The sequence below is a fragment of the Macrotis lagotis genome, chromosome X (assembly GCF_037893015.1).
Source record: "Macrotis lagotis isolate mMagLag1 chromosome X, bilby.v1.9.chrom.fasta, whole genome shotgun sequence".
NCBI lineage: Eukaryota > Metazoa > Chordata > Mammalia > Peramelemorphia > Peramelidae > Macrotis > Macrotis lagotis.
In genome coordinates this window covers 210,246,208-210,390,386 of record NC_133666.1, presented here as the reverse complement: position 1 = coordinate 210,390,386, position 144,179 = coordinate 210,246,208, and the positions used below count along the sequence as shown (strand labels likewise).

At 35.2% G+C, this 144,179-nt stretch overlaps 1 protein-coding gene across 1 annotated transcript; it reads right to left on the bottom strand.

Moving 5' to 3' along the window:
* Positions 1 to 24,247: 24,247 nt before the first annotated feature.
* On the bottom strand, positions 24,248 to 133,859 carry LOC141502256 (solute carrier organic anion transporter family member 4C1-like). Its single transcript, XM_074206906.1, has 13 exons — positions 132,749 to 133,859; positions 130,540 to 130,803; positions 83,909 to 84,091; positions 82,422 to 82,518; positions 75,780 to 75,901; positions 70,094 to 70,209; positions 66,718 to 66,862; positions 66,074 to 66,269; positions 62,249 to 62,402; positions 41,085 to 41,275; positions 38,937 to 39,001; positions 37,162 to 37,299; positions 24,248 to 27,425 (listed from the first exon to the last, which is right to left on the bottom strand). The coding sequence occupies exons 1-13, from the start codon at positions 133,020 to 133,022 to the stop codon at positions 27,265 to 27,267; spliced, it is 2,106 nt and encodes a 701-aa protein (XP_074063007.1). The 5' UTR covers positions 133,023 to 133,859; the 3' UTR covers positions 24,248 to 27,264.
* Positions 133,860 to 144,179: the final 10,320 nt, after the last annotated feature.

Sequence of the window (144,179 nt, the reverse complement as noted above, 5' to 3'; positions counted from 1 at the left end):
CCCATTCTTCTCCTTACCTAAATATCCCCTCTAAAACAAAAACTAAGGAAACTTAATTCCTACCTTAGCATGTACCTGATAACAGGTGTCAGAGCCAGACACCTAACTTATCTCTGGCTATTAGATCCAATTCACCTAAAACCTTTTTAGTTTGCTTAGTAACTAACTATAAAGATCCAGGACGTTAAAGGAAAATTCCTTTACAAATATATGTATTGAATGTCAGTGTCCAGGCAGGTCACATGGGTAAGTCCAATTTCTTAGGCCAGGTTTATTCTTCCAGGTGAGATATTATCCAAATGTCATTTGGGGGAAATCAAGTCAAAGGGGTCCAACCTCAGCCATCCTGAGAAGCCACCCCTTCGGCTGCCACATCCCTGTCACCTGACATCCTTGGCCCATTGGCTTCCTTGGCTCCAAGAACATAACATTTACCCAGTAGCATTTCTTTTTGTTGACCATCCTGGTATCTGACATAAGAGAAAATCAATTAAAAGTACTGTGATCTAAAATGGTTGTTTTACCTAGTTAGAATTTCCAGTGAATACAATTCACTAAATTCCAATTATAATCTTAATGGAGTCCCAATTAATGAAACCCCTACCTAAAACTCTGAGTATCCTTCCTGGGTCTTTGCCTAAAACCAAGTATTCTAACTATGACTGGCCCTGCAGGCCTGTGTCCTACCTCTTACTAGAGACATCCCTTTGTCTGAAATCACATCTACTCTAGCTATATATAAAGATGGTATATCAGATTCCCTGTGGCTAGAGAAACCTCCTTCTAGTCTATTGTATCTTACAACAAATAAATGCCTCCTTTGTCCAGGAGATTGCATGGAGAAATATCAAATTCTCTTGTGTTTATCTTTCCTATATTACATAGTGCTTTTACTTCAAATCAAACAACCACTGCTTTGGAATGTACATATAGATCTAAAATATTCCCAATTTATATATATATATATATATATATATATGTGGTTAGAAACTTCTATACATAAACTTGTTTACCTACTAGACATCCTCAGCATAGCAATGGTTATTTTTGTTTAGGCAAGGCAATTGGGGTTAAGTGACTTGCCCAAGGTCACACAGCTAGACAATCACTAAGTATCTGAGGCCTGACCTGAACCCAGGTCTCCTGACTCCAGGGCCAGCACTCTATCCACTGTGCCACCCAGCTCTCCCCTAACATACAAATTACTTTTCAGAATTTTTTAAAACATCTTAGGTAGCTGTAAATTTCCAACATGCGTTATTAATTTCAACAGAACAGCAATAAGAGTAACAGAGTAACATACAAATTACTAAGTTTTTTTAAAAGCAATCCTTCCATTATTACATTATTTATGAACCCACAGATCTATCCCAGAAAGGGGGTCATACTTTTTCATATTTTCCTTATTGCCCTTCAAAGCAATCACATTAATCCCAGGCTTTAACAATACAGCATTTAAATAACATATTCACAATAGATGGCTAAATATTGCAAATATAATCTCCTTGTGGTTACAAAAGAATCACATAACTGATAAAAACACCTTATTCATCAATAAGTTATCTTACAATAAGGCCCACCATTGCAATTTGTTCAGAGCCCCCATCAGCTGTCTGCAGTAAGAGAGAAGTGCACATTCTTGACTTCTTTAAAATTAAACATACATTGTTAAGATACATTAAACATTAAGATTCTTATTTAAACATCTCATTTCCCTTAGAGCAAGAGCAGAATGAATATCCCATGTTCTTTACACTTTTGTCTCTTTACCCAAATTTTCAGAATCTAATCTCATGCATGACACATTTAAAAACCCAATGTAATTACAGCTCAACTAACTTTCCAACAGTTTAGTTTGATAAAAACTTTAGACTACCTTATACAGAGAATCCAGCACTCACATTGCAAAAGCTGTATCCAAAATAAAAATACAATTGTTAGCATTATTCAACATTAAAACCAATTAGATTTTTTCCCAAAAGAAATCAGTAAACATCCTTGATAACCTAGGTATTTCTCTTCTTAGTTAACCCAGTACCACTTTTCCTTGACCCAAAGGTGTTACAATAGAGTTTTAAAATCCCAAAGTCCTTGCAAAAGTTACGATAGTGTTAAAACAATTTAATCCCAAACTAATTTAACAATCCAGGTTATTTGATTCCTCCCATTCTGTACAAATTTTGTCAGAATGTTACAACAGTATCCCTTTTAAAAAAAAACCCTCAGAGTGCTTTCCAAAATTCTAGTTCAGAAACTTTAGAAACAATGAGAATCATCACTCAGACCACATGGCCAGCAGATATTCATTAAACATGATTCCCTTTCAATAAAGGAGTCTCTTAACCCCTGGATCTTAGATATTTTTTTGCAATCACATATCCCACCAGTGGAGGGATCTCTTTCCCTTTAAGGTTTCTCTCCTGTCTATCCCCTCTCCCTCCAAGGGCAGGTGGGCTCTCAGGTGGACTAGGGATAGGGTTCAAGTCTTAACAAGATGGTGGATGGGATTGAGACCACCACGTGTCCAACCCACCACCCCTTCCCCCAACCCAGGGAGAAAGCATGAAAACTTTCCCAGACACTCATAAGGATAAAAAATCTTTCCTCCTAAAGCTTCTCAATCTTCTCCTTAAAAGTTCTTTCTTCCCTTAAACTCTTCTAAACTTTCCCCAAACCACAGCTTTTCTCTTTAAGAAACCCCCTCGCTTCCCTTAACTCTGTACAGTACCACCAGCTCAGTGAGGGAGGGGCTGATTTCTACATGGGGAGGCACTGTACAACCACTTTCTTCTCCTCTTACAATGATTTGTAAGCCACTTTATAAAGTTCCCAAAATCCACTTTTGGAATACAAAGTCAAACCTGCTCAAACCTTCTGTCTACATGCTTCAACCCATTTCCATTCTTAATTCCTTTTCATTAGCTCTTCTTGACTTTAATTCATATTATTCCGAACTAGAGCCACATAGCTTATCCAGCTATATAAACCACAGATAGGATTCCATCCCCAGCTTTTAATAGTTAGCATTTCTTGATTATAACTGCTAAAACCCTGGAAAAGGCAAACAGTCATCCAAAAATCCCTTATCCTAATCAGAATATTCCCTGTCCCTCCCCCGCTTTCTGCAAATACAGTAAAGCTGAATAACTTTTATAAAGGGACAATCCTTTGGGGGGGGGGGTTGATCTTCTATTCTTAAATACTTACAAGTCCCATAATTTTCTGTAATAACCAACATTACCAGAATCTAAACTGATGAACTCCTGAAGCTTTATTACCATATCATTCTGGGAAAAGATTAACTATTTAGTTTCCCTTATACTGGCATATCTTGGTAACCACATTATATACTTTAGGATTAACCTGACTCTAACAACCTCTTTTTTTTTTCAAATTAAAATAGCATTTCTTTCTATGATAATATTCACTATTTCTTTCCTGTTTCTTTTTATTTCAAAACAAGGTCCCTTTGAACATTTATTTTACTAATTCTTCCTGAAGTAACTCTTTCTTAGTCCTTTTTCTAAAAGAGAGTAGGGGAAAAATATTCTAGCACCACAGAATCATGGAGAACTGGGAAGAGAAGGGAACATAAACAGGGAAGGGGGGAGCCCTTATCATAATGGTAGAATAGCAGTGTGAGTAATTTGGCCTCCATAATCCATTCCTTTTTTAAATTTATTTTTATTAAAGATATTATTTGAGTTTTACAATATTCCCCCAATCTTACTTCCCTCCCCCAACAGAAAGCAATCTGTCAGTCTTTACTTTGTTTCCATGTTGTACCTTGATCCAAATTGAGTGTGATGAGAGAGACATCATATCCTTAAAGAGATGAAAAGTCTAAGAGGTAACAAGATCAGACAATAAGATATGTTTTTTTTCCTAAATTAAAGGGAATCATCCCTGAACTTTATTCAAACTCCACAGCTCCTTATCTGAATACAGATGGCACTATCCCTCTGCAGACAGCCCAAAATTGTTCCCAATTGTTGCACTGATGGAATGAGCAAGTCCTTCAAGGTTGAACATCACCCCCATGTTGCTGTTAGGATGTACAGTGTTTTTCTGGTTCTGCTCATCTCACTCAGCATCAGTTCATGCAAATCCCTCCAGGCTTCCCTGAAATCCTGTCCCTACTGGTTTCTAATAGAACAATAGTATTCCATGATATATATATACCACAGTTTGCTAAGCCATTCCCCAATTAAAGTACATTTACTTGATTTCCAATTCTTTGCCACAACATATAGTGCTGCTATAAATATTTTTGTACAAGTGATGTTTTTTACCCTTTTTTCATCATCTCTTCAGGGTATAGACCCAGTAGTGGTATTGCTGGGTCAAAGGGTATGCATATTTTTGTTGCCCTTTGGGCATAGTTCCAAATAGCTCTACAGAAAGGTTGTATGAGTTCACAGCTCCACCAACAGTGTAATAGTGTCCCAGATTTCCCACATCCCTTCCAACAATGATTATTATCCTTTCTGGTCATATTGGCCAATCTGAGAGGTGTGAGGTGGTACCTCAGAGAAGCTTTAATTTGCATTTCTCTAATAATTAATGATTTAGAGCAATTTTTCATATGACTATGGATTACTTTGATCTCCTCATCTGTAAATTGCCTTTGTATATCCTTTGACCACTTGTCAATTGGGGAATAATCCATTCCTTTTTAATCAAAATAAAAATCCCTCTTTAAGTGCTCAAGAGACAACCTAGGAGTGAGGAGGGAGGGATCATATTATATATTGTAACACAGGCAGAAAGCAGGCTCAAGGGAAGAGCCAGAAAGTTAGATAAATACTGCCTAAAAATTCAAAACAAAATGAGGCTACCCAAGGAACTCTTTAGGTGAACTTGCCAACTCCTCCTTTCCCTGTTTAACAAATCACACAAGTAAATAGACATTCTAAACACATAAAGACAGACAAGGCACAAACACAGCACCCAAAACACAACAGAATTTTCCAAACTGACAATTTCAAAACACAGGCCAATGGCAAATTCCTGATGTCGCAGGAATGCAGAAAGGGTTCTCCCTCCCAAAAGCAGACCAAATTCATTACAATACTTAATCATTTTCTTCTTACTTTTCCTTTATATTTTAGTCTTATTTACCTGATTTGCCGTGGGGGAAGGCTTAGGACAGTGTCCTTTCCATTTTAAATTTTGTCAGAGACTTCTCAGGATCAAATGCCCTTAGATCCAAAGCCTCTTACGACCAAACCAGAAGGGGTCACCCCAAACACTCAGTCACCCAAATGGAGCCTCCAGGAATCTAGTGCCCTCAGATTCCAAGGTCTAAGCTTACCTCCTTTGGGGTCTCTATGCATAGGGGTTTAAAGACTGTTCTTTGTCCTCACTGAGGTCAGGTTCTTGCCGCAGATTTGCTGTTCTCTTCCTACTGAGTCTCTCCGTTTCAGGTCATTTACACAGAGGGGAAACCAAGGCTTCCCAGAAAATGAAAAACTACCAGAATTTGTGGCAGCAGTGTTGTTTTGCCAGGGACTGAGAAGCTGAGGGCCCCAATGGGCATGCTCTCCCAATCGAGCCCCCAAACTGTATGGGACAAATGCCACTTAAACAAATTTCAGAGATCTTTCAGGGTATGAAGAGAAGGCTTTATTCATTTCTCAAGAAACAGGCTACAATCAATTAGAGATTGAGGCAAAAGCAAAAGGCCCAAGAGTCACACTGACCCACCCTCCTTAATGAGGAATGTGGTCTTACAATCTAAACACCAAAACTACCCTAGGGAAAGGGGCATAGAATTCAAAGAAAGCAAACTAATCCAGGGAAAAGAGCATAAAATTCAAACCAAAACCAGATTATCTCTTTAGTCACAGGAATTGAATGATTCTCCAGACATCAACAGATAAGGTGAAGTCAGTTGACTCTTCAACAATATCTCAGAAGTTTGCTTTGTCAAGGGAGGAGGGGCACATAGTTAACCAAATACAATCTATAATATTTTACTGAAGAAATCTCAAAACTTTATCCCACACACTGCTGTTTTTATTGTTTTAAACTGTTGCTAAGTTCTTCCACAGAAAAATTAAAGTCATGGACAAGGCAATGCAAAGCCTAGAGCTTGAAGGGATAAGAGTAATTTTTAAATGGATTAAGTTCATTCTTTCATCCAAATCTATATAAAAACTATTGCCAGAAATCTAGGTAAGAATGTAAGGCCTGTTCTTCTATATTAGATGTGCCCCTACTAGAAAAGTTTGGGGACTACTTATCTGCATTGATTTTGAAATTCATACTGCCATTGAGGGAATGCTAAACTCTAATAAATACATTGATATGTTGAAAGAGTGGAATTCTTCAGTAATTACAGAATTCCCAATTGAAGATGGAATGCTGCAACACAGTTGTAAACCATGCCACATCAAAAAGTTGAGAAATTTAGCCAAGAAATACAGATATACATCCTTTTGTGCCTTGGGAACTCATATGATTTTCAACTCTATTAAAAAATTTTTATATAGCATCAAGACTAGAATGGGAAAGATAGACTGTTTTTCAAAGGTATGCTTAAAATTCAGTATGATAAACTGTGGTTTTGTGACAAAGATTTAGATAATACATATCAAAAAGTTGTGAATTCAATGATAAATCATGTCAAAAAATTGACTGAAGCAAAAGAAGACTATTTTGCATATTTAAGCTTTTAAGGATTAAAAAATAGTAAGGTTTATTAAGTATTAATAAATTGAACTATTTTATTGTATCAAATAATTTGCATACTACTATATGTAAAGACAAATTATATAAAATGAAGATGTAATTTGGGGATGGTGGGAGATATTAGCAATTGAGAGGATCCACAAAGTCTTGTAGGATATGACACTTGAGCTATATTAGTAAAAGTTTATGAAAGCTAAAAGGGTGCATTCCAGTCATGGGGACAAAGGTATAGATGGACATTGGAATCTCCTATATGAGGAACAATAAGTAAGTTAGTTTGACAAAAACAATAGGTTGTATTGAGGGAAATTTTAAATAAGAGCATTGATTGATCCATAATGGCAATGTTCATTTAAAGACATTAAAACACAGAATCCATTTGGGGAAGTGGACAGTTCAATAATTTATATTTGTTCTTAATTCATCTACAAATGAAATTTTAATCTGGAAAGCTCAGTAAAGATGGGATGCTTGCAACTTCCTAAACCATCTCTAACTGGAAAAATAAAATACCTCACACTCTAGCCTGCAAGTAACATTTTGGCTGCATTTTGGCATTCTATTTGCATTCAGACATTCTATTTAAAAATGCATTTTAGGGACCGCTAGGTGGCGCAGTTAGGGGCAGCTAGGTGGCACAGTGGATAGAGCACCAGCCCTGGAGTCAGGAGTACCTGAATTCAAATCTGCCCTCAGACAATAATTGCCTAGCTGTGTGGCCTTGGGCAGGCCACTTGACCCCATTGCCTTGCAAAAACAAAACAAAACAAAACAAAAAAAAAATGCATTTTTTAAAAAACATCAAAGCCATGAAGTTTTCAATGAAATATAGTGCCCTGTTCAAACACAATAGAGCAATCAGAGCTCCAGCTCCTCTTCAAACTACCTCCACCCCTGCCACACCATACCAGAGGTCCAAGGCAAAATGAGATATTTCCCAGACTGTCTTTTTTTTTCTTTTCTTTTTGTTTAGGTTTTTGCAAGGCAAATGGGGTTAAGTGGCTTGCCCAAGGCCATACAGTTAGGCAATTATTAAGTGTCTGAGACCCGATTTGAACTCAGGTACTCCTGACTCCAAGGCCGGTGCTCTATCCACTGAGCCACCTAGCTTTCCCTGTCTTTTTTTCCCTTAATCACTGAGAAACCTTGAAGGTATTACCCTTCCAATTTTGTCTTTTTTTTTGAAGTGGTCATATTTGGTCTCTATTTTCTTTATCTCCTTCTTAATAACTTTAATCACCAGATAAGCATGGTCTCAGTAAAACTATGACCTGGGAAAGATCTAACTGAAAAGGTCAAGGACTCCCACGACATCCAGGGCCATCTCTAGTCATCCTGATCCATATCTGGACTCAGATGGCTCTAGATTTTGCACAGCACCCTCTCATTTCATTTAAAGTCAACTCATTTGCAAGTCATGGCATAACATCCCTGATATCATGTTGTTCTTTGAGAATAAAGAACAAACATCATTGTCATCAATTAGCACATGCCCTTTGCAGAGATTTTTTGGTATTATATTCTCTTCATTTCTCTGTGCTACTGATACTTAATAGACATTTTTGCCACCCCCTTTTTTAAATATGTTCTCAAAATATCAAAAACCATGAGGAAGGCAATATTAAATAAGGGAAAAGTAGCTGCTCATCCTTTCCAAATCGGACTACAGAAGACTAACATTGCTTGTGCATAGTTCTAGAAAATGTCTTCCAGGTTGTTTATGTGATATTGATGTTGCTGTTGAATAGATCTCTTATTGGCCTTGGTTTAAAAAATGATTTTAATCTAGTATTAAAATTTTTGTGGAGAAAGTCATGTTTCTATATTTCATTTTTGGCTTGCATGAATGATACCATATTCTGCTTTGCATTGAATCAGGGAGAACCCCATGCGTACTTAAGCGCTAAAGAGGACATAGAATTATAATTAACTATTTTAGTAACTTGTTTTGAATGGATCATCATCATCAGATAACATAGCTCCTATAACAAGTTAAAACACACAATTACAAATTCTCTTAGCAATTAATCATTTATTACTTTGTAATATCTTTTTTAAGGAATAGTTATTCTATTGAGCTATTGTATTGAAGCATCTTTTAAAAATGCTATTATTTACTTAGTTTTTCAGATACTCTATTAAATCTTCATCATTTTAAGATCAGCAACCAGGTCTTATTCTTGCTAATATTCAATAAATTTTAACATGGTTGTTAATTGACCCACATAATTGACACCTTGTAATATATTTAAATATTAAGTAAAGTGAACTAAGACAGTAAATTCTTTAGTTAGGGAAAGTCATATAATAGGAAAAAGGATCATAGCATCATAAACTTAGTCATTGCCCTCACTTTATAGAAGAGGAAGTTGAAGTCCAAGAAGAATGAATCATTTGTCTATGATTAAAGCAAAAGTAAATGTTGAAGGGAGAATTTGAAATCAGTTTCTCTAACTCCACAGGGATTTTACGTTTAAAGGCATGTTAAAGACAGTTAGGTGGTATGGTAACTAGAGAGCTGGACCTCGAATCAGGAAGACCTGAATCCCAATCTGTCTTCAAATCCTTACTAGCTCCTGTAACCCTGAGCAAATAAATTACCATTCATTGACCTTACCTTCCTCAACCATAAAAGGATAATACTAGGACCTACCTTGCAGAATTGCTGTGAAGACTTTCAACAACATAGTTGAACTCCATCAAGGAGCTGGTGGTATAGTAAATAGAACACTGAACTCAGAATCAGGAAGATTCAGTTTTATGAGTTCAAATTTGGCCTCAGACATTTACTAGTTGTATAACCCTGGGCTAATCATTCAAACCTGTTTGCCTCAGTTGCTCATCTGTGAAAATGAATTAGAGAAGAAAATGGCTGATTTAGTATCTTTGAGAAGAAAATCCCACATGGGATAATGAAGAGTCAGACATGACTGAAATGACTCAACACCAAAACAAAAAATACAGGAACTGGAAAACTCTGCAAAGACTGCAGATTACTCAGAGTGGCTCCTGACTTTGAGGCTTTTCACTTTTATGTGTGAGGGAACAAATTAATCTATCAGTCAACAAATATTTGTTATTCTAGTCACTCAGTCCCTTCTCTCAAGAAGCTTACTTACATTCTTAGTCATATTGGAAGAGGAAGAAGTCCTTGAGGTCCTCAATGACCTTCTGCTGACTGAAGATCAAATTACAACATTCTGATTTTCCTGTCCTGCTTTCCCTCTACTTTAAGGAAAACAGGAGAAGCATAGTGAAATGACTAAGGTCCTATATGGCATTCTTACTTCTGCTTAGTTGATATACATATATGTATGTGTGTATATACCATCCCATGCTTCTTTGAATTTATTATCTTCATAATTTATGTTGCTTCAGTAATATTCCATTATACTCATATATCATAATTTATTTAGCAATTGTCAGTGGATATGTACTTTGTTTCTAGTATTGGTGTGTTTTTTCTTTTATTTTTGTTTCCTTACTATTAAAAATGCTTATTATGACTATTTATAGAATATGGTACCTTTCTTGAATTTCTTAGAGTATGTACCTAGCAGTGAAATCTCTAGATCAAGAATATGGATATTGTGCTCACTTTCATGGCTAATTCCAAACTTCTTTTCTGAATGGACGAACAAATTCACAACTCTAATGTTAATGTATTAATATGCTTGTCTTTCTATAACCCTTCCTGTTTTAACTATTCCCATCTTTATTCATGTTTCCCAGCCTTCTGAAGTAAAACCTTGGAGTTATATTGATTTGCATTTGTTTCATATGGTAGATTTTGCTTTTGAATTTGCTTTTGAAAACTATTTGTTCATATCCTGGTACCATTTATCCACTGAGGAATGAATATTGAAAATATGTGTGTGTGTGTGTGTATAAATTCTTCAAATATTTTGACTATCATACCCCTATCAGAGGTAACAAGACTTTTTATAGTTTCCAAAATTATACCTTTTGTTGCCATTAACATTGATTTTTGTTTAGGCAAAATCTTTTGAATTTCATGTAATCAAATCTATTTATTTTATATTTTTAAATTGCCTTTTACCCTCATTTTTAAACACTCTTCCCTGTGCCATAGCTCTAAAAGATTACTGATCTCATTTTCTTCTAAATGTTTTTAAATGATAATTTGACTTCTAGTGCTACTATTCAATTGAAATATTTTCCCCCAAAGTTAGCTATCTTTTAATTTCTAAGTCCAAAGATGTGAACTCTGTTCTCACTCTTCTAGATTTCTGCAACTTGTAACACTGTTGATCACTCCCTCCTCTTACAAAATTTCTGCTACACTAAGCTTTCATGACAATATTCTCTCATATCTCCACTTGTGTTATTTCTCAGGCTTCTTTTCAGAATAGTTCTCCAGATCCTTATTCACTAAGTATAAATGAATCATAGGGTATATCTTAGCCTCTTTCTATATAATTTTCATTATGTGTTTCTATGAGTTCTATTAAAAACTCTCTGCTTATGACTCCCAAACATACATATTTCCCTACTGAGTTGGCAGTTCCACATCAGTAGTTTGCTGGACAATTCCACCTAGCATCTCAACTTAATTTTAAAACAAAACTCATTGAACCATTTGACAAGTGCCAAGGACTTTAAAAAGGAGAACTTTCCTTTCTTCCCAAATCAGCCCCCTCCTTCTAATAGACCTGCATTTTTTGAGAACATTTCAAATTTTCAACCATTCAGTTTGACAACTTCAATGTCAACTATGTCTCTTTCCTTTCTTTAAATTCTCATAGTCAAACCACTACCAAATGTAATCCATTCTTCACATCTTTTCATCTATCCCTTTATCTTCTTTCACCAAAATTTCTTAATTAATCTCCCAGCCTCAGTTCTCTTCTCACTCAAATGCATCTTTTACACAGATGCCAAAATCCTCTTTCTAAAGCATAGGTCTGGCCATGTCATTCTCTTGTTTAAGAAACTTCATTGGCTCCCTATTGCTTCAAGGGTAAAATATAAGCTAATTTATTTAGTATTTTAAAACTCTATATGATGTGGTCCAGTTTATGTTCTTGGTTTTATTTCCTATTACTCTTCTTCATAAATGCTAATCACTAGACAAACTGGCTTAGATGCTGATTCTTGTACGAAACATTATGTTCTCCATTTCTGTGACTTACACAAGTTGCTGCTCATGTTTGTAATACTTATCACCTTATCTCCTTGGAATCCCTAGCTTTCTTCTGAGTTCTGCTCAGGTACCATCTTGCACACAAGTGTCCCCAGTTTCTTTCTGTCTCTTAATTTGTTTTATAATTACTTCATATTTACTTACCTGCATATGTTGTATTCCCTCCAGTAGATATAAGCTTTTGAAGGGAAAAATACTTTTGTTTTTGTCTTTTTACAAACCAGACAAAAAAGTAAAAGAAAAATTTATTAACTTTTCCAGATGTTTTGCTAAACACCATACCTACAAATACAAGCAAAAAGTTATGTTTCCCCATCCTCAACAGCTTACATTCTAATAGAGGAAGGCAACATATAAAAGTGACCTGAAAAGGGTAGGTAGAAGTAGGGGTACCAATGAAGTCCAGAGAGTTGGAAACAGATCCAGGACTAGAAAGGGAGGATGATTGTTCTGGGATATTTTCAAAATGAAAGTATTAGGAGCAATTCACTAATGGAAGGCGAAGAGCAGGGTCATAAAGTCAGAGAGATGTTCCAGGGGTCAAAGACAGCTGAAATATGATAATCAAACCCAGAGTCAGAAGTAGACCTGAGAAGAATGAATGCCTTCTGATAGTAGAGGATTACTAAATATAAACTGAATTGAATTTTAATAATTTTTGAAATGTGAAAAGGGTTTTGTTAAATGATAAAGGGAAAAAATATATGATCATAATAATTTCTCAAAAAGATCAGAAATATGTTTCTTACTATCTCAGGTCTGTCAGAGAGAGAGAGAGAGAGAGAGAGAGAGTATCTGGGAAAGAACACTGCAGTTATGAGTTCTAAAATTCTTGCTTTTCTAATGGAAGTAAAACAATATAACTGTTAGAAAAAACAACAGAGCCACCTGTTGGTTAGGCAAAGGAAATGATAGCTACAAAACATTCTGGAGACATTGTAATTTTGTTTTGTTTTGTTTTTTCAGTTACTAATACAGCTTATCACTATTTTCTATACAGTAACTCTCAGGATTTTTAAAAGAGGACGCTAAAATTCTAGGTAATCTGACTCTCCTCTTTCTCCCCATTATCACTAAGGAGAAATATTATTTGAGAAAGGCATGTCTCCTGCAATCTGGTCTCTTGCTTTTCCTCTTCCTCATCCTCCTCTTTTTTCCTTCCTCTCCTTTCACTTCTTACCCCTCCTTTACCTCTTACTCCTTCACATTTTTCCTCCCTCTATTCTTTCTTTTCCACCTTCTTCTCTTGTCTTCTTCCCCCCCCCTCCTCCTCTTCCTCTTCCTTCTTCACTTCCTCCATCCAGAAGGACTCTGATGAGCTTTCTTCTTTTGACTGGGGACTGGGTCCACAATGCCATTTTCCAGATATCTCTAAGCCATATAAGAACACTATGAATGCCCAAAAAAATGTTATTGGTTTAGAATGATAGTAACCCATTAAAATGGTTTAAAATAATAATAAAGGGGGGGGGCAGAGCCAAGATGGCTACAGGAGAAGAACCTCTCTTAGGTGCTCATTGTGGTCACAGCAGCCCAGATCCAGGAAACAGAAGTAGGCCCGTGGAGTCACCCAGCAGGAGCTTCCAGGCAACTGCGCCCTGAGTGCTCAGCCCATGGAAGTTAAGGGAGTGAAGGGAGACTGCTCAGGTCTATCCACTGTCACTGGAATAGAACTCTGGTACTCTGACCACATTCAGATGCATTCAGCGTGCATTCAGGGTGCGCTTTGTGATCATTCACAGACCAGGAGAGCAGTCAGAGCCTCACACACTGAGGTCCTTGTGGGAGTGTCCTAATAATACTCAAAAGCTCAGGAAGCACCCTAAAACCAGGCACAGGCTGGAAAAATGAGTAAACAGGAAAAAAAAAGGAACCTGACCATAGAAAATTACTTTGGTCCCATGGAGGACCAAAATACTCAGTCTGAAGATGAGAAAGTCCAAGCTTCTGCATCTAAAGACTCCAATAAATATAGAAGCTGAGCTCAGGCAATGACAGAGCTCAAAAAAATTGAAAATCAAGTAAGGAAGATAGAAGAAAAACTGGGAAAAGAAATGAGAGAGCGAGGCTAGGTGGCACAGTGGATAGAACACCGGCCCTGCAGTCAGGAGTACCTGACTTCAAATCTTGCCTCAGATACTTAATAATTACCTAGCTATGTGGCCTTGTGCAAACCACTTAACCCCATTTGCCTTGCAAAAAAAAAACTTAAAAAAAAAAGAAAGAAAAGAAATGAGAGAGATGCAAGAAAAAAATATGAAACCAAAGTCAGCAGCTTAGTCAAGGAGAGCCAAAAAATGCTGAAGAAAATAACATGTTAAAAACCAGCTTAGGTCAAATGGATAAAACAGCTCAAACAGTTATTGAGGAGAATGCTTTGAAAAGCAGAATTTGTCAGATGTATGTGGGATAAAAATCCACTTAGAGAGACTCCTCTGAGCAAAAAAGAATGTTTATTTTGGCTTTTTTTGGAGCAAAGGGCACACTCCAAGTCTCACAAATGTAATAAAGATCAAGGAGTTGCCCAGAGGGACAGTCAAGCGAGATTATATGACCTAGCACAATTCCTCCCTCCCTAGCCCCCTCTCTTCCAACCTGATTGGTTAAGGTTTTCAGAGTTACAATCTACTCAAAAAAATCTACCTGATAACAAAGAGAAGAATAAAATGTTTTCATAGAATATTACACAAGAGAAAGCAGTCTACTGTTCTCCCAGTCTATCATCAAATAGATGGCTAAGAATGCAAGTTCTCTTCTCTCGAAGTATCCCACTATCTCCCTCCCTAACAAAAATCAGGAGGGTGTCTGACTGAAAATACAAGGCCTCTCTCCCTCTTTTCTTCTAAGAATAGTCTAAGGGTAATAGTCTGTCTTTGTTTTAATGATTTTTAACCCTGAGAGGACTTCACTAGGAATATTAACTCTTAAGAGGAAATATTCCACTCAGATGGAAAAGGAGATAAGAAAGCTCTCTGAGGAAAACAAATCTTTCAGATGCAGAATGGAGCTAAAGAAAGCTGATGACTTTGCAAGAAATCAAGATGCAATAGTTCAACACCAAAAGAAAGAAAAATTAGAAGAAAATGTAAAACATCTCATTGAAAACACAACTGATCTGGAAAACAGATTCAGGAAAGATAAATTAAAAATTATTGGGATACCTGAAAGTCATGAGCAGGAAAAGAGTCTTGACCTCATTTTTAAAGAATTCCTACAGGAAAATTGCTCTGATATTCTAGAAGCAGAGGGGAAAATAGAAATTGAGAGAATCCATCAATCTCCCCTGGAAAGAGATCCAAAAATAACAACCCCCCAGGAATATTATAGCCAAGTTCCAGAACTCTGAAGTCAAAGCGAAAATGTTACAAGCAGCCAGAAGGACACAATTCAAATATCATGGAGCTGCAGTCAGGATCACACAGGATTTAGCAGCAACTACGTTAAGTGCTCATAGGGCTTAGAATATAATATTCTGGAAGGTAAAAGAGCTTGGAATGCAACCGAGAATCAACTACCTAGCAAAACTGAAATCCTCTTCCACAGGAAAAGATGGACTTTTAATGAAACAGGGAAATTTCAGATGTCCCTGTTGAAATGACCAGAGTTGAACAAAAAGTTTGATCTTCAAGTACAGGACTCAGGTGAAGCATAGAGAATGGAGAAGGGAAAATTATGAGGGACTTGATGATGATGAACTGTGTGTATTCCTGCATGGAAAGATGATACTGATAATACTCATATGAACCTTCTCATTTAATAGAGCAGGCAGAAGGAGCTTTTATAGATGAAGCACAGGAGAAAGTTGAATTTGAAGATATATTGTAAAAATAAAGTCAATGGGTGAAAGGGAAATGTACTGGGAGTAAGAGAAAAAAAGAGGTAGAATAGGCTAGGATATTTCATATAAAAGATATTTCATGTAGCTTTTGCAATGATATGGAAGGGGGAATGCAAAGGGGAATGTGGGAACCTTCATTCTCATCAGAAATGCCTCAAAGATGAAACAGCATACACACTCATTAGAGTATAGACATCTAGAGGGAAAAGGAGAGAAAGGGAACAAGGGGAAGGGGAAAAATGTGGGTGATAGAAAAGAGGGTAGATTATAGGAGAGGGGAGTCAAATATAACACATTTTCTTTTTTACTTTGTGCATGGTGCTGGGATTGGGTGGCCTGTCTGGGACCATGGGGCCAGGTGGTTGCTGGGTCTCTGGGGTGGGATGTGGGATTGGGGCCTCCTGGCCCCAGGACTGATGCTCTGTCCACTTCGCCATTCAGCTACCCCACAGTACATTTTTGAAGAGGAACAGAGTGAAAGGAAAGAGAAAAAATAACATATGGTAGTGGGGAGGAATGGATGGAGTTACAATCAGCAACAGCAACTATGGAAAAATATGGAAATAACTTCTATGATGGACTTATTTTTTTTTAGGTTTTTGCAAAGCAAATGGGGTTAAGTGGCTTGCCCAAGGCCACACAGCTAGGTAACTATTAAGTGTATGAGACCGGATTTGAACCCAGGTACTCCTGACTCCAAGGCCAGTGCTTTATCCACTATGCCACCTAGATGCCCCTATGATGGACTTATGATAAAGAACGTGATCCACCCAAGACAGAGTTGATAGTGTCAGAACACAGACTGAAACATATCTTTTTCTCTTTCTTTTACTTTATTTCTCATGAGGTTTTATTTTTGTATGGGGGAGGGGTATTATGTTTACTCTTAAAACAAGAATATTTTAGTAATGTGTAAATAAAAAATAAAATATTTAAAAAAAAGAATAATTGCTACTATTCAAAATTAATAAAAATAATAGCAGTTTGCTTTTCAATAATATCTCATTCAATTCTCACAACCTTGTTAAATAGATGTTTTTATTACTCTCATTTTAAAGTCAAGGAAAACTGAAGCAAACAGGTTAAATGACTTGCCCAGAGTGATCAAGGTAGGAAGTATCTGAGGTCAAATTTGAACTTATTCCTGACTCCAGGCTTAATGCTTTATTTTCTCTACAACCCGAGTGGGGACTCCAGCAGACTTCCTTATGTTCATCTTCCCATTCTATCCCTTGATTATATAATTATTTCCCAGTATAAAGCTGGCTGACTTTAGTATTTGTTCTGTGCTCCAAATTTCCTTGTCATACTTCCTATGACTGCATTAAGACTCCAAGTCACTCTGCTCAATAATATTTGATAGTTTCTTATTAAATCAGATAAAATATGAAATTATCAGATCAATATTTAAAGCTCTCAACAATTTAACTTCCATCTTCCTTTCATAATTATTTCACATCAATTTCTGTTCACAACACTCTATCTTCCTGGCAGACCATCTGACTAGTTCTTCTGTAAACTTGATTTTCTATCTTCTATACATTCATAACAATATACCTCTTTGCCTGGAATTCATTTTTCTTCTGCTTTCTGCCTATTAGAATCATTATCTTCCTTCTTGTTTTCTCCATGAAATTCAGTCTGACATCTTCCCCCTCCAGCCTAGTGTTAGAGTTCTTTACTTCATCATCTTACATTCTTTTTTATCTATATGCATGCATATAGATCAGTTTGGTATAATGGAAGGAGTCAGATAGAAGTCTTACTTCTGACACATATTGAATACATAACCCTAATAAATCATCTAACCTCTCAAAAATTACCAGCTCTCTAAAGTTATGTTTTAAAGACTAACTTGCTTTGGTATAAGAGATTTCCTTATACCGGTTGAAATGTCTAGTCCCTATCCTTACCTAAACGTGTGTTATATTCCCACCTACTCATCTACCTGGACAATGAATGTTGCAGTTGTGTGTTTGTGATTCCATCACTTAACATAATGAATTGAATTGAGTTGATCAGAGAAACTACTTACCAAAGTTTTGAGAGTCTAATCAATAGAATATTGGCTAGTTTGTAATTAGTGAAGTTATAGTGAGATAAAATAGTTATACTCTGCATCAATGAAGGATGTGCATATCCTAAATAAGATCTTTTGAAATTTTAAAGCATCAAATAACATAAGGTTAAGAAAATTTCTTTTGGGGACAGCTAGGTAGTGTAGTAGATAAAGCACTGGCCTTAGAGTCAGGAGTACCTGGGTTCAAATCCGGTCTCAGACACTTAATAATTACCTAGCTGTGTAGCCTTGGGCAAGCCACTTAACCCCATTTGTCTTGCAAAAAAACCCTAAAAAGAGAAAATTTCTTTTGAAAACTCTGAACTTCCTAACATGGGAATAAATTGTTCATCTTCAAAAAAATTCACCTTTCAGGAAGTTTCCTTCCTTATCTCCTTTAAGCAGATCTGTTTTTGCTCTTTTCTCATTATTTGTCCTTGCTTTTTTTGTTCCAACTGCGTAGATTCTGCTTCATCCCCTTCTCTTTATTCTATGTATGTCTCTGAGCTTCATGTTTCTCATAAACCACCTTATAGGATTCTGATTTTTAATTCATTCTGCTGTTTCTCTTTCATGGATCAGTTCATTTCATTCATATATATATATATATATATATATATATATATATATATATATATATATATATATGTTTGATTACTATTTTTCCACATGCTTTTCTCCCTTGTTTAGCCTTCTCTTAACCTTTCACCCTGTCCCTCCTCACAAATCTTTTACTTCTTAGCAACACTTCTCCCAACCTGCCCTTCCTTATATCAGTTCTTTCCAATACTGATAGCAGCATACTACTTTTCACTTTTTGCTGTTGTTCAAGTCTTGTACAAAATGAGTAATGTGGTAATGTTTGACATGATTGCACCTGTATACCTTGTATTATTCAGGAAGGAGGGGAGGTGAAAGAGAAAGGAAAAGGAATAGAATTTGAAAACCAAACCCTTTTAAAACATAAAATTAAGCAAAAAATAAAATATTAAAAAATCATCATGGGTCTCCTTTAAATAGTGAGATGTTGATCTATACATAGTTTTTGCCATAGTGCATTCAGTTTTCCCAGCAACTTTTGTCAAATAGTAAGTTCTTGTCCCCAAATCTGGGATCTTTGCATTTATCAAACAACTAGAATACTATGGTTGCTTACTGCTGTGTACTATTTAATTAATAAATTCCACTGCTCTACCTCTCTTTTTCCTAGCCAGTACCAGGTGTTTTGGGACTACTACTTTGTAATACAATTTGAAATCTGGTACAGATAGGCCACCTTCCTTCACTTTTTCCCCCATAAATTCCCTTGATATTAGTGACCATTTGTTCTTCCACATTACACAGCTTTGGGGGGCATCCAGATAGAGGAGCAATAGATAGAACACCGGCCTGCAATCTAGTGAACCAGAGTTCAAATCCTGTCTCAGACACTTAATACTTGCTTAATATGTATGACCTTGGGTAAGTCACTTTAGCCCCATTGCCTTGCAAAAATCAAAAAAGAAAAAAAGAAAAGAAAAATCACATAGTTTTTGAAGAGAACTGGGATTAGAATCCAGACTTCTTGACTATCAACCTAGTGGGTTTTCTATAACATTTCTTTGTTGTGGCGATTTCAAAGCAATTTATTATAAATGTCCCAAATTCTTGGGCATTTAATCATCTTAAGGAGTCATATTTATAACCTATGCTTCACTAGACAATGATTCTCAAAGTATAAGTCAGAGACCTCCCTCCTGTGAGCTTCTGAGAGTTTCTGCAAGGTGTTTTCATTTACAGTATAGAAAATACTGATTGGGTATAATTTAAAACAAAACCTTTTTGATTTCCATGTTAAATTTTTAAAAATGTAAAACCATCTTGAGATCAAAAAGTTTGAGAATTACTTGATAAAAGTAGCCATTTTAAGATTATCTTTCTAATATGGGAATAATGCTGTATAATTTTTGATATGTTTACAACTAATCTTACATTGTTGGGGACATTTTTTCAAGGTCTATAAAATGCACTAAAAATTTCAACACCAATCTCATTATTTCCTAATGAAATATTGGTTCATGTTGTATATACATAATCCTTATTTTATTTTATTTTTTCAATTATATGCAAAGATAGTTTTCAACATTCATCTTTTTTGTGTGTATGATATAATGGGGGTCACAAAGCTAGTAAGTACCAAGTACCTGAGGCCAGATTTGAATTCCAGTCCTCCTGACTCCAGGTCTGGTGTTACACCTCTGTGCCACCCTAACATTCATCTTTTTGTAAGCTTTTGAGTTTCATATTTTTCTACTTATCTCCCTTCTCTCCCCTCCCCTCCCCCCATGACAGCAAGCAATCTGAAATAGTTACATATGTACAATCATGCTTAATATATTTAATTCTAAGGGGCGGCTAGGTGGCATAGTGGATAAAGCACCGGCCTTGGAGTCAGGAGTACCTGGGTTCAAATCCGGTTTCAGATGCTTAATAATTACCTAGCTGTGTGGCCCTGGGCAAGCCACTTAACCCCATTTGCCTTGCAAATATATATATATATATATATATATATATATATATATATATATATATATATATATATTTAATTCTGATATTTTTGTTGTAATCCAATAGAATACTTAAATTATTGTTGTCATTAATGAGCCTTCCAAATATAAAACAAATCATATAATATATATTTATATTAATTAATCTTCAGAGTTATTTCTATTAAAATAAATGTCACACAATTTTAGTCACAAAAGTGTTTTTAACTGGGAATGTCTTCCAACAAACGAGATAGATTTTTTTGGCTGAGAATTTTTTTTTATGTTTTTGCAAGGCAAGTGGGTTAAGTGGCTTGCCCAGGGCCACACAGCTAGGTAATTAAGTGTCTGAGGTCAGATTTGAACTCAAGAGCACTCCAGGGCTGGTACTCTATCCACTGCACCACCTAGAATATTGGTTTAATTAAACAGTAATACACAGACAGTAATAGCAGAGTAGCTAGATAATTTTTCTAAAGTTGATTGCTATGAAATACAAATTTTCATTTTTACAGTATTTTGAGATGAGTACTCAGTATTGTTTCATTTTCATGATTCAGAGAAAACAAAAGGCAGTGTAGAAAGATTAATTGTTGCAATTATGTCTTTGGACTCTTTATTGAACAAAGGACCATTTTCAGAAATACAACATTACATACATTTTTTGAACAAAAATAAAGCATTTAGAATTATATTCTCTAGTAATTTAGAAATGAAATTTTTTGAATGTACATGGAGTAGCTTGAGGAAGAAGTGTCTGTCAGATGTATAGTATAAGAATAAAAATCCAGATATACTGTACTATAAAGTATTGAACAACTTACCTACTTAACAGAGATCAGATTCCTTATGTTGTTAGAAACACCTTGTATGGTTATCCACATTTAAATAAACAATCACAGCACATTCAATTTACTACAGTTTTACATAACATAAAAGTAAACAGAGCAATCAGATATTGTGCAAGATATTGATGTGCACTTCATTCAATATTTTTCAAATGATTCCTCCCTCTCTCTATGGGTAACAAGGGACTTTTAGCCTTCACAAAAATATAAGAATTGAATGATCACAAAAATCAATAGCTAAATGCCATAGAAGGACAAACTTTTTGACTAAAAAGGTATATTTAAATTTATGTGTCCGTGTTTATAATGCATGCCCACAATGGCTGAGCAAATTATAGTACGTGAATGTAATGGAATATTACTGTCATAAGGAGTGAAAGACTCAGAATAGCACGTGATGTCATATGAAATATGTATGAAATAACCAGGATCAGGAAAACAAAATATCTACTGATGACAATGATGTAGATGTAAAGAACAAAAGAATGAATTTAACCACTATACAATTATAATGACCAAGTTTGACCTTAAAAAAGAAGAAAGCGAACCTCTTCCTTTTTTGAAGAGACATAAGACTATACTGGTCCCTAATATTGCATATGCTCTCCAACATGGTTGATGTGTTGACTTTGCCAAACTACTGTTCTATTTCCTTCTTTATAAAATTTCTCATAAAGGATAGTTTGCTCTGTTAAGCTACATTCAGAAATTATGTGATACACAAAATATATCAATAAACATAAGATTTACAAAAACAAATCCCTAATGCCGCAACCATTCCCTGCAACATGTGACTTCACTGGCTCTCCACTTTGATTATTCCTTATTCTGCTATTTTTATAGATTAATATTCTTAAATTTTCAATTATATTTCATTACTGAATAGCTTTCACTTTTTAGACTAAACATGAATGATTTAACAATCAACCTGTCTATGAATTATTCATAAAGTGCATTGTGCTAGGCTCTAGTGATTCGAAGACAAAAACAATAATCCCTGCCTTCAAGGGACTTCCTTTCTACTGAGGGATATGGAGTATAGAAAAAAATGAATTGTAAAATAATGAGAGCAGTTAATTAACAGAGATATCAAGAAAGGCTTCCAAAAGGAGGTGGCAAATACACTCTGCCTTGAAGGAATCCTTTGAAATGGAGGTAAGAAGGAAGTGAGTTCCAGCGTCTGGAAAGCTAAGCTGAATCTTTTTATTATATCAAAGTAAAGTGAATGCCCACCAATTGAGGCATTGTTCAAGCATTGTGATATATGGGAATATATGGGAATATTATTTCACCAGAAATATATAATAATTTAGAAAATCTTGGGAAGAGTCATATGAACTGATGCAGAGTAAAGTGAGCATGATCAGGAAAATAACTAACATGTTATGTAAAGAACAGTTATGTAAAGAACCCCACTTAAGGGCCTCAAAACTGATCAATGCAATAACTAATAGCAATTTCAGAGGCTTGATAGCAATCATGTCTTCTGCCTTTTAATAGAAATGTAATAAATTAGAGTAGGGAAAGGAAGCACACATTTTCAGGCATGACTAATGGGTTTATTAGTTTTCCTTAATTGAACTTACCTGTTCTTTAGAGGAGAGTAATCATTGGAAAATAATAGTGATGCCAAGGAAAAAAAAGATTATAAACAAATAGTTTCTAAAGGAAGCCCAAAAACTAATTATGGAAGATTTTACATACCAGGTGAGGAAGTTGTAATTTTATAGAGTTTAGGGAGTCAGTGAAGAACTTTGAGCAAAAGGGAGCATTGTTATATCTATGAATCTTTTTTATTTTGGAATTTTTTGGACAATTGTATGGATAATGGGTTGAGAAGGGGATTTACTGGATAAAAACTTATTGCAATAAGCCAGGTGAGAAATATTAAGAGACTGAACGAGCTAAGTGGGGGGGGTGACAAAAAGTGGGGAGAAGTGGATGAATGAGTTTAGCCTGGTGGTATATTCCTATAATTCCAATTATTAGGGAGCTTGAGGCTTGGGGATTCATCCTTGAAAGCTCTAAACTGCTCTAAACTGTGCAGATTGAGCAGTCCACTGAAATTGGTATTAATATGGTGAGATTCTGGGACCAGGGGAGGGAATTGGAGGGGGGAAGGGATATACCAAGATTACTAAGGAGGAGAGCAGGCCTAGCTCAGAACCACAGTGAGTCAAAACTCCCATGACAATTAGTTCCAGTGAAGAGCTCCTGCACTTCCAGCCTGGAAAAGATGGGGAGACTAGTAAGAAAGGAGGAAGGGAAGGAGGGAGGAGGGAGGAAGGAAACAGAGGAAGGAGCAAGGAAGGAGGAAGGAAGGAAGGAAAGGAGGGAGGATAGGAAGAAGGGGTAAGAAGGGAGGGAGGAAGAGAGGGAGGGAGGAAATGGAGGAAGAAAGAAGAAAAATATTTTAGAAGGTAGAATTGCTAAAACATGGCAATTAACTGGATACAGTGTGACAGAAAAAGAGCAAAGGGTAACTGCAAGGGTACAAAATAAAGTCAAAGGGAGAATATTGGTACATTCAATTGAAATAGGACATTCTGAGATTGAGAAAGTAATGAGTTTTGGTTTTGACATTAAGTTCATTATGTTCAATTATGAAGTCCTGACTTTCTAAAGTGGTAAATTTTTAAAGATGTTCTATTAAATTTTCATGCACTTGGTATAAATATTTCAAAGAGATTCAGGGGGCAGCTAGATGGTGCAGTGAATAGAGCACTGGCCCTGAAGTTAGGAGGACCTGAGTTCAAATGCGACCTCACACACATAAGAATTACCTAGCTGTGTAACCTTAAGCAAGTCACTTAACCCAACTGCCTTGCAAAAACCTAAAAAAAAGGAAAGGAAAAAAAAAGTTTTCTGGTTAAGAAAATTAAATGAAATATTTCATATAATATGGTGCTCATTGAAATAAAAATTATTTTCCTATAAGTGATCATTTCTTTATGGTTTCTATTGCTTGTTAAAAAAAAGATAATTTACCTTAAATCCATCTTTTTCAGTTAACTATAAGGAACTCATTTGTTCTTTTATAAATAATTATTAAGTATATTGATTCTTCCAGTGTACTCTAAATAAAATATTATTTATTAAGTTGTATACATTTGCTAACATATCAAAATGTTTCCAGAGTAAAAATATTTTCCACTTGTAAAAAAATAAATTTATATTTATATAGCAGCTTAGTTAAATTGTAACAATGTCGATTTCAAGTAGACAAAGGTAAGAAATTTAAATAATTGATTTTAAATAGCCCTATAATATAACCTTGCTGAATTAATCAATATATCAAACATTCAGCTATCTTAATCTGCAGTAAAATATAGTTTAAAACTTGACTGTTCCTAAATATTTATAATTTCAAATTCTTTTCATAGCTATCATAATTATGCATAATTTGTACACATTAATTTTACATTCATATATTATAAACATAATCTCAGCACTCAAAAATTCTAAATAATTAATCCAATACTGCACAATTATATTCAAAAATAACAAAAGAACAAATTCTATATTGAAGTTTCTTTTAAATAGTGAAAAGTATTTTCCTTTTAAAGGTAGCAAATGCAAAAACCATTCACTGAAAATAAATGAACATATTCTAATTATAATATATGGTTTACAATTTGCATTTCTAGAAGGAACTCTTGAATTAAGGAGATCAAAGATTCATCTGAGTATTAACACTGCATTCATCTAACATCAGCGAGGAATGAAGTGTTTCACATAAATGAACTTTCCAGATAACTTAAGATTTTTCTCTTAAACATGTGTATTTGTGTGTGTGTGTGTGTGTGTGTGTGTGTGTGTGTGTGTGTGTGTGTATGTGTGTGTGGTAAAGGAGCAATAAAAACATTTTGGTTTCTAAAATATACTAAATATTTCCTTACTTCATGAAACTATATACTGAATGCAATTAAATATTTCTTGTGGATTCAATGTCTTCAATATAAAGATCAATTAAAAAACTGTGATGGGGACAGTGATACCATGCCAACCTATTCAGTTATATAAAAATATTTGCCCCTACCACAAATAGACTCAGACTTCTGTACATCTATAGCTTTTATGCTTTTGTTGTTGTTGCTTTTAAGCCTTTCTTTTGTTTTCTTTCCTGGAATAATTGACAATGCTCTCAGAATTTCTGATACAATCTACCCATATCTTCTATCCACAAACTTCCTCTCAACAGGTGCAAATGTGATACACTAAGTCCTCTCCACTCCAGTAGCAACAGAATAATATCATTTTGGTATTTCCCTCAGATTCAAAATCTCCTTGGTGCTAATGCTTCATATTTGTTTTCTATCTTTTCTTGTCCTGGTACATTGGTTCCTGGAAATCTGCATCCTGCTTGGGTATCCATGGTCTTTTCTGGTCCTCAAATAGTCATTTTTTATCTAATTTTGGTTTACCTTTTCTGCCTACTGCTCTCTGGAAACTCCATAGGCCTTAATTTCTGTTTATCCTTCTGGTTTCTGACTCTTGGTTCTGGTCTCACATTTAATCTGTGCCCTCTTCTCCTGAGCTCCAGAATAATTGGTGAACTTCAAATAGCCTGGTTGCAGACTATGAACACTACTGAGTCTCACATCCTACCTTACTTCTACATTCTCTGCATGTCATTCCACAGTTCCATAGCTGATAGGTTTACCTCTAGAAGGTCTTCACACACTATTAGAATACTGTACATCAAAGGTATCAAGCTCATAGTTTATGGGCTTCTTGAGTCTGATTGCCAGCAGATTAAAATGTATTTGGGAAATATTTAACAAAATAATTTAAAATTCAATACAGATGTTAATTCTTGGTTTTCTAAATTAAGACATGATCACCGATCTAATTCTGTTTAAGTTTCATCACCATTGTTGTACATTATAATTTATTAAAATGTAAAAGGCAAATAAGAACTGTTAGATAATTAAAGTTATTGATCAATAATGGTACATGCAATTCTTAGTCAATGAGCTCCATAAAAGGTACTGAGGTCAGCTCTAGACCTCAACTATGGTGTTGAACATGGGTTTTGTGCTATTTTCTCTGATACTGAAAAAAAGTCATAATCTTTTATTATAAATGACTAAGGCTTCTGAAAGCCTGAGATAGATAAGACCTCACATAAGGCATTACTGTATGATTTATCTTGTCAGTGAAAAATTTTACTTTTAATCACATTTTTCAAAATATGTTAAAGTTGAATTTTAATTTTTCATCCATAAGCATTTTCATCCATAAGCTCAAAACCGACCTCAGACACTTGATTCTGACTAGCTGTGTGATCTTGGGCAAGTCACTCAATTCCATTGCCCTACCAAAGAAAAGTTATAGAACTATGTTGAGAAATTGGGGGATGAGGGTTAATTGGGAAAAATATTTGAAATGATATTCTAATATCATTAAACATATCAGTAGGTATTTTTTCAGGAATACTTTTTAAATGAAGATGAACATATATATAAAAGCACAATTTTTAAATGATATAATCCAGAGATTTCTCTGATAAAGGAGCCTCTAGGATAAAAGAAGGAAAATTTGAAATAAAATATGGCCATCTAGTCTTGTCTCCTATATAACTAATGCAGTCTTTGGCCTATTTAAAATTAATGCTATAACTACCAGAAAACTGTGAATGTAGATTTAAGTTATCTAAGTTTTGACACCCTGGAATCAAGGTAGTTAATAAATAATAATAATAAGTTTTGACTTTTCTTAAGCTATCAGAGAAATTGAAATGTCCATAACTCTTATAAAATGGATTAATATTTTACTAGTCCTGTGCTAACAGTGTCAATTTGTTTACAATGCTTGGTTTGGAATTTAGTTTAGATAAATTGTCTTTGTTTTTATATTTAGTTTGTAATTTCAGACACCTGAAAATGAAAAACAAATATGTAGCTTTCATACTCCAGTTCTAAAGCTTCTCAGTGAAATTTAAACAGGATTTGTTTTCTTACTTTTGAAGTTGCAAAAGTAAATATTCATTAACACCTGAATTTCACTGTTAAATCTCTTGACCACACCAAAAGTGTGATTTTTTTTCCATTTGGTATATATAATGCTGCAATGGCATTTTACAGTTCCTAAAAAAACTTGTCATTCTGCTGTTGAATAGTCTCCTCTTTTCTCTTTTATCCATCATGTCTTGTTTTGCTGTGATCGGGTTCTACTGGAACAGAAGCCACAATTACATTCTCACTCTGGAATGTGACATTCGTATCAGAAGGAGGAGGCTTGTACAAGAAGATTGCAAGAGCATTGAAGAGAATAGTTAGTATTTTACAACCAAAACCTGAAAAGAAAAACAAAAGTAAAACCACAGGTTTTAGTAACCTAGAACAAAAATGTATTCACTGTAAGTAATCAGGGAACTTAGTATTTGAAAAGTTATTTTTCTCCTTTATGAATCTTTTAAGTGAAATGGAATAGATTTTATGTATCAAAAGTAAGAGTAATACAAATAAATGCAAATTCTAATAAAAAAGGAATAGAAATGGAAAATACATTTATTGAGTATCTACTATGCATTAGATACTCTAAATATTATCATATTTGGCCTGATTTTCAAATTTTTCCCAACACAAGTAAATGAAGTTGACCTCCAATGCCTTCTAAATAAGTGAAAGAATGGGTTATCCAATTATTTCCTGTTATATCAGTATATATATATATATATATATATATATATATATTCTGTTTTCATAGGAAAAAAGTAAATATCCTTTGGGTTAATGTTTAGAATATTTACTAGCTAGCTACATGTGCAAATATTAAAAAAGTCATACTTAACATAAAATAGAAATTCTGGCACCCCACTTGATATCAAATATAAGATTTCTTTTCAAGATTTGTGATTTTCTATAAAAAAAATCTTATTTGGATTTGGTCAGGGAAAGTTCCTATATAATATATCAAATAAATTCAGCATCTAAGATTCCACTTGTGGAATGTGAGAAATTAAGGCATATTTAAGACAATTCAAAGAATCATGAATTTTCATAGGTAGTATGGTCCTTAGAGGATACTTAATCTAAAATGTACCCAAACAAAATATCCAACTCCCAGCTGAAGACCAGCAAGAGGAAATGCACCTCAACTCCCAAAGAAGACTACTGAACTTTTAAAAACTGCTCTAAGTCCTTGGAAGCTTCTCCTCATTTTACTCTATGCAAATTTTACCCCATCCTTTTCTGACCTCTGGAGTCAAGCAAAGAAAATCAAATCCCTCTTCTACAAGAAAACTCTTCATATCCTCTTCAGCTATTCTTTCCTCACTAAATCTTTTCTTACTTAAATCAAATATTCCCAGTTTCCTGAACTTATGTTCTAGCATGGATGCAAGAGACCACGACAACTTTTGGTTGCCCTCTTCTGGATTGTCTGAACTATTCAATGTCCTTTCTAAAATAATGACAACAAGTTTCTGAGCAAAAAAAAAAGCATAATGAATAAATATTATCCTAGTTCTGAACAATATGCCTTTGCTAATGAATCCTAAGAATGTATTATTCATCATGGCTTCCCTATCATGAACAATTTTGAATTTGTAGATCAGGAAAACTTTCAGATTTTTTCTCAAACTATACTCCAGCCCTCCTCTTCTGCTTTATACTTTCAAGATTTATTTTTCAAGCTCAAAGGATTTATTATTAATTCTAGTAAATTTCATCTTCTTAAATTCAATCCAACATTTGCCAGCTGATGCCTTTTTTGGATATGAATTCTGTTAGCCATTGTGTTAATAAAACTTTCTTAAACTTTGATTTAAAAAAATAAAGTTTGGGTTTTTATATACAACTTATACATATCTAATAAATAACCAAATCTGGTTTATCCTATTCCCATAGCATCTCTTGTAATTATCGCTTTCTTAAAAATTGTAAAGCTACTACCTAATTTCAGGTCAACAATTAACCTAAATTATTGAAAACAATCAATAAACATTTTTAAGCACCTGTGCTAAGTGCCTCCTAATTGATTTCTCTGTTCCAGTTCATTATCCTCCTTGAGCTATGGTCCATAGAAGGGTTAAAATGAAATTTCTAAAATCAGATCTCATCATGTAACCTCCAAATCAAAAACATTGACAGCTCCTTATTTGTCTGAGATGAAATACAAAATACCCAGTCTGGTACTTAAAGCATTCCAGGTTTTATTTCTCTTTATTCTCTATTCTAGTCAAATTCTCAGGCTGGTTCTTGATACATGAAACTTCCTGGTTATCAAATGTACCTTTGTACAAACAATTCCCCATACTATGAATATCCTCCTTTCTCCCCGAGGTTCATAAATTCTTTGGTTTCTTTCAAAACGCAGTACAAGTTAAATCTCTTACATGAGGTCTCTTCTGATCCCCTATTCTTTTCCTCTTGAGATTACTTCATATAACTTCATATTTTAAAAGAAGAGGGGGAAGGAAGTAATATTCCTTTTAATCTGACAACAACAATTTTACTTAATTTAGCATTAATCTAATAACCAAACTATCTCTGACTGAGAGAGCCAGAGCCAGAGAAACAGTCAGAGAGAGTAAAGTATAAAATGGTACAGTTCTCTATCCCCCTGCCCAAGATACCTCTTTCCACCCCAAGATAATCTGAAATAAAATTTTTAGGACTCTTAAACAAGAAAAATCACAGCATGTAAAGAAAATAACTTTTCAAAATGATTTTTACCACAGTTTTACATAACTGATAATTTCTTCCACTGTTCTCCAAGAATAAACAGATTCCCTCCCTGTGATTAATACCTCAATATGTTCTCAAAGGAGGAATGATTCTTGTCCCAATCAGAAGATTTGGAAGAGGAGAAATAATGTTTGCCCTTCATTTTTGAAGACCACATCAGGGAGGTGATGTCATGACAAGCATATGAATTGAATTTGACTGGGGGGGAAGGGGCTATACTAAATCACAGTTTCACTTTCTCTTCCAGATCTATCTGGATCAGGTGGACAGATATGAATCATATGGATATGGTCCTGGATGTGAGACAGTCAGGGTTAAGTGACTTGCCAGGGTCACAAGTGATTGATACAGGATTTGAAGTCTTATTCTCCTGACTCCAAGGTCAGTGCTTTGTCCACTGCACCACCTAGCTGCCCAGAAAAGGAGACAATCTTTAGATGAATCTATTACCTAGTCATTCCAGGTAGGGAATGTTCTTCACAAGATAAGATTTCTAAGTCTTGGTTATTATACTTAATGCATTTTTCTAAGAAAAGTTTTTTATTCTCACCTAACTCATCTTCAAGTAGAAGTCTGGAAAGAGTTATTTTTTTAGAAAAAATATTATAACCTAATATTTCTAAAGAAACTAAAAAGGAGGCTTTTAACATGCTTCCATAAAATATACTTTGTAGTTAACTTTTAGTTAATGTTATTCCTCTTCCCCTTAAGAATATAAATTCTTGGGTGGGGGTGAATTACTTAGTTTTTGCTCATGTTTTACATCCCCAACAAAGCAGTTACTTGCACATAGTAGACCCTTTATAAATATTCATTGAATTGAAATCAAAAACATAAAAAATCCTCACACTCAGGTTTCCTAGAAATCATTCGCTTTTTAATCATAAAAAGTATCTTTAAATTTATAAGCTTCTTCCATCTTATGTTACAAAGTAATCCTATTATCTAATATGGCAGAAGTATGATGTGTATAAAAAATTAAAAGAAATATCTAAGAGAAAAGAATTAGGGAAGCATTAAACCAAGGTACTATATTTTCATTTTCTAAGAGTATAATATAATTAAAATCTTAATGTTTTGGGACAAAACTAACAACTATCTCTACCCCACTCCCCTCTTCACCCTTCCATTCCTCTAGCACTTCTTCAGTATGTTAGCTATCTTTTTTAAAAATTTTTTTTTTAAATTTAAGACAATGGGGTTAAGTGACTTGCCCAGGTCACACAGCTAGGCAATTATTAAATGACCAAGGTCACATCTGAACTCAGGTCTTCCTGACTCCAGAGCCAGTGCTCTATCCACTGTGCCACCTAGCTGCCCCAGTATGATAGCTATCTTATAGAAAGTATAAATAATATGCAATATTTGGTTTTGGAGACACAATTTGACCTCTAATATAATCAAATATGAGTAATTACATACAATGATTTCATATTGTATCATTCTATTAAATTTTTTTTGGTGGGGATTTTTTGGTAAGGTAATGGGGTTAAATGACCTGACCAACATCATACAATTAATACGTATCAAGCATGTAATTCCACATTTGAATTCATGTCCTCCTGATTCTAGGACCTGATTCCAGATTATTTGATCACCAGTCAAGTGAATTTCCTGGTCCACAGAAATGCTTTATCCATTCTGCCACCTAACTTCTCCCCATTCTATTAAATTTGAAAAAATATTTATTATTTAAAATTCTTCAATAGCAAATAAAATCACAGAGTTTCCATATTTATCTGGATAATTTTTTAAAACTTTCAACTACACTACTATTTTCAGGAAACATAGCTTCTCTCAATGATTATAAACCAGGAGGTAAAAGTAAAGCATCATCCATAAACTTTTCTGTCAGTGACAGAAAAAAGAAAAACATTTTGAATTCCCAATTAAAATCTCTGCTTAAAAAAATCCTTATAAGAAGATGTATGCTCCTCAATCTATTCAAACACTGATCCATTGCTTTTGTGACTCTATTACTAGATTATAAATTCAGTCACAAAGAGTAACAAAGGTTTCACCCAATAGGAACGTATTGGCAAAAACACCAATTCATTGCCCCATTTACAGGTCTTGTGATGTTGTATAAATAGCATGGGCATCAAGAAACCTGAGCTTTATTCTCAGTTCTGCTACTACCTGTAAAGTCACCTAACTCATCACTGAATCTGTAAAATGAAGATACCTGACAACATCCATCTAGTTTGTCACACTGCTCTGACCATAGAATACTTGGGGGGTTTGAAATGTGTAGGAGTATGAGCTGTGTATTTTAGGGATGCATCTTCTCAAATAAAGTCACCAAAGTCCAAAGAAACAGAGCTATGAGATCTGTATTCTACTACCCTTCTTCTAACAGATTGAACAAGAATGTTTCCATTTTTTCTACTATCTTGGGGATTTTCTACCAAAACAGAGAATTTTGATTACACCAACCACCAAAAAAATAAATTTCCATGGAAGCAAACTCAACATTTAGTAACTCCTATGACCCCAAGGCTAGCATACTTCACTATCTCTTTTCTGTAGCAGAATGTCTATCTACTCTAAGTAATCCCTAAAAAGCTCCAAACCCAGAGTGTATCCTAAGAAGCTAAAGGTTATCACCAGCCAGCAATCTTCCTTACTGTACTCATAATTTCCATTTTCTTTTAATTTGACTGCTCACTTTATTTGATCTCCAGTTAAATGAACTTGTTAGTCCACAGAGAAATATATAGGATGGCATAGGAATACCCTTAATGTAGAGTACCAGATATGTGATGTACTAAATAGAGAATGAGCACCTAAGTGAAAGAATGGATAAAGAGTTGGATCTGGAATCAGGAAGACCTGAGTTCAAATCTGTCTCAGACATTAGCCATATTCCTTGTGTTAACCTTGCTTGCCTCAATTCCTCATATGTAAAATGAGCTAGAGAAGGAAATGCCAAACCATTCCAGTATTTTTGCCAAGAAAATCTCAAATGGGGTCACAAAGAGGTGAACACAGCTGAAAAGGACTCAACACAACAAACACAGAACAATTAGAGAAAATGATTGCCCATTTCCTTCTTCTGCTCTCCTTCCTGCTTCATTTTAAATTTCCATTAGTGGATTGGGGAAGAGTTGCTACCTGTGGAGTCCATATCTTGCCAAGGCTAGGAATTAGCCTCTTTTTTATTTGGTTCCCGCCCCCTCTCCCAGTCAGTGAATTCTTTATTCCAACTGTCCAGTTTCTATTCTAATTCTGGTTGGCAAGAATCTGAAATTCCTTAAGAAGAAATGTTTTATTGTCTCCTTTAACTGTAGTAGGCAGATTTGAGTTTCTCTGTTTCTCTAAGAAATTCTCTAAGAGTTTCTGGCTTTGTGGTGTAGGTAGCCATTTAGTCATCTCCTTATCTATCTTTTCTCGGCTGAACCTTCTTGCTTACAAAGAGGCTGAATACCCCATTCCCCTAAAAATGTACCCCTACACCCCTTTATTTGTCTTTTTAGCATATGTTTAATTAAGTTCCAATCAAGGAAATCCAGTAATTAAAGTAATCTCTATTGAGATTTAAATGGATATGATTATACACACTTAAGAAAAAAGCAGAGATAGATTGAAATCTTAATTTGTTTTAGCAGAATGCTTGTGTGTGAAACCATGAAAATGTTTCTTTTGTTTTCTTCGAGTATATGTGAGTGGATGAAGTTGAAAAAGTATTTGTTGCATTTTTATCTGTGACTATTAATATATGATGAATTGAAAGGGAAGCCTTATCTGCCTCAGCAACCTAGAAAACTGCCCATTTCCTTAAAAAAATATTTCTGCTATCCATGTCCCTTTATACATACATTTTTATAACCATTAATAAAATTAGTAATCAATTTTAGGTGTGAAAGCTTTTCCAGGCAGAAGGTATTTCTCAAATCTATATTTTAAAGTTTATTCTTCTAAACTGGGACACTTAAGGGGAAGAGTAGAAAATAGAAAAATTGGAGAAGATCTCCTCCCTATCTCTTCTGAGATATTGTTGCCTTAAAAAATAAACAAAAAGGTTTTCAGAATCATAACTGATTGGGGTGGCTAGGTGGCACAGTGATTAGAGCACCGGCCTTGGAGTCAGGAGTACCTGGGTTCAAATCCGACCTCAGACACTTGATAATTACCTAGCCGTGTGGCCTTGGGCAAGCCACTTAACCCCACTGCCTTGAAAAATCTAAAAAAAAAAAAAGAATTATACCTGAACCATGAGAAAATAGCCTTGAGTAAATTAAAGTCCTTGGGACTTTATAAAGTATATAAAGGTATTAAATATCTTCATGATGATTTTCAGATGGAACATTATATTGGATGAAAGAGAAAATTTAAAAATTTTTGCAATTATACTCAATATACAGACTTTTTTCTCCCAAAACTTTAAGAGGTGGAAATAATAGAATACACGGCTAGGTAATTATTAAGTGTCTGAGACTGGATTTGAACCCACTACTCCTGCCTCCAGGGCCGTGCTTTATCCACTGCACCACCTAGCTGCCCTTAAAGAAATTATTTTTAATTCATTCTTTTACTGCTTTGTTATCCTTAAGTGATTAGAAGCAATTAGTTCTTTTGATCATACTCATTTTTGAAACAATTTATATTTTTCTATAAGTTAAGTTTTTCCTAATGTTATTAAATTATGTTTGTTAAATGTAGAAAAATATCATTTTTTTTTGTTTTCTAGAGATTCTGGGCCTGTATACCATATGATATTTTAAAAGCATTTGAATAAGATTTTTCTTATAAGAATGTATAATTGTGAGTTTGAGTGCAATGCACAAAAGAAGTTCATTAGTTCAATGATGATCACATGACAGGACAGCAGATTTTTTTTCTCTGATCTCCCATCTCCTCACAACTCTCCTCAAACAGAAATTATGGACCAAATATAAAGCAACTTCCAGAAATAAATAATAAAAAAAATATTGACACCTGCCCTGAGCTCACTCAGCCTCCCTATTCCCCATGACTTGCATAGAGCCTGCAGTAGCTAGCCCAAAGACTAATCACAAGAACCAGCAACAAGACTCAGCCCCAATTTAGGCAGCACATCCTCCTCTTTCCAAGAAGATTCTAACTCCATGCTACAGAAATTTTCCACCAGTTAATGCCTCCTTAAATGGAACTTTTATAGTTCATGGCTTCACCCATGACAAGGGTTCAAAAGACTGATGGAATCCTGCAGGAGGTTGAGGTTTTCCCAATAATAAGTTTCCTGGGCGCTGATGGAAAAATCAAAGGAGTCCTAAAATGTTTTAGCTGGGTGCTACAAGAAATTTCTGGAGAAGAGGATAGAGGGAAAGAAATAGGACATGTGTTGGGGCTTGAAATGAATTGAACACTATCTCCTCAACACCCTCCTCTACTAGAGCCTCAGACACTCAGAACTGCATAGATCAACTGGTAGCACAGAAGAGCAACTCTCTGACCTGAGCAGAGAACTGAGGAACAGTGAGACAGGACCCTAAAACATGTCACTGTGTAGTCATCTTCTGAAGATGTAGAGAAGTGAGAAAACTGAGGACAGGGTCAGGGAAAGACTTTTAGAGTGATGTGTGAATTGGGAATTGAGAGGGTGGGGAGGATTCTTGGAGTGAGTGAAGAAAAGGAATTACACACATGATAAAAAGTCATGGATTATAACCAAAACCATGGATTATAAAGTATAAATTAAATAATTGGATTTAATTCACTAATTATTAGTCATTGACTATTAAACATGGTATACTAATTATGGATTACTGATTAAAATTTAATTATTTGACATTATTTTGGCTTCTATTATTAGTTATGAATAACTGACTGTAAGTAGTTATTTATACATATGGATTTTCAGTTCTGGATACTGTTTTTATTATAATACCCACTGATTTGGACTAAATTTCAAATAATCCCTTGAAACATTTTTTCCTTGAAGAAAATTATTTCTCCTTGCTATGAGCACAAGCTCCTTGAGGTAAGGGAGATCTGACTGGTATAATCTAAAGTCTTTTACTTAAACCATTTTCTAGTTATATAATATTGGGAATAGGTCAAAAGAAATGAAATGGTTAAACAACTTTATACATTTAGATATGAAGAGTTTTGAAATGACTGTTAACAATTAATTGATGCTGTGATGGAAACAATGTAAAGACTAACAGACTGCCTTCTGTGGGGGGGGAAGCAAGAATAGGGGGAAAAGTGTGAAATTGAAAATAAATAAAATCTTTCAAAAAAAATTGATGTAGGAAAGATTTTCATTCCCAGAAACTAGAGATTTTCAACTTAAGAGGCACAGATCCTCCTTTTAAGATTATATAGGTTAAGAATGAAATAGGAGAACAGAATAAATGTGCTAGCCCACAAGGTTCACTTTGGCTTGTTGGAGGTCAGTTTCCAAATTTCAGACCCATTCCAACAGAAATAGATCCTCTCTCAGCAATATTCCAGTAAATACATTTCATTAATGCATGTCTTAGAACATATATAGTTTCACCATTTATACTTAAACCCACAATAATGGAAAATGGAGATAAATAATTTCCTTGTAAAATCAACCATTTGGTAATTGTATTCTAATTGTATCCTTGACTTGTATAATAAATTATAATAATAGTCTGAATTTTCTAACTTTAGCAGCAAGGCAAAGAGAGAGAGGGAGATAGTAGATTAAGGAAACTATGAACTAAAAGAGGCAATAATTCTGATTTTCAAACTGAAAGATTGATGAATGTAAGTAATTTTACATTAAACTGAAATAATTTTATTAATTTTAATTTTCCCACTCACAGAACTCATATTCATAGCATAAGAAAAGTCAAACTTCCATGAAACAAAACCATCAGGCAAGATCTCTAAAGTTCCTTGATGCTCTAACATTCTTTGGATTCATGACATTTATTCTAATCTATTTTCAATCAAACTTGCAAGCTCATAATTAATGGTTGAGGCTTGAATTCTTTATGACCTTTTAAGGTTATGAATTTCTGATTTTAACTAGCAAAGTTATCTTCTTAGGTTAGGGTATATTGACAGCTCTATAAAACAATCACATCTTCATGCTTTTCTGATATTTTAATCAGGGTCTTACAGTTGATCAAAGAAAATACTCCTTATTTTTATACTTCTCTATACATTAAAGTAATTTTCAAATTTCCACAGGCACACAAATCTTTAATAGTATCTCAGGTAGCAACAGTTAACAAAAACTGATGAACAAGTCTATATATTCTGGTCTTTGTTTTATATTAAATATTATCGATTCACTATTCCAGTACCATATTAGAAATTGATCATTCATAATTGTCACAAACAAAACAATTTTATCTTATATTCAAAGATACCATTACTTACTGATTCCTACAAGCATGAAGGCCATTTTGGTGTTGTTATATAACCAGCAAGCTCCTCTTATTCCACATTGGTTAATGTCCCAAAGAGTACAAGAACTGTCTATTGCAAAGCCAAATACTATTGGTCCAGGAATTGTACCTACATGTATTATAATTGTATATGAAGAATAAAGATAGACTATAATTAATAATAACATTAATTACAAACATTTTACACAGTATACCAAATAACTAGTGCCTTCACACAAAGGTTTCCTTCACATGACCTCTAATCTCTATATTTTGAAATATTCCATTCCTCAAAGTCCAGTTCAAATGATATTTTCTTTGATTCCCCTGGTGAAAATTATCTCTTTTTTTTTTGGTTCTACCCTCATAAGAACATTTTATCTGCCTTACACCCTTATTTCAGTCTTTTCTGCATATAGAAATCACATATTCATTTCCATCTCACACAGTAGATTATAAACTCCAGAAAGGCAGCAATTATTTATCTTCTTTGTAACTGTCTCAGTTCCACAACGATTCACATATAGTCATAACTTAATAAACTTCTGCTGAATTAATTGATCTTCATTTAGAACAGACCAAGCAAATTAACAACAGTTAATTTAAAAAAATCTAATTGAATAAAAATAATTAACAAAAAAATTTACTTCTTTGGGTTAAGTTCATAAAACCACACAAACTGAAAACAATTTTGTCAGTAAGACTGTTGTTTAAATCATTTTTAAATTAATTTTCTAATTAAACAAAATAAAATTTTAAATGAACTTTACTGTCTTTAATTCCTAAATAAAGATGTTATTGACACGTGTGGGTCTCATATGCCAATATAGCATAAAACATAAATATCCTTTGAGCAACCTCCAGGAGGCACTAACATCTCAACAGATGTTAAGTATTTATAACCTGGAACTGGATTAGAGTTTACCTAAACAGTTTCATATAGCTAGATCTCTCTTTTAATCCTTCTGTCAAACTATTATTTTTCTCATATTTTTCTTGTGTCAGTCATACATGTAGGTCTTTCTCTATTTCAACTGCATTAATTTCAAATAGGTTGTGCTTCATTAATATAAAAAAGTCTCATGTGAGAAAAAGTCCCTCTAGTAGCGAAATTCAGTACTTGCTACAGCTTACGAGTTCTAGAGAGCTGTCTAGAACTATGAGAAGATAAGTGGCTTGCTCAGGATCACATAGCCAATTAGTGTCAGAGTTAGGATTTGAACCCAGTTCTTCTGGACTTCCAGGCCAGCTCTCTCTCAACAACAATACCTGTTATTCTGTGAAGAAGTATTAAAAATCAGCTACCTTTTCCATAATCACAACTAACACTCCCTTTTGTTCAGATTTAGCTACCATTGTTCAAAGAAAAGAATTATCAGAAAGTGAATTAAAATAATCCATTTAATGATCTTAAAATTGCATGTAAATAGCTCTAAAATGTTATTCCAGATGAAGTTTTTCATATTTACTTAACTCATTGACAGTTTTCATATTTTCCTTTACCTGAATCACATAAAAGAATATTTATCCAATTTATTTTAGAATAATTTTAAATTCATCAGTTAGTAGTAAAATTATTCTGATATTTTTATATTTTTCTGTCCTAAAAGATTTTTTATTCTTGACTTTTGGTACAAAGCCAACATCAAAAATTATCTATTTTTTAACTCTAGCTTCTTTGGCTTATTTGTTACTTAGTGTTTTAAATAGTTATAAACTAATATAACTAACATGTTAATGATATTCCAAAGAATTAATATTACATACCCAATAATCGTACCAAAACAAACTGTACACCAAGGGATAGAGAGCGTTGATGGCTATTTACACACCTAAAAATAATAGTCAGTGGTAAGTAGTTATAACAACATTTGTAAATAGCAATTATAGATTGTAAAAAGTCATTCTCTAAATTCAACATCACTTTTACTCATATAAATTATTTTTTTTCTTTTTCCTTGGTTTTTGCAAAGCAATGGGGTTAAGTGGCTTGCCCAAGATCACACTGCCAGATAATTATTAAGTGTCTGAGGTCAAATTTGAACTCAGGTCCCCCTGATGCCAGGGTTGGTGCTCTATTCATTGCACCACTTAACTACCCCCATATGAATTATTTTCATGTCAAATTGAAATTTTGAAAAAAGTAATTATCAAAATAATTATGAATTGATTTCCATTTTGACACATATGAACTAAAATAGGAGAAATTAGTGCTTCCTCTTATTTTTAATCATTTACATTTACAAAATCGGTTTTTAGAAGAGCCACCAATATTTCTGTAGAAATATTGCCGGATTTTATTTTTGTGACTATTATTTACACAAAACAGCATTGTTGGTTTCTTAAAAGCTACTGAGATAATTAATAAAAGAAAAATTGCAAACATATTAACCATATTATTTGTTTAGCTCTACCTAAGACAATGCTGAATGTTTGAGTATTTTGCCCTCAAAATTTTCTCCACTCTATAAACCTCTTCAAATTTCATAGAGCTATCTGAAATCTAAAAATTATTCAAAAAGTCTAAGTCAAATATTAAAAAAAATAAGCTAAGTATGTTTACTACCTTCTGACAGGATAGAATGAACTTAAAAATTGAGAAATGGACACTGTGTGGTGATGGCAAAAGGAGCAGCTGAAACAGAAATGGGGCCAAATTGCTCTGTGTGTCAAAGGATATGAGAAATAAATATCCTTGGATAAATTGTCAAGAAATGTATTTAGAAGAAAGATGAATTTCAGAGATCACCAGAACATAAACGAGATCTTTAGATACAGAAAGTAAAAGGACCCTAAAGTTCATCTACTCCACATCCTTTTACCCTCTTCAATTCCTCTTTTGAGAGATGAGAAAAATAAGACCAAGAATGTTAATGACTTTTCCAAGAATGTACACAAGTACTAAGTGGAAGAGCCAAGATTGAAACCCTGGAGTTCTGACTCAAAATCCAGTCATCTTTCCAATGAATCACAACAGAGGAACGTCTCTTCATTAAGAGTATCCTACACTGGAAAGAATGTCAAGATTCAGAAATAGAGGGACTGTTTTTTTTTAATAGATCTGCCTTTCACATCTATGTCTCCTGGACTAATCATTTCATTTTATCTGGCTGTGTCCCTCAGTTTCTCCTTTGGTCAAGTGGGAGAATAGGACTAGGTAACCTTCAAAAATCTCTTCTATTTTAGGATAAATGATTCTCTGTGTTTCTTGAGGGGAGAAATTGTGTTCTTGTCTTATTCTAAGTGACTCAGATTGTTGATGATGGGTTAGCTTGTCATAGATGGGGCAGGAGACAGTACTATAAAGGTGGCGGTGGTAGCCATTACCAATTCAGCAGCTTTTTCCTTCACTGCTATTATAAATCCCCTAAAAGCATCATGCTGACCCTCTCTCACCCCAGTACTGACCCAGTACTGATCCTACATGCTAAATGACACATTGAAAAAGGCTTGCAGAGGGGTGGCTAGGTGGCGCAGTGGATAGAGCACCGGCTCTGGAGTCAGGAATACCTAAATTCAAATCCGGCCTCAGATGCTTAATAATTACCCAGCTGTGTGGCTTTGAACAAGTCACTTAACCCCATTGCCTTGCAAAAAACTAAAAAAAAGAAAAAAAAGAAAAAAAAGAAAAAGTCTTGGCAGGTAAGCTAGCCAAGGAGGGTAACAGTAACAGGAGCCAAGGGTGCTGACTGGTGGGAGGGGAGATGTGTGTGGCACAGCCCTTAGCCATCCCTTGCTTTTTCTGGATCTGGGTTGTGGGAGCAGAGATGCAATGGGGGCAATTTTTTTCCTTCCTTTTGATTTTAACCAACACAAATTCACTTATTTCCTCATGTAAACATTTAACATTAAGATGGTTTTAGCTTTTAGAAAAAACTTTATATAAAGCAGCATAGCTGAAGAAAAAATACATACCGAAGAATAGCTACAGTAATTGGTGTACCAGCCATAAAAGTAAAAATAACGGTAATAAAGAAAAAGCCAAGAAAGAGAGGCAAATTTGTACAGCGAGTTTCACACTTCCCAGCTTTGGCTTCAAAGCTCAGACTTTCTGCAGAAGACATTATTTGTTTTGTCCTTTCAATACAGGAACAATTGTAGTACACCTGTGAATATTGTAAACAAAAACAGCTTTACAAAACTTGAAAAGATGATTGAAAATGTATTTTTAAAAACTATTTGCAACATTAAAAAAATTACAGACCAGGTAACTTATAAACATACAAGACCATTTTCATACCAAATAAATCATTCAAGATTTAGAAAAGTGATAGGATATTAAGATTTCATGACAAAGAAAAATATATAAATTTTCAGAAAAAGAAAATAATAAAGTCTTCAATTGCTCTAGGCCAGTGAACTTGATTTTTATTAACTGAAAATACTAGAATATATCATTAAACTTGTAATAAAGAGGATAGTTAACAAAACAAAAAGACTTTACAATGAAGCATTATGACTTTTTCAACAATAGGTCTTTTTTTTTTGACTAAGTCAAGTAGGAGGTCAGGAAAATGATGTAGATATAATTTAGTAGCAGTGGTAGTTGTAGCTGTTGTTGTTGCAGTTGTTTTTGTAGTAGCAAATAATTAAGATTTTAGTAGCTAACACTTTATAACACTTATTATATACCAGACATTGTGCTGAATGTTTTACAATTACTGTCATTTGATCTGTACAGTCACACTAGGAGTTAGGTGCTGTTATTATTCCTATTTTACAAATGAGGAAACTAAGGCTAATGGGTGTTAAGTGACTTGTCCAGAATCACACAGTTCGTAAGGCCTCATTTGAAATCAAGTCTTCTTGACTCCAGATTTGTTCTCTATCTACTTTGCCAACTAGATGACTAAACTAAAATTCAATTTACCTAAATTTTAGCAAAGTAGTTGATAAATGATCTCCTATTAATCTCATGAAAAATATGGGAGATGTGAATTATAAGAAAATTCAAGATGGATTTGGAAATAACTGAATGGATAGATTCAAAGAAGAGTGGAGCACCCCAAGGAATGCTGCTTGATCCTATAATTTTTAACATTTTTCTTGATATAAATACATCAATGGCATGCTTAGTAGATTTGTAGGCAAAATAAAACTAAAAGGATAGCTAATATGCTAGAAAAGAGAGGCAGGGCCCCAACTATTTTGATATGCTACAAAATTGAGCTTAATCTAAGAAGAAATTAAGTAAGGAGAAATTTAATATTTTCTAATCTTCTATCTCCCTATAAGTACACCCATCCTTTTAAAAAAACTAACTTGATCATATACCATCCCCCTCTAGATCTTATACTATAGCTCTCTTTTTCAGCTAAACTTGAGAAAGTCATAAGTAGCTCCGCTTCTCTCATCCTCTTTAAAATTCTCTGAAATTTGGATTAATTGCATTCTCCAAAATTACCAGTGATTTCTTAATTGACAAAACTAAAAGTCTTTACTCAATTCTTATCATTCTCAACATTTCTACAAAATTTGTTATTATTTAACACTTTCCCCACTTGGTAGGTTTTCCACCACATTATTCTTTCCTAGTTATCCTCCTATAAATCTGCCACTTCTTAAACTCCTTTGTTAGTAACTTACCCCTGTCATGTTCAGTAACCATAGATGTCTTCCCAAGCTCAATCCTGGTCTCTCTTTTCCTTCTATGCTATTTCTATCTTGCTGACCTCAATATCAATACTCTTGCAATCAATGATTTCTATGCAGAAGATTACTAGATCTGTATATTTAGCCCTATTCTCTTTCCTGAGCCAGTCACAAACTGACTTTAAGATATCTCAAGTCAGATCTTGCAAGCATCTAAAACTCAATATGATTAAACAAAACCTCATTATCTTGACTCCCTAAAACTCCCCACTTTCCAGTTCCCAAATTATTAGCAAGAAAACTATTATTCTCCCATTGGCCCAGGCTTGCTATTTCAAAAATTTTCTTAAAATTTGAGTTTGAAATTTTTCTCCCTCCCTTTCTCTTCTCCACTCTCCTTAAAATGATATGATATATATTTATATATATATATATATTTATGTATGTATAAGTATGCAATCATGTTAAACATTTCTATCTGTAGTCATGCTGTGAAAAAAGAAACAGATCAAAGGAAAAAAACATGAAAAAAATAAGAAAGTAAAAATAGTAAGCTTTGTTCTGCATTCAGACTCCATCAGTTTTTCTCTGGATGTGGATAGCATTTTCCATCACTAGTCCTTTGAAACTACCTTGGATCAAATTATTGCTGGGAAAGTTGATCACTGTACAATGTTGCTGTTACTATGTACAATGTTCTTTTGGTTTTGCTCACTTCACTTTACATCCATTCATATAAGTTCTATCCACTGTTCCCCCTCAGAATTCTTTTAATTTGCATTTCTCTAATCAATAGTGCTAGATTGTTTTTTCATATGACTATAGAATGCTGAGATTTCTTTATCAGAAAATGGCCTACTCATATCTTTGCCAAATCTTCTTTCTAATTTCAAAATAGCCCGGTATACTTTACCTCTCCATTCACAGAGTGACAGACCTAGTTCAGCCTCTTATTCTCTGTCCACTCTAATTCTTCCTCTACTTAGATTCCAAATTTATTTTCCTGAAGTGTAGGTCTTACCAAGTCACCCCACCTCACCCCCAAATCCCCATGATTCCCTATACTCCAGGAACAAATATAAAGAAATTTGTCCTCTTCCTTCCTTTCCAGTCTTCTTATACATTACTCTCCATAGACTCTGTGATTTAGTTATATTAATTTAGTTTATTTATTTTATTTAGTATATTTATTTAGTTTAGTCATATTAATTTAGTTATATTAATCTACTTAGTTTTTCTTTCATAAGACACTTCATCTCATGTCTCTATATCTTTATAAAAGATGTCCTCTCTTCCACTTCTTATAGCTTCCCTGGCATTCTTAAAGAAACAATTGAAATATTCCCTCCTGTGGGAGACCTTTTTTCAGATCACCCAGCTACCAGTATCTTCCCCTCTGAAATTATTTTCCACATTTGTACATATCAAACATATACCTATTTTTGCTGTCCCTCATTATGTAAACTCAGTACAAATTGTCTTTGCTTCCCTTCTCCTCCACCTCATTTATCTAGCATAGCAGTGTCTTGCATAGAATAATTTTTTTTAAATGCTTGGTAACTAACAGACAGAAAAATCACTGAAACAGAGAAAAATCACTGAAAAAAGGTGGAGACAAGATTGGAAGGTCATATGTGAGAAACACCAAGAAGACCAGAATGACTGGATTATAGCAGCATGAATATTATTGAAAACTAAAAGTGAGAAATGCTGAAAGTCTATATGACGATAGCTATAAGAGAAGATTTAAGAAGGTATTGTATAGGTTAGAGTAAATGTGAGTCAAGAGATTAGAATGGAAATAAGGGTGTAAAACAAGGTAACTAGAAAAATTGTTACAGTAACAGAAAAGTTGGGAAAAGGGCAAGATTCCTGGGTACAGACACTGGGTCCTATTTAAATATTTCATAATAAAAATGAAAAAATGCAATAAATTTGACCAATAATTTACTTAACTTCACCACAGTCCCAATTCCTTTCAAACTACAAAGATATCATTAAAGTAAGAAAACAGGGGCGGCTAGGTGCCACAGTGGATAGAGCACTGGCCTTGGAGTCAAGAGTACCTGAGTTCAAATCCAGCCTCAGACACTTAATAATTACCTAGCTATGTGGTCTTGGGCAAGCCACTTAACCCCATTGCCTTGTAAAAAAAAAAAAAAAAAAACTAAAGTAAGAAAACATTTCAAGAAACCCTAAAGAAGTGTTGATTTTGTGACTTCAAAGAAGAGGGATTTTTATGTTTGTTCTTTAGGGTTCTTGTTACTACTGAGCTATTTGCTTAATCACTCATTCAAGCTGACTAATGTGATAAGATCTAGTCACATGTCTAAGTGATTATAATCAGGCTCAAGACTATTGGGAAATATTGTGTAATATGTAAAATAACACTAAGAAAATTTTTTTTACAGTATAAATGGAAAAATTGAGAAATGCCAAATTCTTCTTTATAGTTCTTCTAAAACAGGAGACAGTGATTGCCCTTCGGTTCACTACAACTCAGTTCACTATATACCAGCAGCATCTAGCTTGCTGAGACTGATTCTATGGTAAAAATACTAGAATGAAAAATTAAATGATTCAACCTCTCTTTATTAGACTAGCTGGATTTTCCAAAAGGAAAAAAATGAAAATTTAATATTTCATTAAAAAATTATCCACTGATGAAAATAGGAAACAGCACATTTTCACTAAGTTAGGCACAATAAAATAAAAAAATTATTATTTCAAGTGTCATGAATTATTCAAGGTAGAGGTGCATTTCTCTATTTAAATTAATAAATTAGTAAAGCAAAATGCAGTTTGGTGCCATTTTGGTCTTTTCTTTTTCCTATTTTATATAATCCTAAACTTGTTTTCCCATGCAGAGAAGAAGCCTGGTGCAGCAATTAGAGAACTGTCTCAAAGCCAGAAGGACCTGGTTTCTGACATATTGACTGTGGCATCCTGTGCAAGTTAAGTCAAGGTTCAGTACTCTGAGCAATCCCTTAACCTGAAGAGATGGTTGAACATAAATATACAATATTTCTCAGTAGGCTTGAGCCTATAATCACATAGCAACTTGGCTAGATCTCATCACTTTGGTGCCAGAGGTTGTTAGAGGGAATTTTCTCACCTTTCTCTATTCCTGTAAACTCACAGGTCCATTCCCAAGCTCTATCTCTATATGAAACCTATAATGTAATCCTATCAAAACAGTCCCTCCATGAACAATTCTTTTAATGAGTTGCCTGGGTCCCTGAGAAGCTTGGAACATGTAAGTCCCATCAGAGGCAAAACTAGAACCCTCATCTCCTGACTCCAACATTATACTTATTCATTAGTAATGGATTGAACCCTTACTTTCCTCTTTTTTGAAGTCCAGTATTTTTAGCATAATGCCTGAGACAAAGTAGTCGCTTATTGATTGATTGAGTTGGGATGGGAAGTGGAGGAAATAGCCACAAAAAGATTTTTTTTATCAACATAAAACCCAAAAATACTGGCACGGTTTTGAGGGTGAACTGATAAAACCCTGGATATCATCTAGGTCTAACTTGCAAAGGTTCAGTGGTGTCAAATCTAGAGGACACTTTGTTATTCCTTGTACTCTTGGTTTTGGAGGGATTTAAAAAATAAGGATGCATAGTTGAGAGATGATACATGTCAAGGATCTGCATTTGGTTGACTAACCAGATCATGTTGGCCAAAACCCCTTAAGGCTGTCTTGTTCTCACCAGGTGACCATTCCTTACAGCATTGAGTGGATTAAACAAATCAGGATCAATGACACTTTGACCTATGGACAGCAAAGTACCCACAATAGCCTCATTTCTTTTTTTTTTTCCTTTTTTTTTTTGAGTTTTCACAAGGCAAATGGGGTTAAGTGGCTTGCCCAAGGCCATACAGCTAGGTAATTATTAAGTGTCTGAGACCGGATTGGAACCCAGGTCCTCCTGACTCCAGGGCCGGTGCTCTATCCACTGCATTACCTAGCAGCCCCATAGCCTCATTTCTGATTGAGAAAGCCACAGAGAGAGAGAAAAAAAAGTACAGAGAGAGACCCATCATAGCCCATTGTTTCCTGCACTGTACTGCAAAATTGATAAAAATTCCACTTTACTATTACTTGTCAGCACAGTACTCAAAGATAAATAGATAATTTTCCTGGAAGTACCTAGGTGATCAAGGGGTGGAACTGCTGATAGATATTTGATTTCTAACATTAGGGGAAAAGTGATTTTTTTTCCAGAAAATGTCACCTCATGAAAAGAAGAAAACAGTCCTTCAGCAGAGGCCTTTAAAGTGATAAAAGATTTAGTTTACCCTCGACCAGATTTGGTATAAATGCCCTGGGCTCCTAGGGAGGGGAAATTACTGGATGGTGGGAAGGGGAACACTTCCTTGAATGGTACTGAGTGAATTTCTATATTAATTCAGACTTCAAGATAGGCTGCATGACCTCTTACCTACCTATTTTAAAAAAGATAACACAAGGGGACAGCTAGGTGGTGCAGTGGAAAGAGCACTGGCTCTGGAGTCAGGAGGACCTGAGTTCAAATGTGACCTCAGACACTTAATAATTACATAGTTGTGTGACCTTCAGCAAGTCACTTAACCCTATTGCCTTAACAACAACAAAAAAAAAACCAGAAAGAAAAAAAGATAACAGATCTATAATGAGGGTCAGAGATTATACCAGAAGAGTCATTATTATTTCTGTAGGTGTGATGCTCAATATTTGTGAACAGATATAACAAGGAGCAGTATATTAAGATCCAGATCTTCAGTCTTTCAAAAGGGTGAGGTGAAGTCTGGTTTCTGGTCTTCATTTTTCTCCATATTTAAGTACCTTTCACTAGATCCCTTGAGGGACCATTATAGTATTTCTTATCTTTATGTTTTTGTTTTTGTTTTTGTTTTTGTTTTTGTTTTTGTTTTTGTTTTTGTTTTTGTTTTATCTGCACTAAATTCCTTCTCCCAGACTGACCTCTTACAAGCCTTAGGTCAGATGTATCCAGTAATGGTCCTAAGGTCATTTATGTGATTGAAAAATCTTTTAGAATAACTTTAAGACCTTGTTACCAATGGGTGGAATGTGGAAGCAGTAAAATCTGCCAAGTTCTCTACTGTGTAAGTTAAGCTAGTATTTTTTTTTTGGTTCCACCCATAAAAGGAAATGAAACTGCCAAGGAATTAATTGGTCCAAGGAAGTAAAACTAAATAACTTATAATGCCATTACTCATGGTCTCCTAAGGACAAAAAGTCTAGCTCTTCACCTGTGGCGGGGGGAGGAGGCACATTATGATTTTCAAAAGAATAATTTCTTTAATTTGTCAGATACTGTTGATAGACTGGTTGATTTTTGACTGATTTTTTGCTGTTGGGGTATATGTTGCACATTAGGATACTGAAAATGTGAAATGAAAATGTGAAAACATACTGAATGATACTGATATTGATACTGAGTGAAGTGAGCAGAACCAGAACATTGTACACACTAACAGTAACGTTGGATGATGATCAGCTATTAATGGATTTGTTCATTTCAGCAGTACAAAAATGAAAGACACTTCTAAAAAACTTGTGATGGAAAATACTATCCATATCCAGAGAAGGAAGGATGGAGTTTAAATGCAAACCAGGGGCGGCTAGGTGGCGTAGTGGATAAAGCACTGGTCCTGGAGTCAGGAGTACCTGGGTTCAAATCCGGTCTCAGACACTTAATAATTACCTAGCCATGTGGCCTTGGGCAAGCCACTTAACTCCATTGCCTAGCAAAAACCAAAAAAAAAAAAAAAAAAAAATGCAAACCAAATCTTACGATCTTCAATTTTTAAACGTTGAATTATGTATTTTTTAATTTCAATTTGATTTTTCTTTCACAATATGACTAATATAGATATGTTTAACATAGTTATATATGTATAACCTATATTAGATTGCTTTCTTTCAGGGAGAAGAGGAAGAGAATGGAGGAAGGAAGAAAAAAATGTGAAACTCAAAACCATGCCAAAAAATGATTGCTGAAAATTATCTTTGCATGTAGTTGGAAAATAAATAAGTAAAATATTTAAAATATAAAAAAGAAAACAATCTCTGCCCACAAATAAATGTTTTCTCCATAAAGTTAGAAGCAATTTGTTGGGTTTGTTTTCTTTCAGTTATCAAAATAGGCTGATCTTTCTTTGGGATTTATCCTCCATTTTCTTTTTTGCTTTGTTTTTATTTTAAAATTTCTAGATAATCCAAGAGGATAACCTACACTTCACTAGGTGAAACACCTTGACAAAAACAGAGACAAGGAATCTGTATCAAATGAACCCATGCTATATCTTTGCTGAATATCCTTTCTACACTGTTTTTCAGTTATTTCTTTTTATCAAATGGATGATCTACAAGTATATCATTTTATTCCAGTTTGAAAATTAAATCAACTAATGGGTTTGAGTCAGGCAACACCAAGAACACATGCCAATTATGACATTATAATGATATTCAGAGCAAAACCTCTCCTGCTAACATTTTAAAGAATATTATATATTCCTTTAGCTCTTTCTCAGGTTTCTGAAGTCTCAGGGCAGAGCCACAATGGCAGAAAAAAGGCAAGGACACACCAGAGCTATCCCAAAATCCATTCCAAACAACTTTAAAATAACTCCTCAAATTGAATTCTGGAGTGGTAGAATCCACAAAAGGACAGGGTAAAAACAATTTTCTCATCTAAGACAACTAAAAAAGTTGATAGGAAAGCAGTAAGACTGGAGAAAAATTCAGTACAGGCAACAACCCAGCAAGACAGAACGGGTACCCTTGGAGCACCTCTGGAAAAATCAGACAATTCAAGTAAAGAAGATTAAAGGGTACTGTTTGCTAGCACAAGATTGCCCATATGCAGATCTGGGTCATAGTCCTGGGTTGCAGTCTCAGGGCAAAGAGGAGCACTAGCAGAACAGAGCTTGTGGTTATAGGGGAGTAGGGACCCTAAATCATGAAAAAAGAGTCAATACTTTGGTTGCACAAAGGGGCACCAAAAAAATATTGAATAAAATAAACCTCAAATAACAGAATAGGCCAAATGGTAAAAGAGATACAAAAAAAAAAAATCCACTGAAGAGAAGAACCTAAAAAGCAATTAAGAAAAAAACACCTTAAAAGCAGAATTAGACAAATGGAGATACCAAAGGTCACTCATTGAAGAAAATAATTCCTTAAAAATTAGAATTGGACAAGAGGAGGGTAATGTCTTCCTGAGACATCAATAAACAACAAACCAAAATAAAAAGAATGAAAATATAGAAGAAAATGTGACATATTTTATTGGGAAAACAACTAACCTGATAAATAGAACCAGAAGAGATAATTTAAGAATTTTCCACTACCTGAAATCCATGATCAAAAAAAGAATCTAGACATCATCTTTTAAGAAATTATCAAGGTGCCGAGTGAGATGAGCAGAACCAGAAAAACATTGCACACCCTAACAGCAATATGGGGGTGATGATCAACCTTGATGGACTTGTTCATTCCATCAGTGCAACAATCAGGGACAATTTTGGGCTATCTGTGATGGAGAATACCATCTGTATCCAGAGAAAGAATTGGGGAGTTTGAACAAAGACCAAAGACCTTCAATTTAGGGAAAAAATCTAACATTATCTTATGTAATTTTGCTCTCTCTCATACTTAATTTTTCTTCCTTAAGGATATGATTTCTCTCTCATCACATTCAACAGAGATCAATGTATACCATGGAAACAATGTAAAGACTAAAAGAATGCCTTTTGTGAGGAGGTAGGGGAGGGAAGCAAGAATGGGGGAAAAATTATAAAATTCAAAATAAATAAAAATCTTTCTAAAAAAAAAAAGAACTTATCAAAGAAAACTGCCTTGATATCCTAGAATCAGAGGTTAAAATAGACATTGAAAGAATCTACTTATCACCTCCAGCAAGAGATCCCTAAATGAAAACTCTCGGAAATACTCTAGCCAATAACAAATGAAGCAAGGCAATGTCAACTGCTTATGTCTTGGGGGGGGGGGGGTTAACTTTTGCTCAGGGTCTTAATTCAAGGCCATAGTTTAACTGGTGACCAGTTGTCCTAAAGAGTTCATAATTATTTAACATCCCTTCCTGATTGGGGTGGCTAGGTGGCACAGTGGATAGAACACCAGCCCTGGAGTCAGGAGTACCAGAGTTCAAATCCAGCCTCAGACATTTAATAATTACCTAGCTGTGTGGCCTTGGACAAGCCACTCAGCCCATTTGCCTTGCAAAAACCTAAAAAAAAAAAACCAAAACAAAACCATCCCTTCCTGATGAGATAATGTGAAGACACCAGAGACAACAATCCAGGTGGCTTCTTGCTAGATAAAAATATACATGGGCAAGTAGCCAACATGAGATGGAGGAGTTCATACCAGAGGGTGCCTTTGTTAGCAAGATACAGATGACTGGGGTGCTTTGTAAACACAAGACCACAACAGAAAATTAACTGGTTTAAAGATAAACTGTTTTGAGTTAGAGCTGTTAGAACAGGGTTTGCTAAATGGAGTACCATGCATATACAAAGACCAATACAGAAGGGAAAGAATTATAACAATACAAAATATAAAAAGATTATCACATTTTTCTGGGTTATGATATTGTCTCTTTTGCAGAAAGGGTAAACAGTAAGAATATTTCTCTCTATCCAGTTCTCCTGCTTCAAGTAGAGACCTAGATTTGAAGTCAAGGATAGTCACTTCTCTGACCTTCAGGAAAGTATCTAAGGTTCTAGATTATAGATGGATTAAGATGTGGCCTGGTGGGCAAAATCATAGATACTTGACATTTCTGTAAAGAAAACCTGATGAATTTGTTGAATTGCAATTAGGTAAATAACAATAAATAGTATTTTTAAAAAGATTTTTAAAAAAAGAAAAAGAAATACTCTATTCAAATTTCAGTGCTGCCAGTCAAGTGCTAGAAAGAAACAATCTGAATATGATGAAGCCACAATCAAGATTACATAATATTTGGCAGTTTATAATACATAAAAGAGCAGAGAACTTGAATATGATATTCCAGGGGAAGAGTAGCTAAGATTACAACCAGGAATCACCTACACAGTAAAACTAAGTATAATCCTTAATGAGGGAAAAAACAGATATTTAATGAAATAGAGCACTTTCAATTATTTCAAGTATTCCTGTTGAAAAGATCGGAGCTGAATAGAAAATCTGACTTTCAAGACTCAAGAGAAACATAAAAAGGCAAACGAGAAAGAGAAATCATAAGGGATTTAATAAGGTTAAACTATTTATATTCCTACATGGGGAAAATGATACTTACAACTCCTAACAACTTTATCATAAATAGGGCAATTGGAAAATGTATACACAGAGTGGACATGGATATGAATTGAGTATCATTGGATGATTAAGTATGATTAAAGGGTGAAAAAGAGGAATGTACTGGGGGAAGGGAGATGGAAAAAGTAGAATGGGGTAAATTATCTCACATAAAAAAAGGTAAAAAAGTGCTTTTACAATAAAGAGAAAAATGGATAAAGTGGGACATGAATAAAGTTCCTTAACTTTACTTTCATCAGAATTGGCCCCAAGAGTGAATAACTAACATTCTCACTTGGGCTTACAAATCTATCTTACTGGGGCGGCTAGGTAGCGCAGTGGATAAAGCACCGGCCTTGGAGTACCTGGGTTCAAATCTGGTCTCAGACACTTAATAATTACCTAGTTGTGGCCTTGGGCAAGCCACTTAACCCCATTTGCCTTACAAAAACCTAAAAAAAAATAAATCCATCTTATCCTTCAGGAAAGTCGGAGGGAAAGGAAAAGAAGAGAGAAAGAGGAAGAAAAAGAGAAAAGAAGGGAAGTGGCTGAGGGGAAGAAGGCTGCCTGGGGGGAGGTAATAGTCAGAAACAAAACATCTTTGGGGATGGACTGAGTAAAAGGAGAGAGAGAGAGAGAGAGATAAATGAGGGGAGGAGAATAAGATGGAGGGAAATGGAAAGTAATAATAACTGTAAAAAAATTTATCAAAAGTTTCTCTAAGGCCTCATTTATCAACTATATTGAGAACGGAGTCAAATTTATAAGAATGCAAGTCATTCCCCAAATGATAAATGGTCAAAGAATATGAATAGGCACTTTTCAGATGAAGTAATTAAAGCTATCTACAGTCATATGAAAAAAATTCTCTAAATCACTATTGATTAGAGAAATATAAATTAAAACAAAGTTGAGCAACCATGCTTATCAGATTGGCTAATATGGAAGAATATTGGATGGGACATGGGAAAATTTCAGAAATCATTGTACTGCTGCATTGTTATGAACTGATCCAACCATTCTGGAAAGAAATATGGAACTATACCCATAAGGTTATAAAATTATTTATGCACATTGGCCCAGAAATAATGCTACTAGGTCTGTATCCCAAATAGATTTTTTAGAAGTTTTCACAAAGAACCTATATGTACAAAAATATTTATAGCAGCTCTTTTTGTAGTGGGAAAGAATTGGAAATTAAAGGGATGCCATCCATCAGGGAATGGCTGAACAAGTTATTATATGTGATTGGGATAGAATATTATTACAACATTAGAAATGACAAGCAAGATGCTCTCATAAAAAGCTGGAAAAAACTTTCATAAACTGATACAAAGTGAAGTGAGTAGAACCAGGAGAAGACTGAAAACAATAGTGATTATTACATGATGATCTAGTGTGAGTGGCAACTATTATCAGCAATACAATGATCCAAGACAATTCTGAAGGATTTATGATGAAAACTACCACCCCTCTACAGAGAAAGAAGTGATAGAATCTGGATGCTGATCAAAGGACACATTTTAAAATTTTTTTCTTGTTTGTGGGTTTTTTGCTTTGTGTTTTCTTTTATGACATGAATAATATGATTTCCGGCCAAGATGGCAGAGAGAAGACAGGCACAGTTAATCATCTTCTCATCAGACTTGGCTTAAAGTCAACTTACACACACATACTCAGTTAACTTAAAAAACATCTAACCTTTCAAATATTAAAAGGTGAAAAGGGGAGGGGGAGGGGGGAAAGGGGGGAACTAACAAAAGGAAGGGAAGGGAAAAGGGGAAAAGGGAAAGGGGAAAGAAAGGGGAGGGATGATATAGAAGGGCAAACAACATGAATAATATGGAAATGTTTTGCATGACCACACATGTATATTAAATTTTTTACCATCTCAATGAGGTAGGAGGGGAGGGAGGGAGGGAGAGAATTTGGAACTCAAAATTTTAAAGAAGAAATGTTAAAAATTGTTTTCACGTGCAATTGGGGAAAAGAATAAAACATTAAATATAGATCTAGGCTATTAAAAAGGATAGTGAAGTCTCCAAGGAATCATTTACCTTGTCTCTAAATAAAATGGTATCTTTGGAGAGAGACAGACAGATACACACAAAGGGCTTATATTTATCATTTTGTGGAAGCAGAAATTCTATTCCATTAATGCCTACCTCAAATGTAAAAAGATTTCATTATTATTTATGAGTCTCTCAGGCTTTGGCTATATGCTCTAGTACTATAATCCACATTTTATTCAATTTTTCTCCAGATTTATATGTTATTCCATACTAAGGTTTGGAACTATGATAATCTCTCTTCCTAGGATTCTATAATTAAACATAATGGACCATTAACCATCCTCCTATTCATGATTTCAAATAATGACAACTCTGTGGTACATGTGAAAAGCAGGTAAGATAATTCATCATTCCAAACACCTGGATAGTAACCAGCATAAGTCTTGAATATTTTTTGTAGGGTAATATTAAATCTTTTGTATTAGGATAAATAAGCTATGATCATGATACCCTCAACCATTTTAATAGCTAATAGGTACTCTATCACCTCTCAAGGGAAGATAAAACCCAAAAAGTATCACTAGCTAAATGGAAAAAAAAAATTATATATGCACATGTGCACTAGCATGCAAAAGTCCTTAATTATTCCCTGGACATTAACAAAGGTCATCAGGGGCTAATGATCCAGAGGACCCTGTAGAAAAGGAAACTTCAGGGAGATTACATGAATTTTCCTTGCCACTAGTTTTAAGAGAAGATTAAATTTATTTAAAGATACATATCACCACTTTACAAAAACCTTTCCCAATAAGAGGTTGAGGTAGCAAGGCTCAAGTTTAGTAACCTCTCTTTGCCACTCTGTCACATATCTTTTTTTTTTAGGATTTTTTGCAAGGCAAATGGGGTTAAGTGGCTTGCCCAAGGCCACACAGCTAGGTAATTATTAAATGTCTGAGCCCGGATTTGAACCCAGGTAGTCCTGACTCCAGGGCCAGTGCTTTATCCACCGTGTCACCTAGCTGCCCCTGTCACATATCTTCAAAAAAATTTTTTAAATTGTCCTTTGCCACATCATTTCCAATTAGCAAAAGTATAGTAATGACTGTCATGTGATGTTAACCCTGAAATAACCTACTCAAGATAAATCACTAATTCTATACGAACTACAGTATGGTTTTTAAAAGAATAGTTTCTTTCAATTGTTAGATATAATAGATTGGTTGATTTTTGGCTCTTGGGGCATGTTGCACTTTAGGATACTGAAGCTTGAAAACATGAAAATTATCTCTATCCACAATTGTTTTCTCCATAAAATGAGGAACTTAAGTATCTTTCAGGTTTTTTTCCCTGTCAAAATAGGCTGTTCTTTGAGATATATACTCCTTTTCCTTTTTTTCCTTTTTTATCTAACAAATTTTCCACTGATAACCTAAAGAGATTTAAGAACAAAATCCTCTCTGTGTTGTAAAAGAATATAATTGGGGAATAGCAGTACATGCCTAGACTGAAGCTGATGGATCACTAAAGCTGGAGCTGTTCTGACCTGGAGGAAGTAGGGCTAAAGCTAAAAGGATGTTCATGCTAAGCCTAGCAAGGCTATGCTAAGACTGTAGGAGCAAGGTGTTACCCTAAAGAGGAGCAAACTGTCCCAGGTCAGAAACAGAACTATTCAATGCCCATTGCCAATGAGCAATGGACTCAGCCTGTGAGTTATCACTGCCCTTCCAGCTTGGGCAAGATAAGGAAATCCAGGATCAAAATTAGAATAAATTATCAGGAATTTCAATTGCTTCATCTTTTGCCTACATTTCTCTCCTAACTCCTAAAATTCTCTTCAAAATTCATTTTAAGTACCACATCCTCAATAAATGAAATACAAAAATTTTAAGAGCTATCTTATGAGCTAAGCCCTAGGAAAACAAATACAATATCAAGACAATTCCTACTGTCAAGGAACTTCCTTCCTAGTAAGATACTACAAATGATAGTGTTGCCTACTGAAAGAATAGTTTGGTCTAGGAAGATAATGAGTGGAGTCATAGGACATTTGATTAAGATGTCTTTTCTAAGAAAATTCATGTTCATTTTAATTAGTATTCCTAGAAGTGGAGAATGGAAGGGTGGTAGGAAGACAACATATGCACAGAGGTCTAGCATGAGGAAAACCAGAAAGTGCTGTAATGTATCTGAGTCAGGACATGAAAAACTCAACCGGAACCAAGAGCCACGAATACCAGACAACAGGTGGACTAAATTGAGGAGGATTGTCTTAAAGGTGGCCAGAGAGTCACAAAACCTTCCCTACTTGAGCTGTATTTTGCTGAAAATTTTGCTAAAATTATTCTCTTCCTTCAAAAGTGTTTTCTTCCTCCTCAAATTTTCCTACAACACTAAAATGATCTCTCTTTTGTCCTAATCAAATTACCTGACTATACTTATCTGTGCACATACTGTATCTCTCACTCCCAAAACCTGAATTTAAGCACTTTGAAGGAAGTGACTATCATCATAAGAAAGTGAAGCATCATATTAGATTTAGTAAGACCAGGGTTCAAATTCTGATTTTCCGAAACTAGCTTTATAAACGAGAGGCGTGTCATCTTGATATCCTTGATCATCCTTGATTATCATTCAGTTCTAACATCTATAAACTACATAATAATCTCTCTAAGTGCCTATTACACATGAATAATATGTGCAACACATAGTCTAAAATCTAGTCTCCCCATTCCCACTCAAACTGGCAGACTGACAAAGCTATAATATCTCCTCTCAAGGTTATATTGCGTAGACTAGATGGGTTTGGAGTATCTTAATAATGTTAAAACTTCAACAAGAGAGCTTCCCCTCATAAGTGATTGATATCATTAGTTAGCTAAATGTGCGTATTTACCACAGTGCTATACTAAGTACCCAAAGAGTCTGTGATAATACTCCTTCACAAGTACATATAAAACACCAGAAAATTGGACTCAATGTAAGGAACAATTCAGGGACATGCTGTCAGGGGGAGGCAGGTGAGGCAGAGATGAGTTTCACCTCTGAATGCAAAGTCCTTACACCTGGTGAATACCTAAGAAGAACCAGGTAAATATTAAATTTAATTGCATTTTTTACATTTCTTACATTTTATCTTAGCCTGATTAGGCTAAAGAAAGGGAAAGAGAGTGAGGGGATGACAGCTATGATTAAGTATTTGAAGAGTTGCCATATGGAAGAATTAGACTTCCACTTCCCCAATCCTCCACTAGACTGAAACTGGGCTTAAATGGATAGAATTTTCAGAGAGGTAGATTTGGGTACTATGTGAAGAAAAAAATTCTAATGATGAGAGCTATTTAAAAGTAGAATGAGCTTCCCTGTGGGTGCAATTGATTTTCCCTCAATAAAGATTTTCAAGAAAAGGCTGGATGGATAATAACTTGTGGGATATTATTTAAGGAGGAAATACTCCTAGTTGGGAATAGGCTGGACTATATAACCTCTCCAGTCCCTTTCATCTCAAATATTTTACAATTCTATATATTCAATGCCTAACCAAAATAACTTGACATATATTCAACAATTAATATAAAATTGAGTGATTTAGTAGTTGCTTTTGTAAACTCATCCCATAATTTTTGAATTGTCGACTTCAGGAACATGAGGTGAGGGAGCAGCAATGAAGACAGGTCTTAGCCTCATCTCTTAGCAATCACGTGAGACTCAGCTCTGCCCCACCATCTGTCTACTACTTTTTTTAAGTAGTCTCTTTAAGAAACATCAGCCCTATCTGGATTATTTCTATCTACCTAGGGAGAGTTTGTCCTTAATCAAATTGGTGATTATATAATTTTATTCTATAGTATCTCAGGTCTGAAAATCTTTTGTTCAAATGTGTACAGAAAGAATTAAGTCAGCTTATACAATGAATTTCTTTTACTGTGCCCTTAGGGTGACTTCAGCTATTATTGAAAGTGCATTATCTTCTTCTCATGTCTAGTTTTAACATGTGATACTAATTAATCTCTCTCTATAATTTGCAACCTTTGATCCACTTTCTGTCATTGAAGTTGTCAATTCTTGAAGATGTTTTTGTTTCTTTTCAATTTCATCCTAGAGTTCAAATCTTATTCCTCTTGTTACAGGTTAATTTCTGCTTAAAATATTACCAGGTCTTTTTTATGAAAATGAGTTTAAAATCTACATATTGTTGCAGTAATTTAGTTTTTAATTGTTCAACTCTTCAAGTGAGAGGTTAGAACTCTTATTTTTTTCATTCAAGATTTCTTTATTCTTTGTAATTTTTCCAAATACAACCTTTCTTATAAAGAGCATCAGCATACCTTTTCAAAATAAAATGATAGTTTTATATGTATAAAACTATCATTTTATTTTGTATATATAAATGTATAACATACATATGTGTGTATATATATATATACCATTTATGGTAAAACCTGTAGTTTTTATCTCATTCATCTTCTAGAATATGTGAATTACCTACATAATGATTTTCACCCTCTCACTGTTCTTTGTACTGCATGTAACTGATTCACCATCTTTAGTTCATAAAATATATTATGGGCACTCTCTCCTTGGGCGCAGATTGTAAACCAGACAGTCCTGCCCATCCTGTGCAAATCTTTTCTGTCTTCCTGCAAATATTATATAAGGGATTCCATCAAAGGTATTGGGATCCATCTTCTAGATCATGGATAATAGTGAAATATGAAGATTGTATTTCCTTTATTCTCACTGAGACTTTTCCCCCTAAATTCTACTGATATTTCTCTGAACATGGCCTTTACACTTCTCCTGGGAAACCCCTCATTTGTAATGTGTGAAGTTACTCTACTAAAACCCCTCAACTGTTCTTTGGGTGATCTTCAACTGTAAATTAAATTTAGAGAGTTGTTTTATGGATTGTGCTTTGTAAAATGTAAAGATTTTGTATAAATATGCTTCTATGTTTCTTCAACACTTTAGTGGACCTATGATCTAATCAGTGGTGGAATTTCTTCTCACATTGGTGTGTATCACAACATATCTAGGTCACTTTGTCCTGTTTTACTCAGGAACATTTCCTCCCATAAATTCTCTCATCTTCTTGTTATTTTTAATAAGTATTATTGATTTACAATTATCATTTAATATTGATAGGATTTGGTGCAATCCTCCTGAAGGGGATTAGGGGAAGGGGAGGTTGCCACTGAACCAGGAAATATTGAAATGGATAGTGGTATGGAAAATATATCATGGTTCCAATTTTGACCCTGGAACATAATGTGAGAAAGAGATCTAAATCCTGTTGGCTGTCCTTGTAAAAATGATTCCAACTTCTGACTGGTGATAACATTAAAAATATTATCATTAGGGGAAAAGATATTGTTACTGATTTAGTGAACATGATATTCCTGGTGCTGATGCTGGTTATTATGATAGCTTTTACTTCAAAGTATTGCTTCTGGTTTTATATCCCTATTATTTAAGAAATACATTTGTATTCTTTTCAGTTCTTTATTTTTATATTAACTTTTTCTCTACTTACTTTAATTGTCTTAGTGATAGAAGACCCTCTAGAAAAATTGTGGATCCTTGCCACTCAAGGGATGTATATGGAGAAATTCTCTTTGTGTCACTGCTTCCACAGACAGCCCTGTGTTGCTTTCAATGGCTCAGTCAACTCTACCACACTGTAAGAGAGTCATGGCTGGGGCTGGGGCTAGAGTCTCCAGCTTTGTTTCCACAGCCTCAACTTACTTTTCCTGACAGACCCACTCATTGGTTCACAAGCTGTATTGTAGAATGGAAAGCTGGCACCGTTAGTGGTTGGTGCTAGGCTGCTTCTTCGAAGAAGGGAAATTGACAGTATAAAAAGAATCAGCTAAGTGGGAAATCTGAGGAAACCCTTCCAAATTTTGTTGAATAATAGTTTTGCATCTTGTGACTTTGAAGGATGGGTATAGAACTTTATTTTGACTTACTATACTTTTAAATTGATTCCTTTGTCTTTCATCATAAATTTTTATTAATTAGATTTTATGAACCCTGAATGCCTTATTGAATTTTAATCCTGAGGATGAATTATTAGACAAAAATAAGATTAAGAGTAATATTTTAGCACACTTCCAAAAGAATATATCTTAGAACTAATAATCACTCCATGAATACACTTTTTAAAATTCCAATCTACTTTACACAAAGTTTATAATTGTAGGCAAACCTACTGTTATGATAGTCTAAGCCCATTATTCCTTTTTTTAGGTTTTCCAAGAGAAGAAACTGCAAGAAACTGAAGAAAATGTAAATTTTTATGAAACAACATAGTGGGAAGAGAATTGTACTAAAACATGGGAGATATACATTTTATTTCTGGTGCTACAATTAACAAGCTATGTGATCTTAGGCAAATTAATTAGCTTTTTTAAAATATATTTTTCTTTATTTAAATGAGAAAGTTAGCCTAGATGATCTCAAAAGCCTTTTTTAGGTTTAAAAATGAAAGATTTTAATTAAAGTGATCAAAAATAACCCATATTTACATACTTCCATGTGATTAGATCTATGAGCTTATTCATGTATGAAATTCTCCCAATAGCGCAAAGTTAATTCAGTTTTATTCAATGAATAGCTGTTAAACAGTATGATTCTAGGCATCATGAAAGATCAGCTCTTTTTTATGTTTTCTTAACCAGTGCAAAATGATAATATATCTTTCTATAAATTGTCTATGGAGGAACTATTGAATGTTTTGGAGATCTTCTTTCAGAACATTTAACATTTCTAACGTGCCAGGACAGCACTCAAACCTCAAACCTTCCTTCTAGTAAATCACTCTTTCCAATCATAGCTCTAACCTTATTCCCTGTACACAAGTCATCATTGGGGGTATGTGCCATAGGCCTAATAACATCTATTAAACATCTCTTTAAAACAACATACAAAATTTATATTATGTATTTCAAAGTGTACTATTTTGACAAGACTATATTGTGCATATAAATAGAATTTATTCCACTATTATCTCTAGTTATTTTTCTGCTTCTGAAAGAACTTAACCACTACCTATCTGTATTCCTGTAGGCTACATTTTTTTTTCCTTCAGGGATACACAGATCCAATGAATGAATCCCAAAATTTTATTCAGAATTAACATTATTTCATTTCTCTAAATTCTCTGTGGAAATGAGACTTTAAATATGAAAATATGAATTTTTTCACAAAAAATCTCATTTAAACTTTTCACTCCAGGAGTTACTGAGTTGCTTTTTTTATACATTCAAGAGTCTTACAAAATAGTCCAAGTTCCAAATTTCTAAAAATTAAAAATTACTTAAATTTTTATTCTAAATTTATTGATTAATAATTTTTTTGCAAGGCAAATGGGGCTAAGTGGCTTGCCCAAGGCCACACAGCTAGGTAATTATTAAGTGTCTGAGACTAGATTTGAACCCAGGTACTCCTGACTCCAGGGCCGGTGCTTTATCCACTACGCCACCTAGCCGCCGCCCCTCTGATTAGTAATGTCAAGAAATGATGAAACTAAAAATAAAAGGTAAAGTCAGATGTAAATCCTCAAATCAATTATTTTAATCCTTTAAAAATATAGCATAACAGAATGAAACTGAAAAAATTTTACATTTAACATTGTAGGGGATTAAAAGATGATTAGAATGCAAGTAACATTGCCTATTCCCCAGAAGAGGAAAATCAAGTTTGGGACAAACAGCAAGAGCAACTGAAAAATTCTATATCAGTAAGATGTTTTAGAATCAGTTTGAAATAAAATAAAAGATTAGCTAGTAAAATACAATAAGCAAATGTCTAGTTAGAGAATAGTTATTTTAGAAGCTTAGATTTTTGTTCTTTTTGTATCTTTTGTATATTTATTATCATACCCATAATAAAATGAATATATTTCTTCCAGAAGGTTCTAAAATAGTGGAGGACTTGATGAAATAAGCACAGTATCATCTTCACTTTGGGTTGATATGCTCAGGGAAAGCTTTACAGAAAAAAGCAAAATATGAGATGGGCCAAGATGAATAAAATGTGAATAGAAATGGGGAAGGCATTCATAGATTTCTGAATGCTTTTACTTAAAAAATTAACTTGGCTGAAATATTATATACTTTACCTAAATATTCCTTACTGTAGATAAAGTCATAAAAATAAGTTACCTTTGGTTGGCTTTTTGGAACTGAATTTTTGCAGCCAGCAATGCAGGGAGAAAAATACTGGACACCATCTCTTCCACAAACAGGATAGTAAAATGATCCCAAACAGTTGCAATTAGCATTGCAAGGGGCTGTCAAATTTCCCAGCTCTCCTGTTCTGTAATAAACAGAAGTATATAAACAAGAGTCTACTTCTAACAACTTATGAACAGCCAAAAACTAATCTTTCCTTCAAGCAATGCGTTCATTACTTAACAATTGGGCCTACAGGACTTTAGACTAAATAATGGAATGGACTGGCATGAATCTTATTCAAGGGAGCTGACTGTTTTTGTTTCCACTCAATTAATGATATTTAGTACATATAATATGAAGCCTTATATCATATAGCTAGTCTATATCTAGGTATTAAATATGTCTATTAATAAAACAACAGCACACATTGATCAAGCACCTTCTGTGTGTTATGCATTGTTAGGCACTGGAGATATAAAGATAAATCATTCTGGGGAAGTAGACAAAGAGCTATTAATGTTTAACTTGATTTTAGCACACCTGCTCAAAGTGTTTTCTTTTTTTATAGGCTAATCCATTCTTGAAATCAATCAGAAAGCTGGTAATTGTCTTACATAATTCATTATGTATGCAGAATTAGAATGATCTTTAATAAGAAGAATGGTGAGGAAGCAAAGTGGGAATAGGAAAGAATTAGAAAACTAAAACTACAATACAATTATATTTGATTAATAATTTACTATCCCAGCTTTAGAAATACTAGAGGCCTTGAAGGCAAAGATCTAAATTCAAGGGTCAATTTTATCCCATGGGTAAGTCACTTAACTTCTACAGAGATACTGGTTGCAACAATTACTTTAAAGGATTGTTTTAAGAATGAGATCATTTAGGGGCGGCTAGGTTGCACAGTGGATAGAGTACTAGCCCTGGAGTCAGGAGTACCCAAGTTCAAATCTGGCCTCAGACACTTAATAATTACCTAGCTGTTTGGCCTTGGGCCAAGCTATTTAACCCCATTGCCTTTCAAAAAAGAAAAATGAGCTAATTTTCATAAAGTGTTTGGTAATGGTAAAACTAATTAACACAGAGATTATTTTTTAGAAATTGTGGATAACCATCCACATAAGCTTTAGAAAGAAAAATGAAACATTTCCACAAAATTCATTAGCCAGGTTCCCTAACCCATGGGAGATAGTCATAGTATGATGAGAAGCAAAGCAATGAAATCAGAAGATATCCACCAATCAATATTTATTAAGTGCCTACTACATGTTAGGCCAATGGCGGAGACAGAAAGATGTTGCAGTGGATAGAGCAGCACTCCTGGAGTCAAGAGAATCTGAGTTCAAATTTGCCCTCAGACACTTAACACTTTCTAGCTGTGTGACCTTGGGCAAATCATTTAACCCTTACTGTCTCACTGATATCCAGGGTCACCTCCAGTTGTCCTGATCCTTATCTGGCCATGGGACCCAGATGGTTCTGGAGGAGAAATTGAGACTGGTGACTTAACACAGCCCCCCCCCCCCAATTCAATTCACTTGCATGTCATGATCTTCCTTGAGAACAAAAGACAAACATCAGTCTTCAAACAAAAAAAGAGGCAACAGAAAGTTCCCTCAAGGGAGGAAATTAGATTTAGAGCCCAAGGGGACCTGAATTCATCAACACATAAGCCAGCAAATAGTCCAATTCTATCTATCTATGAACCATTATAAGTACTAATACACTTACACAAAAAGAGATCACACTAGAAAGTGAATGTATATTTGTAGTTAGAATTCTCTGAAATTAATTAACAAATAGTTTTATTTAGCAAGTGCCTGCAATATACCTAGCATAAGATATCACCTCAAATGAATGTTTAATTAAAATAAGAAATGGTCCCAACCTTCAAGGAATTTACAATCTAACTTACTAGTGAATCATAATTTATCATACATGATAAAAATAAAACTTATGATTTTTTTGTTACTCTCATGGATCTGAGGAAGGTCTCTAGAATATAGAATAAATCATCTTTAATGAACTAATCAGAAATCATGGAAAAGAAATGTACATGATGATCAGTCATCGATAGGATGAGATCTGCTTTGTTGGAAGAGCTCACCCAAATTTAGGAGATCATGGAGCTTTTGTAATTAAGAAACTTATGTCACTGGTCTAAGCCTTTGTCTACTAACCCAATTAGATCTTAGGGATAATTTCAATACCCCTTTAGTAAAAATTAGCCTATATGTCAGTTATGACTCCAACCACAAAATGCATTTGAAAATACAAAAGGAATAATCTAATTTACTGGGAAAGATCCTTTCTTTGACAAAAATGTAGAGATATCAGAAAGGAGTTTGGCAAAAAGTTACGTTAAGACCAAATCTTAGAACACATAGCAAATAAGCTAAAAAATGGATAAGAATGGAATATGAATATAAAAGCTCACATCTTTTTTAAAAAATAGTAAAGGATGGGGAAGTACCTATCACAGCTACATAGCTTTTAAAGGAAAGACAATTTCACTGCAATTCTAGGAGATGGAAGAAAGTAAGGAATACATTCTAAGCATGGAGTTAGAAGATGCAATGTTATATACAGTATCCATAAAGTGGTATAATTTGGCTGGAATAAGGAATGCAGGATGACTAATGGACAATAAACTTGTAATGACAGGCTAGAATCAAGTTGTGACTTTGAAAGCCAAACATAAGTTCATATTTTATCACAGAAGCAATTGATAGTCACTCTGGATGACTGAGTAGGAAATGACATAGTCAGACCTATACTTAAAAGAATATCAGTTTGGAAGCTTTACTATTAGGGAAACCAATTAGGAAGTTATTGAAATAACGTAAGGTAAGGGCACTGTACTAGTGTGATGGACAAATGAGTGGTGAGAAGTAAAAGATATTAGATAGGTAAAAATAACAAGGTTAGGCAATTGTTAAATATGGAGGAAGGGAGTGGTCAAAGAAAAAGATTAGAAAACGATTTCTTGACTTATTCTGCCACAAAATTTATAAAAGGGGAGAGAACTGGGATAAAGCTACTTTAAAAACCTAGAGGCCCAATGGCTTCTTCTCATAGAGTATCCAACTCCCCCTATTAAAAAATCAATTGTTAGAGGAGGGAATTAGGGGTCAATATATCATGGGACTTGCTTCTTCTTAATTTCTCTCCACAATTTTTTTGCCATGACAATTTGTCTAATCTCCTCCAGTTGGAGATCTGGAGAAATCCATATTCCAGTGGTTATGAATCTCAAGGAAGAGGCCCTAGACTCTTGGCCAGGGTTCTCAAAAGCTATGCAGATTGGTCATGATCTTGTCCATATCTGACTAAGACGCAAAGATGTATCTGCATGGTGGAAGTTCCAACTTGACTAAGATAGAGCAGACTTCAGTTAGCCATTAGGTTACAAAATTTTGTAATTTTAAAAGACCTTATACTTAAAAGGGAATGTGATTTCCTTTGGCAGAGGGTCCACCATGTAGAAATTAGAGATTCTTGAAGTGCCAAATAAAAAAAACACTCCATCCTTCTAAATGACACAAAGGGAGAAATACAATTTTGTATAGAACAGGTTGAATTTAGACAAAACTTTCTCTAGGAATAATCTTTTGTAAAATGGAGAATATCTATATAAAAGTGTTTATATATACAAATCTTTGGGAGAAGAATATATTTCATTGAGTTAAAAATTGTGAATTCCTAACCATTTTGCTTTGTTACTTAATATCTAAATTATATATTTATACAAATATATGTAATTTTGGATTTGGGCAATAAACAACAAAAAATGAATTAAAAGATAGTTACCCATTATATGCTTCAGAGACACCAGCAAATGGCTCATTTCCACATTTAGCAAAAATAAATATGAAACTCAATACAAGGGATAGTATTGCCATCAGCAGTGAAAACTTCATAATATTTTTGCAAGCCATTTTGAATTTGGACACAATGACACCACCCAAAACTTGCCCCAGTGCTGCTCCTGGAATTAAAACAACTCCTGCAGAGGAATATTATATCAACAGTTAGAAAAGAAAACATTAATATGCCAAACAATTCATGCTAATAAAAGAGAAACATCAAAACAATTATTGGAAATTGTCCTCAAGCAAAAGCCTTCAAAAAATAGGAATTCACTTGTACATAGGTTATGCAATAGTTTATATTGTTACTGTTGCTGATTATGCTGAGAAAGGTTAGCTAAAATAAAGATAAATCTTTTTTTAAAATGATGTATGTGGTCTTTAGTAATTTAGTTTTTAATTATAAGATATTTTTATTTATGGTATGACTCTTCTTATCCTAGAAAAGATAAGTCTCCATGACTTCAATGTGCATAACTTGTAAGTTATCAAGACTAATGTATCTAATCACATACAACTAGTAAAAGAAAAATCAGTTAATGATGCTATTTGGAAAAGTAGATAAAAAAAGAAAGAAGAAAATACCTCCAAGTGTAGCTGCAAAGCTGGATGACAATCCAAATTGATTTTCTATAAATTTAGGCAAAAAAGTAGCAAAACCAGTAGTAATTAAAGCTTCTGTAGTAGTAGACAAAGCTAAACACAGAAATACAGGATTTCTTAGCAAATCCTTAAAAAAAAAAGGTAAAAATTAGAACATAATAAAAGAATGTGTTACAAAGAACAGAAAAAAAAATTTTTAAGAGCTTTGTGAAATGGGAGCTCTAAATAAGTATATTCTAACAAATTTATAAAAGTTAGGATAACCCCCTTGTTTTAAACATATAGCATAGTCAAATATCAATTTTTCTGCATATAGGAATGATCTAGACTGTCTTTCTTGAAAAGTCTCATCTTCACTACAGTAGTAAGACAGTATAGAGGAATAAGAGAGGGCCAAGGACAGCTACTTGTGGGACCTCAGTAATTAATGAATTTGATTTGGAAGAACATCCAGCAAATGATAGAAGTAGGGACTAAGAATTTATATAATTCAGGTACTGGACTAAGCACTTTTTGCAAATATTATTTCATTTAATCCCCACATTTATCCCATGAGGTAGCAAATATTACTATTTCCAGTTTACAGTTGAGGAAACTGAGACAAACAAATTGAATGACTTAGTCAGAGTTACAAAGCTATTAAGTGTTTAAGACCAGTTTGAACTCAAGTCTTCCTGACTCTAGGCTTAATGTTTTATCCACTGCATCACTTAGAGTGGTCAGACAGATAGAAGGAGAACCAGAAAAGCAGGATCATAAAAACCTGGAGATAAGGGACTGTATTCAGGAGGAAAAGGTGACCAGCAATGTCAAATGTTGCAGGGAGATCAAGAAGGATGAGGAATGAGAAACAGAGATTTGGCAAATATAAAAGATCATTGGTAGCTTTGGAAAGAGTAGTTTTAGATGAATGTTGAAGCTGTAAATCAGATTGTAGAGTAGAAGAAAGTGAGAGGAGAGGAACTGGAGGTGTCGATTTTGTATGACTTCCTCAGGGAATTTAGCCACAAAATGGAGGAGAAATAATGGGAAGGTAGTTTGTGGGGAAAAGAGTTAAGTGAGTATTTTTTTTATTATTATTTTAGGATAGGAGTGACATGGGTGTGCTTATAGACAAAAGGGAAGCAGCCCATATATAGGGAGACAAGGGAAGAAAAGAGATCTGGGATTGAGAGGGGAAACCCGCTCAGTCGATAGGATGTAATGGCATCAAGAGTTCCATGTAGAGAGAGAGAGAGAGATTTACTTCAGTAAAAACACGTGTTGCCTCTTCATATGAGACCGTGGAGAAAGAGGTATCTATGTGGGAAGACATCTTAAGGGAGATGAGAAAGAAAGAGGAAGTTCTTGGGAAAAGGCCTTATTGTTTTGGGAGTGGGGATGAAGTTTGAGGAAAAGACCTCACCTAATTCTACCATCCCACTATTTATTTTTTGCAAGGCATTGGGGTTAAGTGACTTGCCCAAGGTCATATGGCTGGGTAATTCTTAAGTGTCTGAGGCTGTATTTGAACTTGGGACCTCCTGACTCCACCAGGGTCAATGCTCCATCCACTGTGCCATTTAGCTGCTTTAAAATCTCAAGATTATATATCATGCAATAGTTTTGTAGAAACTTCAGTACAAACTAGAAAGGAAATTCTGGAGTAGTAGAAAGAACACTGGGCATTTAGGAAGACTTAAGTTCAAATCCAGTCTGGGTAAGTCACTTAACTTTTACCTGCATCATTTTCCTCAACTGTTAAATGGATTATAATAGGAACCTTGCAAGGTTGTTGTGAAGATAAAATGAGATACTATTTGTAAAGTGTCTGGCATATATTGAAATGCTTAAGACATACTTGTTCTTTTTTCCTTCCTTTCTTCCTTGCTTTTGGGGAGTCTTCTAATTTCCCTTTATATTACTCTCATTCAATATATTGGGGCTACAGTCACTGTAGTGAAGATGAGACTTTTCAAGAAAGACAGTCTAGATCATTCCTATATTATAATATAATAATATAATTAATATAATATTATAATATAACATAAATAATATATATAATTATAAAAAATCATTTAACTTTTAAATCCTTTCACAATCTTGTCCCTTCCTAACTTTCCAGTTTTCTTAAGAGTTCACTCCACCCCTAAACTCTATGATGCAACAACATTGGAGTTTGTACCATTCTTCTCATTTCATCTTGTTAGTATATTTAAACCAACTATCAATCATGATTAAAATAGTCTTGCTCCTCACCTCTGTCTCTTGACTTCCTTTAATAATAAAATCAAATTTCACCTTATGAAAAAGCTAAAGCACCTTATCTGTTGACTGACTCTCTTCTCCAATTTTTCAAGAATTTGCAAAAATAATCTAAGACACAAGTGTGACCATGTTATTACTATATTCCAGACCTACATTGTCTTCCTATATTTCCACATCATGATGGATCTCACTGATAATAGCTTCCTATCCATGTTCTTACATAAATTTTCCATTACAAATCCATTATATAATTATATATATATATATTATTTATGCTATATTATATTATATTAATTATATTATTATATTACATTATATATATCACATTATATTACATGTATATTTAATATAATATATGATATAATATATTATATGTTATATTATATATAATTATATAATAATCCATTAATAATTCATGAATTCCAATGCGATATTCTGGATGTCCACTTGTCATCCCCTAGCTCATTCTACTAACCATTTTTTTTCCTAATCATGCCATCACTGGTAAAATGCTGCAGTCAATTTAAAATTAGATATATTTTCATTTCCTTTTGTCTCATTTGTAATTCTGATTCATCAAAAATCATGATGAAATAGGGAAATAATAACTCCTTTCTATATAATTTAGAAAGCAGCTATTATTTGGGGAGGGGGTTGGTTGATTTTTGCTATAGAGTAGTAGATATGGGGAACTTCCAGTACTGAAACTCTTAAGGATGCACATTGGTAATGATGTACATGTCTAACAATATATCTATATCTGTTTACAGACCCATATCAGTAATATACTCATTCACATAAGTACATAAAATCTGTGTATATGAAATTTTTCTTTGTATGAGTATGTACACATATGTGTGTATGTACATAAAAATCTATGTATATATCATTTTTCTTTGTATGAGTATGTGCATGCATGTGCATGTGTGTATATACACACACAGAATATATATATATGCTGTGTGTATATGTGCATATGTGTGTTTGTGTGATAGCCACTGCAAATTGACACTGACTTGAGCCAAAACTGAACATGAGAAGAAACTGGGTTGGCCTTCAGTATTTGCAAAGTTCTTTTAATGAAGATAAATTACATAAAATTTCAATTTACCTGAAGAGCAGCTGGAAAATCTTTAATGCTTTTCCCAAAATTCTTGTCTGACATCTGTGAGCCACTTTCCTTCTGATGGGCCTGAGAAATTTTTCCAGCCTGTGTTTCTGCTGTGCCTGCATAATCAGAAGTGTGTTTCATACCATAGGCAAGTTGTGCAACTTTACTCTTTATGCATATCATTTACTTTAAAATAACATACCCTACAACATAAGTTTAATTTCTATGAAGCAATTAGGTACTTTGGAATAATCTACAACCATCTAAGTTCCTTTTCCATTGATCTTATGGTAATCAATAGTAAATAAACATTGATTAAGCACCTACTATGTATTGGCTACTCAGCTAAGTGAGGGAAGACAATACACAAAAAAAAAGTGAAAAAGGAGAGGTGCAATTAAAAGGAAATGAAATTAGTTGGAAGACTAAACTTATACTATAAAGAACAGTTTTAGAGTTTATTGCTCCAAACCTCCAGTCAGAGAAAGGGTGCTAAGGAAGTGCCTCCATGAGGATGAGATTTCAGGTGATGAGTTTATACTTATTATATGAGATATGTCTAGCAACATAAACATTTTTTATTACTACCCAGATATCACATTTGATTGGCTAAGAAATTACACCTAACCACATATGTGAAAAACATCTCATCAAGTTCTTTTATAATTATTTATGGTATAACCTTTACTATTCAGATCACATACCTGTTTCGAGTTTATTGCGGGAAGTGGTGTAAGATTTGGTTTTATCTGCCAAGCTACTTTCTGATTATTCATCAATTCTTACCAAATATATAATCTTATGCAAGCTAATTTGTGTTTTTATGATTTTCTTAACACTGACTTATTGTGTTCAATTGTTTCTGACTCTTCTTTATCTAGTTTGCTCCACTGCTCTACCTTTGTATTTTTTTCACAAGTACCAAATAATTTTGAAGATTATAATTTATATTATAATTTGAAATTTGGAAGTTGTATTCTGCCTTCATTCTTACTTCTCTGCCCTCCACTATTCCTTTTGCTCATCTACCTATTTTGTTCCACCCAATGGATTATATTATTATCCTATCTAACCCTGTAAAGTATCTCTTCAGCAGTTAAACTGGAATAACACTAAATTGCTAATTTAATTCTGGTACCATTTTTATCTTTATTATATTGACATAGCTCAGTCATGGGCACTGAATAAACCTCCAGGTAAGTTATCCTATGCTTTTTAAAAAGAGCATTTTTTTTTATTTTTCCCATAAGTGTTCTGAATATGCCTTGGTAGATTGAGTCCCAAATATTTTATGCTCTATGTAGTTGTTTAAAATTAAACTTACCTTCCTATTATTTCCTCCTGGGAGTTTTTATTGCTATATAGATACGCTACTGATTTTGTGGACTTATTTTCTATATTGAAATACTTAATCATTCCAAATCATTCTTCTGTTTCTTTGCTAAAATTTCCTAATAACCATGTAGTTAGCAGATAGGACTAGTTTTGTGTTCTCTGCCTTTTTTGTATGCCTTTTATTTGTTTTTCTTATATTATTACTATTGGAAGCATTTCAAGAATGATAACAAGTTGACAGTGAGAAGAATGACAGAATCAGGAGAATTTTACCAAAGGGAAGAATCCTTTAACTTACACCAGAGGATGCTGAGGTGAAAAAGAGGGAAGGGAAATTTTCTTCTCCCTTTTTTCCCTACTCCTATCAGTCAAGTCTTCAAGAGACTGGACCAATAGGAAACAATGCATCCAAGCTGAAGTAAAAAGAGACGTAGATATGGAAGAATCACCTAAGGATAGAAAAAGTTTCAAGATCAAGCTCCAGGAGCAGTTAGGTGGCTCAGTGAACAGAACATCAGCCCAGGAGTCAAGTTCAAATCCAATTTCAGACACGTAATAATTACCTTGCTGTGTGACCTTGGCAAATCACTTAACCCTATTGCCTTGCAAAAATAAAAAAATTAATTTACCGAAAGAAAATTATGAAAACATTAATAGTGTCCTAGTTGGATTCAGAGGTAGCTACATGAGGATTCTATGAAGAAAAGACTTTCAGACTGAAATACTAGGAATTGTTATCCTGCTCCAAATACATATCATTAATATATTTCTCACCATCATTGGACATAAAGTTTGAGCCCATTCTTTCCTTGGATGCTGTATGCAGTTTTGAAAATAAAGTTTAGTATAGCAATGATGATCCTTGTTATAACATTGAAATAAATGCTTTTGGTAAGAGTTAATTATTGTTAATAAGAAGCACAATGGCAGGGGCTTGTTAGCTACAGTAGTAGGAATAGCTACCCAAAGGTTTATCTTTAGAGTTCAAATATAACATTATATTTACATATTTTTCCAGTTTTATAGGGTACATGGAATTTCAATTAAGTTTTGCTTTTGGAATACACTATCCTGATTTCTCTTGAGATTTCCCATAGCTACAAGATAGTTTTATCATTCCAATGACCTTTTCTTTATATTTGAGAATCTTACTCCTGGTATCTGCAAAATGTTCTGCTGTTCACTGGAATGATTAAATTTAATCAGAATGTGCCTTAGAATTTGAAGAGGGGGGAATTTTCATTTCCAGGAAATGATTTATGAATTCTGGATACTGATGCTTTGTTATCCTCATTGAAAAGTTCTTAGATGATTTCTGACATTTTTTAATTGACATGTTCTATGGTCCTTAAGTTGTAACTGTCCATAATGTCTTCCAGGTTTTTCATTTATAGAATTCACATTCCCCTACAATTTTGTTACTTTTTATTTCTACTATCAGTTGTTCTGTATTTTAGTATTTTTGTGTCCCATATCAATTGATCTCACTTCTTAGATTGATTCTCCACTGTACATGTAATTTTTTTATAATTCATTAAATTAATTTTTTCCAAAAAAAATATCCATTGGGGCGGCTAGGTGGCACAGTGGATAGAGCACCAGCCCTGGAGTCAGGAGTACCTGGGTTCAAATCTAGTCTCAGACACTTAATAATTACCTAGCTATGTGGCCTTGGGCAAGCCACTTAACCCCATTTGCCTTGCAAAAACCTAAAAAAAAAAATTATCCATTAAAAGATGGAAATTCTACTAATTTGTTTCTGATTCCTTCTCTTATGGAATTCATTTCACAATTGAGTCACTTGTTTCCTTTTCTTATTCCAAGTTCTCTGTGGAGTTCAGAGTAAACTATACGTTATCAGGCTATGGTTTACTTTCTTCTTCTTATTATAATAAAAATTACTATCGTCTTCAAGGAAGTACATATTTTTTCTGGTTTTCATATCCTCTACATTTATCTGCTTATATTCTGGGGGGAGCGTTGTTGAAGATTTTTCTCTTAAATTTTTTAGAATCTTGGCCTTTTAAAAATTTCTCTCTTGCTTTCTATTCCCAACTTTTTTACAGCTGCAGAGTTACGTTTTAAGGCTGTCTCAGATTTCTTATATTGGAGAATATCCAGTTCACAAGTCTAGGTACCTGCCTTGATGATCCCCTGCAGTGACAACTCTGACTTCAACTGGATTCCAATCTACCTTTCTTTAGCCCTGGTACAGCTGTCTCTGTTGTTACTCAACCCCAATTTCTCGTTCTTTGCTCCCCGAGGATTTAGGGAAGAGTATCTGAAGTCTTAGGAGTCTCTAACCTATGACTGGGCTTTATTCAAAAAGGAGCACGTTTTAATCCTCTTCTGCATCACTTGAGCTTCATGTGAATAGGAAAAGTCAGTGTGGAAGCAGGGTTGAGAGATAGGGGCAAGGTATATTCTGACACAATCTCTACAGTGTGCTGCAAGTTATCTGGTTCCTCTGCCTCTGGCAAATGGAGACTGGTAGATAAGGGTGCTGAGTGAGCACTTCAAAAGACAGAGTTCTTAGGAGGATGAAGATGGCAGCAGCAACCTCAAATCAAATTTAGGAATGAGTGAACAAGTTGTGGTATATTAGTGTTATGAGTATTATTGTGCTAAGAAATGATGGGGTTGAGAGGGAGAGTTAAAAAAAAAAGGCAAGTCCTCTAAGAATGGATGCAAGTGAAGCAAGAGACCATTTTACACAGTAACAGCAGTGCTGTAAATGATGATCAATTTTGAAAAAATTGTCTATTCTGATCAATACAATGATCCAAGACAATTCCAAAGGATTCATAATAAAAAAAAATACCACCCACTCCCAGAGAGAAAATTGATGAACTCCACCTTCAATTTGAAGTATAACTTTCTCACTATATTTCTCTTGTCATTGTTTTTGGTGATACAGCTAATATGAAAATGTTTTGCACAATTTATATGATTTTGCTTGCCTTCTCAGTAGGTGGGGGAAGGGTGAGAAAGTGGAAATTTGGAACTAAAATTTAATAAGATAAGGCTAAAAATTTTAAAAAGATTAGTTGTTCAGTGCCAATTCATAAAGGCTTTTACTATGTCACAAGTCTGTCTTCTTCCTTCTATTGATTTAACTATTCAACATTTAGTGCATAATTTTTCTTTTTTTTTTCTTTTTTGGTGGGAAGAGATGGATCAACATGGCATTCATATTCACTTCAACTTGTTAAACAGGCTTAGGAAATCCTAGTGCACAAATGGAAAAAATGAATTTCAAGAAGTTGGTTGAAAGAGAGATTTTCAAATACTTGAAATATGCCCTTGGATTCATAGATATATATATGAGTTGACCACATCATGTTCCTTGAACTCCAGGGGCACATCTCTGCAGAGTACTAAGAGAAGATAGCTCCTGGATGAAATTATTTTCTCTTTCCTGACTTGAACTGAAATCATATCTCACTTTGAGCTCAAAAAATCATTTAAAATTATGTACGTTTATTATATTCAAGTTGTCTCTGATTTGTCTTTGTCTTTTTGCACAGAAGAGTTTGCTCACCTTTTGATTTGTGTTAAGTGGGAAAAGGATAAACTGGCAGGTATCAGATAAAAGTGACAAACCCCCATTTATCAGAGAAGTTGCTTTTGTTCTAAAGCCTAAACTTCACATTACTAGAGATTTTACATAGGTAATAAATAGATCTGATATTCTGGAGATAGGAGAAATCTCCACTGAAGTCACCCCTGATCCTATCTTCCCCTTTCCCCCAACTATGGGAGGTACAGACACAACCCTCTTCTGGCTTCTCATGGGATCAGGTCTCAGATTATGTCTTCATACCACCCACCTGTAGCAAATCTTATTACCTTACCAACAACTCATCCACCCACACTACACACACAAAATTCAAGGGGTAAATGAAGAGAAATAAATTCACTAATGGAAGATTGATAAACAAACGGTCATGTTGCTTTACCTTAGGAAGGAGACCAAATTTTACAAATAATAAATGTTTCTCAAAACAATGCCTATAATATTCATACCATGATCTTTGTACTAATAGGAAGTTTCAGCTTGGAAGGAAGAATGAATTTTCTTATGTGGTATAGCAATTAGAGAGCCAGTCTCAAAGCCAGGAAGAGCAGGGTCCATGTTCTACCTGTGACACATATTTTATTAGTCTCACCAAGATACTAGCAACTTTCTAAGTCTAGAAGTTATGAATAAAGCAAGTTTTTTTCATCCAGGAATTTATTGTACCAATGAAATTGCGAATCTGCTTTTTATTCTTATATTTAAATAAATATGCCTGTTATACCAATCAGGAAAAACTTCTTTCAGTTTAAAGAACTACCTTTGAGCACTTACCTGGCAAATGTTTTGGAAAGCAAGAAAAAGGTACAATCAAAGACCATGCCAGGAACCAGGACAAAATAAACCCAATCCACCAAGCACCTAGCCAGCGGGGATCATCTTCATTGATAAAAGTTCTTTAATGGGAAAAAAGAAATTATTACTTCTAGTTTTTTACTAGAAATATACTTAGTAGAATTATAGTTTTGCAATATTTTACAGTATAAATGATCATAGAAAAATTATTTATAAGGAGAAAAGGTTAAAATTATTGTATTTTTAAAAAATTATTGTATTTTTAAATGAGTCATTTATATGTTATTCTAAAAATATTTAAATATAAGCTCTTTAAATATCGACTCTAAATGGCAGAATTATATTAAAGTAAAATACCACAAGACAGCTATCATATTGACCTGAAAGTAGGCTGAAGTTTCCCTCAATATGGCTTACAAAAAACCTATGTCTTATTAAAAGTTCATCAGAATCAGAGTCAATTTGTTGGAATGGATGCAAACAGCTATGTAATACAACCCATAAGTGAAGTTTGGAATCATCAATACATTATATCAATAAGTGGGGGCAGCTAAATGGTGCAGTGGATAGAGCACCAGCCCTGGAGTCAGGAGGACCTGAGTTCAACTCCAGTCTCAGACACTTAATTACCTGTGTGACCTTGGGCAAGTCACTTAACCCCATTGCCTTGCAAAAAAACCCAAAAAACAAAACCAAAAAACAAAAATCTATCAACAAGTGGTCTTTCAATCTCTGCTTAAATACCTCCACAAAAGGGGAACCTACTACCTCTAATAGTAGTCCATTCCATTTGTGAACATTTCTAATTGTCAGCAAATTTGTTCAGACATCTGATGTAAATTTTGCTCTTTGCAAATTCTATTCATTGTTCCTGATTGTTCCCTTTGATGTCAAACAGAATAAATCTAGTCCCTCCTGCACATAAAAATCTTCAGATAGAACATAACTATCATGTCCCAATTGTCTCTTCTCCTGACTACACTCTCTGGCTTTCCCTCCTCTGAATATTCACCAATTTATCAAAGTACTTCTTAAATGATGGCATCTAGAACCAAATACATATGACAGATGAGGGCAGAGTAAAATAGGACTATCACCTCCCTCCCTGTCCCTGGAAACTGCCTTCCTTAGTATGGCCCAAAATCACATTTGCTTTTTATGGTAGCCACATAAAACTACTGAGTCTTATTGAGCTTATACTTCTTTTTAACAATGACTGCTATCTCCTCCTCATCCTGCTATCACCTCCTGTCATCATCATGAAGCTGATTTTTCCAAATGCAAGATTTTACATTTATCCCTAATGAATTTCATTTTATTAGATTCAGTCTAATTTGGCCTGATCAGTTTTGTTTTGTTTTTGGTTCCCTAAATCTATCATCCAGTATGTTAGCTATCCTTCCCAGTCTTAGGTCAGATACAAATTGTATAAACATATCTTCTAAGTCTTTTTCCAATTCTTTCAGAAAAAAAAAAATAAACACATGTGTATGTAAAATGAATTCATCATTCATAGTATCCTAATGAAAGAAAAAATTACAAAATGGTCTTGACAGTGTTATGAAGGTTCCTTTGACTTTTTTGCAGTTTGCAGTTTTGATTAAATGGTGAAAAAGGAATAGGAAAAATAAGAATGATATAGTTTTTAAATTGAATCTCTTATTAATTTATTCTTAGGTACTCCAAATGTGAGATCACTGTCTAATGACCAAATTAGATGTGTTAGAAGAGGAACTGTATTAATATTGGTATTTTTGCTAAGAAAATATATAAAGCAAAATGCAGTTAAAGGAGTTCGTTTTCTCATACTCCTAAGGAAACAAGTATCATCATTTCAAGAGATATAACTCCTTCATCTTATGATAAACATAAATATGACTTATTAAGGGGAAGGAAAGTCTAGCATGATTAAAAAAGGGAATCAGAAAAAGAAAATGAAAGGAAGATTTCTGATTAAAAATTTATTAGTCAGAGAGCCATTTCACCACTTTACTCCAATGATGTGATAAATCTGTGAACTAATCTATGTATGTATTCCTTCTGTTGGTCCAAATCACAATTTGACAATGCCTTCTTCATTTTGTGTGACATTTCCATGGGTTCCTATAAATGCTTCATTCATAAAAGGAATATATAAGCTATCCATCACATATTTCTAACTCTTGCTAAATCACCTGAACTCTTCTTTTCTTAAAAAACATCTCTCAGATGATAGCCTTTTCATAGATTGTCCTATAACCTCATTGATAGTAAGTTTGAACTTGCTAACCTCAGTAATTGCTTGTTGGATAATCAGCATCTTTTGTCCTTTGGTGATTGTATTCCATGACTCACAACTATAGCACAACAAAAAAGACTGATTTAAAATATGGGCTTTACTTTCAGAAAAAAAAAAACTATACAACTTCACATCAATCCAACCTTTCTCTTCATTCTTAATTCTGGACCAACCTGATTGACCATCTATTATGTCTGTCTAAGCTTAGATTTATAGATACGTAGGTAGGTAGGTAGATAGGTGGGTGGGTAGATGGATGGATGGATGGATGGATGGATGGATGGATGGATGGATGGACGGATGGGTGAATGGAAGAGTGAATGCATGTTTGGATAGATAGGTGGATGAAAGGATGACTGAAACAGTAAACAATTCAAATTCATCTAATGAAGTTCAGTTCAAAATTATAGAGATTTATTAACCTACTAGCAAAGCACAGTGCTATGAACTGGGGATAAAAAATACAAACAAAATTGTCCCTGCCCCAAAGAAGTTTTATTTATTATAGAAATAAAACATATAGATAGATAAAGAAATAAAAAATAAACATAGTAAAAGAAATCTCAAAAGGGATATCAAAAGGTAGTATTAAAAGGATAAAAACTAGAAGGAAAAGTTCTAAGATAAGAGATGGCACCTGAGCTATGCTTTTAAAGATATTAGTAGAAGTGAGAAGTTTCATTTCAGACACAGGGAAATATACCTATACAAAAGCACTGTAGAACTCAAAAGTTTACAAAAAAATAAATATTGAAAACTATCTTTGCATGTAATTGAGAAAATAAAATAAAATTAAAAGAAAAGAAAATTCATTTACAATTAATAGCTAACAAACCAGTTTGACTCGAACAGTAAGTGTAAGAAAGAATATAAAATAAACCTGAAAAAATGAATGAGAACCAAATTGCAATGAGCTTTGATTCTAGACTGAGAATGTGATATTTTATCTTAGAAGCAAAAGGAAGATAGCTTAAAAGAGGAAAAAAATGGAAGATGCTAAGGAGGGATTTTGAGGATCTCACAAAAAGTAAAGGGACAGTTGAAATCTCAAATTAATAAGGTAATATATCAAGAAAAAAATTTGGAATAACTACTTCAAGAATATAATATAAAGTCAATCAGGAAATAATAAAATAATTAGTATAAAGCAATGATGGTCAAATTAAGATTAGATGACATAAATTTACACTGAGAATAGAACAGTTATGTGACTTTCTCCAGGAGCATTCAATAGGAATGAATATGAAGATGAAGCTAGGGGAAATTAAAATAAATGGAAGGAGTAACCCAGGCCTAGAATTTGAGAAGGTGGCATGATTTTTAACTCAAAAGAGTCAAAGAAAGTTGATAGTGTATGAAATTACTGGTCAACCAGAGAGTTAAGATTATTAAGGTGATAAACTGAGAGAACAGGGAAACATGGAAGAACATGAAAATCATGGTGAGGCTAAAGAATAAATTTTGAAGAAGTGAAGTCAGAGAAGAGAAGAGAAGAGAATAAAAGAAATAAACTTAAGTTTGGAGAAAAGGAAATTCAGAATTCTTTGGTATAGAATTGTAGGTGATATTTAGATCTCTATAAGTAGCTAAAGGCAGAATGAAGATAAAGATCATAGTAGCTGAAATGAGGGTGTTTGAGGTAACATTGGAGTGTATATTAAGTCACAATGTTTAAGAACAGATAAAATTGAATAGGAAGACTGAGTCTACCTTTATAGAGAACAGAAAGTGAATTCACTTCATTTTATAATCTCCTATCCTGACTCCTTTCAAATCCAAGGAAAAAGATGTGTCCCAGGATGTCCTTCATCACTTCTAAAATCACCACAAAGTTGATAATTCAATTCTTAATTGACTCGACTTCCTCCATTTCTTCTCCCTTGTCTGGAGGGCAGAGTACCAAACTCCTCCTAATGCCTTTCTTAAAAGAAGGTAGAAACTACACTGAGATCATTCCATTTTTCATGTACCTCCCTAAGTGTTTTCAATTTCATTGCTTCCTAATATCCCATTCTCCTTTCCCCTTTCCTGCCTCCTTTTGCTGCCTCATTAAGGACAGAGACTAGCTTTACTTTCTCTTAACTTTATCCCCGGACCTTAGTACAGTACCATCCATAGTATTGGGTTAGATTGCCTTGGAGTGGGATAATTAGAAATGAAAGAAGTAGTATTCTAGGAGATCTAGCTTTCTATTAGTGTAAGAAATAGAAAAGTTGTAAACTAAAGAAGAATTTTGTCTTTTTTGACTCATATAAAAGAAAACTTCGTTTTGGTCTGCTGATTCTAATGCTTTTTAATAGTGAATAAACAATAGACATAATGAAATCTCCTATTTTCTAAACCTTTCAGTCAATCGTGTGACTAGAATAACATGGTTTATCATAGAACATTGTTTAGAAGATCTGAAAGAGGATGGTAGAAGACCACAATTTTTTAACTCATGAAAAAAAATAGCAAGAAGCAAAAAGGGAATAGAAGTTTAAAGAAAGCTGGGCACAAGAGCCAATTAAGTCAGATCATCTCAAGAGCAGTCAAGGATAAAGATGAAAGCAGAGCAAACACAGCGGAGGGAAAAAAAGACTGATTTAGGTTTCCATAACAACATTTTTTCTACTTGATAGCATGGGAGTCAACATCTTTAGATTCTAAGATTAGTTTCCAGTGTACTGCATAAGGAAATAAAAATGGTCCCAATGAAAACAAGGATGTATAACAGAGCCAGGCTAGAATCAATATATATACAGATAGTCTATTATTATTGCTGACACAAGTTTGAAGCCACAAGAAAACATCAAATTTGATTGATCACATTTAAAAGAGGGCAATATGCCAAATTGCAGATAGACAGATAGCTGGATAGATAGATAGATAGATAGATAGATAGATAGATAGATATAGATAGATGATAGATAGATAGATAGATAGATAGATAGATAGATAGATAGATAGATAGATAGATGATAGATAGATAGATAGATAGATAGATAGATAGATAGATAGATATAGATAGATGATAGATAGATAGATAGATAAGATAGAATTTTTCCTGAGAAAATTTCATCAAGAAAGACTACTTTCTAATCTCTCCAAATCAGATTGATCTGCACATGCACAGAGAGAATCAATGGTGAAAATGAGAAAGAAATAGGTAAGGTTTTGTAGACTATATTCTATAGCAAGTCACACCTTCCTAGTTCTATAACTGACTATGGTACAGAATAGATGTCCAGTCACGTTCCTCTCTTGCCCAAGAACCTGCTCTGGTTCAATATTACCTCTAAAATAAATTATAAAATACATAAAGATTTTAACTAAAGACCTTCTCAATATGGTTCCAGCCTAAATTTCTATTTAATTTTCCATGACTCCTCTTCATGAATTCTCCCTTCCAATCTAACTGCCCAAGTTGATATTCCCTGACTCAATCTATATTCTCTCTCTATCTACTACATCTTTGCATAGGCTGTCCCAAATGCCCAAAATGTACTATGTATCCTCACTTCTACCTTCCTTTCAGGCTCAATTCAAAGCATCATCTCCTATAGGAAGTCTTTCCTAATGCTCCTGTTGGTTAATTTGCCCTCTCAAAATATATTATAGTTGCTTATGTTTGAATATTGTATTCTTGCATTCCCTAGCAAGATTTTAGCCCTTCAAAGGCAAATATGGGGGAAGAGTTATTTTCTCTTCTTATCCCCATAATATCCTGAACCCAAAATTTACTAGATGAAACATGAACTGGATTGCATTTAAAAACCTAGGTAGATGGGCGGCTAGGTGGCGTAGTAGATAAAGCACCGGCCCTGGAGTTAGGAGTAACTGGGTTCAAAACAAAAAACAAAAAAAACCTAGGCAGTTTTCAACAAGTGCAAACTTCTGCTTGAAACCAAAACTCATCATTTTAAAACCAATATTCTTTTTGATAATGTTATGTAACATCAAATCATGGACTATCACAAGCTCTGAAGGACACATAAAAGGATATGGAGAGGAACTTGGTAAATGTAAATATGCTTCCAGATATTATCAATGACAAATTATGTGCAAAAATGTCATCAAAGAGCTGCATTATAGGAAAAGTGGGTGGTCATACAATTGAGAACAAAGTTTAACAGGCATGCTGAACTAGAACCTACCTAATGATAAGTGACCCAGACAAAAACCCTTAGCATCCAGGGAGGATACTTTGTGGAAGGAACACTAATGACATGGATTAAAAATTCCAAAACAAAAGAATTCATGCATTGGTCACAAACAGTCATACTGAGAAAATACATTTTATGATATCAAAACTTAGGAAGAAGGAAAACATTAAAAACAAGTTTTAAAATGCATTGGCTTGCCTTTTCCCCATATCAGCATCTATATAAATTTTTAGCAACTGTCCTCCCAACACATATCCAATAGCAGGGCCTAGGACTGACATAGAAAATCCAATTCCTAAAAGAAAAGAAAAAGTAGAACATGAAAATATGGCTAATTTTTCTTTCAAAATGTGAAGAATACTTTATGGTATATAGCAAGTTTGAAATTGCATGGAGATTACATTCACAACAAAAATAGATTTATTTTTACTTTATGTTCATATACATCACTTTTAAAATCACCCCATGGGTTTTGACAAATGGCATTTATTATACCCAATGGGTTTTAATAAATTTCATTTATTAAAACATATTTATTTGTCCAATAAGCAAGCTTTTAAGCTGTAGAAATAAAACAAAGTAGCTAGAGACATAAATGATTTCAGATACTCATGATTTCAAAGATTTAGCATTACCTTCCCATCTGCCCATAAATTTAAGATATTACTATAAATAATGATTATTTTCTCAGTTATGTTTGAGGAGAATAGCATTTCAAAGACAATTCCGAAAGACTTGTGATAGAAAATGGCATCCATATCCAGAGAAAGAAATGACTACAGATCGAAGCATACTATTTCACTTTTTTAATTTTAATTTTTGTTTTTTTTCTTCCTTAGTCTTTTTCTTTTGATCTGATTCTTCTTTCACATGACTAATGTAGAAATGTTTGACATGATTGTACATGTATGACCTATATCAGACTGTGTGCTGTCTTAGGGAGGAAGGAGAAAAGTTTGAAACTCAATAACTTACAGATATATGTATTGAAAATTATTTTTGTATGTATTGGAAAAAATACAATGCTATTAACTAATTTGAAGGAAAAGAAGAAGAGCCTTCTATAGAAAAATCTTTCAGATGAAAATACTATTCTTTTTATCTGTATCAGTCTATTTAAATCTATCTTTTGTATCTATGCTGATAGAGCTATACCTATATACATGGGAAGATGTATTAGGAGATAAAGATCAATACAGAGATATCAGGCTTTTGTTTGCAGAACCTAGAGACATGATTCAGATAAAGAATCAGTAGAGTGCTTGTTTTCCCAAAGTATATTATTTTTAGAAGTTGCTGCTAACAGGAGTATTTGCTGTTTCAAAAAATAAATAAGGGTATTTGGAGAACTGGAACACATACAACAAAATACAGTATATAAAAAGATGTTGTAATAATTGAAATCTGAGATATCTTCTATCATTATCTCAGTGACATCCATCATTTAACATCACTAGAATTCAAAAGACTTTATATTAACTAAATAGATCTTAATAAATTTTTTTGTGTAATGAAAATTCATAAATTACAAATTAAATTAGAAACAATTGTGCAAATTTAGTTTAATGGGAACTATGTCTGAAACATTAATAACCTTTATTTCCTTAAAAATTAGGTTTACTTTGTTTACAATGCAAATCAAACAAAAAGTCATAATAAGTCATTATATTAGAACAAAAATTCACCTATATAGAGAGATGACTTGTGTGTAGGAACACTGTCATCAATAAAGGCTGTTCCTAGTGTGTAAAGAGGAGTTCCTCCTACTCCCAGCAACAGTTGACCCAAGATGAACACATAAAGGTAACTAGAAAGCTTGGAGGTGGAGTCCCTGCAAATGGTAATATTTCCTGCTGCTGGGCAAGTATCTGAAAAAAAAAAAAGAAAGGAAAAGAAATTATAAATCACAGAAACTTGGCACAAGGTGTTCATTTAAAACATACCCTTTTCATGAATTTTTAATGTCTTTAATTATTTCCTCTACTGAAATTGAGTTTAGCTATATTCAAAAACAATCTGAAAAGCATCATGATAGAAAGAATTCTGTCTTACTGAGTTACAGAAAACAACCAAAACCAGCCATCGATATTTACTAGATGTTTGATCACGTGAAACACAATATTGCTGAACTTCAAATTATTTATTCATAAAATAGGAAAAATGATATCTGAAGTATTTATCTTAGAGATTAGATGTAAGGATCAAATAAGACAGTTTATATGTAATATTATGCAAACTTTAAAAGACAACATACAGGGGTGGGGGAGGGAAGTAAGATTAGGGGAGAAATTGTAAAATAAATAAATAAGTAAAATAAATAAATAAAATCTTTAAGTACTGAAAAAAGATAACATACACACAAATATATATATACATATATATACACATGGAGGGAGAGAGAGAGAGAGAGAGAGAGAGAGAGAGAGAGAGAGAGAGAGACTTATTTTAAACTAAATTTAAAACTGCACTAAGACTTTTGGTACATTATAAATATCAGTTGGTATATTTAATTGAAGAATAAGGTGGCATTGATTTCCAATGCTATCTTGACCCTCCATTTATCTTGTTACCAGAAAATAGGGCTGTGTGATGCTGGGCAAGTCACTTAACCCTCCAAAATAAGTTTAAAACATTTTTAAAAGAAAATGTTTAAAAGATAGGTTCCTCCTGAATCTAAATAGTGGTGAAAATAAGGAGCAAATTTATACCAGATAATGAAATATCTAGAGATCCCATTGTTGTTGTTGTCATCATACAATGCGCAAGAAATATACTGAGTAATAAGTTATAGAGAGATTGAAATCTGCAATCTCAAAGAAATCTGCAGTCTCCTTTGGGGTTTCTGATATTCAAATTTTTCATCCAATCCAGCTCCTGGTGGCTGTTATCTATCAATCTTCTAGAGCATTCTTCTTCTTCTACCTCAATAAGATCAGTGCACAGCTTATAGTCTTTTCTCTCCCTGACACTTCTTCTTCCCTAACACTAGAGGCTTCCAATAAATACAGGATCTATTTATCTTAAGCTATTAATGTTTAAAATAGCACTAAGACTTTTGGAACAATATAAATAGTGCTATTCAATCAATTCTCCTAGCTTCAAAGTCACAGACAAGAATAATTTTGCAACTACCATGTCAACATTATTTTATGGAAAAAAGGAGGAGGAGGAAGAGGAGAAGCAAGAAGATTAGAAGGAGAAACAGTACATAATAAAGATTCATGGATTAACAAAAAAATTTTCTATTCTTTCTTGCATAAAGGTCATTTATTTATTTTTATTATTATAAGCTTGAATAATGCAAGTTTTAAAAAAAAAGGAAAAATGAAGGAGATCTAAAAAATGGTAAGGAACCAGAGGAAAAAGGAGATGGGAGGACACTGAAGATAATCTCCATCTTTGCAACTCCCCATCACCACCAGTCCACCTGCAGGTAACCAGGCAGCAGTCTGAAGGGCAAAGTAAATATATTTAGAATCAAAGGACCTGAGTTAAAACTCTAACCTCTGATATTTTATACTTTGGGATTTAAATGAGGAAGTAATTATCATTTACTTCTTATACTCCAGATCCTATACTTGATGCTCGTAATTCAAAAACAAAAATGAGACAATTCCTGGCCTTATGGAATTTATATTCTAAAGACAAGTAGTATAGAGGAAAGAGCAATGGACCTGAAGTCAGCAGAACTGAGAAATCTTCTTATTCTACTTTATCTCACTTGTAAAACAAAGGCCAGATCATCTCTAATGTCCTTTCCATCTTCAAATCTATGATGATGTTTGTCCTTCTTTCATGTGAATTGAATTTGAGTGAGGGGAAGCTGTGCTAAGTCACCAGTCTTACTTTCCCCTCCAGAGCATTTGGAGGCAGTGGTCAGATATGGATCAGCCAACTGGAGATGATCCTGATTAGAGGCAATCAAGATTAAGTGATTTACCCAAGGTCACACAGCTAGCAAGTGTCAAGTGTATGACTTCAAATTCAAACTCCTGACCTTCTGACTTCAAAACCAGTGCTTTATCCACTGTGCCACCAAGCTGCCCTCTGTGAAAATAAGGAGAGAAAGTACCTATAGGGGAGTGGTAGGCCTGAAAGTGTTTCTGCCTAAAGTATTGCAAGGATGATATGTAGTCAATTTTCATGCTTCTTCCAGAAGCAGAGAATTGATTTCTATTCCATTAGCAAGAAAATGAAAATGAGAGGTTGAGACAGTGCAAATGTATAAGATTGTCCTGAGATATACTAGAGGTTGATGGAGCTATTAGATACATTCAGTTAAGTGAGATATAAGGAATGGGAATATTCATACTAATGCTGACAAATTAAATAGGTTGACCCACTGCTTTACCTTTAGGTGGTCATTCACCATAGTTAAGTCCCAGATGATCCTCTATGGCATGGAAGAATACCACTGGATAAATAATTCTGATAGAAGTCTATTTCTAGTTACAAGTAGTTTTAGGGAAGTAGTTTTAGGTTGTTTTTGTTTTGGATTTTGGCTTGAGTTTTTGGGGGGAGGGGGTGGGGAGAGGTTCTCTATATTCCCTGACCCAGGTACCTGATAGCCACACTGGTCCCTTCCTACAAAGGATCACTGTTTGGGTAAAGGATGTGTAGGGGTGGCTAGGTGGCATAGTGTATAAAGCACCGGCCCTGGAGTCAGGAGTACCTGGGCTCAAATCCAGTCTCAGACGCTTAATAATTACCTAGCTGTGTGGCCTTGGGCAAGCCACTTAACCTCATTTGCCTTGCAAAAACCTTAAAAAAAAAAAAAAGGATGACTAAAGAGAAGGCCTTTCCCAAGCAGCTTTTGTTTCAATTTCTAGTGTGTTTTGTTCAGATACCTGCAATGTTACTCTAAGGCTTAGAGGTAAAGGCAATAAGTATTCATCAAGTGTTTACTGCATGCTGCTAAAAAGAAAGGCGTAAGACAGTCTTTGTTCTCAAGAAGTTTACAATATAATAAAAGAAGACAACACTCATAATCATATTTACTAAAACCATAAAAGGACGAATAATGTTTATCATCAAATTGGTGTTACATAAGAGGAAATATGGACAAAAGGCTTGCTTGATCTCCCATGCAAATATGTTAACATGAGAGCTTTTGAACTCACAAAGTCTCCACAGTGATTCTCATTCCATTTCCTTATATAAACAGAAAGAACAATACAAAACTCTTCATTGTTGAAACCCAGTTTGTCTCTACATGGATTAAACTAAGTGCTCTTAGTTAAGTTACTGGCTGCTGGCTGCTATGTAAAACTGCATCAATTCACTATAGTACTCCCAACTGCAAATGTTATGACACTTTGTAAAACATACCACACTTAAAAACTAAAGTAGTTCCTAAAAAGGTCCAAATGAAATTTGCCCTTTAAATAAAATAAATATTTTCCTGAAAAGCTACTTATTAATAATTGCTTTTCCTAAATAGAAACTTTTTTTTAGTTTTTTTTGGCAAGACAATGGGGTTAAGTGGCTTGCCCAAGGCCACACAGCTAGGTAATTATTAAGCGTCTGAGGGGGATTTGAACCCAGGTACTCCTGACTCCAGGGCCCGTGCTCCATCCACTGCACCACCTAGCCACCCAGAATCATTTATTTTTAAAGCAGAAAACTACAGTAAGAATAATTTTAAATACTTCCTTTTACAGATGAATCAACAGGTTTAGATAAGTTGTGATGCACCCATGTCACCCAGTTTTGTTTTGCTTTTTATCAGAACCAGGTCTCCTTATTCAGTCTAATTGCCTTTCTACTTCACTAAATTCACTACACTTCTTAAAGTATAACTAATTTTTAAAAATAATTTTATGATGAATTTACTTCATAAATATGGATTTTTAAAATTCAAGTTCCTTGAAAGTCATGCATTCCTATACTATATATGTATATACATTTATATACAAATATACAACTATATCAATTACTATATATTTACTAATACTATTCACACACACCCCTATCAAGATATTACATCTGTTCTAGAAGATTTCTTCAGATTTTTCTTAACATCTGCTTTTTACTACATTTTCATAAATGTCCCCAAAAATATCAACATACCAAAACAACTAATATAGTATTCTTATACTTAAATGGAATTTAAAGACTTGAGAGTTTTTAGGATAAATTTAATGAGTTTTTTTAACTTATCTGAGTATTGAAAAAGTATTTAATGATTGATTCACAAGTTATAATTTTTCTAAATCTCAAAAGCATGAATCTAGAATTGTGAATATGCACTCACATATGCCTCCATATGCAAATACAAAGATTTAAACTGGCAATACAACTAATCTTAAAAGATATAACCAGTGATACTTTTAATAGTTATACTATTCTCCTTGATCAACCTCGAGAAACTATTTCCTTCCAATAATAATCCATATATATGCAAAAAATGTTCACACACATAAGGATATAAACATATGTATTCAATTTCTCATTCACTGAAATATGAAACAATGACCACAAGAGGGAGCGCTCACTTTCTTTATAATAGCAGGCTTAAATCCAAGATTTGGTATGGTGAACTATCTTAAGGTAGGTTTGTGTGCCCATGTAAATATTATCAATAAGGAAGACCTGCCAAAAATAATATTGAGTATTTATACATCAGGTATGTTTACAACTCCAACTTCATTTAAAATGTGAATTTATTTTTCTCTTAAGTTATTCAGTTCAATTCTTCTAGTTGCTATACTGTTAATTGCTCCAATGAAGAAAGATAGTTTAAACAAAATGTTCCCCAAAGAAACCAGTTACAAATGTTTTTAATAGACAGCTTGAGAAGATTTTTGCTATTGAAATTGAAATAAGGATAACTTACTGAAATTAAAATTGAAATAAGGATAACTTATTTTTTCCAATACCCCTCAAAAAAAAGGGAAATGAATGTTTAGTCAAACAAAATTCTCTTTGTAAATAGATATTTTAAATCTATTGTATTTTTCTAGAAATAATGTCCTTTCTATAGCACAAGTACCAGGAAAAGCCCTTTTAAGAACAGATCTGGGCAGAAGATAAAAAAAAATGGCCTTTCATTAGGTGAATGGATTAAGTATAACAAACCAGAAACTTTAAAAAAAAATTATCTCTAGGCTAGATAAGAATTTCCCCATTCCAAAGACCAGGATTTGAAGCAATACAAATGTAAACCCCTTCCTTTTTTTTTTTACAAAGTACTTTCTTCCCAATTGCTATTATTCAGTCCTGTCGGGAAGCTAGAAGGAATTTCTGCAGAAGAGCAGAAAAACAAAGGGCTAGACAAGTGTTTGGGCTTGAAATAGAGCTCAACACCAGTCCCCCACTTCACCCTCCTACCTGAGCCTCAGGTGTCCAGGAAGTCCTTAATTCAACTGGTAGCTTTGTTGTTCAGTCATTTCAATGCTTTCAAACTATTATGACCCACTTGGGATTTTCTTGGCAAAGATAATGGAATGGTTGCCATCCATCTCCAGATCATTTTACCTAAGAGGGAGCTGAAGCAGTGACTTGTCCAGAGTCACACAGCTTTATTGAGTGTTCCTGACTCCCCCATGAAAGATCGTTTGTTTATATTATTTTACTTGATAATCTTGATGCCAGGGGAAAATGTAGCCAGCTAAAGGTTTAGTGAACATAAATGATTCATGCAAAAGACCATCTCTGACCCAGAAGAAATTTTAGAGAGAAAAAGGTTTAAGTATTGCTCTATACATATATATGTATATACATATATATGTGTGTGTGTGTGTGTGTTTAGTATAAATATATATATATATACATATATATAGCATATATAATATTCTATGTGTATACTATATAGTATATTTGCCTTCCCAAAGAAAGAGGAGTAAAGGAAGCAGTGAGTGTGTTTTTAAGGGGGTAGGAAGATGAGGTAATTTAGGTACAAATAGATGGGGGCAATAACTCTAGAGAGCAGAGTAATGGGGGGGTATTGATGGGGGGGGTAGCTCAAAGACTTAATTCTTTCAGGGTAAAGGCAGGGATCTTATTGTTTTGTTGCTGGGGTTGGTCTTGTGCGTGGGGCAAAGATTTACTAGGAATAAATCTCCCTGCCTTAATCTTATAGTGTGCACTATGGGGAAGAGGGGAGGAATCAGGATAAATCTAAGGTACATGGTCAGTGGAAAGGAAATAGATTAATCATAAAATGTATTTTTCTGTTCAATATTTCCCAAACTTCATTCTCAAGAATTCTCAGGGACTCAATGATTTACTAATCTAGCCCTAATCTTCTTTCCTAATCTTCAGACTGGGATCTTCAGTTGCCCATAGGACATTTTAAATTCAAATCACATCTTAAATTCATCTTACCTAAAGCTAATTGTTTTTCCCCAAAACCCTTCCGTCTTCCTAATTTTCCAATTGGTATTAGATAGATACCATAATCTCAGTCATCTGGGGTCTGAATTAGGAGACTTTCAATCCCCATATGCAATCTGTTATCCAGGCCTTTGTTAAATCCCTCCCATTCAACCTCCTCTCAGGTCTCTAGGCACCCATCACTTCTGGTTTAGATTATTCCAATAGTCTGATGTTTGATCTTCCTGCCACAAATCTCTCCCCACACCAGTCTCTCCTCCACTGAGTTGTCAAAGTGACCTTCCCTAAATGGAGGTGTGTCAGACTCACAATCCTTATACTCATTAAGCTGCAGTGGCTCTCAGTCACCTCCATACATAATCAAAACAAAATCCTCCCTTTGGCATTCAAAGTCTTTCATACCCCTCCCATACAACTTTTCATTCTTCTAATACCTACTCCCTTTCTAATACATTCCTACCTTCCCTCCAGTTTTACAGGTAGAAAATACCTGCAATCATCTAGTAAAAGTTTTTCACAGTTTAAAGATGTAGAAACAGGTCTAGAAAAGATAAGGGACACAGAGCTGATATCTGAAAATCACATCCAGATATCATTCTTTGTTCTGTAACATGCTACTTGTAGATGAAAAAGCACAAGCAATGGAACATGGTGGCACAGTGATCAAGAAACCCCAACCTACTGGGGTGTGGATTCAATAATCAATAATAAATAGTTCTGGGAAATGGAAAGTCATCTAGAAGAAATGCCATACCAGCTATCACCAAAAACACTTAAATCTGGCATCACTCTTAATAATGGCCTAGCTGTGTGACCTTGGGCAAGTCACTTAACTCCACTTCCTTAAATAAATAAAATTTTTTAAAAGAAAAGGAAACAGAGACCCCAATTAATTAATGACCTCAAGGAATTTAGTACAAAGGGAGTAAAGATAGTAGATGATAGCTAGGAGAGAGCAATAACTCAAGTAAGACATTTTTTGAGGATAAGGTAATAATAGGTGTGTTTGTAGGTATTATGGAAGTAGCTAGCAGAGAAGGATTAATTGAAGATAAGTGAAAACAAGTATGATAGAGGAGGTAATCTGCTGGAGAAGATAGAAGAGAATAAGGTCTCTTGTACAGATGGGAGGGGTTTGCCTTGTTAAAGAGAAGGGGTTAGCTCTTGGCATGAGGCAAGAGTGAAGATAGTAACATAAAGTAAATGTCATGTAAATTGAGGGAAAAAAGAAGGAAGTCTTGGTGACGATCTCAGATTTTTCAGCAAAAGGAATCAAGATTGTCAGCTGAGTTGGGGTACCGAAAGCCAGAGGAGATCTAAGGAGAGGTAAAAAAAATTTGGAAAAATGCTGTCATAAGTGGGATAATAAATCAATTATGAAGATTTTAAAATGATTGCCTTATAGCAACAGAGACCTGATTGAGATTTTATAACATGAATTTATAGTGGACCCAATCATCATGGTATCCCTACCTTTGTTTGGCAGCATGAGTAAGAAATAAGACAGTTGTTGGTGGGAGTAATTCAAGGCTAAGGAATGGCAAGGCAATATCATTGACAGGATAAAGGAATTTCAGAGATCACATAAACAATATATAACTGAACCAAGAACCTTTCTCAGTTCCAGACTCCAAATTTACTCTCACAATATCTTTTTCAAGGTTAGAGTCACTTTTCCAATACTTGAGTTTTATTTGCAATAAATATATCATACCAACAAGAATAGGACCCCCTGCATTGTACATATAAGGAAACTAAAGTTCACTGAAGTGGAGAACTTGTCAAGGATCAGACAGCAGGCAACAAAGAAAGAATCTGAATCCAGATCATGTTAATTCGTGTATATGCCATAGAATGTTGTACTTGACTCTAATTGTAAGATGATCTGCAAGCAATGGCATGATAGGGTGCCAAATACAATAGTATCAGAAATATAAATTTACTTACTATGAAAAATGGCACCATTGGGCTTGGCTAATCATGTAGCACAAGTTGACAACATTAAAATGCCAAAAATAATTTTCTCCAACTAGTTCTGTAACATGAAACATGTTATTGAACTTCTTATTAAAATAATAAAAATGTTATAAAAGACATTTAGTCCATTTAGGAGCACTGTGACATTTACCTTACTGGAATTAGTAATAATGTATCCCTGACAGTTCAACATTCCATATTACAATCCAGTAATGTGAGAATGTCACACACACACCTAGTGGTGGCCAATACAATATGATTCCATAGAAACAATAAGATAACTGAGGAAATATTGTGGTTCTTGGACTTGCTGTTGTTTTTAGATAATAAAAAAGAAATGCTAGTGGTCAAAAGTCATTAAAATACAAATTACATCATAAAAAGTATAACCTCCCATTGGTAGACCTGTATTACAAGGAAATCCATGATAAGAATTAAATCCCAAGGGCAACTAGGTGGCACAGTGGATAGAGCACCAGCCCTGGAGTCAGGAGGACCTGAGTTCAAATCCAGCCTCAGACACTTAATAATTACCTAGCTGTGTGGCCTTGGGCAAGCCACTTAACCCCACTGCCTTGTTAAAAAAAAAAGAATGAAATCCCCCTATAAACTAAAATATTTATAGCAATACTTTTTTGAGATAGCAAAAAACAAACAAATTTTAAAAACTGGAAACAATCTTTTTTGATTGAAGACACATTGATTGAAGAATGGCTGGGGGGCGGAGCCAAGATGGCAACAAGAGAGGATCCTCTCTTAGGCCCTAGACAAGAGAGGATCCTCTCTTAGGCACTCTCTCATAAAACTTATAAACTAAGGACTCTAAATTTTTGAGAGACAAAACCCACAGAGGGACCCAGTATAGGCAGTTCTCCTACTCAAGGTAACCTGGAAAAGAGCAGAAAGGCACTGGGAACAAATTGGGGGAATGGGGGGAGGGGGAACGACCTCTGCCACAGCAAGCACTTTTAAGTCCAGCCCTCAGGGCACACAGCAAGCAGCATGGCCCAAGCAGTCCAGATCTAGGAACAGAAGCAGGCGGAGCCAGTAAGCAGGAGCCCCCAGGGCATAAGCCCATTGAAATTAGGGAGGAAAGTGAAGAGAGAGAGACTGCCCAAGCTCTGTCCTCTGCCCCTGGAACAGGACGCTAGGGTTCTGACCGCATTCAGATCCTGATCGCAGTCTAGGCCCCCCATAGAAGAACAGTGCCCCCCCCACCTCAGCCCCGTGGCAGAGGGCGGGGTGCATATGGTCATTCACAGACCAGGAGGGAAGACACAGCCTCACATACTAAGATCCTTGTGGGAGTGTACCAAAAGCTCAGGAAGCACCCCAAAAACAGGCTTAGGCTGGGAAAATGAGCAAGCAGAGAAACAAGAGGAAGACCATTGAGAAATATTTTGCATATGAGCCCAAGAAGGATCAAAACACTCAGTCTGAAGATGAGGAAGCACAAGCTCCTGCATCTAAAGACTCCAAGAAAAACAGAAATTGGGCTCAGGCTATGACAGAGCTCAAAAAAGACTTTAAAAATCAAATGAGGGAGCTCAAAGAAAAACTGGGAAAAGAAATGAGAGAGATGCAGGAAAACCATGAAAATAAAATCAGCAGCTTAGTCAAGGAAATCCAAAAAAAAATGCTGAAGAAAATAGCATGCTAAAAACCAGCTTAGGTCAAATAGATAAAACAGTTCAAACAGTTATTGAGGAGAAGAATGCTTTAAAAAGCAGAATTGGCCAGATGGAAAAAAGATAAGAAAACTCTCTGAGGAAAACAAATCCTTCAGACAAAGAATAAAACTCAGGGAGATTGCTGAATTTATAAGAAATCGGGACTCAATACTTCAAAACCAAAAATAAATGAAAAATTAGAAGAAAATGTGTAACATTTCATTGAAAAAACAACTGATATGGAAAACAGACTTAAGAAAGATAATTCAAAAATTATTGGAATACCTGAAAGTCATGATCAGGAAAAGAGTCTTGACATCATTTTCAAAGAATTACTACAGGAAAATTGCCCCAATATCCTTAGAAGCAGAGGGCAAAATAGAAATGGAGAGAATCCACCAATTTCCCCCCAAGAAAGAGATCCCAAAAAACCAACCCCCAGTAATATTATAGCCAAGTTGCAGAACTCCCAGGTCAAAGTCAAAGAGAAAATATTACAAGCAGCCAGAAGGACACAATTCAAATATCATGGAGCTGTAGTCAGGGTCACACAGGACTTAGCAGTAACTACATTAAAAGCTCGTAGGGAGGCAGCTAGGTGGTACAGTAAAGCACCAGCCCTGGAGTCAAGAGTACCTGGGTTCAAATCCAGTCTCAGACATTTAATAATTACCTAGCTGTGTGGCCTTGGGCAAGCCACTTAACCCCATTTGCCTTGCCAAAATCTAAAAAAAAAAAAAAATGAAACAAAAAAGCTTGTAGGGCTTGCAATATAATATACCAGAAGGCAAAAGAGCTTAGAATACAACCAAGAATCAACTACACCGCAAAACTGAATGTCCTTTTCCAGGGAAAAAGATGGACTTTCAATGAGCCAGGGGAATTTCAAATGTTCCTGTTGGAATGGCCAGAGCTGAACAGAAGGTTTGATCTTCAAATACAGGACTCAGATGAAGCATAGAGAGTGGAGGAGAAGGGGAAAATATGAGGGACTTAATGATGATGAACTGCATGTATTTCTGCATAGAAAAATGACACTGATAATACTCATATGAACCTTCTCAGTTAATAGAGCAGGTAGAGGGAGCTTTTATAGATGAAGCACAGGAGAAAGCTGAATTTGAAGATAAAATATGGTGTAAAAATGGAGTCAATAGAAAAAATGGAAATGTAATGGGAGAAAGAAAAGGAGAGGGGGGAATAGGCCAAGATATTCCATGTAATAAGATTTTTTCTTTATTACAATGAGCTATTGCAATGATATGGAAGGGGGAGGCAAGGGGGAATAAGGGAATCTTTGCTCTCATCAGAGGTGGCTAGGAGAGGAAACAGCATATATACTCAATGGGGTATAGGCATCTGGAGTAAGAAGCAGGGGGACAGGGGGAAGGGGGGGATGTGAGTGATGGAGGAGAGGATGGACCATGGGGGGGGAGCGTGGTCAGATATAACACATTTTCTTTTTTACTTCTTGCAAGGGGCTGGGATTGGATGGCCTGTCTGGGACCATAGGGCCAGGTGGATGCTGGGCCTAAGGGGTGGTAGGGGGGGCTCGAGGCCTCTTGGCCCCAGGGCCAGGGATCTGTCTGTTGTGCCACTCAGCTACCCTACAGCAGAGTCAGAGTGAAAGGAGAGAGAAAATATAGTACATGGTAGTGGAGAAATACGAAAGGAGGGAGCTGCGATCAGCAATGGCAGTGGTGGAAAAATATGGAAGTAACTTTTGCCATGGACTTATAAAGAATGTGATCCACCCATGACAGAGTTGTTGGTGTTGGAACAAAGACAGAAGCACATTTTTTATTATTACTTTTTGGGGGGGGTGCAGGGCAAATGGGGCTGGGTAGCCTGCCTGGGGCCACATAGCAGGGTGATCATTGGGTGTCTGAGGCCAGATTTGGACCCAGGTGCTCCTGGCTCAAGGGCCATCTGCCACTCAGCCACCCCTACTATTGTTACTATTTTATTTTAGGTCTTTTTTTTTCTTTTTTTGGTTTTTGCAGGGCAGTGGGGTTGGGGTGGCTTGCATTTCACACAGCTGGGCTATTGTTGGGTGTTCGGGGCCAGATATGGGCTGGGGTGCTCCTGGTTCCAGGGCTGGTGCTCTGTCCACTGCGCCACCTGGCCATACTTACAATTATTACTATTATTTTTTTAATTTTAATTTTTTTTTCTCTCCCCTTTAACCCTCAAGTAGTCTATATTTTTGGGGGGGAGGGGATATTTTGTTTACTCTTAAATAAGAATATTTTATTAATGTATAAAAAACATTTGTACAAAAATGAGAATAAATAAATATTAAATATAAAAAAAGAAAATTAATAAGCAAAAAAAGCAAAAAAGAATGGCTAAACAAATTTTGGTACATGACTGTGATGAAATAGTGTTGGGCTGTAAGAAATCACAAATTAGTTGAATCCAAAGAAACATGGAAAGAGTTATATGAATACATATGTTTATATCCCTATGTGTGTGAACATTTTTGCATATATGTGGATTATTATTGGAAGGAAATAGTTTCTCGAGGTTGATCAAGGAGAATAGTATAACTATTAAAAGTATCACTGGTTATATCTTTTAAGATTAGTTGTATTGCCAGTTTAAATCTTTGTATTTGCATATAGAGGCATATGTGAGTGCATATTCACAATTCTAGATTCATGCTTCCCTATTCCAGAATACCTTCCGAGGAAAGAAAACTTTGCAACTTGAAGCTGGATGACCCCAGAAAATTTAAGGAGAATGATCTTCAGCACCACCAACAATTAGATATTTTTAGCCTCTAAAAATTGATGTGTAAGTTGAATAGCTGAAATAGATAAAGATTTTCAAACAGAAAAGACAGAATAAATTCAGACAATAGAATGAATTCAGAGAATGAATTCCATACCAGGAAAACAACAGTGCAATGAGAGAAGTAGATTCCTAGTATCTTAGTTATTAGCATTAAGTACTAAATAGGATTAATGAATGATTTACTATGCTTCCTAAGTTGCTTATTTTTTAGTCTTCATGATGAGCCAGTCTATGGGTAAACTCCAAAAGTACTAAAATCCAATATTTGCAAAATATTGAGTTTCACAGGGTGAGAGAGTGCTTCTTAACTGTAGTTACTATTTCCCTAAAATTTGAAAGGATGCAAAGGAACTAAATTCAAAAAATTTCATCATTTATACATTTTCAACTTAAAAACTGTATTTTAAAAGATAATGTAGGAAGTCTAAAATGTCTCAATTCTGAGCAAAAATTAGAGAAAATAAAATATTTTAGGAGTTTTATTTTGAACCAACATTTCACTACAGTGACTGAACCAAGAACTGACAAGGCCCAGTTACATCAGGGAAATTGCATCTCTTTAAATTTTAGCAAAGAAAATAATAAAAAAAAGTCCCATAACAGAATTTTTGAGGTAAAGAGAACTTAAAAACAAAAGTTAATCAAATCCCTCAAGTTATACAACAAGCTAACAGGAAAACTGGTTCTGCGTCCAAGTTTAATGTTTTTTTCTAACCATGCTTCATTGCCTCCTTAATGAAGAAGTTATGGTGACAGTTCTCTAGATTTCATTTTCAAGTGCAAGAAAACTTACAATGGGGAAAGGAATTGTAGAGAGAGCAGTAATACTTGGAGAATGCAGTTTCAGTTGAGTGACCAAAAAGAAAAACATTGCTTGAGATTTAAGAGGTGGGAAAGGAAGAAGTCAAGTAAAGAACAAGCTGCTTTTCTTAGAGTTTATGGTGGAAGGGAAGACAGATACAGGACAAGAGCTTAAGGGTCAAATAAAAGGTTTTTTTCCAAGAAGGGAGTAATCTGAGCACTTTTGGAGACATTATCAAAGAACTCCCCAGGTAAAGAGAAATTAAAGATTAGAGATAGGGAAAGGTTGATCAAAAGAGCAAACTGAATGAAGAAAAGGGGTGGGAGGAGGAGAGAGCAGAGGTAGGAAATGGAATAGAATTATTCAGAGAAGGGAAAATGATTAATGTGAAACAGTGAGGGTACAGTTAAGATTAAAGAATATAAATTTACAGTAGTCAACATTTGGAATTATGTGTCTTTCTTCAAAGGCATTCAGCATGAAAGGAGGAAGAGATAATTCAGGGTTGTAGCTTGAAAAGGATGACTGATGATAACAAGGGATGCCATTCCAAGGAACACAGCAGTGAAAAGATGGACTGGTTATTTACAGGACTGAGATCTCAAAAAGACATATGTGATGTCATTTCAGAGATGATGAACTAGAAAACAGGGACACAGAGGGACTAGAGAACAAAAGGAGGGCGATAATAGAATTTGAAGTTGTGAAATTTGGGGCGGCTAAGTGCTGCAGTGGATAGAGCACCAACCCTGGAGTCAGGAGTACCTGAGTTCAAATGTAGCCTCAGACACTTAATAATAACCTAGCTGTGTGGCCTTGGGCAAGCCACTTAACTTCATTGCCTTGCAAAAACTAAAAAAAAAAAAAAAAAAAAGTTGTGAAATTGGAGAAAAAAATGGAAGAATCAAATTATAGCTTGAAAAAAGGAGAACCAAATCTCAAGACTGAATGGTTAATAGTTAATGGTTATGGTAAGATCAGCAATATATTGTGTGTATGTCCTGATTTATATTTTGAATATGTTGAATTTGAGTTGGATACCTAGTTTAAGAGGTCTAATTAGCAACTGCTGATATGACACTGGAGATTAGGAGAAAGGTTAGGACTGCATAGATGAGAATCAGCTGCATAGAGATGATAAAGTGAATCCAGGAGAACTGAATAGATCATCAAGCAAGATAGCAAAAAGAAAACTAAGTGCAAAATGGGGAATGGGAGGGAACCAAAAAATTGAAGAAGTATATTCAAAATTTATTGGCATTATTTCACTTGATATTCAGCAAAGAAAACTGAGAACCACTCAACAAAATAAATTCCAGAATTGAATAAAGTTCTTCATGACCTGACCTAGACCTACCACTGTATATATACTATTCCATTGCTCCCAATGAATTGTACAACCATATTGGTGTCATAAGTAACAGTCCCTGGATCTTCTCCAAACTTTTCTGCACTGGCTATATCTCATGACCAATATGTTCTTCCTGATCACTTCTATTCCTTTCCTTCTTTCTTTCTTGTTTTGATTGTCTTCTCTGGAGTTCTTGGCCAAATCCATCTCTTAAAAAACTAACGCTCTTCATGGCAGAAAGCCCAAATCTTGAGAAATCAATGAGCTGTTCTATAGAAATAGAAAAACAATTGCTCACAAATTAAACATTATTTTAAACCTGATGAATTTCTCCATAGCAAAGGTAGGTAGCAAAAATTATCCTAATTATACAGCTAAGTAAATTGATGGTGAAAAGTTAAGTGTCTTGCCAAGTTACCCAGCTAGTGGTCAGAGCTAAGATTTAAATGAAAGTCTTCTTCCTCTAAGTCCAGTGTTCTTTTTCCATTTTTTCATTCCATTTTATTTTATTTTCAGTTCCAGATTCTCTCCTTCCCCCACCTACTTCTTCATTCATTGTTAAGTCAAAAAATACAAAACCATTAAAAATATGAAGTCATAAAAATAAGTTTCCAAATTAGCCCTGTTTTGGAAAACAAAAACAAGAAAATGAAAGAGAAAACAATGCATCAATTTGCATTCTGAATTCATCAATTTTCTATCTAGTGGTAGACAGCATCTTTAATTATGATCCTTTGGAATTGCATTCGGTCTCTATTACTCAGGTCATTTTGCTCATATGTCTTTCCAGGTTTTTCTGAAACCATTCCCTTCACCATTTCTTTCATATAGCACAATAATCACATTTATATACCATAAAGTGTTTATCTGGAGATGCAACTGATGGACAACCCCAGAGGCATGAGAGGACAGTTTTTCCCAGTTTCCCTCTGAAACAGCTTAAAATGAAATTTTTAAACAGATTCAGAAGAAGAGAAACCACAAGAAGATGGAGTGAAATTATTTTCCAGCCAAAGATATCTTGGAGAAACTTCAGAAAAGGAAGCCAGTGGGAGGCTCTTTGCCACAGTGAAGATCAATAACTGAAGCCACAAAGGGAATTATGAAATGATCTCAAGCCCAAAAAGTCCTCTTGGAAGAGCTCAAAAAGAATTTTAAAAATCAAGTAAGAGAGGTAGGAAAAAAATGGGAAAAGAAGTGATAGTTATGCAGAAGAATTATGAAAAATTGGAAAAGCACAAAAATTGAAGAAAACAATTTCTTTAAAAAAATAGAATCAGGGGAGTCGGGACCGCAGCGATGCGGCTGAGGCGGCGCTGGCTCCTGCTGCTGGGCCTGGGCCTGGGCGGGCTCCTCCCGGGGCCGGCCGTATGCTGCGCGGGCAGAACCTAGTGCTCAGGGAAGCATCTTCAGTATCCTGTTGGTCACTATGATCCTTATGGCCATTTGTGTCTACAAGCCCCTTTGCCATCGCTAACTGGAAAATAGCTGAACTCTACAGACTCCTGTATCAATGGGAACACGACAAGCAGTGGTACATGGGGACCACTGAGGCAGCTGGGATCAAAACCCAAGTACTTGAAACCCACACATTCTCTGAAGGAGACAAAAGGAAGATAGCGAAGAGCTTCTGCTTATAATCAAATAGACCAACCACTAACAAGTATTTTTTCCCCTCATTCTGTAGTATGTAAATAATCAGATACTTGAGAGATTTTTGCTTTGGTGTAACTAACAGAAGACAGACTTGAATTATTCAGATGTGTACTATGAAGACAGCAAGTTTACTTTTGGCATAGTGTATGTACAAGCCCTCTTGGAGGGTATTAATCCTTAATTTTTACAGATGTTAATAAGAATTCAAACATAACTTTATTAGGTTTCATGTTCTGTCAGATGGAAATGAAAAATGAGAAGAGAAAATTTCTTTTCAATGGCAAAGTTCATGGTTGACCTGAGAAAACCTAAGAGTGCAAAGCCTTTTTCAGGGAGCTGGGACAACTGTGCATGCTTAAGTACTGCTTCAGCTTTTCATTCTCAACAAAGCTCTGCCCTTAAAACCAGTATCTTAGCCAGGCATGTCCCATATGCCTAAAAAGCACTATTGTTTAACTGGAAATGTTGTGTATTTTTGTGTATGCTTGATTCGGCTTAAAGCACTGAGCTATATTTAATAACTATCTGAAAAAGCCAAAGTCCCACTTAGAAAAAAGTGCTCAGGTAGGCACCCTAGTGATGTGCCAAAACCAAGGGCAACACTTTGCATCTGGAAAGTTATATCTTAAAATCAGCTATCTAGCTTTAAAATGTAAATGTAAAAGCTAAAGCCCAGAAACTCATTACAAGCTGTGTCCAAACAAATCCTATAGTTCTTTAAAAAAAAAAAACTGGAGCTCCAGCCATGAGCAGTCCTGAGTTGAAAGGGTAAATCAAGGTTTCTCAAGGGCAGCTTTGCATATCTACTGTGTATGGTGGACCTGAGTGTTTACACAAACTAAATCTTGACTAGTAAATGCTGCTATTATTTTGGACTGTTGGAATAAACTGGAAGGTTTTTTTGTTTTCTGTTTTTCAAATATGACAATTTAAGTACAGAAGTATCACTAGTATTTATTTTAGAAGTGCTAGATTTAATTATTTGGTTTGTCCAAATGTTTCCTTTATGTCCCATTCAAATATAACACTGGTTTTGTGTAACTAGGGTCTGGTGAAGTGGTTTTTCTGTACGTGTTTGTGTGTGTGTGTGTGTGTGTGTGTGTGTGTGTGTGTGGTGTGTGCCCACACATACATTTGTGCATTAAGCCTTGGTAATGTATCACTTGATACATTGTTATCCATAATAGCAATTAATTTAGGTAGCCAATTTTATGTTTTCAAGCAAAATTTGAATTAAACTGAAATCCTACATTATAACATTATAAAAAATAGAATCAGCCAAATGGAAAAGAAATCCACTGAAGAAAATCCTTGAAAAATAGAACTGGCCAAATGGAAAAGCTAACTGAAGAAAATAGATACTTGAAAAACTGAAATTGAACTAGTGGAAGCTAATGACTCTGTAAGACATCAAGAATTCATCAAACAAAATTAAAAGACTAGAAAAAATGGGGGAAAAAGATAAGGTACCTCATAGGAAAAACATTGACCTAAAAAATAGAAGAGATCATTTAAGAATTATTGGACTAGGGTGGCTAGGTGGCACAGTGGATAAAACACTGGCCCTGGAGTCAGGAGTACCTGGTTTCAAATCCTGTCTCAGATACTTAATAATTACCTAGCTATGTGGCCTTGGGCAAGCCACTTAACCCCATTTGCCTTGCAAAAACCTAAAAAAAAAAACAAAAAAGAAACACCAGACAATGTTAAAGGATCAAAGCAGCCTAGAATATGACATTCAGAAAAATAAGGATGTTTGGATTATTACCAAGATCAACTACCCAGAAAAAATTGAATATAATTTTTCAGGAGAAAAGATGAACTTTCAATGAATTAGGGGACTTTCAAACTTTTCTGATAAAAAGACCAGAGCTGAACACAAAATTAGATCTTTCAGTATAAGACTTGAGATGCATAAAAAAGTAAACAAGGGAAAAAATATTATTTAATAAGATTAAGCTGTTTACAACCCTATATGGGGAGATAATACTTATAACTCTTAACAGTTAGAAAGAATATACTTAGAGGTTGTGGGGACAAACTGATTTTGATGTGATTTTTTTAAAAAAAAAGGATTTTACTAGGAGAAGGGGGAGACAGAATTAAGGTAAGTCACATCATAAGAAGAGGCACAAAGGATATATTATAATAGAAGGAAAGAAGAGAGGAGGTGAGCACTGATTGAATCTTACTCAGAGGGAATAACATACACTTCCAACTGGATTTAGAAATTAATCTTACCCTACAGGGAAGTAGAAGGGGAAAGGAGAAAGAAAAGGAAAGGAGGGACTGATAGAATGGCAGAAGTAGGAAAAGAGAAAAGGGAAAGAAAAAGGAGGGTCTACAGAAGATTGAGGAAGGTAGTGATCAAAAGATGGACATTTCATGTTCCAATTCTTTGCACTACAAAAAGAGCTGCTATAAATATTTTTGTATATATGAGTCCTTTCCCCATTTTTTTTTTTATCTCTTTGGGCTCCAGACCTTGTAGTGATATTGAATGTGGACAATTTAATCACTTTTGAAGCATTGTTCCAAATTGTTTTCCAGATTGGCTGGATTGGTTCTCAGCTCCACCAACAATACATTCTTGTACTTTCTTTCCCAGTTCACCTTCAATATGTTTTTTTCTTTTCTGGTATCTTAGTCAATCTGAGGGGCATAAGGTGGTATATCACAGTTGTTTTAATTCCAACTTCTCTAATTAGTTATTTAGGTCATTTTATGCTCTAATAATAAAATAAATTAACTGTAATGTAATAAAAAAAGAAAAGTTAATAACTGATTTCTTCCTCAAAAAACTGTCTGTTCATATCCCTTAATCATTTATTGTATTGGGGATGCCTTTTATAAATTTGTCTCAGTTTCCCATGAATTTGAGAAATGAGGCATATGTCAGAGAAAATTAACTACAAAAAAATTTTCCCAGCTTCCTCTTTTTCTTCTAATTTTAGCTACCTTGGTTTTGTTTCTGTAAAACTTTTTTTAATTTTATGTCATAAAAATCACCCATTTTACCTCCTATGAACTTCTCTTTTCCTTTATTTGCTCTTGAACTCTTCCTCTATCCATAGATCTGATTTTCTTTTTAAATTTTGAACCTAAATATTACCTTCTGCCTAAGATTTTTCTGGTCCCAAAGGACCCCCTAACACCCCCCACCCTCAGCAGTTAGTGATACAAGATTACCTTGTTTCATGTAACTATATAAAACTGTGTAAAACTATATAAAAGCATGTATCTGGGTTGATGATCAACCTTAATGGACTTGCTCATTTCATCAGTGCAATAATCAGGGACAATTTTAGGGTATCTGTGATGGAGAATACCATCTGTATCCAAAGAAAGAATTTTGGAGTTTAAACAAAGACCAAAGACTATTACCTTCAATTTTAAAAAGTTATCTTATGTATTATGTAATTTTGCTAACTCTTAACATTTTATTTTTTCCTTAAGGATATGATTCTTCTCTCAGTATTCAATTTTCATCAAAGTGTAGCATGGAAACAATGTAAAGATTATCAGACTTCCTTCTTGGGGAGGAGGGAATTGTAAAATTAAAAATTAAAAACTAAATAATCATTCAAACTTGGGGAAAAAATTAAAGGCATGTATCTCCACCATTCAATAAAGCCCCTTATAAGCAGTTATTGCTTCATTTTTTAATCTTTATCCCCAATACCTACCTAGCACAGTCCTCAGCAGAGTGAATGATTGATGATTGATTAAATCATAGGAATTTGTAGAGAAGGACATACGCTACCAGGCCCTGGGTCACTAAAATGTCAGTGTCTTCCCAGGAAGCTCCAGCTAAACTATTGAAGTCGTCTGAGGTTCAGTTCATAGTTTAAGTTGGGGTGACCAAGCCCTGACTGATTATGCCTGAGGCATGGTTGATTTACTCATCCTTTCTCAAAAGCAAAGTCTCAATCTAGATATTGAATTCCCCCCCCCATGGGAGAGGGAAATGAAGGGGGCTGGGAAAGAGAATGCCAACCTCTTTTCATGAATTATTCCAGGTAACCAAATGCCAAGAAGCTCTAGTCCACTATTCTCTTAAGGATAAGAAACCATTTGACAGTCATCTGCACCAGGGTCAGTTCTTTAAATGGGGAGACTTGATTATTTATCGTGAGTTTTTAGAAGTAATGAAAGCTACTTTCTGTCCATAGATGGACACTGAAATCTCTGGACTTTGTTCTCAAAGCTGTGTTCTATTTTGCTCACTTGCAATAAGCCAAATACAAAGTAAATATTTTATCCTGAAATCATGAGTCCAATTGTTCTGTACAAATTTCCATTGATCTTGACCTCCCTATTCTATCTTGTAAACCTATATCTCAGAATCAAAGGTCACAATTAGTCTTAAGAATTTTTGTTCAGTCTTTTCATTTTATAAATCTGGAAACTTAACACAGTGGCCAGTGGTCATACATGGGTCATTTGCCAAACAGATACTATATTTTTTCTTTTTCCTATAATGGATCATACATTAGATACAATGCCTCTCCTCCTTTATTGTTCTCATCTATCCATAATTGCGGGGGGGGGGGGGGCATTAAGAGAGGTAGGAAGGAGGTAGACAAGTTTCAAAGTCTACCTCCTCTTCAGAAGGGAAAAATGTCTGGATTTGTATACTTCCATTTTTTTAAATTTTATTTATTTATTCTTATTTTGTACAAATAATGTTTTTTATATATTACTAAAATATTCTTATTTAAAAATAAACATAATACCCCCTCCCCCCAAAAAATATAGACCCACATGAGTGATAAAGTAAAGGGGAGAGAAAAAAAGTAAAATAATAATAATAATAACAATAAATGATAATAACAATTGTAGGTATGACCAGGTGGCACAATAGATGGAGCACCGGCCCTGGAGCCAGGAGCACCGGAGGCCAAATTCAGCCCTAGACACCCAACAATCACCCAGCTGTGTGACCCTGTGCAAGCCACCCCAACCCCATTGCCCTACAAAAAACAAAGACCCAAAATAAAATAAAATAGTAATAATAATAATAATAGGGGCGGCTGGGTGGCAGACAGATCACTGGCCCTTAAGCCAGGAGCAACTAGGTCCAAATCTGGCCTCAGACACCAACAATCACCCAGCTATGTGGCCCCAGGCAGGCCACCCAGCCCCATTTGCCCTGCAACCACCTCAAAAAAATAATAATAATAATAAAAAATGTGCTTCAGTCTGTGTTCCAACACCACCAACTCTGTCATGGGTGGATCACATTCTTTATGATAAGTCCATCACAAAAGTTACTTCCATATTTTTCCACCACTGCCATTGCTGATAGCAACTCCCTCCATTTGTACTTCTTTACTACCATGAACCATATTTTCTCTCTCCTTTCACTTTGACTCTGCTGTAGGGTAGCTGAGTGGCACAGCAGACAGATCCCTGGCCCTGGGGCCAAGAAGCCCTGAGCCCCCAAACCACCCCTTAGGCCCAGCATCCACTCAGCCCTATGTGGACTTGTATACTTCTAGAACTGAGTTTCTACTCATTTCCTAAGGCAAAGAAATATTGCACCATTTAGGGATGGGGGGGCAAGACTTAGAAAATACATGGGAAAAATAAAACCAAAGGAAGTAAGAGATTTACTTTCTTCTTTTTTAGGTTTTTTGTGTGTGTGTGTGTGTGTGTGAGGCAAATGGGGTTAAGTGGCTTGCCCAAGGTCACACAGCTAGGTAATTATTAAGTGTCTGAGACCGCATTTGAACCCAGGTACTCCTGACTCCAGGGCTGGTGTGCTCTATCCACTGCGCCACCTAGCCGTGCCAAGATTTATTTTCTTTGGGGCAACAGCTTCTGAACACCTGAAAAGCAAGTGAGAGCCCTCCCAAGGCCACTAAAAAAAAAAAAAAATTAGAAGTAAAGGCCAGAAAGGGAGGAAGCAATAAGGTATAAACCTTTTTGCCCCCCACAACTTTTCACCCTTGGCTGGGATAGGGACAAAAGCATATTTATTGCAGTAAATATGGAAAAATAGGCAGGCCCTTTTCCCACTTCGGTTGAGTCCCGGTTCTGAGTTTGTTCATTTATACTGATATGTTGATCTAGTTTCACTCATAAATTAGCTGTGGATCATCTCAAATATGTGCTTTTTCCTTATGTTTCTTTGTTCAAGGTCTGAAAGCAGAACAGTAGAAGACCAATGACTACAAAACTTTTTTTCTAGCTGGTTGTGGGCTGGAAATATCAATCCCTAGATTATCAAGAGAAACTCTACAAGTAGGAGATGGATAAATAGACAGATAGACAAAGCAATTGAGTCATTTATCCAGCATTTCCACTCATTTTAAGCTCTCCAAAGAAAAAATTCAAAAGGGACTTGAGAAATGCTCAATTCCTAAGGCTTCTGAGTTTAGCTTTTTGTCATGGGCCTCTGTAGCAAAAATAGTAAGGAAAGGTGAGCATGGCTTCAGTCATTTGTACATAAATTGCCATCCCTTGCTTTACAGTGATCCCTAGCGTTTTTCATAAATGTTTCTTTTCATAAACCCTCTATAGAGCATAAAAGGTTCTCTTAATAGATGTCTAGAAGAGCAGAGCTTCAGTTTTATGAACCATCATCAGTGGTGACTTCATGGACATAGTTATCCTAGACTGTTCCAGACCTTCATCCCCAACCTACTACTCTGTAATTACTGATTCTCTTGTGTTTATTCACTGTAATAATGCTACAGCTCTCCATTGCCTCTGAACTAGAACTGAGAGAGACTTCCACTGTGGACCAGATACCAGAACTCAGATACAAGATTTCTTTTTGTTAATACTTAATCAGTGAATAAAGTCCAATCTTCCCTACCTCTCTACTTCCTAACATAGTAATACCATTTTGGTCTTTAATAACAAAGAATAAGAAGCATCCTTTCTAGTACTTGAATAAAAACTGATGTCTCCCCACCCTTCTAATCACAAAACTCTTAAGAGTAAAAGGTCTAGTAAAAATCCCTAAAATGCAGCTAGCAAATTCCCACCTTCCCCTAATCTTGGTTCTTCCTAATATTAAACCCTCTAAACTATTCAATTTTTTTTACACAAATTTTTACACAAATGTTGTTATGAGGAGTAGATAATATTAGCATTATTAGATATATTAGTAATATTAGATAAAATTAGATATTAATAAAATTATTTAATATATTATTGTTGTAAGGATTAGATAATATTAGTAATAGTAGATAAAATTAGATAATATTAGTAAAATATTTATCCTACTACCAGTAGCAAAGTGACTGCTTAGTAAATATTTATTCTCTGCCTTCAGTCTGAGGGCCATTATGCATTAGATTCCAGAGCATTCTCTTTCCTGAAGGAGTTCTGAACTGGTTCAGTCTTCCTCTCCACCTAAAACACTATCACGTTGTGTATCAAGGGTCCCCCAACTACCAATTTAACAATCCATAAGCTATACCTCCTTCACTCTACGCAGGGAGAGTCTTGATTCACACATGGGTGTTCCACTTCCATGAACAAGGACTATGAAATTCTTCTAACTATAACCTCCTCCTCCTCCATCTGTTCCTGGATGTCACTCTCAAATGAGATCTGAGTAGGCCAGCCAGTTACATATATATGTATTATAGTTCTCTGTTACAAATGAGAAGTAAACCCACGACAGAATCTGGTAGAATGAAGCAACCTTACTGATTGCAACAAAAGCCCATGTCGTCCCTATTCACTGAAACAATGACTCTCCATTACCACTAAAATAAGGACTGGACAAAGCTTCCAATGTTGGACTGAAATGAAGCCCAAAGACTTAGATTGAAGACTTCTAGCCTTCAAGTCCTAGAAGATCATGTTAAAAGTTTATATAATTTTGAGGAGAAAAAAAAATTTAAAGATCAACTGTAAATTCCTCTCCTTAAAATCAGCTAATTTATTACATCAGGTAGTTAACTGTCTCCTTTAAAGACTTAGAGTGTTTATATACTTCACAGAATGCAACATATTTTAATGAGGAAAGAATTGTAGAAAAAGTTACTAACAGTCATAGGGCAAAATGGGATAGAAAAAGAAAGTAACACCTGAAAGGAATTGGGAAAGAAGGAGAGAGATTAAAGACAAACTACTCAATTTACAACCTGTCCAAGTCTTGCCTATACTATTAATACCATTAATAGTTTCCTTTTTCTAAGAGCTTCTCACATTTTTCCCCATTACCTAGCACACAAGGGATTTGGAAAAAAGTGTTGACTTAAAATACTCTTCTCAATTACAAATATTTAATTCTTTAAGCATTAGGTGACCTAGTAGACATTGCAACCTTTGTGTAAATTTGTACATCAGTTTGTACCACCCTTCTCACTTTACAGAAGGTATATGATAAGAAACCCTCAAATTAAATCTCCTATTATAATCTTTGTTTGTATTCTTCCTGAAGTCCAGGGGAAAAATTCCCAATCTGCAAAACAAATGAATAAGTAAAAGGATTGAGGTTTGGGGTTTAAGAATTAAGATTTAGGTGTTTCATTCTAAACTTTTTTTGAGCCTTCTTAATGCTGAACCTTCTAAACTATCCAATTTTTTTGCACAAATTAGATTTTTTTAAATACATTACAATGAAACTCATTTATATAACACTTTATTAAACAAATTATTTATTTTTCTTACTATAATCTTGTTTCCTCAGGGAAAGAAAAAGAATTGTTTGAATAAAACCAACAAACTTTAGCCTACTAAATAAATAGGAGAAAATGTAGTAAATCAATCTTTATTTTTAAATTAAGTTGTTGTTAATTTCAGTAATGGAAAAACAAATGGTTATTTTAAAAAACACACATTATATAAGCAAAATGATAGCAAGGGAGAAAACAATTCCTTATACTTCTATGTATTTCCCAATCAGTGCCTTGCTCATAGCAGATATTAAGTAGCTAAGTGTTAATATTAATTTGAATTTATAATCATTTATGGGAATAGAAAATAGTAAATGGCAGTACATGAAACACAAGAAAAAACTAAAATCTTAACTTTCATAGCTTTTTTAAGATTCACAGTAAAATAGGTGGGAATAATATCTTCAGAGATAAGTTTCAGTATTTTTCTTCATGAAATAAGATCCTCATATTAAATGTGTTTTCCTACAGGAAGTAGGGAGGATAAAGACAAAGAAAAGGGAGACAATACAGTACCTAAAATCCTGCCTATATCAACCATTCCTACAGTCTTCTGGTTGGTATAGTATCCCCCATAAAACTTTTAAAAATAAATATATATGATAGTCTAAAGTAGAATCTTAATACTTAGGTCCAAGAAGTTAAAAAATTTTTTGGATAACTATATTTCTTTTTTTTTTAAGATTTTTTTTTTTGAAAGGCAATGGGGTTAAGTGGCTTGCCCAAGGCCACACAACTAGGTAATCATTAAGTGTCTGAGGCCGAATTTGAACTCAGATAATCCTGAATCCAGGGCCGGTGCTCTAACCACTGTACCACCTAGCCACCACTGATAACTATATTTCAATATGATTGTGTTCTTGGGGGCTGGTGTTGTCAATTTAAGATTAAGAAGCCTTAGAATGGTGAAAGAATTCACAATCTGACTTGGAATTTCAAACCTGCTCAGGATTTATTATGCAAGTTTACAAAATTACAGATTAAAATCTTTCCTTCTCCTAGAGAAGCAGCAAATTTTTGAGGACAGGAAAATCACAAAGACTAGGTTAGGTATGTTTGAGAGACAGAGACAGAGACAAGAGAGCCAGGGAGAGCTGGCTGAGCCAAGACTACATCAAGTCTGTGTGCCACGAGAGGATTCCAGACCAGGTTTTTATAGTCTTATCCATTCTCTGGGTACAGAGGGTTCAAGTGACTATGGACAAAGGGGAAATTCCTTTCCCCCTACATGACGGAAACCAGGTTAAAAGACTGGAAGTTGGGGGTTGGGAATGAGGAGATGTTACAAATTTATATCTAACAATGGAACAATAGAAGTCAATTTATATCATAACATTTTTACCAAAATTTAACAGTATAAAGGATTACAAAATCTATTTCCAATTATAAATCTCCAAGTCTATAGTTTCCTTCATCATATTCTTTTTTTTTCCCCAAGGCAATGGGGTTAAGTGGCTTGCCCAAGGCCACACGGCTAGGGCTAGGTAATTATTAAGTGCCTGAGGCCGAATTTGAACTCAGGTACTCCTGACTCCAGGACCCGTGCTCTATCCACTGCACCACCTAGCTGCCCCTGCATCATATTCTTATAACTCCCGGCATCAATTGGGCTTCCTTTGTAAATATATTTAGCTTATTTTAAAACATTACTCTGAGGAGTCCAAGGCTTCATCAGATTTGCAAAGAGGTTCATGACACACATGCTCTAAAAAGATCATGGTTAAACTTTAGGATTGAGGCTTTGGCATTTCATTCCAACTCTTTTCTTTGGCATTCTGAAAGCCCTGGTGTTGCCAAGTCCCCAGGCTGGAGGTAAGAGTTCATGTGATGAAAAATCCACAGAACCCATCTGACCCCAGAGAATAAGGGTAAAAAAAAATTCATTAAAAGTTACAACAAACAGGTAAGAAAGCTAGTCCGTCAACCATCTCATAGAGGGTTAAGGATTCTTTAAGAAATATAGGCACAGGAGGGGCGGCTAGGTGGCGCAGTGGATAGAGCACCGGCCCTGGAGTCAGGAGTACCTGGGTTCAAATCCGGTCTCAGACACTTAATGATTACCTAGCTGTGTGGCCTTGGGCAAGCCACTTAACCCCATTGACTTGCAAAAAAAAAAAAAAGAAAGAAATATAGGCACTCGGAGAGGAATTCACAGTGGTTAGCTAGACAGCCTGCTGCCTGGTCAAGTAGGAAAAGGGGCAAGCTAAGGTCAAATCTTTCCTTAAATACACTTCTGTGGTGGGAGGACCATGGGCGGAATGGTTAACACCTGGAAAAGCTAATACCTGATGTTTCGTTATCACAGCACATGAGTAGCATTCCCTGAGGACTGCTCATCCTACTGCCCCGAGGGTGTTGCCAAGGTCAGGCTACTGTCAAAAGTCCAATATGGATTAAGAAATGGGGTTTTACAAGAGCCAATACAGAATAGAGAAAACTTTTACAGTATAGAGAAAATTGCAAGATTTGCTTCCAATACAAAAAAAAAAGATTTTACGATATTTCTCCATGCCCAGTTCCCCTGCCTCCCTGGGACTTTCAGTTAGACATCATTGTCAGAGGGATTTCTCTCATTAATTGCCCACTAATTGTCCCAGGAGCCACTGATGTGGATGGAGGTAGTGTGATTTGGAACAGAGCTTAGATACCTGAGACATTGGCCTGGCCCTATGCAATACTAACTGGCTGGTCTTGAAAGCACTTTGCCATGTATGTAATATAAACATATGTTGTACATTAAATAATGTAAGTGGAAAGGATTCATCCATTCAGCATTCAACTCTAGCCTATACATTTCCATTGCCTCAAAGAGAAAAGGTAATAATGTGAAGACATAATTTTGTGAGAACATAATTTGCATTTTCCCAAAGCTCTCCAATCATGCAAAGAGTAATGTTTTGTTTTGTTTTTTTTTAAGTACCTGTGAGGAATGGGAAGTGGGAGTCAAGGAAGGAAAGCTAGAAAGTTAGTACAAAGAAAATACAGCCAACAATAATCGTTATTATTGGAGTCAGATTATAGAGAAGTGTGTTTGTGTTGAGGGGAGGGCATAGCAGCAGTACTTTTGAGTTTTACTCCTCACCCCACAACAATGCCAGCAAAATGCAAAGAGGGAATTACAGTTAAGGACAGGTAAGGAAAGCAGCAACCTTAGGGACAAGATCCGTCACTGAGTAAGGAGGTGAGATCTAGAAGTATATAGACAGATGTAGGGCTTTATGAGCAACTATAAAGGGTTCCTGGGTTTTCACAGAATAAATAGTTCCTTGAGGGAACTTTTTTGGGGAGGTGGAGGGGAAATTATGAGAAATAATCATGTGTAATAGCATAAGACAGGCATATTCTCAATTTATTCTAGTTTCCCTTCTGCACTGCATTGAGATTTATAAACATTGTCTTGACTAAGCATGATTTCTTACAGTCACCAAGGGTACAAGTCAGGTTGTTGTTAAAACCCATATTTTAGGGGATGATAAAAAAAATTAGCCTAAATATAACAACATGTTTCATAGTTTCTCTGTTCAGTAGTGTCTACATGGTAATTCATGACATAGAGAGCCCACTGTACCCAGCAGAATAGTGTACAAACGTAGATCACAAAGAAATATAGTAAAAGTCTAAATTCTTCATGTCCTCACAGTGGACATGAGTACCATTCAATGGGAAACTGAGCCATCATCCCAGGTATACTGATAATTCCCAAAGAAAAATTGCAAAATAAGTCCTAGTTATAATCAAAAAGTGTATTTCTTTTCTGAAAAATGAGATCAACATATTAGGCTAACAAAGCTTTGCATTAACAAAATTTCTACTCATATAGAACCAAATATTGCTAGTAAGTTTATATTAGTTACTAAGCTAATACTATTCAGAATATTAAACAAACTGATCTAATAGCAAATAGCCAAGAGAAAAAATTTTAAGTTAAAAAAAATGGCACAGAGTATACTGCGTACCATTCAAAGCCATATCCAGATAAAAGCAACAAATTTTCAAACTAATTCAATTTTGACAAACGGATAATTTGTTTGAAGTCTAAAAATGACTAAAAAAATCTATAGATTTCATATGGCATTACTAAATTAGTTGAAACCAAACACTGTCAGTATTATAACGTATAATTTCCTAAATCATTATTCTGATATGCTAGAGCAGCTAAGTGGTAGATAGAGTGTTGGCCCTAGAGTCAGGAGGACTGAATTCAAATCCAGCCTCAGACATTTAATAATTACCTGGCTGGGTGGCTCCACATATATAGATATATAGATATATAGATATATATGTAAATTAGAGTGGGAAACAACATGCATAAATTCATACATACTAGGATAGAGAGAGAGTAGATTAAAGGTTAAAGTTGCAGATATTCGGAAAGGTCTCCTGAAGATGGTGCTGAGTTGAATTTTGGAGAAAGCCAAGGATTGTGAAAGAGAGAGAGAGAGAGAGAGAGAGAGGAGGGAGAAGGAAGGAGATCAATATGGCTAGTCCATAGAGTATATGGAAGGGAATTATATAGAGGAAGACAGAATAATGAAGTAAGAAGACATATTTCAGGGACTTCAGAAAGGAGAGGAAGCAGAGGTAGCTTGGTGGCACAGTGGATAGAGCACCGGCTCTGGAGTCAGGAGTACCTGAGTTCAAATCTGGCCTCCAACACTTAATAATTAGCTGTGTGGCCTTGGACAAGCCACTTAACCCTGTTCGCCTTGCAAAAAGAAAAGAGAGGAAATAAAACGAAAGAAGTGTTAAGTTTTTGCAAGGAGTTACCTAAAATAGGAAGAAGAGCTATAGGACCACAGCTAGACAGGAAGATCACATTCTTGAAGGGGGGGGGGGTCAGGATTTAAACCTGAAATCCAGTTTTATTCACTATGCCAAAATTTTATACCTCAAACTACTTAGTTAAGGAAAGACAAAACAAATGTTTTCATTTATTGTCATCAATAGTGAAACATTATATATTTGATAACATACTGCTTGCTTCTCAATGAGTAGTGAAGGGACTTGAACAAGGGAGAGAATTTGGAAATTAAAATTCTTAAAAATGAGTGTGTGTGTGTGTGTGTGTGTGTGTGTGTGTGTGTGTGTGTGTGTGTGTGTTTTGAATAAAGTGTTGAGCCTAGAGTTAGAAAGATCAGTGTTCACATCTGACCTCTAATGCATACTAACCTGTGTGACCCCAGACAAGTCACTTAACCCCCGTCTACATAAAAGTGGTGAAGGAAATGGCAAACCTCGCCAGTATCTTTGCCAAGAAAACCTCAGTTGATCCACAGGGTCCCATTGACCCTGAATGGGTCAATGACTCAACAGCAAAGTAAATCATTTAGAAGAGGTGATAGATAGAAAGCTGGTGTCAGTCACAGGTAGGCTTGAGAAGTTCAAAGTCCCCCCTGGGCAAGCCCTAGTTGTGTGACCCAATGTGAGCTGCCTAACTTCTTTAGTTTCCCCATATAATTTTCTAAGGTTAAAAATTTCAGTAAAGGATCTTCATTGGCAATAATAATTCTTCATCAGAAGATTCCCTTCACTTACAGAATCATAATCTAATTTTTTAAAGCAGCTTATGTATCTAAGAGAGACCATATTTTGAGAAGCAAGCCTGGGAAGCTACACTCTACAGATGGTAAGGGAATTGAGGGAGACTACAGGGGTCTATGCTCTCCCTGAGGCAGGACTCTGTGGCTTCATCCATCCTCAGAACCAGGTCTTAGTCTGGGGCCTCACTCTCAACAGAAGGAGCAGGAGTACACAGAGCTTACTGCAGGGACCCTCTTCACAGTTCCAGGACAGAAGAGAGGGCTTGTGGTCACTCACAGACCAGGTCACAGGCCAGGAGAGCTGTTAGAGCCTCTTATAAGACCTTGGAGGAACAGGGTCCTGGGGGGAGTCCCAAAAATAGCAGCAAAAACCCTCAAAAGCTTGGGACATTGAGTCCTGGGACCAGAGCCCCTCATTAACAAAGAGCTAAAATCAAGTCATAGGCTGAGGAAATGAGCAAACAACAGAAGAAAAAATACGATCATAACAATTACTTGGGTTCTATGAAGGATCAAAATATACACTCAGAAAATAACAAAATCAAAGCCCTTTTATTTAAACCATCCAAGAAAAAATATGAATTGGTCCCAGACCATGGAAGAGCTCAAAAGATTTTTAAAATCAAGTAAGGGAAGTAGAAGAAAAATTGGGAAGAGAAATGAGAGCAATATGGGAAAACCATAAAAACCAAGCTCGGTGAAAGAGATACCAAAAAATACTGAAGAAAATAATATCTTAAAAACTACTTTGGGTCAAATGGAAAAAGCAATCCAAAAAAGCCAGCGATGAGAAGAATACCAAAATAGACCATTTTTACATTGAGTGAGTTTGTAACTACACTTTATTATATAAGGATTCAATTGTGAAAATTAATTAAGTGAATCACATTCTATAACAAAAAATTACTTATAGATATTATTCCAAAGATTATGTAGATGTCAGATCAATTGCTAGCTAAAGAAAATGTCTTCATTTGTCAAAGAATCAAAATAATGCTAAACAAAAAAAAAAGACTAAAACTAGCAGGGAACCAGTACAGTTAGGTAACTTTTCAACTTAATTTTTACCTTAATTTCCTAAGCCAAGTGAAAACCAAGCTGACTAAATTTTAATAAGTGACTAAAGAAGTAGGGTTTGTTTAGAAAATTTCTTGACATCTATTTTGATGCCCTTTTCACTACAAGATATATAATTGCCTCTCCTCCCAGACCAACCTCTCACCTAGATAACTGCAATAACCTAATTTTGATTCCTTTCATTGAGTCTCTCTCCCTCTCTCTCTCTCTCTCTCTCTCTCTCTCTCTCTCTCTCTCTCTCTCTCTCTCTCTCTCTCCTTTACCCCACCTATGCAGCTGCCAAAGTGATTTTCCTAAAAAGCAGGTCAGATTGTGTCAATCCAGGTCCCACATTTAATATAGTAAAATTCCAATTGGTCCCTATTGCCTCCAAAATAAGCTCCTCTGATTAGTTTTAAATGAGCACTGAGAAGTTCCTCATTTTTTCTCTCCTGCAAAGTGTATTTCCAGAAGTACTTTTTAAGATCCTAGAAACAGTTATTTAAACAAATTTCACAATTTTCCATATCTGTTTAGGTATGATAACACATCTGTCTTTGTTTCCACTACAGTGGGCTCCCGGCTTGTGCCTATGCAGTCTCTCCCCTATGCCTATAGACTTCTTCTGCCTTACGTCTACCTCTTACAAGCTGTAGCTTTCTTCAAGGTGTAACTTAAGCGTTCTCTCCCACAAGGGACCCTTATCCTGCTCCTCTGCCCCAGTTGCTGATTCCCTTCCTTCCACCCTTCCAAAAATTATTTTATATTTATCTCATATATTTTACACTTATATAATACAATCCCAATACAAACCCCAATACAATCATGCTCCTTAAAGGCAGGAATTGTTTCATTTTGAGTTTTGTATCTATGAAACTTTAGAGAGTGCCCCTAACCATTGACTGAACAAATACATAAACTAGTAGATAGTTTTGTTAAAAATCAAAATTAAATAAATAGTTAACTACCAAAGTCTCTTTTCCAGACCATCAAAGATGTACTTTAAGCAGTTGGCTATATTTTTGAGATAAAGGGAAACAATTCATGTGCTAAGCAAAATAGACTATCACTGAGTCTGTTTTTAGATATGTTTCTCATTTTCACTTCCCTGTTTACATAACAAATTTGACAAATGACAAATCTTATCTCTAAGGTTCAGGGTAGAGTGACTCAAGTCACTGATGCTACTGAAGACTTAACAGATCCTTTCTCAACTGTGTCCAAACTAAGTCAGTAGAAACTATCTCCATGAAGACACTTTTAAGGAAGTGGTACTAGCCAGAACCCTAACTGTCAGTCCTTTCATCACCAGTACTGCCTACTGACATATAAGAAGTTCCTGGCAACTTCTCTCATTCCAAGAAGAGGTATGGCAACTCTATAACTGCCACTTAGCTACTAGAACAAAGGCTTTGTTTTCAAAAAGGGAGACTTGAACAAATACTTGACCTAATTTCATTTAGATCAATTATGAATGAATTACTCCTCTACCTTCAAGGAAAAATGCAGCTTGCAATCCTGAACCCCCATACATGCCCTCTCATTTTTTTTTCAGTTCCTTCCCCAAAGAGTTTCCCCTTTACATTTCAAAAGTTTGGTTAGTTCAAGTTTCAACAAAAGTAACATGCTAAAGCATCTAAGAATATAAGCCAACTATGAAACTTATTTTAGGAGGTGAAGAGAAAGAAGTCTAAAACAGAATTTCTTAACCTGCTTTGTGTCAGATACTCCCCTTTTACAGTCTGGTACAGTCCATGGAACACTTCTCAGAATAATGTTTTTAAATGCATAAAATAGGTAAGGTTATAAAGGAAACAATCATATTGAAATATAGCTAGCAAATTTTTTTTAAGTTCATGGATTCCAGGTTAAGCACTCCTTGACAAAAAAAGCAAAATCTCCAAGACAAGTGGAAACTTTGCTGAGTAAATTGTGTTATAATGCAATAAGTGACCAAAAAGGTAAGGTTTGTTTAGACAGTTTCCTGAACCCAATTTGGTACCCTTTTTACTACAAAATACATAATCTCTGCAACCAGACCAAAATTTATATATTCCTCACCTCTCATCTAGACAACTGCAATAACCTCATTTTGGTTACTTTCATTGAGTCTTTCTCCTGTCTACTCCAACTATGCATCTGCCAGTGATTTTCCTAAAGTGCAGATCAGACCATGTCAATCCAGGTCCCACATTCCATATAATAAAATTCCAATTGCTCTCTCTTGCTTCTAAAATAAGCTCCTCTGATTAGTTTTAAAGTTTTTCACAACCTTCGCCCAATCTCCTTTTCTAATTTTATTTATTAGTCAATGAACATTTATTAAGTGCCAGCCACTATGTTAAATATATGGGATAGATACAAAAAAGGCAAAAGATACTTCTTGCCCTCGAGGAGCTAACAATCTATCCTATATTACTTATTCTCTCTCCCTCACTCAGCTAAATTAACCTTATTGCTATTCCTCATACACAACAAACCATATCCGATTTCAACACTTTAGCATTTAGAGGTCCTTATGACTGAAAGGTGTAGTCACTATCTTACCTTCCACCTCTTAAAATCCCTAGATTTTCTTCCTTCTAATTTCTGTGCAAGCAACACCTTCTGTAAGAAGCCTTCATGATCTTCTTAGTTATGTGGTAATCAATCTTTGTACCATGAGCTATTCTTAAATATGATAGTTCAAGAGATGTTCCAAAACAGTAGATGATTAAATACCAAATAAATAACAGCAAATGGTATGGATAAGTAATAAATAAGTAAAAAATAGTAAAATAAATAAAATAAACACATTTTTTGTTCTTCACTTTTTAATGCCACAATTGCATTTGTACATACTGTTGAAGAAAAAATATTGATACAAATTCTTTGTACTTTTGTCTCAAGTCTGTAAGAAAAAAAAATTTATTTATTTTAAACTAAATCTATGATAAAGACCAATTTCTCTGGTTGCTCCCCAGGCCTGAATCACTCTTCCTCCTCCACTCTGACTACTGACCTTCCTCACTTTCTTTAAGTCTTAACTAAAATTCCAACTTCTACAGGAAGTTTTCCCTGACCCCTCTTAATTCTAGTACTTTCCCCTCTGTTAATTATTTTCTACTTATCATATATATATATATTGCTTTATACATATATATATATATACATTTACATTATTTCTCCCATTAGACTGTAAGCTCCTTGAATGCAGCAACTGTCTTTTTGTATCCCCAGTCTTAGTATCATATCTTAGTAGCCATTTAATAAATGTTGATTATACCACTACTGGGTCTATGCCCTGAAGAGATCATGAAAAAGGATAAAAACATTACTTGTACAAAAATATTCCTAGCAGCTCTACTTGTGGTGGCAAAGAATTGGAAATGGAGTAAATGTACAACAATTGGGGAATGGCTGAACAAATTATGGTATATGTATGTCATGGAACACTATTGTTTTATTAGAAACCAGGAGAGATGAGAATTCAGGGAAGCCTGGAAGGATTTGCATGAACTGATGCTGCGTGAGATGAGCAGAACCAGAAAAACATGGTACACCCTAACAGCAACATGGGGTTGATAATGATCAATCTTAACAGACCTGATCATTCCATCAGTGCAACAATCAGGGACAATTTTGGGGAACCCGCACTGGAGAATACCATCTGTATCCAGAAAAAGAATTGTAGGGTTTAAACAAAGACCAAAGACTATTGCCTTTAATTTAAAAAATAACCCTGTAATCTTATTATGTAATTTTGCCATCTCTTGGGGCAGCTAGGTGGCACAGTGTATAGATAGAGCACTGGCCCTGGAGTCAGGAGTACCTGAGTTCAAATCCAGCCTCAGACACTTAATAATTGCCTAGTTATGTGACCTTGGGCAAGTCACTGAACCCCATTGCCTTAAATAAATAATTTTTTTTTTAAAAAATACCAAAAATTTTGCTATCTCTTTTATTTTTTTTCCCTTAAGGACATGATTGCTCTCAACACATTCAATTTAGATCAATGTATAGCATGGACACAATGTAAAGACTAACAGACTGCCTTCTGTGGGGGATGGGGAGGGAAACAAGATTGGGGGAAAACTGTAAAATAAATAAATAATTCAAAAATAAATAAATTCGAAATTAAATAAATAGATGTTGATTGATTAACAAAAAGCTATTTCAACTCATTTTACTCTGCAATACTTGCCATCTGAAGGAGGCAGAAGAGGATGAGTAAGAAGCTAGTGCATACAGAGATCTGAAAGCAATCACAAAAATAGAGTTCCTAGCTGCCAAAATAATATTCCAAAGAAGAGTGGCAATAGTTTACAGACCCCTAAGTAAAGCAATTTTTAATTTACGTGTATTTTCCCAGAAGACATGGAGAAGAGAGGGAAGAAAGGAAGGAGAGAAGGGGACCACATTCTCCCATGGAGGCAGGGTATCTATACATAGTTCAAGGGCACCCAGGGGCCAGGGACAGAGAAGAGAGAACAGAAGGAGGAGGTCATGAGGTCATGAGATTGAGACATAGCACTGGACCAGAACTGAGAGGGGAAGTTAGACATGCACATAGACAAGAGAGGACTTCAACATATGAGAACTGGGTACCAAGGTACTAGCTCAGGGGGATGGAAGATAGACTTGAGCCCAGTCCTGGAGCCTGGACAATGGTGGCTGACTCTCCCTGTCTCTCTTCTTCAGCTTTCATTTGGAGGATTTGGGATTTGTTTTGGATTTCTGATTTTTGATTTTTGGGGGGGGAGGCCAGAACACAGAGCCAAAGGGAAGAAGTTGAGAGAGCACAATACTAAAAAGTTAACACAAGTTTGTTTGGTTTAAGGGTGGGTGAGAAATTAGAATTTGGGTAATGTATATTTACATAAAGCAAGAACTTTCTCTATTCACTCAAAACAATTGGTTAACCATTGGTATGTTGTTAATAGTGAATTTGTCCTCATTCTCCTAACTGATTGTAAGGATTTTGAGTATAGCATCCAAAACTAAGGCTTACATATCAAAGTTATTCAATAAATAGTTTTTCATTTGATTTTTCAAGAATTTTCAGTATTAATAGACATTGAGGAAATCATTTAACCACTCTGGGATTCCATTTTCTAATCAATAAAGGATTTGGATTAGATGATCCCTAAAGTGCTTGGAACTGATATCACAGATAAAAGTAAAGAAAGGTAATTCTCCTGGCCTAAATACCCTAGTTTTGGAAGCTTTAGAAATTTAATTGTCCATTCTATCAGTCCCAGAAAGATAAAAACATATCATAACAAAATGAGAATACTGGTCACTCTAAGGGGTCCAAAAATAAATTTTATTTTCATTGAATTAAATTCAAGAAACATAAAATCTGATATGAAACAGGCTTGCTCAGTTCAACATTCTCAACGATTTTAGAGATTTTAATTCAATCAAATAAACTTTTATTAAGTGCCTACCACGTGCCAGACACAAAAACAAAAAAAAAAGTTTTTACCCTTAAGGAGCTAAATGTCATTGAGACTTTGAGAAAGATTAAGATTTATTCACATAAAATTTAATCTTTGGGCTTTTTTCTAGGAAAAATGTCCTCTTTTGATCAGCATTTTAATCAACCATTTGGCTAGATGACCTGATGATCCAATTTATAGATGACTAGAATTAAAACAGAGAATAATTAAGACAAGTCACAATAATGAGTTAATAAATAATTTCAACAAAATTTATCAAATGCCTAATGAGTACAACATATACAAAGATCTTTAAGAGGCCCCCAGGACCTACTGTCTATCAAAGATTCAATTAAAGATAATAAATATAAAATTCCTATGCTTGAGTTAAAAGTTAATTGTATAAGTACAAGATAGTAAAGGACATCATTAAACAAAGAAAAATGCTTAGGCATTCTGCTGGGCAAACTCAATATGTTGACCAAAGAAAGTAAATGAGACACTAAATAACTTTGGCAGAGATCTTACTATATTCTGCTCTAGCTAAAAATAGCTAACATTTATACAGTGCTTCAAAATTTGCAAAGTGCTTTACATATATTGGCTTATTTGATCCTTACAACAACCCTATGAAGTAAATTTACAGAAGGGGAAACCAATGGATGCCAAAGATTAAGTAACTTGTTCAGAGTCATACAACTCCTAAGTATCTAAGGCAGGATTTGAACACAAGTCATCTTTATGCCTTGAACAGCTGGTGGCCTAGTGGACAGAACACTGCACTTAGAATCAGGAAGACTTATCTTCATGAATTCAAATCTGGCCTGGGTTAAATCACTTAACTTTGTTTGCCTCTGCTTCCTTTATCTACAAAATAAACTGGTGAAGGAAATGGCAAACCATTTCAGGAACTTTACCAAGAAAGCAAAAAAAGGTCATGCAAAGTTGGACACAACTAAAACATGATTCAACAACAAAAATATTCTTAATCCATACCTTAATCTATCTACTGCATCATGTAGTTGCTTACTTTTGAAACATTATATTCAGTTCTAGGTAACACACTTTAAAATGATAAACTAGAGGGCATTCTAAAAATAGTGACTAGAAGTTATATCATAAAAAATCATCTTTAAAAAAAAATCAGGCAGGTTTAACCTTCAAACAGATCTTCAAACAGAGCATGACCCTTTATGTCAGTGAATTCTTAAAAGACATAATAGACGTTTTCAGATCTTTGAAAGATCATAGCAGAAGAGTGATATGTCTTGTTTTGCTTGATTCTAGAGGGCAACTAGTAACAATACATAAAAGTTGCAAAAAAAAGGCAGATTTCAGTTTAATATAAGAAAAGGTGCTGAGAGTTCAGTGTTCAAAAGAGAATAGGCTGTCTTAGGAGATTCTGAGTATGTTAGGTGCTACAGAGTCTGTGAATAAGACTACATAGGCTCTTTTTATTTTTCCTAAAAGTCAATGGAACCATCCCTAGAACTAAATTGGTCCAGGAGACTAAGGCTGAAATTGTTCTGGTAGCTTCCCAGGAGCCAAAGCTCACCATGTGAATATTCAGTATTCCTAAAAGTCCATTGCCATCTCTGTGAGTCAATGCATCCTTCTGACCAGAGGAACTATCATGGCAGACAAAGAATGGAGCTTTGCTCAACTTAAGGAACATAACTTTGTTTAAAAACCTTTTCATATTGTCATTAATCAGATATGTTTTGCTAAATATTATATATGGTTTCCAAGTTTCTCATTTCATTCCAATCCCAAACCTGACTCCCCCCAGACCCATACATTCAGACCAACTGGTCAGGCCTGGCCCAGAATAGAGGGCCTCCTATTATTGGAGCATGACCCTTTAACGTCAGTGAATTCTTGCCCCTGGTTTGGTTTGGACCAAATGATACCAGAAATTCCTGGTAATCCTAACTTTGAATTAGGCTTATTATCTAAATTACCACATCCCAGAAGAAGCAAATACTCTTAAATTTAATACCTAGGGTTTCTCTAATTCAACATCACTATAAAATTTTCTTTTATTGTTTCATGCCTCCATTTAAGTTACACAACCAGTTTTGGGTTGTTTGTTGTTGCTGTTGTTAGTTAACAATTATACAATGTGTGGAAAATATTTTCCCAAGAATCTACTTAATCTACTTCTTTTCCCTTATAAAAAAAATTCAAGCTCTTTTAATGCAGTACTCTATCACCTTTATATAACTCTGCAATTCTCACCCTTTTGGCATTTATACAAGATTAATCAAATTCAGAGTACTTTGTTTTCTTCTGCACACTATATGTATTAAATTACTTTAATCTTCCCACAAATCATCCCATCCAATCTATTTATCTTTGTCTCTCCTTCTTAAGTTTCTCTCTAATTCAAATAGGTACTAAGAAAAGAAAAATCACTTGAACCTATATGTCCATTTCCTAAATATGAATTTCAAGTCAAACAAGATATAGATGTCAGGACTATTTGTTAACAATATTTGACTTCTTAGATACAAATTCATTTTTTAATTATTTGGCAAATATCCAGAAAGAGAAAGAGTTCAGTTATGATTCTAGAGGCCTGAAATACAACTGGTACTATACTCAACTTCTAATGCCTGGAATGAAATCATCATTTACTAAGCTCTCATTTCTTTTTCTTTGACAAAAATTAGACAATCAACTGATATGATGCTATCTGCTCTTTGTGTGTACCATGAGGTGTACCATGAAGAACTTTATCAATTACAAACATACTGATTTTACAACATGCATAGTCACAAATTTAGTAAATAAAAGATCAAAAAACAGGACTTTCTGACTCCCAGTCCAGGACTCTATTCTGAATCACTGCTTTTCACCAATAACAAAACGTCCAATTCAACCTCAATACAGATTATTAAGAAATGTCAGTCAAAAAATATTTATTAAAGTAACCATGAATTTATTAAATTTATTAATTTATGAATTTATTAAATTTGTTAAAGCAACCACAATGAGAGAAATGATAGGACTTTCACTGTCTTTGAATCCATAATGCATAAAGTGTTATTAATTAGTTGAATGAATGTTTCCATATTCAATTCTTCAAATAACGTAATGGTGAGAAAAATGGCTAACACATTTCAGAGACCAGCAACTAAGGCCCAGAGAATAAACCTAGACCTTAGCTCATTTTAATGTGGTTCCCAACTGAGTAGCCAACACTTTAGAAAAGATATCAACAAATTCAAGCCACAGGAAACTGAAGAGCATACCTCTGAAAATAGAGAATCTCTTGGAGTTTAGCCTAACCATTCACACAGGAAAAACCAAGTGAAGGAAATATATCTATTGTCCACACTATGATGTTCAATTTAATGGATAACCAACAGAAGGAATCCATATAATAGGTAGTTAGATGATAGACTGATAGAAATAGAGAGATAGGGAGAGAGATTGAGAGAGACAGAGATAAGGAGATAGAAATACAAGATAGGGACTATCTTTAGAAAACTGCACAGTGTTTTCAATGGCTCCAAGTTTCATTCTGAAACAAAGGTCAGACTTTTTAATAATCTTCTTCCAAATGACGGTATATGACTACAAACATGAAAACAACAGACTCCAAAGAGTTAAATTTGAACATCACCCAATGTTCAGGGTGAGTGTTGAAAGGCTGCAACATATTACCTACCAACAAATGAACAAGAGAAATGTCATGGAGGATGTCATCAATGTTATGATCAGAGAAGATGATGTCCTGATCATATGGTGAAAACCAAGACAGATAGTCAAGTATCCCATTAGTTGCCATGCAATAAAGAAAAAGAGGAAGGATTTCATAAGGCTTTACTTCAGGTTTTACCATGATCCCAGATCTTCATTCTAGAATCCAAATCCCCATTTCTAGGCATCTCCTTCTGATTAATGGCTTCTCCCAGAACTTCTATTTAAGGAAGACATCCAGACCAGTCACCCTTTTACTTCTCAGATTGCCTTCTAATGTCATCATACTCATGCCTTACAACACTGAGTATCTATATCCCTTTCTACTCTTTTCAGCTTTCATTTGAACTAATACCCCTCAGTGTTTTTTCTTGTTTTTCTCAACTAAATTGCCAAACATTCAAACTCTACTACACTAGCCCTGTGGTCTTGGGCAAGCTGCTTAACCCCATTGCCTTGAAAAATCTAAAAAACAAAACAAAACAAAAAAACAAACTCTACTACAGAATACAGCCTCCATTTGAATGCCAAACTTGCACCTGCCAAAAATGCTATTTTATGGAAAACTCACGCAGGGTAAAGTGCATACATGGTAGTCAGAAAAAATAATGCAAGGGTATTCTCAAGGTCTCTCTTTGGATTTGATAGCATAGCATGGAAGACCCTGGCTCAACATGGCTTACCCTCACTTCATCAGAGAAGGTTCTGTGCTCCAGGAGTGAAACAGAATTGAAGCAGTTCAAAAGAAACACAAGTTGCATAAATTTAGAAAATCCATCCCACATGATTCCATGGCCTATTTGGGACTGACCTGTGGTAGAGCATTCTGAGCACTTTTTTGATTTGATAAGCCACAGTTAGACACACTGTCACTTGACTAACATCAAGATGTCATTTTGATCCTCATTGAGACTGAAAAACCACAAGCAAATAAATCTCTCCCCATTAGAATGGGAATGTTTGCTCTTGGAAAGCAAGGACTTTCTTTCCTTTTGCTTGTATTTGTATTTGTATTCCAAGCACAGTGCCTGACACTTAGAAAGTAATAAATCCTTGACTGATTGGATTCAAGTCTATCAATTCCTTTCTGGAGTATTTATGGAAGGGCATCGATAAGAGGACAATGGACAAGAAGGCAAGCATGGTTTGTAAAGGCTGTCACTAAAGAAAGTACTCATCTGAATGACATCATAAATCCATCAAAGCATAAAAGTTTCAAGAAATTAGAACTCAGGGGTAGCTAAGTGGCATAGTGGATAGAGCACCTGCCCTGGAGTCAGGAGGACCTGAGTTCAAATGTGGCCTCAGACACCTAATAATTACCTAGCTGTGTGGCCTTGGGCAAGTCACTTAACCCCATTGCCTTGCAAAAGACAAAAAAGAAAGATAGAAATTAGAGCTCAGATATAAGAAAATAGTGGAGATGAGGAGACTGGAAACCTTGCTATTTAAGAATTCATTTAAGGAAATAAAGACATTTAAACTGACAAAGAAAAAGCTTAACAAAGGTAGAATACCTGCATCCAAGTATTGAAAGGTTGTTACAAAAAAAAGGAATTTGATTACTTCAACTTGTCCCAAGAGACCAGAAGGAAGAACAATGAGTAGAAATTATAGTGATATAGATTTATGTATAATGTAAATACACAGAGAAAATGTGTTAACAATGCAAAAATAAAATGGAAAGCCTCCAGTGTTATGGAATTCTGCAAGAGATGACTAAAGGTCTTCAAGTGGAGGCTGAATGACTACCTGGCTAGGAATTTGTTGAGGGGAATTCCAGTTTAGGTATGAATTGGATTAGCTAAAGCTCTTTCAAGTCAGAGATCCCATAGGGTAATGGTATATAAAGTACAAGTAGATAACATCTACACATAGTTGTAATTCATAAATTTGTTTGAAATTCTGTTATTGAGGCTTGAAATCTATTTTCCCATAGGAATGATTTTTAAATTGGTAGCTGATTTCTCAAAGTAAACCACAAAAATCTTTTAATTCATAATTTACCTTAAATATTATATATATATATATTTATATATATAACAAGAACATAGTAGAAAATACTGGGAGCAGCCTCAAGATTGGGAAATGGATTAGGAAAAAGTGACAAAAAAATTAAAGATACCTATTACCATTGTCTCACTTATTCTAAGAAACACAAATGGATTAAGACAATCCTGGGGATTGATTTCAAAGATTAAATCATACTTGGGGGGGACCTAGTATTACTCCTCAGCTAAATCCAAATTTTAAAGTAGATAAATTAAATTAAAAATTTAATTAACATTAATATCTACTAAGTCAGAGACTCTGAAACAGTGCTAAAACATCATATAAATACTCCTACAATTCACCTTACTTCTATAATTAAAACTAACATGCCAATTTTGCAGTTTCTAACATTATTAACTAATCCATAGGTAGCACAGTGGATAGAGCAATGGCCTTGTAGTCAGGAGGATGAGAGTTCAAATCCAGCCTCAGATACTTGCCACTACTAGCTGTGTGACCTTGGGCAAGTCCCTTAACTCTGCCTCACATCCAGGGTCATCTCCAGTCATTCTGATTCATATCTGGCCACTGGACTCAGATGGTTCTGGAGGAAAAAGTGAGGTAATATAGCACAGCACCCCCTCACTCAAATCCAATTCATATGCTATTCATAGCATCACCTCTTTGATGTCATGGTCCTCTTCATAAAGGAAGGAGAATCATCATCATCAAAAGTAAATAAATTTCTAAACATCTTCTCTCAAGTTCTTTGACATCCTCATAATTATGGCTATTAAAAAACCTTTCCCTTACCTCCTTTCTTCCTCTTTTTTTTTTGGAGAATGGATTACTATCTCACCTAGGTTCAAAGTGTAAGCAAATCCTACTACTGTTTCCCCATAGGGAGTTTCGAACTCCTTTTCTGTCTGACCTGGACTGATTTGTCCTTGGTGTTACCTTTTAAGATCCTATTGGTTCCAGATTTAGTTCTGATATCTAAATCAAGTTAGCCCTTCTGAAGTTCAGAATTCCAGAGCTCAAAGGCTCTCCCAAACTTAAGTATCAATAACAGGAATTTCTTTCTATTCTACATGATTAATTCCCATTTATCTAGATTCATTTTTCTTATGCTTACAGGATATAGCCCTATCTTACTAAAGCTGAAATTCAAATTACCAAAAATGTGCTCTAAAATGCAAAATGTGCTACATCTATGCGAAAAAGATTCCATTTTCCTCTCAAATTGTTGTTGATTAATTTTTCAGTTGTTTGACTCTTCATGACTACCATTTGGGGTTTATGTGCAAAGATACAGGAGTGGTTTGCATTTCCTTCTCCAGCTCCTTTAACAAATGAGGAACTGAGGTAGACAGGGTTAAAAGACATGCCCAGAACAGATAGCTAGTAACTTCAGATCACATTTGAACTCATAGTCTTCCTGATCCTAAGCCAAGTGCTCTGTCCACAGACCACTTGTCTCAAACTGTGTGTAAATTTCCTCATTGTCTTACATAAAATGTGACTGTTGTCTATTTAAAATGTAAATGCAAGGAAAGATTTCAGGATCAGAAACTCATAACACCTGCCAGAGTGTAATTTTGCAAGATCTAGGAAATTTGTAATTCTGAGACACTCTAAATTTTAATTTTTACTATTCTGAAAATCTCACAATTCCTTCACTCCAGTTTAGGTCTTTAAAAAATTGTACTTCATAAATATCTAGCAAGATGGCATAATATTAGCATAAGAATAATTACATGAATGCCAGTGTTTGAGGGGTTTTTATTTGTTTGTTTTGCACGGAAATGGGGGTTAAGTGACTTGCTCAAGGTCACACAGAGTAATGATTCAATGTCTAAGGTCAGATTTCCTCCTGACTTCAGGGCCTGTGCTCTATCCATTGTGCCACCTAGCTGCCCTTTTTTGTTTGTTTTTAATGATAGCATCATTCTCTCCTACAATCTTAAACTCCAAGATTAAGATTTCAATTCCTGTATAACAGGCAGCATAATACTGTATAACTGGCAGTCTCTGTACTTCTATATCCCTTGTTCATAAGATCTTCCCCAGGCCCAAATTAGTCAATTTAATTTAACTCACTCCTGAAAACTTACTTCTCAGCTTAAATCCTTTAACACTATTTTTAAATCATGATGTTTTTTCTCATTAATTCAATCCAACCAAGCCAGTGATTTCTACTCCAAGTATATAAATATTAGTTATTTTAATCATTTTTATAGGAAACTGATATTCTCTTGGAACAAATTTTCTCTCAGATTCAATAAATCACATTCAAAAATGTAACAAACATTTTAAAGCCACTTGTTTTTAGAAAAAAATGAGGTGCGGTTAGGTGGCATAATGGATAGAGCACCAGCCCTGGAGTCAAGAGTATCTGAGTTCAAATCCAGTCTGAGACACTTAATAATTACCTAGCTGTGTGGCCTTGGGCAAGCTACTTAACCCCATTGCCTTGCAAAATCCTAAAAAAAACCCCACTATTCCATAGGTTATTACTGTCATACATACAAAAATTATTAATTTTTTATTTTTTATGAAAAAAACAACAAAAATTCCTTAACCAGATAATTTACACAGAAATCACCATTTATCAAACAATCCTTCCATTATTATTTCCAGAGCAGTTAATATAGTTACTGTCTTTAAGAAATGGATGAACTGTTTTGAACTAAAAGAATTTAAGAAACATGGTGGGAGAGGGTAACAGCTAGGTGGCACAGTGGATAGAGCACCAGTCATGGAGTCAGGAATACCTGAGTGCAAATCCAGCTTAAGACATTTAATAATTGCCTAGCTGTGGGACCTTGGACAAGTCATTCAATCTCATCGTCTTAAATAAATAAAAATTTAAAAAAAGAAACATGGGAGAATTAAACCATAGCAAATTCAGAAGAAATAATTCACTGAAACATACAGCTATTAAAATTAGCCAATAACATTTCATTAAACATCTGGCCTTGGAGATTTAGTAAGTATGCAGTGAATCTTCAAGTAATGTGTATATCAAATGAGTTTTCTAATTTGTAAATTATTTAATAGTAAGCATTCATATATATTAGAACAGTGTTATGGTAATCACAAAAACTCTCCCCCTCTAAGTCACCCAAAACTGTATTTCCTTAAAAAGAAACTTTTATAAATCTAAGAAGCTAAACCACAGCAAAAGAAATCAATTATTTTGAAATAGCAATGCAAGTTTATAGACCTTTAGTCTGTGGACTTTAGCTTAAAAACCCTGTCCTAGATAGCCAAAATAACTACACTTTATCCAGTCAGTGGAATGTTGACATGATTTTATAAACAATTTCAAAACTTTAAAATTAGATACCATTTTATCTATTTTTTAAAAGTACTTACCTTCAAATTTGGATCCAAAATGATATTCTCCACTTGTAAAGTGTGGTAAGGAAAATACAAGAGATCCTAGTCCCATCATAAAAGATGCAAAAGCAAGCCATCTTGGTTTATGCCCTCTTTCTCCAAAGAATGATACAAATAATGACAACAAACAGAATGAAATGTCATAGCTTGAAGATACTAAGCCAGTCAAGGAACTCTTCAGTTCATAGCGCTTCTCAATTGTAGATATACTAATATTTACTAGGCCATTTACTACAATACCTACAAGGAAAAAAGAGTAACAAATTTGAACTTTAGAATTATATGTCACTACTGATCATTATTATCAAAGCAATACCCAAAATGTATTTATTCATGTCTTTAAATTTTAGTTTGCATAAAATACAATTTAAAGATCTAATAGTCTTTCACAAACTCAGATTTCTGTTTTATGGATAAATATTAATTCATTACAAAATGAAAGATTTGAGGAAATATTTTAGCTGGACTTTTTTAAATACAATAATTACATATTAAATTAGAACTCTTATTTAGTTTTTCAAATATGTTTGTGTTTAAACCAGCCAACCAGACAAAATCCCTTGATACTATGTCACTAGGTAATTTTCAAGAGCAGCAAACTACTGCTTGCTTACATACACTTCACTTGGAAGAGTTTAAAATGCATGGATTATCTATGAACTACTGGAAAAAAAATCAACATTAACTGAAATTGGAAAATCACCTTCATTTTATACAGACTAACAAGAAGCAAAATGTGAATGCTCTAGAGACAGTTTATTCCTAGAAAAAGTTCAAAGCACAAATAAACATCAGCAATGAATCTTTTGTTTCAACCACTAGCACCTGCAATTATAAGTGTAACAGAATCCAAGGGGAGGAAAAAGATGTTCCAAGTATCAGCTACCTTAGCCTTGATCTTTCACGAATTTATTTCCAAAACTATATTAAAAATATCAAAAGTGAAATATCATTTTAAATTGGGTTTTTAAATATTTAGTTCTTTATAGGTTAATTAAATGTTTTTCAGCATAACTAAAACTCAAGAGTTTTAATAATAGTTTATGGAATCTATCTTGGCAAGATCAAGATTAAAGTTCTTTATCTCCTATAAATGAGAAGAAGAAGGAAATAGTCTTTACAATAATGGCTTTAAATTAGGAAATTGAGTAGCATTGGCATGCTTTTTAAAGCATGTCACTGATCTACTTATAACCTTAAGTAGTTGATCTGATTTATGAAATTTGATAAAGTCTCCTCCACCTGTTGCCTAAAAAAAAGTCCTCCACACAAGTTATGCTTCAAGAAATGTTTGACAAAAAATAAGTAGCTCTTGTGTTAGTCCTTTTTTGAAAAATAAAAATAATCCTAAAAAATTGCCTTAAGATGCCATATTAATCATCAATATCAGTATGTCCAATCAATCTCAATCTATATCAACAGGTTCATCTCCAACAATCTAAATAATATCATGAAGACAATATAACTTTGAGTACAGGAAACTAAATGGGAAGTAATTCTGAAGTTGTTATAAGGACCATTGATTTTTCTAAATAAAAAATAAGAAGTTTAGCCTTGACATTCTCCTTTTTCCCCATTTCAAAAGATGTCATTCTTTATTCCCTAGAAAACCCATCTTACTTTCGCATCATCATAGTTAAAGATCAGCATCATAGTTTTAAATTCTGATCGACATTCAACACCTAAAGGTAGCTCAGCATTACCTAACTAGGTGTTTTAGTCCCCAAAATCCAATATAAATGTAAATATTCAAATACAATCTCAGTTTCGCTGGTACTTTTCTTTGAGGTCTGTCCTTTGAAATGGGAAACTTTAAAGTTACAGAAACCACGAGGTTTTCAAGGTGTCTACACTAGGGGGTTTGGGATCCAAGAATCCCCGGAAAAGCCATAGTGTTGCTTTTTTAAATTTTCCGTCACAAGTCGTGAGGAAGGGTTCTTTTACTAAAATGAACAGTGAGGATGAGCCCTGCGAAACTTTATATCTCTAAAGACTAAAATAAGGGGTTTGGATTGTCTTTATGGGAAGGAAGAATGAGCTATCAAGGAGGGAAGCTCGGTCGGGTGGACCCAAGTTGACAGCCGTAACCGATGGCCGCGAGCCCGGCTCTGCCTCCCCCCGACTCCAGGGGGTCCCCCCAGCTCGGCTCCAGAGGGACCCAGGCCGAGCCCGGGCTGGTGGTTACCTTGGGTGAGGGCCAGGAGGCAGTAGTGAAACAGAAAGCCCTTGGGGTTGTTGCAGCGCTGCAGGTAGCCGGGGGTGAAGCGTCCCCAGCCGCAGGGACCCTCCTCCGGCTCGGCCGCGGGCTCCGCGGGCCGCGGTGGCGGCGGCGGCGGCTCCTCGGCCGGGCAGTCCAAGGCGGAGACGTCCACTTCAGCCGGAGACGCCGGCGCCCGGCGAGGGGAGCCGGGGCTGGACGGGATGAAAGCCGGGTTATCTATGCCTCCGGCTTCCTCCATGGCCAGGTGAGCTCCGGGAGCCTCCGGAGGAGTCCAAAGTCGCCCGGCCCCGCAGAGCTGGAGCCGGGACCGGGCTGGTGCGGGGGCCGAGTGGTCCCGGGGCCGGGCTGGTCCCGGGGCCGGGCTGGTCCCGGCCGAAGGCGCTCCTGGGGAGGGCGGGCGGCCAGGCGAGTTAGGCTCGGACCTCACCTGAATGCCGCGGACTCCGCCCGCCCCTCTTCTCAAAGGAAAGACTCTTGAAGATTAGGCGGGCCATGACAGAAGCCGGGACGCCTCCCCGGCTACGAAGCGCACCTGACCTTGATCTTGCCCCCTCCTGGCCGCTTCTCCTGCCTCCACTCCCCGCTGCCCTCCACCCCGGGTCTGGGAGGGGAGCGCTATTGAGTGCCGAGGAGGAGGGAAAAGAGGAGGCAAAGGGGCAGTGCCCTCGGTGCAACTTTTTCTTGATTGCCTTGAGTCATTAGGAGTTAACGGGGAACTCGCCCCAAAGGTAAGGATGTCCCCTCAGCCTGTCGTGCTCCTCCCTCGGGGCCGAAGGCCTGGGACTCCCGCAGCTGGACCCCGTGGGGCTCCGCACAGGTAGAGTAAACACAGTGGTTGCTTCAGGACCACATTCTGCCAGGTTTGTTCCTATTCCCCTCCCCCTCCTCTCCTTTGTTATCAGAAAGAAGCCCGTCCCGGAATCCCCGAGGCGAGCATTCACTGGGGATCCTGCGAGTAAATCTGACCCTTTCCCTCCAGGAGGCTTTCGAAATTGTTCCCTTTTGTACTTCCAACAGAGTCATGAAATATAGATTAAGGAACCATTTCAGAATTATGACATCACTGATCATTTTGTAAGTGTAACTAAGATTCAGCTTGGATGTCGTCAAGTGTTTTCTATTTCGGAGATAAAACACGTCAATCAAAAAACGAAACTTTTTTTTCTTTTTTTGCCCAGACCTGTAGTGTCAATACGGAGATCTCCTAGACTTGAAAACTCTCTTATAACGAAACAGATCAGCACTCGTGTAACGTATAGAGGTATTTTTGAAGCCATAAGATGCTGAGTAATTTTATCCATGGTCGAATGTGAAAAAGTGTATAAAAAGGCAGAACATGAGCCTAAGTCTTTCCTACTCTGGGGCTGACCCTTTTTTCAATATCAGGTTACTGCCTTATGTAATTAATTGGAAAACGTAGAGGAAAGTATTGTTTCTGATGACACTTTTTTTGGAAATAGTCACAGGGAACCCATGGTATATTTCATTATGGAATCTTGGTCTTCTTGCATGTCTCTTTAATCAGTGATCTTTCCTACTTTGGCATTCACTCCATCCCTCATGTCATAACATTTAACCACCCATCAGTCTATCCACTAAGAATTTTGTTTATCCCACACACTGTCAAGTGATGGGGAGACAAAGACAAAGGAGAAACCCTGTAGCAGCATCTGCCTGGAAGAAACTTTCAGCAAAGCTGATGGAAACAACCAGGAAATATAGAAAAAAAAGATACCCAATAAATAGGTGGTTTTGAGAAGTGTGAAGAAATGTGTAGAAGAAAAGGATACAAGGAAGGAGGAATCAGTAAAGACTTTAAATGAGTCATGTGTACTGAGTTTTAAAGTAAATTTTAAACTAAATATTCCAAGATACAGAATTATTTGGAGGATGGAATAGCCAATTCATTCAAAAACATGGAAGCAGGAAATGGACTGTTTATCCAGTCCAATGAGAAATATTAAGACCAATTGATCTGGATTATGGTTTCCTTGAAGAGAAATAATGTATAAGATTAAAAATTAGATAAAATGGGGGCAGCTAGATGGCACAGTGGGAGGACCTGAGTTCAAATTCAACCTTAGGCACTTCAGAATTGCCTAGCTATGTGACCTTGGGGCAAGTCACTCAACCCCATTGCCTTAAATAATTTATTTTTTAGCTTTTGCAAGGCAACGGGGTTAAGTAGCTTGCCCAAGGCCACACAGCTAGGTAATTATTAAGTGTCTGAGGCTGGATTTGAACTCAGGTACTCCTGACTCCAGGGCCAGTGCTCTATCCATTGCACCACCTAGCCACCCCTCAAGGTGGCATTTTAGCTGGGATCTGAAAGAAGCCTGGGAAGCCAGGAGGTGGAGATAAGGAGGAAGAGTAGATCAGGCAGTCAATAAAAATATTGGTTCAGGAGCTCTATCCACTGTGCCACCTAGCGACCCCTAAAATTTTTTTTAAAAGGTAGATAAAATCAAGATCATAAGGGACTTTAAATGCCAAAGAAAGGAGTTTATATTTGAATCTCTAAGTAAAAGGGAGTCACTAGTTTTTTGAGTAAGAGAACTTGAGTTTTAAGTAAATCATTTTGGCAGGACAGAAAAATAGATTGAAATTTTAAAAAGAGTAGGGAGTGAGACAAATGAGAAGACTATTATAATAACAGTCTTACCCAGGTGATGGGATGGGAAACATAATTGAGAGAAAGAAGTCAGTGACAACATTGAGGTTTAGAATATGGATGACCAGAAGGACCATAATGGCCCTCAAAAAGTATTAATCAAGTTGGACCAAGAAGGAAAGATGTTTGGAACATGTTGAGTTTAAGATGTCTACAAAACATTCAGTTCCAATAAATAGGCAGGTGGGTGGCTAGATAGCACAGTGGATAGAGCACCGGCCCTGGAGTCAGGAGTACCTGAGTTCAAATCCAGCCTCAGACATTTAATAATTACCTAGCTGTGTGGCTTTGGGCAAGTCACTTAACCCTGTTTGCCTTGAAAAAAACTAAAAAAAAATAAACAGCAAATAAATAGACAGGTGGTAATATGGAGACAGAGCACAGGTGAGTGGGACTCAATTTAGATCTGGAATTCATCAAAATGGAAATTAGCATTTCTAAGCCAGGGACCTCCCAAGAGAATTCAATATTCAAATCAATAGTGCCATGGCTACTGGAAAGGGGCATGATGATAATGAACTATGCATCAGTCAAAAGTCAACCAGTGAATAAGCATTTATTAAGCCAGAAACTGTTTAAAGTATTGGTTATACAAAGAAAGGTAAAAAGAAGGTGCCTGACCTGAGAGATTTCATAATCTACCAAGGGAGACAAAATGAAAAACAACTATGTAGGTACAAGAGATATACAAGTAAATATGTAAAACATGATTATCAGATTACTTGCTGTCCTAGGGTGGGGAAAGGAAAGAGTGGGATGATGAAAACTTACAAAAATGAATATTGAAAATTATTGGGGTGGCTAGGTGATGCAGTGGATAGCCAGTGGAGTCAGGAGTACCTGAGTTCAAATCCAGCCTCAGACACTTAATAGTTAAACCTAGCTGTGTGGCCTTGGACAAGCCACTTAACCCCGTTGCCTTGCAAAAAAAACTAAAAAGGGGGGGGGGATTATATTTACATAAAATTGGAAGAAATAAATAATAAAAAAAGATATATAGGATAAACTGAACATAACAACTGAAACTAGCATTAAGGGAGATTGGGAAAGATTTCTTGTACAAGATTGTATTTTATTTTATTTTTTAGGTTTTTGCAAAGCAAAAGGGTTAAGTGGCTTGCCCAAGACCACACAGCTAGGTAATTAAGTGTCTAAGGCTGGATTTGAACTTAGATCCTCCTGACTTCAGGACCAGTGCTCTATCCATTGCATTACCTAGCCACCCCTCAAGGTGGCATTTTAGCTGGGATTTGAAAAAAAGCCTGGGAAGCCAGGAGGTGGAGATAAGGAGGAAAAGTAGATCAGGCAGTCAGTAAAAATATCGATTGAGGAGCAGTAAGGACAATGTCACTAGATCACAGACTTTATGAAGGTAAATAAAGTGTCAGAAAACCATTAAGAAGGAGACAAATTGTGAAAGTCTTTCAATGTTAAACTGAGGATTTTTACACTTGAACCTGGAAATAATAGGAAGTCACTGGAGTTTATTGGATGGAAGGGGCTGAAAGCATCAGATCTGTGCTTTAGAAAGATTAATTTGACAAATGAGTAAAGGATGGGCTGGACTAAGGAGAGATTTGTGGTAGAGAGACCAGTTGCATTAGTGTGGTAAGGTAATGAGAGTGTGCAACAGGCTAATGACTGCCAGAGGAGATATGTACAAGAGATATAGAAAAACTAAAATCAGCAGGATTTGGCAAGAGATCGGATATGAGGAATGAGAATGACATCTGAGAGGGTGGGGAGATGACAATGCCCTCAAAAGTAAAAAGAAAATTAGGAAGAAGGAAAGGTTTTGTGGGAAAGACAATGAATTAAGATTTGAACATATTGGGTTTAAGATGTTTGCCAGTTTGAGGTGTCCTATTGAAAACTGGAGATGCAAACCTGGAGATTAGGAGTATTAACTTGGGCTCTGTAATGACTGTTGGTCACCAAAAGGTCCCAGCCAAGTCCCATTTGGTCATTGTTTGTGTCCTGATTGACTCAGAGTGACTGTAAATAGCAATTGTTTCTGTTTTGACCAGGAAACCCTCCCCTAAACAGATTGATTATTTTTTGGACTATTCTTTGTTATATTTCCTTCTAACCTAGCTTAGGTCACTGAATGGGCAGTACCTCCATCATACTGAGACCTGTTAAAAATCTTACCTTAAAAAGGCCAAGATCTCCTATTGCATCCAGGGGCCATCTCCAGTTGTCCTGATTCACATCTGGCCACCGGACCCAGATGGCTCCAGAGGAAAATGTGAGCCCTCACTTAAATCCAAGTCACTTGGTATCATGGTATCACATCCCTATGATGTCATGGTCCTCTTCAAAAACTAAGAACAACAATATATATTAGAATTCTCCTTCCTCTCAGAGGAGTAGGACAATGGAGATATAAAAACAACCAGCCAATTAGAAGGATTTCTGAAACTCCAGGCTGTTTGACATACCAGTGATCCTTTGCTAGTGAATTCTAACCGAATTTGAAGATGCCTGCAGCTGCCAGAAACCACAGAACCAACCTTGACTAGCTCAAGGGCAATCTGGCAGCTGCAGACTTAAGTCTCTCCAAACATCCTGGTTTATTGTGTCTCCATACTTCCCCCTCTCCTTAACCCCCACTCCCAGCTTGAAAACCTCTAGAATCGATATTATCTCACCCCTTTTCCACTCCCCCTTTGAGTAGCAGAGAATTCTCTCCCTTGCCTGCTCCCTTGTAAGTTCTCTCCCTTACAAGGTCTTTTCAGACAATAAATACTTTTAATCAGAGATCTGACTGCTTCATTTCAGGGCCCCTTTATGGGCCTGGGGGGATCATTTGTTGATGGGAAAGAGATTAGGGCTGGATCCTTAGCTCTGAGAATTATCTGCATAGAGATAATTGAATCCATGGAAGCTGATAAGATCACCAAGTAAAATAGTATAGAATAAAATGAGAGCACCAACAAGACCTAAGCCGTTACTTATTCTTCTTCCTTGATCTTTTATGCAGTAATTTAAAATTGTTGACCACCATTTAATACTTCTGCATATTTTCCCCTACCTTAGATTATGATTACTGAGCTCAGTCAACTAATTTCCTAGATCTCCTTAGAAAACCTATCATTCTGCCCTCCCATGATAGCCAGAGAGGTTAAATTTTCTGTGAAGGGAATAAGACCCTTAGAAAATTCAAGCTCCTACTACCACCTTATTTTCCTTACTTATCCCAGTTTCCCTCACTTGATACTTAGCTGTTAACCTTTCTGCAGAATCAGTATAAAGTAAATACTACATTTTAGCTTAGTTTGGAGCCTCTCTGATAGACTGGATTATTTCCAGTCATCCTCAGTATGTTGCTTTCACAGCTGTAGCTAAGATGAATGGAATTTCAAAGGTTTTTTCACTACCAAGCCTGAGGAAAGGGTTCTGACCATTACTTCTACTTGCCAAAGAATGTGTTATTACCAATTTGACAATTAGGTAAAAGTTCTTTCCATTCAACTAATTGAAATTTCAAAACTGACAAAAATTCAGTTCATCTAGTTCATCTAGAACTAGAATCTAGTTCTGGAAAAACAAAAAGGTCCCTTTTCTAGTTCTGGCAAGGTTTCAGCTCAAAGCATCACCATTCCCAAATTCCATTTCCTTCTAACCTAGCCTAGGTATTGGCCATCTCCAATTGTCCTCATCCACATCTGGCCACTGGACCCAGATGGCTCCAGAGGAAAAAAGTGAGCCCTCACTTATTTAGGATAGGAAAGGGGTTTTGGGGGGTGGGAGGGGTTTGGTTTTGGTTTGGGGGTTTGGAGGCTTTATTTATTTTATTTTTTGCAATGAGTATGGTGACAGCTAAGGAAGGCCAAGCTAAATTCTAGTTCTGGGGGTAAAAAAAAGACAGTCAATGGGAGGAGGGGTTTCCATCCTGGTGAAATAACCCACAATTGTATCCTCTAAAAGCATGGTATGTAAACTAAAAGGAAAGGACAATATGAATTTTATATGTGCATCAATATGCTTAAAATCAAAGACAAACTGAGCAGTATTCAGTTGTTTAATGTTTGCTAGACTTGCAATAACTTTCATGAAAGAGGAACACAGAAGGTTGAGAGTTCAAAGAGAGCAACTTGGTCATTCATTTTTATTTCCTTGATCAGAAGAAGTTTTCAGTAGATGGAATATTCAGTACTTTTCCATGTGGGAGTTCTCAGCTATTTTTTAAGTCAGTCCACTATGTTTTGAGTCACACCACCAAGGAGGATAGTTATCAATAATTCATTAATTTCAGAAAGGACCCCTTCTTTCTCCAGATCTTGGGTTATCAGTTATGCTAAAAAAAATTTACAAACATGGGGCTAGGTATTATCAAAACCTGGGAGGTTTGTTGTATAGGTCTTATCTGATGAAGTTTAGGGGCTCTAAGACTAGGTATACCCATTCAACTGCAAATTGATTTAGCTAGGAAAATTTCTTTAAAAGAATAATGACCTTTCCACCCACCCACCTTGTCTTGGAGGTTCTGAGATAAGTTAAATAAAAATTTATTTTCAGATGGGTGATCATCCATTGTTTAAACAATATCATGCTTGATAATCTTTGTCAGTGTCTTTCATATCAACTAAGATTCTATTAGAAATAAAATTGATAAATACAAAAAATTCAAAGTAGTTCTAATTATCCTAAAATAAAAAGTTTATCACCCAGTTCCCCACCCCCCCTTAGTGTTTGTAGCCTAGAGCCCTATCCTGGATGCCATCAGTTCTTCTATTTTTAAGCTTTCACCTCTATGCAAATGATGTCCATATCTACATATCTAGTCCCTTGTTTCCCTCCTGAGCTCTAGTCTTCCTGACTTATATTTCTGCATAGATGTCATATATCAAACACCTACCCAAGACCTACCTCCCCTAATATCACAATCTCTCTTTGGATTTTTTTTCTCCTCCCCATTCTTCCCATCCTTCAAGATAATAACCTTAGTATCATCCTCATCTCTTTTCTCTCTCACAACCTAGATCCAGCCAGTTTTTTCAGTCTCTTTAAATCCCACCATTAATCTTTATTTGAATCTCTTTTGTGATAACAAAACCACCTTAGGCTAGTCCTCCTAAACTGTTATAGTAGTTTTATAATGTGTATCCTACATCAGATCCTTTCCTCTAATTCTAAACTTTCACTATATAGCTGTAAAGTTGATGTTTTAAAGCTCTTACCACACTATGCTTTTGCTCAATAAGCTTCATATTATTATCTTTAATATAAAATACAAAAATTTCCTCTTTGCATTTTTGAACCTTTTCAAATTTGACTCAAAATCATCTTTCTAGAGTGGCTAGGTGGCGCAGTGGATAAAGCACCAGCCCTAGAGTCAGGAGTACCTGGGTTCAAATCCAGTCTCAGACACTTAATAATTACCTAGCTGTGTGGCCTTGGACAAGCCACTTTAACCCCATTTGCCTTGGAAAAAATATAAAAAATAAAAATTAAAAAAAATCATCTTTCCAAATTGGATCTTTCCTTCCCAGTCATGTCTTCCATGGACCAACCCCAAAAAGTAGCCTTTTTTCCACCCATGTTTACTGGTCTGCTAATCAGTCTATGCTCTAATTACTTGTATGTGAATATGTATCCCCATAATAGAATATAAACTCAAGGAGGACAGAAACTGTCTTATTGAAAAATAATATTTGTAACACACTTAGTACAGTGCAAAGCACTTAGAAGGCCCTTAATGAATTCTTATTCCTTCCCTCCTCTCCCCTTTGTTTACCACACTGCATATCATGTCACAGGCCCTTAATAAATTAATTTTTTAAAATATTAAATCATTGTTAAACCTAAATATATATGTGTACATGTATATATGTGTATGTATGTATTTAACATGCCAGAGTTGATAATGGGGGGAGTGAGAAAGTATGTGTGTGTGTGTGTGTGTGTGTGTGTGTGTGTGTGTGTGTATAAAACCAAAGTTTCTAGTCAAACTTAAAACATTTTGCATGAGATTCTCCTCTTCAATTTATAGAATGCTAACCTGATGCTCCAGATCTGGTTCCAGAGCTTTGAATAGATAAGGCATTCTTCATACCTTCTTTGAGAAAGACATAAGTTATTTCAGACCACTTTGGGTCTTACTCTAGGAAGAGAAAAAGAAAAACTCTCTTGCACACTGAGAAGAAAAATGTCACTGATTTCCAGTTTGCCTCCCTAGAGACTTTGGGGAATTTACTTTCAGAGGGAGAGCCAAGTCACTCTGTATTCTCTGGAATATTCTAATTTTTGTATTTTTTATAATTTGTTTGTTATAAATAAATTAGTTTATTCATCATTATTTGTGATGATCTTTTTGTAATATAATTTTGGTGGGAAAGGATCAAATCAGTGAATATAATTAGAGAGCTATATTATATACACACACACACACACATATGTATGTGTATATATATATATATATGTCAAACTCCCTACCCACCCACTCAGCCCTTAACAATTAGAGACCAGAGAAATTAGCAACTTTTTGTTCTGAATCAATTGTATCACTATAGCAAAATTATTTAGAGGAAACAAATACAAGCCCATTACCCTCTCTCTTGAAAAAAGAGAGAGAGAGACTGTTTTCCTGGCTCTTCTGCCTGTTCCCTTCAAAGCAAGAACTGAAGTCTCCCTTGAAGAGAAATGTCTAAGACTCCAGTAATATCTATCCATGTCTCCCTTTGTGTTTCAATTGCTCAGTAGTGTCCAATTCATGACCCCAAGGATCATAGCACACCAATATTATCCATGAGGTCTAATACAAAATGACTAATATAGAAATGTTTTACATGAGTGTACATGTATAATGTCAGAGAAGAACAGGGGGTATATTCAAGAGATATAACAAAAGTAAACTCAACAGACCTTGCAATAGATTGCATATGGGGGACGAGAGAGTTGGGAGTAAAGATGACACCTAGTTTTCAGACAGTGAAAATAATAGGGTTTTCTACTCATGTAGGAAGAATACATATTTCTGTTTCATAATATAGAAAAAAAAAAGACCATAGAAGGTAAGTAACGTGATTAAACAATGTTACACAACTACTACATCAAATTTACTTTTGACTCCAAATTTTCTCTGTAAAGCATAATCATGTCCATTTTCTCATTACAGTATGGTTTTAGTGTGTATATTTAACAAGTCACATTGTTTTTTAAGAGACAATGAAATGGTTAATCTAAATTTTTGCTCATATTGAGTTTATGTGAATACGTATCCCCATAATAGAATATAAATTCAAGGAGGACAGAAGCTGTCTTATGGAAATTGTTTATATGAGTTTAAGGTGTCAGATGTGTATTGGAGCACAAAAATAGAGTCAAATCCTTATGGATGCATTCTACCTGGATTCATGAACTTTGTGTAAAAGTAAAAAATGTAAGATGTGAGCGACAATCCTATCTTAGAAAATGAATCTCAGGGCTACTAGGTGGTGCAGTGGATAGAGCACCAGCCCTGGAGTCAGGAGTTCAAATATGGCCTCAGACACTTAATAATTACCTAGCTGTGTGGTCTTGGGCAAGCCACTTAACCCCATTTGCCTTGCAAAAAAAAAAATCCCCTAAAAAAAAGGATATGAATCTCAACTTGCCACAATTTTCAAAATTTTTATGACATAAATAATGTTGGGAGGGTGGCAGAAGATGGAGAAACTAACTTTTAAAGCCTCTGAGCTTAAATTTGTTTTCATTGAGAAAGTTTATCAATCCATGAAGATGATACACAAAGGTGAGCTTGAGATTTCCTAAGGAAGTTGTTGGTATCAACAGAAAATTGAACATTGTAGCTCTAATATGTCTAGAGACCTTCTAACACTCACAGGAATGTTAGCATTGATTGGGATGAAATTTATTCTTTTGAAAATTCTAGCTGGATCAAACTGGAACTCAATACCTGCATACTTTGGCCATTCAAGCAGACTATTCAGAGGCTTATAAGAGGATAGAGACAAGGAGTGTCAGGGAAATCACTGAAACCCTCCCAAGAATTAAATCCTGAAGTTTTGGACTTTGGAGATTACACATTAAACAGAAGAATAGAATGAAATACTGAGACTGAATCTCAACAAGAAAACAGGTATGTTCTTGCTGAATGAGTGCGTTTTAGAATGAGCTCAAGGTGACATTTTGTTTTCTGTAAAAAGTTGTGAAGAACAAAGGAGGTAGTATGTAAAGCATTTTGCAAACCTTAAAGCATTTCATAAATACTAGCTAATATTATCTGATGTGGGGGGAGGGAATAGTATTTATGTAGCCCCTACTAAATATAAGACATTGCTCTAAACACTTCACAAAATTATCTCATTTAATCCTCGATGCTATCCCCATCTCATACTTGAGGAAGCTGCTGCAAACCAGGGTTTAGTAACTTGATGGAAGTTATACAGCTATTAAGTTTGAGATCATAGTTGACTCCAGGTTTTCTGACTCCAAGCATAATACTCTATCCACCAAACCAGAACTAAACAAAAGAACTAAAATTAACTAGTATATTCTGTAATGTGTACAAGATGTTCAGGATTGTCTGCTAGGCAGTCAGCAGTTTTAGGCCTTGGACTTGCAAAGTGAAGCTTAAATGAGAATTTTTGTGTCTAAGTAAGAAAACAAAAAAGATTGTTTTGATCTCTTACAAGTTAGAATATATGGCCCAAGACATCTAGAGTCAACAGCTACTTTCCTAACAGATAATGGAGGAAGTAGACAGTGAATGACAATGTT

Coding starts and splice junctions, on each gene's coding strand:
- LOC141502256 (XM_074206906.1), bottom strand. CDS start 133,022: ATGGAGGAAGCCGGAGGCATAGATAACCCGGCTTTCATCCCGTCCAGC. Junction 41,276..62,248: donor TTCCAAAAAGCCAACCAAAG/GTAACTTATTTT, acceptor CAATATTCACAG/GTGTACTACAATTGTTCCTG. Junction 39,002..41,084: donor ATTACTGTAGCTATTCTTCG/GTATGTATTTTT, acceptor TATTATTTTTAG/GTGTGTAAATAGCCATCAAC.